General features: G+C 35.6%; 11 protein-coding genes and 8 long non-coding RNA genes across 33 annotated transcripts in view; 9 read left to right on the plus strand and 10 right to left on the minus strand.

Annotated features, from left to right (window-relative positions):
• Nucleotides 1–1,301: 1,301 nt before the first annotated feature.
• Nucleotides 1,302–6,070, minus strand: LOC124434343. Its single transcript, XR_006944748.1, has 2 exons — nt 5,812–6,070; nt 1,302–2,394 (listed from the first exon to the last, which is right to left on the minus strand). It is a non-coding gene; the product is annotated as an uncharacterized LOC124434343 (long non-coding RNA).
• Nucleotides 6,071–9,569: 3,499 nt separating this feature from the next.
• Nucleotides 9,570–11,609, plus strand: LOC124434870. The gene is made up of 3 exons (XM_046984797.1): nt 9,570–9,991; nt 10,579–10,941; nt 11,101–11,609. The coding sequence occupies exons 1-3, from the start codon at nt 9,673–9,675 to the stop codon at nt 11,406–11,408; spliced, it is 990 nt and encodes a 329-aa protein (XP_046840753.1). The 5' UTR covers nt 9,570–9,672; the 3' UTR covers nt 11,409–11,609.
• Nucleotides 11,610–14,155: 2,546 nt separating this feature from the next.
• Nucleotides 14,156–14,929, minus strand: LOC124434355. The gene is made up of 2 exons (XR_006944754.1): nt 14,862–14,929; nt 14,156–14,579 (listed from the first exon to the last, which is right to left on the minus strand). It is a non-coding gene; the product is annotated as an uncharacterized LOC124434355 (long non-coding RNA).
• A 14,667-nt stretch (nt 14,930–29,596) lies between these two features.
• LOC124434734 lies at nt 29,597–30,585 on the minus strand. The gene is made up of 2 exons (XR_006944872.1): nt 30,003–30,585; nt 29,597–29,814 (listed from the first exon to the last, which is right to left on the minus strand). It is a non-coding gene; the product is annotated as an uncharacterized LOC124434734 (long non-coding RNA).
• Nucleotides 30,586–30,591: 6 nt separating this feature from the next.
• Nucleotides 30,592–31,485, minus strand: LOC124434733. Its single transcript, XM_046984632.1, has 2 exons — nt 31,207–31,485; nt 30,592–31,110 (listed from the first exon to the last, which is right to left on the minus strand). The coding sequence occupies exons 1-2, from the start codon at nt 31,456–31,458 to the stop codon at nt 30,787–30,789; spliced, it is 576 nt and encodes a 191-aa protein (XP_046840588.1). The 5' UTR covers nt 31,459–31,485; the 3' UTR covers nt 30,592–30,786.
• A 338-nt stretch (nt 31,486–31,823) lies between these two features.
• LOC124434732 lies at nt 31,824–35,407 on the plus strand. The gene is made up of 3 exons (XM_046984631.1): nt 31,824–32,279; nt 32,631–32,990; nt 34,280–35,407. Exons 1-3 carry the CDS (start codon nt 31,952–31,954, stop codon nt 34,546–34,548), a joined length of 957 nt encoding a protein of 318 aa, XP_046840587.1. The 5' UTR covers nt 31,824–31,951; the 3' UTR covers nt 34,549–35,407.
• Nucleotides 35,408–39,579: 4,172 nt separating this feature from the next.
• Nucleotides 39,580–54,023, minus strand: LOC124434345. Of its 2 annotated transcripts, XM_046984229.1 has the most exons (14): nt 53,603–54,021; nt 53,198–53,284; nt 53,070–53,132; nt 52,174–52,252; nt 50,627–50,769; nt 50,056–50,160; nt 49,867–49,981; nt 47,056–47,158; nt 46,774–46,830; nt 46,039–46,133; nt 43,604–45,429; nt 41,451–41,551; nt 40,621–40,697; nt 39,580–39,962 (listed from the first exon to the last, which is right to left on the minus strand). In XM_046984229.1, the coding sequence occupies exons 1-11, from the start codon at nt 53,675–53,677 to the stop codon at nt 45,338–45,340; spliced, it is 1,014 nt and encodes a 337-aa protein (XP_046840185.1). In that variant the 5' UTR covers nt 53,678–54,021; the 3' UTR covers nt 39,580–39,962; nt 40,621–40,697; nt 41,451–41,551; nt 43,604–45,337. The 2 variants fall into 2 exon arrangements, with proteins under 2 accessions (XP_046840185.1, XP_046840186.1); XM_046984230.1 differs by lacking the exon at nt 53,070–53,132 and having other exon boundaries at nt 53,603–54,023.
• Nucleotides 48,501–49,248, plus strand: LOC124434346. Its single transcript, XR_006944750.1, has 3 exons — nt 48,501–48,634; nt 48,762–48,898; nt 49,026–49,248. It is a non-coding gene; the product is annotated as an uncharacterized LOC124434346 (long non-coding RNA).
• On the minus strand, nt 50,828–51,223 carry LOC124434347. Its single transcript, XR_006944751.1, has 2 exons — nt 51,160–51,223; nt 50,828–50,969 (listed from the first exon to the last, which is right to left on the minus strand). It is a non-coding gene; the product is annotated as an uncharacterized LOC124434347 (long non-coding RNA).
• A 426-nt stretch (nt 54,024–54,449) lies between the features above and the next one.
• On the plus strand, nt 54,450–57,225 carry LOC124434806. The gene is made up of 2 exons (XR_006944897.1): nt 54,450–56,421; nt 57,020–57,225. It is a non-coding gene; the product is annotated as an uncharacterized LOC124434806 (long non-coding RNA).
• On the minus strand, nt 57,153–58,875 carry LOC124434804. 2 transcript variants are annotated; one of them, XR_006944894.1, is made up of 3 exons: nt 58,641–58,875; nt 57,824–57,954; nt 57,153–57,736 (listed from the first exon to the last, which is right to left on the minus strand). It is a non-coding gene; the product is annotated as an uncharacterized LOC124434804 (long non-coding RNA). The 2 variants fall into 2 exon arrangements; XR_006944893.1 differs by lacking the exon at nt 58,641–58,875 and having other exon boundaries at nt 57,824–58,354.
• Nucleotides 58,377–61,675, plus strand: LOC124434803. Of its 2 annotated transcripts, XM_046984720.1 has the most exons (6): nt 58,377–58,576; nt 59,455–59,660; nt 59,974–60,005; nt 60,079–60,121; nt 60,228–60,354; nt 61,209–61,675. In XM_046984720.1, exons 1-6 carry the CDS (start codon nt 58,504–58,506, stop codon nt 61,391–61,393), a joined length of 666 nt encoding a protein of 221 aa, XP_046840676.1. In that variant the 5' UTR covers nt 58,377–58,503; the 3' UTR covers nt 61,394–61,675. The 2 variants fall into 2 exon arrangements, with proteins under 2 accessions (XP_046840676.1, XP_046840677.1); XM_046984721.1 differs by lacking the exons at nt 59,974–60,005; nt 60,079–60,121.
• A 358-nt stretch (nt 61,676–62,033) lies between these two features.
• LOC124434805 lies at nt 62,034–71,574 on the minus strand. Of its 2 annotated transcripts, none has more exons than XR_006944895.1 (2): nt 71,374–71,574; nt 62,034–66,248 (listed from the first exon to the last, which is right to left on the minus strand). It is a non-coding gene; the product is annotated as an uncharacterized LOC124434805 (long non-coding RNA). The 2 variants fall into 2 exon arrangements; XR_006944896.1 differs by lacking the exon at nt 71,374–71,574 and adding an exon at nt 67,050–67,209.
• On the plus strand, nt 69,021–79,478 carry LOC124434802. 9 transcript variants are annotated; one of them, XM_046984715.1, is made up of 6 exons: nt 71,668–71,836; nt 72,223–72,628; nt 74,288–74,349; nt 76,396–76,433; nt 76,553–76,624; nt 77,693–79,478. In XM_046984715.1, exons 3-6 carry the CDS (start codon nt 74,289–74,291, stop codon nt 78,302–78,304), a joined length of 783 nt encoding a protein of 260 aa, XP_046840671.1. In that variant the 5' UTR covers nt 71,668–71,836; nt 72,223–72,628; nt 74,288; the 3' UTR covers nt 78,305–79,478. The 9 variants fall into 9 exon arrangements, with proteins under 9 accessions (XP_046840675.1, XP_046840673.1, XP_046840669.1 ...); XM_046984718.1 differs by having other exon boundaries at nt 72,309–72,628; XM_046984719.1 differs by lacking the exons at nt 71,668–71,836; nt 72,223–72,628 and adding an exon at nt 69,021–69,154.
• An 808-nt stretch (nt 79,479–80,286) lies between these two features.
• LOC124434801 lies at nt 80,287–97,182 on the minus strand. Its single transcript, XM_046984709.1, has 19 exons — nt 97,162–97,182; nt 96,776–96,873; nt 95,934–96,171; nt 94,919–95,181; nt 94,498–94,583; nt 93,388–93,619; nt 92,964–93,279; nt 91,823–92,097; nt 91,335–91,547; nt 90,885–91,027; nt 90,212–90,372; nt 86,491–86,630; nt 84,996–85,186; nt 84,289–84,406; nt 84,038–84,210; nt 82,538–82,675; nt 81,768–81,983; nt 81,085–81,137; nt 80,287–80,990 (listed from the first exon to the last, which is right to left on the minus strand). Exons 2-19 carry the CDS (start codon nt 96,858–96,860, stop codon nt 80,315–80,317), a joined length of 3,717 nt encoding a protein of 1,238 aa, XP_046840665.1. The 5' UTR covers nt 96,861–96,873; nt 97,162–97,182; the 3' UTR covers nt 80,287–80,314.
• Nucleotides 97,183–98,358: 1,176 nt separating this feature from the next.
• LOC124434813 lies at nt 98,359–100,355 on the minus strand. Its single transcript, XM_046984738.1, has one exon. The coding sequence runs from the start codon at nt 100,233–100,235 to the stop codon at nt 99,018–99,020; it is 1,218 nt and encodes a 405-aa protein (XP_046840694.1). The 5' UTR covers nt 100,236–100,355; the 3' UTR covers nt 98,359–99,017.
• A 3,542-nt stretch (nt 100,356–103,897) lies between these two features.
• On the plus strand, nt 103,898–111,909 carry LOC124434809. Its single transcript, XM_046984731.1, has 8 exons — nt 103,898–104,402; nt 105,367–105,846; nt 106,115–106,350; nt 107,268–107,405; nt 108,785–109,248; nt 109,645–109,670; nt 109,945–110,046; nt 111,002–111,909. Exons 1-8 carry the CDS (start codon nt 104,096–104,098, stop codon nt 111,544–111,546), a joined length of 2,298 nt encoding a protein of 765 aa, XP_046840687.1. The 5' UTR covers nt 103,898–104,095; the 3' UTR covers nt 111,547–111,909.
• A 2,424-nt stretch (nt 111,910–114,333) lies between these two features.
• On the plus strand, nt 114,334–115,693 carry LOC124434294. Its single transcript, XM_046984182.1, has 2 exons — nt 114,334–114,702; nt 115,665–115,693. Exons 1-2 carry the CDS (start codon nt 114,408–114,410, stop codon nt 115,691–115,693), a joined length of 324 nt encoding a protein of 107 aa, XP_046840138.1. The 5' UTR covers nt 114,334–114,407.
• A 794-nt stretch (nt 115,694–116,487) lies between these two features.
• LOC124434811 overlaps nt 116,488–121,424 on the plus strand; it is a 16,115-nt gene continuing 11,178 nt past the window's right edge. The window contains exons 1-7 of one of the 3 annotated variants that reach the window (XM_046984737.1): nt 116,488–116,668; nt 116,932–117,069; nt 118,447–118,502; nt 118,638–118,793; nt 119,083–119,108; nt 119,399–119,500; nt 120,451–121,077. In XM_046984737.1, coding sequence (XP_046840693.1) covers nt 116,495–116,668; nt 116,932–117,069; nt 118,447–118,502; nt 118,638–118,793; nt 119,083–119,108; nt 119,399–119,500; nt 120,451–120,935 — 1,137 coding nt within the window. In that variant the 5' untranslated portion in view covers nt 116,488–116,494 and the 3' untranslated portion in view covers nt 120,936–121,077. Of the gene's footprint in view, nt 116,669–116,931; nt 117,070–118,446; nt 118,794–119,082; nt 119,109–119,398; nt 119,501–120,450; nt 121,078–121,424 lie in introns of those variants that run through there. The other 2 variants (XM_046984736.1, XM_046984735.1) reach the window with 2 other exon arrangements.

The raw sequence follows: 121,424 nt of genomic DNA on the forward strand, positions 1-121,424 counted from the left end.
GACCCATTGCAAACAAATGCTAAAACTTTTGTACATGATTGGTAAAATATGAATATAATGAAATTTAATAATAGTCAACCAAAGTTTTCTGTGACGTTTATCGTTTTCGGCGTTAGTATAGCTACACCATTGCTAAATGACGCGCATTTCAACAGTGATCGTTTGCTTCATGAAGTTCTTATATTGCTGTTTTACTAAGGTTGCTTGTTGTTGGCAAAAATCTGAATACAATTCAAACGTTAATATCAGATAGAAAAAGTTTTCTGAATTCATACTCTTTGTAAACGGGTGCAGCGTCGTTACATGTATATTTAGCTATACCTTAAATATGCCATTTGACGTAGAAAGATTTAATAACAGATATTGTGTACTTATCATTGTTATCAATAGTCTATTCTCTGATAATTATAAATGGACATAAAACTACGCTTCTAAAATTTACATCCACCAACCAAAACTTTGTCAGCTTACTATAACTGAATGACTGCAAAGGACTATAATTTGATATTCTGTTTTACATGGCTATCACTGCATGATATCAGTTCGAATGATTAATAAACTCAGCCCACTCACAACTAATAGCAAGTCTTCCTCTAAGGAATGAAGGAATTTTTCAGTTGATTATTTTGGTATTTGATTGCAGCCAATTTATGTAAAGATAATGAATGCTTTTCCAACTGCATGTGTCATTATCTCTGAGAACTAAATTATGATGTCAGTGACGATGTTGCATTTAAACATTGTTGATATAGTTTTTGTTTTGTATATTCGGCTAGTTGTACATAATCGGCTAGTGCACAAAAAACTAGTCAATATACATATAACCTGACAACCGCCAAATATCTTAGGTTGTTGTTTTGCTGTCGAGTTATAGGTAGTAGGTGAAGTATAATCCATGATTGCATTTAAACATTGTTGATATAGTTTTGGTTTTGTATATTCGGCTAGTATATTCGGTTTTGTATATTGGAAGATTGATTGGATTGCTTTCAGCTTCACCCAAAATACATCATGAGTTTGTGCAAGCGTAGCATAGATATAGTATAAGCTAAGTCGTGGAAACTTATTGATGTGTGTCAATGCAGGTATCCAGCGTTAAGCAAAATAAATTACTACAGTCTATCTATTGGTAAGATTTTAACTTTTGAATTTCACAACAAATGGATTTTTATTAAGATATTATAAATTCAAAATTAGTGGCCATAATTTATTTTGCCTAACCTTGGATACTCCATAGATACTGCATGACAACGTCACGAAGTTCCGGCAATAGTCTTTGTAATCATTGTTTTGAACATATCTTGCATATAGGAATGTGTAATTTAATTAACGTAATAAACGTACGTAATGCTTGACGAATAAAGATTTTACAAATACTTTGGCCTAGTAAATTCTACTCAATATAATAAGTTTAATTCTAATTTCGGAATTTGTAATATACGACGAAAATTCACTTCTGATAAAAGCGTTTTCGTGTGTGCAGTTTTGGTATCGAGCGATTGAATTGAATCCTTCAGGTAGCTTAAATTCTCCCAAAGCCGGACTTGAATTGTTTTGTCTGGTTTGAATAAGAAATCCTTGTATAGTTCCTTCAATGAATAGACGAACGGCGCTGTCGACAACTTCAACTCTTATTTCGTATGGGGAAGTGTCTATCTTCTGTCAATTAAGGTCACAATTCTTGTGGTGACCAAAGCTTATTAAAACGCAGGTCATAGAAGGAGCACCATTAGGTAGCCCTTGTCCATGTTTTCCCATCATCAATACGACGCACAAAATTACCAATGTTTAGGACACTTTGTTTTTTAACTTTAATAATAAGATACATAGAAGATTTCCAATTTCTTAACTTCAAAATCAAATTACAGTACGCTTATGAAGATGTTATTTACATTGCCTTTTTATGTATACATCACAAATTGCCTAACGCAATTTATATATTGCAACACTTCCGGGCGACGGGAGTACGTTGTTTTCATCAATAAAGTATTTGGATTATTAAAAGAGCCAAAACAGCACCTATTCCGTAGGCAATCTCGAATACATCAATGATATGAATGAATTATGTTTGCAAAATCAATTTCAAGCTTGTGTTTGCAATAATAGCTTAAGTTCCCTTTTCGAGTTTAGTTCTTTATGTAGATCTGTACAATTGTGTGTAAAATACACGAGCGTTTACACTGCCTTGTATGTTTGCTTAGGTAGAGAAATGGAATTATCTTATGGAATTTACATTTCTAAGATCGTAAAGAAATTTTACGGGGCGATAAAAGGTATATATGAATGAGATGTCTTTTATTATTTTTATCAAGGAAACATATATACAAATACATCATCAAACGACGCACAACTGTTCAACAACTTCTTCTGCCAGTTGAATTTTACTTCTACAATCTACAAGAGTGTTGTAAAAAGTTAGATTACATTTCAAGAATGTTCACTCAGTATTATTTCTAATTTTAACACTTGGTTTGATGTATCATGATATGATCTTTTAAGGTATAAATGAAGATGTATAAGTCAAGGAACACATCTTTGCGCAAAGCAAATACAACATAAAGTTTTGCTAAAAATTATCCAAACAGTCAGTAACGAATTACTAAGTAGGCTATGTAGACTGAAGCCTACAGGTCAGGGTTATTGAGATTTGAGAGCCCCGTTGTAATTAGACATAATTAGTTTTTACTAATTGCTATTCCAGACTCGCTAAATGTGCCTATTTCAGACCATTTATAAGCTGCTAAAAACCGTACAATTTATGGTTTAAATGCATGATATTCAGAACTTATAAAGTAGTGGGTTTCCCCAGTTTAAATTATAAATTTATTCCCTATTGTTCACGTTATAATTTACAAACCCAAGCCAAGAAAAGCAAAAGCAAAGGAACTGAGATGAGCGCCAGCGTTGGGAAGATACTGAACTTAGTCAGAGGAATAAACATTTTTATCTTAGCCTACAGGCCCCGTGATTATTAATCCGCCACTGCAAAAGGCACATGTCATTGATATGGTTGTGACGTCATATTGGGAAGACGCTTTAAGAAAACACTGGATGTTCAAAAACATCCACTTTTAAACAAAATACAACAGAAGAATTCGTAATGTGACGTTTAAAACGACATTAGTACCAGCTTTTTTATATATTTATACTGGCGGTCAAACACTAAAAATTGTCAATATTTCAACTTGGAGTGCAAAAGGCTCTTTAAATAGTGAATTTTTATTTTTTGTGATTGTAACTAAGTGCCATAAATATAGGTTCAAAAACTAAAACTGAGCAACGTATTTTTTGACAGTGGCTATAAATACTTATGACTATATTTTGCCGCCTATTCAGCATTTTACTTTCTATTCTGCGCTTTAACCTCTGCTTGAAAACCTTTCAAAAACTTTCTTTCACCTATCGTTTTAATCAACTGCACTTAAAATTTGTGCGCAATCCAATTTTGCAGGCAAAAGGAGTCAGCAAAAAATTTTCTATAATTCGAAAAAGATTTTGGCTGTAATTCGTGTGAAATATAGCTGGCTATGTATTCCACGCGAAAAATTAATGTTTGTAATTTGCAACTCACCAACACATTTTACAAACCACTTAAATGGCTCTCACCAATATAAAATATGACTTTAGAGCTCACTAAGCTCGAGAAATATTTTTTTAAAAGTTTTGTTCGAGCTATTTGTGCAAAGAACACATACAAGTTTATAGGTTCAGTGTCTTTGCCATTGGTTAATTTACAATGTCTTAGATGTGATAATAATAATCAAAAGTAAAATTTTCCATTTGAACAATAAGAAGGAAGAAAGCAAGTAAAGATTCAAAGATTACAAAAGGTTTTAAAAAACTTTAAGAGTCTTTAAAGTGGATGAGTGCAGAAAAAACACTTAAATTGTTTAAGTGAATTTGCATAGAGAATGCATACAATAAGTATTTAGTTATTCCTTTAAACTTCAAAATATTTGTGTACACGTTTGTTCAAAAAGCACTTTGGTTGAACATGTTATGTCTACACATTGAAGTTCATCTGTTTTAATCAAAACATGTCTATATATTTATAGATGCACAAATCATCATCCAAAAGAAACAATATAGCTACGCCAATATGAGCAATTGTAAAAAATATCTTATCTTCTATAGAGTACTGTCTCGAAATGTTGATTTTGTGTACAATTAAATATATTCTAAAATATTTCTATTCGAATCAAATATCAAAAATGAAAAAATCAAATCGTTACTGATATTTGCTTTGGCAGCAGAGCAATAACTGTACTTCAACGTTTAAAGTTTGGGTTACCAATCACCCTGCACCCTGCACGCTCATTTTGAAAACACCTGTTACCAAAATTAAGCCAAATACTCAAAACTAGCTATTGTCATTAGGGATTACAAAAAATCCTCGCCGCATTTTCATCGTTTATATGCTCAAAGAAAGTTGAGGCAATCCCCCAAAAGAATATAACTGTATTTATGCACTGGTATGTGAAACTTCATAAAACACATTTTCAAAAATTACAATCAAATGTTAATTTGTTGCAACCAAACTCCGTGGAATCATAACACAATGTGGTGCCCACAATAACATTGATAAAGTATTCTTTTGCATAAGACCACTAACATGGTGTCCGTGACGTAGCTAACTTTCAACTTTTCGGTTACACATTTACTTATAAATACAGACATCTTGAAATTCGTCATTTAACAAACAAGATTAATTGATTGATAGCACAAGAAAGACACCATTCAAATATTGTTATATCTTACTTGAAGAAGTCTGAAAAACGTTTCGTCTTACGTCAACGGATATTTTTCATATATTTGGTCTAAAAAAGCCTTTCAAAACCTCTTTGACACACATCTCCACTAATTTGCACTTAAGTTTGTAAGCCCAAATTTGTTGACAAAGAGTCCGCCAAAGCTTTCCTTCAATTGAAATAAGAATTTAGACAAATAGCTAATTTTTGTAAAGTTTAGGGATTGCTTATGACATGGGAGAAAGTTATCTTTGCACTGTGCTGCATGGTAATTTTTCGAAACTTCCTAAAATATCCTATAAATCATTTCAACGACTCTTATAGCTACCTATTTCAAATAGTTTGCCAACTACTCATTAAATATAAAACCAATTAAGGTCAGAATGGCTACAACTAAGAAGACTGATGGACTAATCATGACAAGCTGATGAACAGCGTAGGCAATAATAGAAAAAGTTGCATACAATTTGTTTCATTTATTATACAGAGATCGGGAAAAATGGAAAAAGTTAAATCATTTCTGACTGGCGACAAAAATCGGAGCTTTTTCTAAACATTTTTCAGTGAAAGCATTTATAAGCTATTACATAATTGCTCAAACTTTGTAAAATGTTGCTTTGCTGTTTTATAATATGTTAACATTAATATTTATATAATGTGACAAATATGTTTGATAACATCAAAATACAAGAGTCTTAAACAAAATTTGACCAGCAGATCTTTCAATCTATTACCAGAACCGTAGCTATATCTGAGCTCCAGGATGAATCATATTTGAAATATGAAAATCTATTCTTGAAATAGGCATTTGTCATGTTGTATCTGATCATTGATCAACAACAGCAAGTCGCAACGTTGATAATATTTTGTATAAATAACATTGTGAAACAATCACGAGCATTTTTTTAATCTCATCGGCTCCATAATATAATAATTTGACCAATTGTGCTCATTAGTTTGTAAGAACTTTATATCGCAAGTGTAAACTTACTTCTATCATGCCAATTACAATTGCATCAAGGTCAAGCCAGGTTAACTCAAGTAAATAATGACGGGTGATTACCTAGTACTTGTCATCGAAGCCACCTGACACCAGGAAAAACATGAATGAAGTAATTGAATTCTGCAAAGTTTTCCCTCGTCACCACTATGATTTCAATCAATTGGAAAATGACGGTTTATTCCATTTTCTAACTTTCTGCCTGAACTGTGAAAACCGGCTTCAAAATACAACCGAAAAACTGAAAAAAACGGTCAAGAGAAAGATGATAGAATGTGAGAAAGCACAACTTTGGCTTTTTCCCAAAACACGGAGAGTTCCCGAAATATATTTGCATTTGAAGAATTAGAAAAGCTAGGGCAAAAAGCTAGGGGAAGCCCATATAGCAAAGGGAATTTCCCAGGACTTCTCCAAGATAATTCATTTTTAACTTGCATGTGACAACATTCCTTAATCATGCTGTAAGTTGTACAAAAGTTAAAGAGAAAAAATAAATAGATTACTAATAACATTATCCATATAAGGTCAATTGACTTATTATTTTCGTGTTTCCGATTGTGTCGAATCACGTTATATAAAATCCACAAACAGAAGCGCTTTAATATCATAACACCCCAACACCCCCCCTCCTTAACAATACCAATATAACGAGATAAGAAACTTTGATTGAGTATATTCTATTTCATTTTTATGGCAGCCAGACAAATATTAAACCAAGACGAGCGACAAATGCTTGAAGTTGGCGATGTGAAACCCGAAGTTGAACGCTGCCAAAATGAAAGGCAAAGATCAAGCCAAACCAGTTGGTCGTCTAAATTTATAAAAGTTATAGATACGACTTTGAAATTGCTGGAGAACACAGGCCAAAGAGCGAACTTGGACGCAAAAAAACTGGAACAGATTTTGAGAGAACTGTATAAACTAAGTTTAAGTTTATTCATGCGCACAACATGATACCGCTGCTTGATGATGAGGAGATATGCACACGCCACAGCCGAAACGCGATTAGGAAATTCCATCACAACAGAGGGAGCTTCCAAATAAGGAACACGAGAATTTGAGCAGAAATATGAAACTCCCAAAGAAAAGCAACTTGGGGAAACCCCTCAAAACTAAGGAATTTCCCCTAAATAATGATTTTAAAACTGACTTGATTGGGTTTTGAGAAAATGCCAACAGTGTTGCCAGATCGTGAACAAAGTTCATAGATTTGTGAACTTTTTGTTCTCTTCATTAACTTTTCATGAACATTAAAAGTTTGTGAACTTTTTGTGAACTTTTGTAAATACTATGCATTTTTGCATTTTCATCATTTTCATAAAGAATGTATATATATAAATCTTCATAGCTCGACAGCTCTTTCAAAACAACGACGATTTTAAGATAATGCCGTGTTTTCCGAAGACTTCCAAGAGTTTCCGAACATTTCCGAGTTAATCCGTTAACTTCCGATCTTAAAAATTAGATGTAGTATGAACTTTTTGCCATTTTCGCAATCAGTGAGCTTTAACGATAATCAAAAAAGTATAAGTGTACTTACAATTTTCTCTTTATAGATATAAGGAACAGAATATCAAATCATCCGATTCGTACAAGTCCTACAGCAAACAAATCCCAAAGTTCCTGCACAATAGACCAAAGTACGTTGTTTCTCATATTATTCAACGGATGGAATCTGACATTCCAAGTAAAAACATCAAGATGGAAACGACAAAACATTTCACTGTCACAAGCTCATCATCCACATATCAAGTTTTTCTGGGATCAAACGACCAAATGCCTTCCTGCCAATGTCTTGATTACAGGAGTCGGAAGATGCCTTGTAAACACATCTGTGCTGTTGTTCAACAACCAAATGTTGGGTAGGAATCAATTGGAGTGAAGTTTTCCAATCATCCCCTATTTACTTTAGATCCCCATATAATTCAACCAAAAGCCAATATAAGCCCAACTCAGACTGATATCAAACACAAGTCACTGCCAGGAAACTTTGCGCAATGTCCTAATTATGAAAAAGCTCATTCTTCTGACTGCTTTCTTATCACAACAGATTATTGCTCCAACTCAATCCAAAATGTTAGAAATAAGTGTGTTCAAAAAGTCAAACAAATTCAGGATGAGCTTTACATTTTGGATGATGAGAAAGTTTTGGACAAAACCCTGGAGATGTTACAAGAGGTAATACAATAAACAAGAAAAAATCATCCTGAGGAAAATGGAATTTCATTGAAAAACAAGTCTTTATCTACAAAAAAGAAACAAATTTCAAAGTGTAGGACACAATCTGCTTTGCCAAAAAGAAAATGCAAGAGGTGTCCAGGTAAACGAGTGGGAAGAGCAGCTGATTTAGAAAGTGAAAAGATTGAAGTATTTGAAGAGAAGCTTGAAAAAGAAGAGAAGCATGAGAAATGCAAATTAAAAGTAATTGAAGAGCAACTAGCAAAAAAGATGAAAATGAACAACAATGAGAAAATTGAAAATTCTGAGGAGTGTTGGGTAGATATTCAAGGAATAAAGTTGTCATATGCTCAGAAAGACATGCTTCTAAATTTAAATGGATGGTTTTCAGATGACCATATTGATGCAGCACAGAAATTAATAGGTGATCTTGGTACCGGAGTGGGAGGTCTGAACACAGTCGTAGCAGTCACATACAGTAACAAACTCATAAATATTCCTGAAAATATCACCCAAGCAATTCAATGTCACAATATTGGTCACCACTGGGTGGTTTCTACATCCATAACTGGTGAAATAGTAGTCTTTGAATCTATGAGTACCAACCTGAATTCATCATTAAAAAGGCAACTCCAGAATGTTTACAAAAACCTTCAAGAACAGGATGGTTCTTTAAACGTCAAAGTGATTCTCCAACAACATCAAAAAGGATCATCAGATTATGGTCTTTTTGCAGTGGCAAATGTTGTTGCTTTGGCTAATGGTGTGAACCCTTGCTCTGTTACTTGGCTGCAGAAGAAGATGCAAGTGCATCTGGTCAAATACTTTAAAGAACAAAAAATCGAGATGTTTCCCCACATTGAGAATGCAATGCAAACCTGCCATTCAAAAAATTATATTCTGTGAGAATATAGTAATTGTAAGCATCCAACATAAAAATAATCATGTATCGCTTCACTTTTGCTTGCAAACATCTACACTGTAATTGCTCAAATTGGAGCCCCTTGAAAAATCATGTTCAAAATTAACATTTTCTATTTGTGAATCATGGACATGGTATTTATTTTTACAACTAACTGGGGACATATAACTAATACAGTCTAGAAAATGTAGAAATAATAAATTTACCTTATAAATTTTACACAGTTGTGTAGCGAGCCCTGAAGATGATTTGGTCGTCGTATGTAAATTTGATATTATTATCATTAAACATTTCTTTAGAAATCTGTTGTTTTTACAGTTAGTGAACAAAGAAATAATTGTATAGCAGAGCTAAATAAAACGGGCTGGATACGCCACTGTTACGTTCATTGTATATTGTTCATTGCTTCATCGAGTATCGTTATGATGATTTAAAATCGTTGAGCATATGACAATATATGTAAAATACAAAGAATACAAAACAATAGATGTGTAAAAAAGTAAAACTGTCCAAACCTGAAATCGAAAAAAGAATTCTTCGCGTCATTTAGCCGCATATCGGTTAAATACGTATATGAAACTTGTTATTCTCAATGGTTATTCTATATTTTAGTGATTTGTCACAGCTTATTAGGTATTTACAAATGGTAATTACATATACATGAATATTCGTCAATTGTTACTTACCGCTGACATCTTAAGAATAATATGTGGGCGCGTACATTAGTTGACCGTGATCAAAGTGCCGACCACATAACACATTCAAAACATCGTACACAAGACTTACATGACAAATTTTGTTTCAATATTATTCATTTGACTCTTATGGCAGCCAGACAGCTATTAAAAAACCAACTGCTTGAACTTGGGGATGAAAACGCAAGTATGGACGCGACTGTTAATTGTAAGGAAATTAAAGAAGTCGGGAAATTAGCTCGTTCTTTGGGCGACCAGTTGTTGTTCTCGACTCCCGAAGTCAAACGCCACCAAAATGAAAGAGAAAGGTCGAATCAAATAAATTGGTTGTCAAAATTTATAGAAGCTTTTGACGTGACTCTGGAATGGCTTGAACACAAAGGTCAAAATATGTACATGGGTGCAAAAAAACTAGAGCAAATATTGAGAGGACTGTATAATTTAACAGGTGAGTAGAATTTACACGTGTTCTTTTACGTTGAAAATTATTACTTGTTACGTTTCTTGTTTTGACAAAAATATGGGATTTTGGGATGGTGATTTTCTTTGGCATCTGCTTTTTCTTTTACATTTTAAAATGGTTGGCTGGACGTGGCTTCTGAAAGCATGGTTGCCAAGTTCGTATTATGAATTCTTAAGTTCGTAGTAGGGTTCATATTATGATTCTCTGATGATGGCTTTGGAACAAGTTCGTATGTTGCCAACTTAACTTCCAAATATGGAATGAACTTGAATTACTCTTTGGCTAAATTTTAATGATCCAAAATATATAAAGGAGAAACCGAGAAAGTTTTAAAACGCAACGATTTTATGTCGCAATTAACGTTAAAATTGCTTTCTTAGGGAAAACCTACATTGCATTTTGAAGTATTCCAACTGTGTAAGCAATTAACTTTTTGACTGCCTTAATGCAACCAGTGTGTGTCCATAATGTTTGGTGCAGTTTAACTAAGAAGATTTAAGAATTTTAAAAACCATGTTGTTGAACCATTTTGCATCTATTTCTCATCAGTACCTTTGCCATTAATTATTCAGATATCGGGAACAACGCTCAAATCTTCGTGATAATGGAAATAGCCAGCGCATTTCTGACAAGCGATCAAGATCCGTTTCCAGGAAAGCGTCAATACATAGTGCAGTGTTTGGAAGATGTCAAAGACCACCAGAAATCCATTGAGCGTTTAGTCGCAGATGCGAGCAGCTTGCTTCAAGAAATGCTTAAAGATAGTGAAAGCATCGATTTCCTAAAGGGCATGCAGTTTGACAACATCGTTAGGGAAGCTAAAACGAAGATCAATATGTGTAGCCGGCGATTGAACGGGGCAGAAAAAGCTATTTATGAGCTTGCTGGTAAAATGAAAACCATTAAATGGAGTTGGCGTGGTATGCGTGGTGCAGGTTGGATTTAGCCTTGTAATTGTATTCATATTCATTGCATTAAAGCCTATTTGGAGTTTGCTCCCATATTAGTTATTTTGTCATTTTACAAGCACACTTTAAGGCCGATAAATTTATATTCCAAAGAAGGGAGCTCAATCATTCAAATTTCAATTACAGGTTGGGTGTTCACTGCTTTATTTCTGTTCAAGCGATATCAGGAATCCAGTCATTCGTCATTGGACCTGTTGCTGTTTGGTGGGCTTACCCTGGTCGCGGGTGGCCTATGGATGTGCCTATTTCCAAGCAGAGAGAGCGTTTTCTATGAGTCTATTGCAAAACTCGAATCGCAACACTGTTTGTTGAAGGAGAAACTGGAAGATTTGCGCATAACCTTGACTAGCGCTAAAGATTTTAGAGATGGACCTTTGAAAAACAGGGGTCATCCCAGTTATGATGTTCCTGTAGCCTACAATTTACAATATTGAGCAATGTCAATTGAGCCACGAAGTGTTAATACTGGATGTAATATTGTGAGATTTCTCCCCTTTTATTGCTTTGTCATACTACTTTTATACAGATCTTTACTTAATTATAATATACGTAATATGACGTACGAAATACTAATAATTTACATAATAACTACACTACACCTCTCCCCAAACTAATTAAATATATTTTTTTTTGTATTTTGTGTCTATAAGTTCGTATATGAAAATATTAATTGTTTCTTTTATAGCTATCTCTAAATTAACTTTCAACTTGTCCGTATCGAATAGGGGCTTTTCTTGTACGCAAAGGATACCGCCGTTCTTTTTCCTTTATACTTTCCTCAATGGGTTCTCCTAGACTTTTCCCATTTTCTATCTTCTTGAAAAATGACGAATTACGAGTAAATAACATTCTATCTTTCTTCGCTGTTACCATTGAACCTTTTCTTTCCACGACTTCACATGACAACATTGGCAATTTGACCGATACAGTACATTGTGAAAAAAAAGGGATTAGTTGAATGTGACGATGGACAAATTTAACGTTCTTCTTTTGATGTTTAAAAATTGAAAACGGATGATTCTGCCGCATTGCTGCAGCTGCATTGGCATTTCCTTTTAATGTAAAACGACATATGATGATGATGCTATAAATGATGAAACACGATTGGTCACCACATGAAATTCCAACAAGAATGACAAAACATTATTCGTGACCACCTATGGAGGGTGATCTCCGCCAAAATTAATAGCTACATTTTCCAATTACTAATGCGCATTTTGTCCTTTGCAATGTGCATTTGTCTTGATCATATTCCATTCTGGAATTTCATAATCGGATTTTGTCCTGTTCAATTTCCGTTAAAACGCATTTTGTTGTTGAACATTCCATTATGATGACGTAGCATTATTCGTGACTCGCAAAACATCAAATTTTACTCGATCACATTATGATTTATTTATAATTTATTTTCTTTGTGCGGTAATAATGAAAACAAAATAAACCAATTGTTTTACCTACAAATCTACTATCCTAAAACATGGCCGACAGGTTATACTTTGTAAGACTCCTTCGCAACTCTATTTTGGGTTGTATTGCTGACCTCGAAGGAAGTCCAGATCGGGATTTTTGCGTTTTTCGTATTTATTCTCTTTACCATACTACGTTGCGATTTGCTGAAGCATTTGAGCTTGAAGAGGCTGTTCTGCAGTTAATCTCAAACGCAAAAGAACTTTTAAATGTCAATGTTCATCATGATATTAATCCATCTTCTTCATTGAACTGCCCTCAAGTTTTCAGAACTGCACACCAGGGCAACCAATGTATGAAGTAAACGAAGATATTCTGCGTTATTTTTTGGATAAGCGTTTTACAGTGAAAGATACGGCAAATCTTCTGGAAGTCAGCAAAAGAACCAATGAAAGGAGGATGAATGAGTTTGGTTTATCAGTTTCTAATTGTTATTCTGACGTTAACGATTCAGATCTCGAGTTGGTCATAAGAAACTTAACGAAAGAGTTTCCCAATCTTGGCTACAAACGTATGTCAGGATTGCTGTTAGCAAGAGGTTTGCGAATTCAGCAAGACAGGATTCGTGAAATGATGCGAAGAGTTGATCTACAGGGTACATTTTTTCTTGCTTTGTCTCTTAGAGCAGTGCACAGACGTAAATATCATGTTACTAGCCCCTTATCACTTTGGCATGTTGATGGCAATCACAAATTGATTAGGTGGGCTACTAAAAACTACCAAATTTTGGGCGTTAATAAATCTCAGTTTTGCATACAAATGTGCTAGTAGTTTCATATTTTTAAATGGAGATTTGTGACTCATGCAGGAATAGATGGCTATTCACGTTTGCTGGTATTTATTTGCTGTAGCACAAACAATCGAGCTGATACTGTTCTAAGTATATTTCTATCTGGTGTATCTCAATATGGACTGCCATCCAGAGAAAGAAATGATAAAGGAGGTGAAAATGTTGGTATTGCTCAATTTATGTTAAACCACCATTTGCGAGGACCCGGTCGTGGCAGTCATATTACCGGAAGAAGTGTGCACAACCAACGGATTGAGCGCTTTTGGCGAGATCTTTTGTTGGTTGTACAAGTCTTTTTTATCATTTATTCTATCATATAGAAAGTAATGGAATATTGGATCCATCAAATGAAGAACATGTGTTTTCATTGCATTATGTGTTTTTTCCAGGAAGTTTACAATAGATTTCCCATAAGAACAGAAAGAAATCTATCATGACTTGACTAACTCATGACTTTACTTTTAGACTATGCTTTACATTATAATCATCAGACTGGATGCAAAGCTAATTGATGTATGTTGAAGTCAAAATCTAATTTAATGTTCCAATTCATTAAGGAAAACCAAGAATTCCCACCCACCTTTAAACAAAATTACGCATGTCATGAAACTGATCAGCAACAAGTGATTGTTCCAGAAACCAACATTCCATAGAATGAAATAGATCTTGATGAGCTGCAAAGAACCATTAATCCTTTAAGGCCTCCTAATCATAATGGTGCTGACATATACATTGAGTTGCTACAGTTTGTAAATACCAGACTGCACCAGAAAGACGAGTGACATTGTGAACTCACAAAACAAGAAAAGCTACTTGACCTATTGTTCGTTGGTGTCAATTCAGATAATACAAAACAAGATATATATGGCAAGGAATGCTATAAATTTTTCATTATGTTGATTATTCAAACATTTTAGCAGAAAATGGTTTTTTGCACATAAATGCTAATGCACTGACAGAACAAAATTTAATGAAACATTAACATTTTCACTTTAAGTCTTTAACTATAAAAATGATATCCAAAACAAAGAATAAAAATATTTCAATTTTGTGCATCATCCATATTAGCTGTAACAAGCTATGTTATTGCTGAAAGAGATGTATAAACTGTTCCAAGATCAAATATTTGTAAATCCTCTAGAACGAAATTGCAAATCTCTATCTAGTTTAGCTTTCAGTTCATCGAAGTTTTCATAACATGGAAGAACTAACAAATGAAAACAAGTTCTACTTTCTGGCAGCAGATTACGATCTTTTGTTCTGTCAACTTTGAGATGCAGGATTGCACCATTTGCAGGCAGTAAATCACACCCAGTCCAAAAAGACAACAGATCTTTAAGATTTGCCCCTAGGAATGGACAAGTATTAAAGTATTAATATAACTAGTACCTCAAACAGTCAAACATTTAAGTTTTTTTTGGAGAAAGCAAAAGTCCAATTTAAAAGAAAGAAAATATTACTGACATTGATATTGTTCAAACAGATAAAGCTACTGCTGCTCCAACATATAATATATAATCAGTTGTGGTGCAAATATTAAAAAGCAAACCATATTCACACAAAAAACACATACATAGACTGACTACAACCAATTACAACCTTCCCTGCATCTTTCTACCAAAACACTTACCACTAGTTGTCCCATCAATTAGATCAATGTATTGTTTCAAAAACAACATCAGTTGATTACAATGAACGCCTTCTACTTCTTCAATTTCAATAATTCTTTTTAAGTCGTCTTTATTAATAAGAGAAGCAGCTGATTGCGGAAAAAGTTGTGGTTGAACAACATCTTTGTGTTTCTTCAGGAAATCAACCAGTCCAAAGTCATTCATTACATCAGCTAGATCTTGCAATTCTGATTTTCTACGGGTAATGACAACATGTAACATGATTTGCTGAGCAATAACATGACAATTTGCACCAGAGAATGATGTATCTAAAATTGAAGCTTCATCTCTGTACTGAGTTAAACATCTTTCAATGCAGTTCCAGGAGCTTCATCTTTGCCAAGGCTGTTCAACTATGTCATAAAACACATTAGCTCAAAAAAATACTGAAAGGCAATGCTCAGGTGCAATAAAACTTTTCAAACCTCATTCAATGCGATCCTCAGGTCAATGTCAGGTATATCCACAACTTCTATTAAAGGAATCTAATCTTTGTCACATACCAAATAATCAACAACTACTTTAGAAATTCCAAATAGTGGTGATCTAGCATGTAGGAAAGAATGTGCAATCATTCTTCCAATGCACTTATAGAAGCCTGTACTTCTCAAAAGTGAGTTGGCTACAGGAACTTTATGGTCATTTTCTCCTTCAAAAACAAGAGTTTTGGGCCTTTCTTCACCATTCAATGGAAAACCATCAAGAATCATTTTCATTACTAGGCTGAAAAATTCTCGCATAGGACCACTGCCAACTGAAGTTTTGTTTTCAAACTTTACGCTGAACCAAGCACACAACTTACTACTGTGATTTTTTTAAATTCCAAAATGTCATTGGCAAAGTCACTTGCCATGCGGTTGACATAAACTCGAAAAACTGGACTGTCATTGACAATTGAAGCATCTCGATACTCTTCAATGATTGTCTTCTTTTGTTCTTAAATAGAAAACCAGTCAAATGTTTATTGTAGCAATACAACCCAGCAAGTATTTGCTAGACTAAGCTTACCAATATCACAACTTCTACACCTAAATACAACATGCAAAAATCACAGTAAGCATGTTCAACTTTATTCATATTGAGACCAAATTGTGTTGCAGGAGCATAATGCCAGTTAAAACAACAAGCTAAAAGTCATGCATGAAGCAAAACATCATTTTCAACCAATCAAGAAAACTATGTCAAATCATTTACAACTTGTTTCTTTTGAAAATAATTAAGATAAATTCATTCATTATCTGGAGGTAGTTGTTAAAAAAATATTTGTCTTTGCACATCCGCCATTCAGCCTTAATGGAGTCTATGCTACGACCAAAATATATTGATAATCCCATACATGGAACTTGATATAATGATGTAAGTACTTACTGTGATCCAACAATAATGAAACTGACACTTCAATGTCTCCCTCACAAACTCTTACAGCTTCTTCTATGGCAGTATCATGAAGTCAGGAAACATTTCATGCAGTTCAGACATTAATGGAGTTCCAGAAAAACTTTCCTGATAAAAAATTATTCATTCAATTTTCAAAATAAGCAGGTAAACAAAAAACAGTGTGACATTTTCACAGTAAATGTGTAATAGGAATTAATGCAAGCTTATAGCATACATTGATCTTGATCTTCTTAAATTGTTTATGGTGATTGTCCATTCCACATTCAACCATATGATTCCTGATTGAATTCATTGGAATCTGCACTGAGCAATTTAAGCATTTCATTGTTGGTGCAACAGATTAGGGAAGCAAAAACGAATATTGATTTGTGTAGCCGGCGATTGAACGGGGCAGAAAAAGCTATTTATGAGCTTGCTGGTAAAATGAAAACCATTAAATGGAGTTTGCGTGTTATGCGTGGTGCAGGTTAGATTTAGCCTTGTAATTGTATTTATATTCATTGCATTAAAGCCTATTTGGAGTTCGCTCCCATATTAGTTATTTTGTCATTTTACGAGCACACTTTAAGGCAGATAAATTTATATTCCAAAACAGGGAACTCGATCATTCAAATTTCAAATACAGGTTGGGCGTTCATTGCTCATTTTCTGTTCAAGCGATATCAGGAATCCAGTCATTCGTCATTGGACCTGTTGCAGTTTGGTGGGTTAACCCTGGTCGCATTTGTCCTGTGTTTCAGGCCATTTCTGGACACAGAGAGCGTTTTCTACGAGTTTATTGCAAAACTCGAATCGCAACACTGCTTGTTGAAGGAGAAACTAGAAAATTTGCGCATAAGCTTGACGGGCGCTAACGATTTTAGAGATGGACCATTGAAAAGTGTAGAAGACACGTTAGACTTCCCAGAGACCCTCCATAGACCAAAATTCGAACATATTGAAGAGTGTTTTTATATGATTAAGGAGAAATACGAAAAGACTTTAGAGCTTATTGAAAAAGAGGAAATAGAACGTTGCAACAACACAGTATTGCTTGGTCGTGCTCAACTGGAAATTAATCTTTGTAATGACTATCTATCACAGGCAAAAATCATCATTGACGAAGTGGAGGGAATTGCTGGCAAAACAAAATTTGTCACACGAAGCGTGCGTTTACTTGGATGGGGATAGCTTGCTATGTTATATTTCGGATGACATCCTCTAAAGGCAAACTAGTGGATCTTGAAATTTTTGTATCTTCTTCAGTATTTTCTATTATGAAGCAGCTCGCATTCCCAGACGAATGGGGCATCTTTCTTGATAAGTCGACGTAATGGCTCCGTAACTGTGGCATAATGTGAAATAAATCGACAGCAAAAATTGGTCATGCCTAACAAACTTCGTACTTCTCCTACATCTTTAGGATTGGTGCATTCCGTAATTGCTCTCACTTTATTGAGATCCGGCACAATACCCTTCTCTGAGAACACATACCCTTGGAATATTAAACTTCTTTTCTTAAACAGACATTTCTCCTTCTTAAGAGTTAGTCCTCGATCTTTAATTCTTTGTAATACCGCGTTCAAATTTGGATCGTGATCTTTCTCGTCTACGCCAAACACCATGATGTCATCACTGATATTAATCACTCCTCTCAGTCCATTCAACGTTTCTCTGATGGCATTTTGGAATATCTCTGCAGCACAGTTTATTCCAAAATTCAAACGTCGAAATCTCCGAAGACCAATGTGTGTTGAGAAGGTTGTCAAATATCTTGATTATGCATCGAGCTCTAACTGGTTATAGCCTTGATTTAAGTCCAATTTGCTAACCATACAGCACCATTTAGATTCCTTATAATTTCACCAATCGTCGGAGTCAAGTGTCGTTCTCTCTTTATTGCTTTGTTTACTTGTCGCATATCTATACAAACTCGGACCTCTCCTTTTTGTTTTTGGTACGACCACGACTGATGAAACCCAAGGTGTTGGTCCATCCGTTTTCTCTATGACTCCACGTTCTTCGTCTCGTTTTAACTGTTTCTCCAAGTCTTTTCTCACATGAAACGGCACCCGACGATGAGGTTGTGCGACAGGTTGTACGTCCTTATCTACGTGTAGATGAACTTGAAACCCTTTCAATTTTCCCAGTCCTTGAAAGACTTCTTGATATTTGTTAATTAGCTCTTCCACTTTGGTATCTTCTCTAACTTTTTCTTGTGCCTTTTCTTTAACGGGTTCCTGTTTAGACTTTGTAGTGCCTTCTATGGATGCAACTATTTGTAACAGGCCCAATTTTTGAGAACTTTTCCAGCTTATCAAGCAACCCGTATTCCCATTAAGAACAAAAAATGTCTCCAACCCATATAGTTTATCGGTTTCGACCACACACTGACATTTTCCTTTAATTGATAGTTGTTTTTTCGACCCTTAAGGAAAGATTTTCTCATTTGCTTCCTGCAATATTGGCTTTTTCTTCAATTTGTTAAAATTCACTTCATCCAAGAAATTTACGCTGGAACCGGTATCTGCCATGACTGACACAGGAGTACCATTTATCTTAACTATAAATTTCGGCAGCTTTTGTTGCGCCGTCAACGTTGAAAATACATATTCATCTTCCATACTTGATTCGGACGTTATTTCTTGCACCGCATTCACTTGACGAGGTCTTACTTGATTACGTTTTATCTGTCCGTTTCGCTTTGTTGATTCAGCGCGAGAACTTTGATAATTGTCTTGCATCCGCTCTTTGCCTCTTCGATTCTCATAGCAACAAACTTGAAAATGGTTCCACTTTAAACACTGTCGACATTTCTTTCCATATGCCGGGTAATTTGTTTTCCCTGGACGATGCTCACGAGCACAAAATTTGCATTTGATCTTCGATGAATATTCGGAAGCATTTGAGGTTTTTTCCGTGGGCGTCTTGAACTGCTTTCTTTTATGCCAAATTCTATTCGTGCTTTCGATGCCTTCTGCTTGTGTTTTTGACATCTCCATTGTTTTTCCCATTTGTATTAATTTCTCCATCGTTATTTCGGGGTCTGCTAACGCTTTTCTCCGCAATTTTGAAGACGAACCATTTTGTATGATCTAAGTTTTTATCTCTCTGCTTTCTTCATGAAATTCGCAGGATTTCATGAAGATTGTTTCAATCTCATATAGTACGCGGATATGTTTTCTCCTGGGAGTTGTTTCGCTTGACGAAACTTATAAACTTCGAATTCTATATTCTTCTGTGGAGTGAAGTAATTTCGTAACGCTTTCTCCGCTTTTCTAAATACATCTTCTTCTCTATCTGGCTCGTCAATTTCTAAAGTTTCGAATATCTCATTAACTTCTTCACCGACATAGTGCAGGAGCATCGCCTTCTTTCTTGCGGCGTTTGTGATGTTCATTGCCAACAACAAATTCTCCAATCTTGATACGTATTTTCCCCAAGCTTTTCTAAGGTCTGGTTCTTCTAGGTTGAACGTCGGGAAGCTAGGCAAAGCTGTCATGTTCGAAATGTAGTATCTTTCTCAGGATCAAATCATATTTCTTCGTCCCTTCATAATCTTTGTCGCCAGATTTAATATTGTGAGATTTTCCCTTTTTAATTGCTTTGTCATATTACTTTTATACAGATCTTTACTTAATTATAATATACGTATATGACGTACGAAGTACTAATAATTTACATAATAACTATACTACATACAAGAGATCACATTATGAAAAAAAATATAACTTAGTCAAATATCAATACAGGTTGCACGTTCACTACGGGTGTCCTATTGAAGAAATATCAGGAATCCAGTCGTTCATCATGAGACATGTTGCAGTATGGTGGGCTTGCCTATCACGCGGAACATATGTTTTCTACGAGTCTGTTGCAAACCTCGAATTCGAACACCGAAAGCTCGAGGAGAAACTAGTAGAATTGCACATATGCTTGACAAGCGCAAAAGATCACAGAGATGGACCATTGCTGGCTGTATAGCGTGGAATGGACGCGCTGTTTATTTTCGTTGCCGTTGGGCATTTCATATAGTCAATATTGGTGTAACTTTGGCCTGCATTTTATATAGAATACATGTAATTGTGAGAATTGCTTAAGTTCCTGATGACACTCCAATTAAACCCTAACGTTGTTTTCAGTATGAATAAACGTCGAGCTTGATTATTTGACCTACAAACAGGCTCTGATTACTAACTATGGGGCCTGTAGGCTAAGACAAAGTTGCTCAGTTTTTTGATGACATTTGCGTTTCTTACGCTACTTTGCCTTTGAATTCCCGGCTTGTTTTGTAACTCATAGTATGAACAATAAGAAATAAGTTTAAAATTCAAACTTGGAAAACCGAGTACTTCACGAGTTCTGAGCATCGTGCATTTGAACAGTAGATCGTACGGTTTAAAACAACATAAATGGTCTAAATTAAGAACATTTAAATAGTCCAGAATGGCAAAAACTAAGAACTAACTATGTCAAGACACAACGGGCCTCTCGAAAGCCCGGGCTTTTAAGCTTCAGCCTTCCTAGCCAACTGAGTAATCCGCTACTGCATACAAACTCTAAATACTAGAGAGAGCAGTATTGTCACTACTATAAAAGTAAGAGAATTGCAAGATCACTCTAAAAACAATGAGTATGAAATTGATATAAGATTATTCAAAGTCATACTCTCTATACATTTTTCCTGTTATAATATCTGAACACTGCATGGCCAACATGCAAAGTTGTAATTCTATACGCTTTAAAATAAGCAAAAATTTGGCGTTATTTATGTAATTCAATTTGTATAATTTGTAATTCAGTGGATCTTTCTTGTTTGTCAGAAATGCACATGCCATTTAGTGCATTGTTTCCAATCTCTGGATAATAAATGGAACTAAATGCAAGCAACTTTTGCTAAGAAAGCTTACGCTCCATCTATTGATTAAAAAGTATATCTTTTCTTTTGCAGCGGGCTATAGAGCGTTAAACAGAATGCATTTTTTCGAAGCTGCATCTCTCACTTAATGCACCTCTGCATGTGGCTCAGCTAGCTCTAGCAAAACTGGAAATTCGCAAAGTCAGTCGAGGGACATGTTTAGCACAAATATTGTCGTCTTACGTAATTACTTTAAGAATTTAAGCAATTTCATTGGTCGAGAGCCATGATCTATAAAAGTGCAACCGCACGGAATTGACGTCACAGAAAATTTATTGTTTTTGAAATAGAAACACGAGTATTCACTTCGGCGGCTCGTGGCACTTATCACAAATGACGTCATACCCGCTGTAAAACTAAACAGTCAACGGTTAAATGTTATCTATTTGTTAATTACATTACATTAACCCTATAAGGCCCGTGTTTTTTTTGTTGGCTTTCACCGGGCGTCGTAATTGGTTGTTGGGCCACATTTGGGACAGGGTGCAATAGAAATGTGTAATTTGCAAACGTTGTAAATTTTATAATTTGCACAAAGCAAAGAAAGTGTGTTGTAAGTTCTACTTGTGCGAGAGACGGTAGGGTAACAGTTCAAAAATGGATAGAAAACAGATTTTACTACCGAGAAAATAAATCAAAGTGTTGTAATTGATTGCAGAAACTTGATATAAGTATTGTAAGTAAACATACGTCAGAAAAACACAGATTTGTGCAGACTTTAATTACTGACTTGTTAGATACAAAGTGAATCATTAGCATTAAGATAATAAATGTGAAATGTTTTTTAAGAGATGTAACGTTTATTCGTTTGTAAACATTTCGAAGGTTTGAAAATTTTTTTATAACTTTCATTCAACGTTTTAAAAGTTATAAAAAAAGTTTGCTTTGTAAAGGGAAAACCTTTACGAAACTCCATCTTTCCATTGACCTTGCGTAATTTACGCATTGAACTCTATTTAGTTCAGTTGTATTTAGTTCAATGAATTTACCACCAAAAAATGGCGGATCAAGCATTTTTGAGCAGAAAAACGAAGAAGGTGCGCAATGCATGCACGTGAACACTGTTTAAATGATACAAAAACGTTAAAAAAATTCAAGATATATTAATAAAATTTTATAAACACATCTTTAGTCAAGTTTCTAAGTCATTTCTTTCGTAATATCGAAAATAAGATCGAAAAATAACAAAAATTTTGTGTCAAAATGGTCCTAAACACAATTATCTCTTCCTTCGACAGTTTTCCCTGGAGCACAAATGTGCTCTTTGCTCATTGTTAAATTAAAAGCCCCAGTAATTGACTTTCTTTGTTGTCCGTACTCTTTTGCTTAAATTGCAAGTAATGTAATCGTGCTTACTGCCTTACATCGTGCTTAAGTGAGCTTGCAACAAAAGCAAAAGAGAGTAGAGACAGAACATCTCAAAAGATCTCACAAATTTAACGATAAATTGGTTGCCATTTTCAACAAACGCCATTTTTTGAGATAATTACTATATCGTGTCTTTCAAACGTTTCACGAAGACTGCAATGCATCGTTCGCTCATCAGTGTCTATAATGGGACACTACATTCAACTAAAAATACGTTGCATTTGTACTTATATATAAAACCTTGAGCTGTTTAGTGTTAAAGTGCCCGCTATATCATAATTTTGCATTTCTGCCATTTAGATATGATAAATTGAAAAATTGACCATTTTCATTGTTTGACAGCCAGAATAAAAAAGCTGGTAACTAATGTTATTTTTGTCGTCACATCGTGAATTCATCTGCTGTATTTTGTTTAAAATTGGATGTTTTTGAACATCCACGACACAAGATGCCATACACGTGTGTAATGCAACGATATAGCTATGCTGTTGAGAAAATTATGTGTAAAATACGGTGTTTTCTTAAAACGTATTCGCGATATGACGTCATATCTAGGCTCTCGCCCTAGTTTTTTTAATGTCACGGTCAGGCAAATAATCACCGACTTTGAGCTCTAAAAAATGCACGAAGATCAAATTTTCGAATTATAAAATCTATTGACAATATGTTTAAAATTTTCTAAACTACTCACAAAAACATTGAGAGATGATTTCTTGCAAATTATGTAATTGTTTCCCATGGGAAACGAGGAAAGTTTGATAACGTATTATTTATTTAGTTCTTCATGAAAAATTACGTGGTTTCCCGAAAGAAGTAGAACATCGAAACTAAATCTTCTCGATGTTCATCGCCATTCGCTTCCTATAGTCTACGAAATACAGTAAATCAAATGTCACAAACCTGTTGCATACTCTCAATATTTGCTTCTTTTCTCTCAGTTCAAATTCACGCGTTGACCAGCATGCTTCAGCCAATTCATCATCGCCTCCACAACTTATATAATCTGTGACAATCAATCGGTTCGACTCGAAATTTGTATTCTAATTTGCAGCGTTTGCCTTTGGACTTTGTTTCGGGCGTTGAATACGCCCGTTGGCAAAAAAACGATATAATTCCCCCGTTTTAATGATTCGCGGCCATTTTGTGTTTTCATCTCCAACTTCACGTTGAAGTCTGGAGAACGTAACAGTAAAATGAACGACATTCAAACAATGTTATTAGACCGAGGCCGGTGTATCAAAAGTGGTCATAGTTTGAAATCAATCGACTTTTATAATTTGCATGATTCAGCAATAATTGATCCCCAAGGAACCGCAAACACTTTTGAATACAATAACCCATAGCTACGTAATTTAGCTACGTATATTGCAGCTGCTGCAAACGGCAAATTCGCAGTCCAGACAACAATTCTCAGTTTATTTGTGTTTACGCCTCCTTAGGAATCAATTACTACACAAACAACAAGCTATTTTCTGACTTATGAGCTCCTTCATAGGCAAAACGCAGTAAAGAACTAATCCGCTTTGGTAAATATATACTCGGATATTTAAAATAGGAAACATATATTTTGTACTTTTAAAGTTTTACATTTCTTGTTTCACATAAGAGGGAAGAGATTTATGAAAGGAGGACATGTTCCTTGCAAATGTGGCACGGTTTGAAAACTTTTTGACGGATAAATTTTCTGTAATACCGAAATACTTGGCTAAATACATTTTTTGAGCCAGACAGTGTTTTTTATTCGTTTTTTTTTACAAATAGTTTCATTGGTCAACTTTTACTATGTCTTTTAAGTGAATCTTAAGTTATTCAAAACATAATTAATAAGCAAAGTTTGGCTTTCTTTCTCGCCATTGTTGAATCTGACTATCTGACAGGCGACTGAACAATACACTGAAACTAAATATGTATTTGCAACTCATTAAGAACTTACCGCAGTCTTTTGAATACCTTCATCTTCTTTTTCTTTCACATTTTATTTAAAATGATAATTTGAACAGAGGATAAATCATAAAGAGAAAGTCAAGTTTGTTTTCATTCGTTTTGATATATTTCGACAAAAATCATTTCTTCAATAATAAGTTACATTCGCTCGTTTTTCCATCCGTCAAAATCACACGACGGACTTCATCGTCAAATACAACGTATAATGCTAATATGTGATGAATTGCTATTAAATTATTAAATTAATTAAATCCAATGGAAATATTGTGAAAATTCACGACCTGACCAACGTTCTCACAACCCTGGGCACATTCCTTCACATTCACAGGGACAAGCTGTCTTGTTAACCATGACACTCAGGCCACACATGCAATCTTCGTGAATACATCGACATTTGGCGCGGTTCACATTGGTGATCTCTTCCCAGTGCTTGTTCTCACTGATCATACGAACGACGTCGGCGACTTGTTTCATGAGAACCAATTTTTAATCATATTGTGAGGGACAAAAGAGATCATGGACCATGTACTTGGGTGTTTAATCCGACCATGTGTTTGGGCACCAATTCAATTACATACAGCCAACAAGTAATGACTGTTTTAGCCAAAAAGTGCGTCATAATAGGGAATGGGGTTTACTGGAAAGGGGGGCGGTTAACATTCCACTTATCCTTGGCTTAAAGTGGTGCGGGGGGTGCGTCAATTTATTGGTGAATTATTAATATACCAAGCAACTAATCAAAAGCAATTGTGACTTTTGCTAATGGAGCACACTTACAAACTATCTCAAAATTATGGTATGTGAGTAACAAAATTTAACAAAAAGGGCATGGCAGGGTGACAGATTAGCAACTGAAGTCAAATCCAGAATAGAGGCAATTAACTCCTTTTTTATCAAATAATAGATATACTCCCTATGAGTTACGTCCCAAGAAAGGAACTTAACTCATTCACAATAGATTCATAAATTATTGACTGTTTCTTCTTACAAAAAACAACCAATGATAAAATCATAACAGCCAAATGAATACTGCAATTCAAAGACGAACTTCAAAGCCATTCCCTCGATGAACGAAATTCGGTCAAATCAAAACAAACTATTTCTGACGTCATTACAATTTTACCTCATTCATAGAAGGAAAACCATGTCTTGCAAGCTTGGAAAATATCCCTCGTCCATCGCACGATATCTCAAATGCACCTAGAATCAAATCGAGCATATCAATGAAATTCCAGAAAGCATGTGCTCATTTACGAAAATAGTTGTTATTATTGGTAAGGTTTCCTTCTCACTTTATGCGAAATGGCCCTAAACTCTATTGCTAAAGGTAAATCGGCTATCGAGAACAGGGAGCGAAGCAGTGATTTGTTGGAACGTGACCACGCATGCTCTATGGCATACAGAGTCCCGAGAATTGATGGAGTGAAGGCGATAATTCTCTTATAATTAAATGGTATAGAATGTCCCATGGGACAAGAAGCTTTAAAGTGAAGTCTCAGTAAAGTCTTTCGTTGAGTGAAGCATACATACATGTGTTATTGTGCATGGGTGTAATATTACATATTTATCAATAAGGTAGATACATTTTCAACTTCAAATGTTCAGTGTTCACCTATTTACTCGAAAGACTCCCCCCAGCTGACACGCTGTTTTAATTATTAAGATTTTAACCAAACTTCCTCTTTTGTGGGCCATCGACAGTTTCGTATAAAGTTGGACCTCGCACCTTTTGATCAGTCGTAGCAAATGATAAATGTTATAGTTCTAGTGATATTTCTTAGTAAGGAGACGAAATCCACGAAGAGGGGAAAACATGCAGCGTAAACATTACAAAGTATAGTTCCTAAAATAAAAACATTGTTTTTGCCGCGAACATTTCTTTTTCGGTGGATGTGGATTGTTGAATGTTGTTGACTTCTCTAATTTTATTGGCCGACTTGGCAAGGTTCTTGAGGACAAGTGTCTCCTGTGTAGGTGTCAGAATAGCCTGAACAGTGGTGGGGAGACGTTGTATAAATAATTGTTTCATGATGGATGGGGGTAAGGTCTGAGTACCAAGTAGTTGTTCCATCTTGCGAGGGAGTTGGGAAGGTTTCCGATCTCCTAGTTCTTCGCATGTGAGCAGTTGGTGAAGTCTCTGTTGCTCAGATATGAGGTACGGTGGATTAACTCGCGTCGCAGGGTGTCATATGGATCAAGAACAGGGGGATGAAGGATGATATTGCGAACCTCCTGAGCAATTTCGGGTTGAAGGGAACCAACAACGTATGCGTATTTGGTTTTTTGCGAGGTGATATTGCGCGTCGTAAATTGAGCGTAAATATAAGAAAACCACAGTTCTGGGTCGTTAGGCCAGTATGGTGGAAGTTTGATGCTGATCATAGAAGCGGTTGGTGTGACAGATGAAGAATCTGTCGTGGAAGAAGTGTTGAGTTCATCAGTTGTAGCCATTTCGTCAGTCAAGAATATCTTTCGGGGTCACCAATTTAGTGTTATATAAGTCTTTCGTATGAGCTCCGAACGTGATTTCAATGTACTAGAACGCTATTAAATTTTTGTGATTATTTTATTCACTAGCGAAGAAGTTATTTACAAAAGTCGTGAGTATTCTCTCTATTCCTAATATATAAATCTAGATGAATAATATACGCACGTTATGTACCTCACTACAGGAGCCCGCGGCTAGTGTCAAAATTAATGAAATTAATGAGAAACGATAGAAATAGAGCGTTGTACCTCACTACAGACATACATATGTCGAAAAAGTTGATGTCAATCGCTATGCTCGTATTTCGGAATGAAATGAAAAACGAAAAAGAAGTGAATCCGTTGAAACAGTACTGTCAACAGTGACCCAATCGACCTTGACAACCATCTTGTAGACGAAGAATACGGAGTCACATCAGCCACATCTGCTTCATTGTCAGAATCAGAATCGAACAACAAATATTCACAAACTGAACTGAGTTTGGATAAAATAACTGCAATGAAGAGCGAGATCAATCGCTTGACCCAAGAAAATCTCGAGTTAAAAAAAAAGATAAGTTACATGACGCTTGACGAGAAATCCTTCTTAAATGATGAAGAAAAAGTCCTTTTTTACACTGGTCTGCCAAATTGGAAGATCTTGTCAGCAACACTGGAAGTGGTACGCCCTTATCTTATGCATTCTCCCAAATGCTCTTTGTCACCATTTAGGCAGTTGCTTTTAACAGATATGAAACTGCGACTTAATTTAACTGGTGTAGATTTAGCTTATCGATTTGGAAACATCAACAAGGGAACTGTATCAAGAATTTTCTTACAAGTAATTGATGTTCTTTATAACCGATTAAGCCTTCGTATTTTATGGCCTGACAGGGAAGCCTTAAGAAAGACCTTGCCCATGGATTTTAGAAAACACTGCCCTAAATTTGTTGCCATCATTGACTGCTTTGAGATTTTTTGGATAGTGCATTAAATCCTCTTGCGAGGGCACAAACTTACTCATCCTACAAGCACCACAACATGATTAAGTACTTAAATGCTGTCACTCCCCCAGTGTACAGTAAGCTTTGTTTCCAGTGGCTAGTGAAGAAGAGTCAGTGACAAACATTTGACTGAGAACAGTGGTCTCCTTGATAAGCTCTTACCTGCAGATGTAATCTTAGCTGATAGAGGCTTTGATATCCACGAGTCAGTTGGTTTGTACAGTGCAACTATCAAGATGCCAGCTTTTACTAAGGGTAAAAACAGCCAGTGTGCGAATTAGTTGAAAAAAACGATGTGCAATTTTTTATGACAAAAATGTTTCTTTGGAGGCATAATCAAATCGATATTAGGCTAATCATTATACAGCGCTAATTGCTAAATTAATTATATATTTACGATAGTGTTTTTCTTTACAACCGCTGATCCAGTTACAAATGTATGAGAGAAATTTTTTGCGCATGTAATTCTATCCTCTTTTTTGTGCAAACTTTACAGCGCAATAAATTCACCTCTTGGCCATCATCCTAGTACTCAAGCGAGTCAGCATTTAATGTTCCATCCATTTTTTACTGTATTAACTTTGCCGGTAGCTACAACCTTTCGACGAAGATGGCAAGAAAGACAAAAGTGAAAAGAGAAACACCGAGTATACTTTTGCTTTCTGATTATTAACAGTAACAATTTTGATGTTTACTTACGCAAAAAAACAACATTTTTATGTCATATTCCAAGCAATATGTAAAAATAAAAAGTATGGCTGATCAAGGTTGCCAGATTGGCTTAATATTTTGAGCCAAATTTGGCTTCTTTTTCTCACGTTATTTAAAATCGAAATTCCCTTTAGTTTATTTTTTAAATTTGGCTTATTTAAGTTCTTTTTTGTCTTCTTTTAAGAATCAAAATGAAACTGTTTCCTGATTTTATCGAAAATACTCAAAATAGCTATGATGTCAAAAACAGTACGTAACGCAGTACAAAACAACGCAAATGCAAAAATTGACATAAATAATGTATTACACACCTATTGTCATAAGCATATAAGGACCATGTATGTGGACTGTTGACAGACTTACCAGTCTCAAAGTGACAACATCTTTAAAATTTGATGACATTGTGTAAACATGGATTCTAATGTCGTGCAGCGCACTCGTTTATAAAGTAAAGATCAGTAAAGATTAAGCTTGAAAACGTTTTTCAATTTATGTGGTAATAATCAATAAAGAATTTTTTTTGCATATCGTTTGAAAAAGCGATGTGCAATTTTTTCCATTTTAGCAAAAACGATGTGCAAATTGCACATTGCACACTGTTAATTCGCACACTGAAAACAGCTCAGTGGCATTGAAGTTGAACAAACCAGACGAATTGCTAATGTGAGGATTCACGTGGAAAGAGTGATTGGAAACATTAGAAAGAAATATGCACTTCTGAGTTCAACTCAGCCGTATGATTTTATCATTTCTAAAAAGAATGAGCCCACTACGATCGACAAAATAGTTACTGTTAGCTGTGCACTAATTAACATTTGTGATTCTGTCGTACATTATGACTAATAATATTTTTTGAAAGATTTTGCATGCATACACTTAAAATTGTACAAATAATATTTATAAGACATTTGATTTCATTATATTTCATTTATTCAATTTTTTGGGGTCTTAAGTACCATTTTCCAGTTAACTCTGGAAGGAGTCCCCTCAACACAAATTTCTGTGCTGCCTCTGTTACTTTCTATAAATTCGTTATTCTGCAAGATTCGTTCAACAAACAAGTCTCTCTGTCCACACAACAAAATCCCAGTAGCTCAAACCTGTGCATGACAACTGAGCCATAACCTAAAAAAGTGAATTTTTATGCATTAAGCTTGTTAAACGAATTTATGAAAACAAGTCTTCTTCTGTCCACACAACAAGATCACATTAGCTCAAACCAGTGCATGACAACTGAACAATAACTTAAGAAAGTGAATTGCTATACATTAAGGTTTTTAATTGAAATTAGAATAATTTACAAATGTACTTACTTGATAGTAATATGCATGAGTTCTTTTAAGTTGTTTTGTGCTATCACTTTTTACTTCAATGCAAAACAACCTTTCATCTGTTGAAGTTTCAATTGTCTCACATCTTTATGGCAAAATGGACACTATCAAAACAAAATCAACAGGTGATGTATTTATTATGTTGACCTTTTCCCCATGAAACATAGACACAATGAATAACAAATCCCAGTGCCACAACATTGGCAAGAGACAAGTCCATCTGGAGAAGCACCAAGAAATCCATAGGTCAAATGAATCCAGGATCCACTGTTTGTTACTGAAGCATTTTCATGGTTTGTGTTTAGCCATTTCCAATATTCGTATCTTTCCACCTCTTCATGCTGGCAACCCCATCTTGTTGCTGCAGTTTAAAATTTCTTCAGCTCTGGATAGCAAATGCTTGTGATCAGACTCTTCAAAGGTGAATCTCTGTTGGTGCAACAAGCTGCTTTGAACTTTGAAGCAGTCACTCTTCCAGCAAGAATTCGAAACCAAAGACGAGAATTTGCTTGATCTCTAGTTTTTTCTTCTACAGTTTTTTGCAGCTCAACTGTAACATTAAAGCAGTCCAGTTTCGACTCTGATAATTCCAGCAAAGTTTGTAGTGATTTGTCTAATAGTGTGGGATCATAAAGATCACTTATGACTGGTGGCAAGTCAGAGTGCAAGGCTTTAGGCACATAACAATCAGAATATGGATGTATTAAAGAAAGTATTGCTGGTTTTGATGAGGCAGAACTAATAGTTTTAAAATATTCATCCAATTCTAACGATGGGGCAGAAATTGGATTTCTTTGCACTTTTCCTTCGCATTTCTTATTAAATTTACTAAAATTGATATGCTGTACTTTAGCGTATGGCACAACCTTGACAGCACTTGAAGGACCCAGTATGCCTTCTTATCAGTCACAGTTAAAGAATCTCGTTTTCGTGCACCAGCTTCAACAGCCCACAGAAGTGAAGCGACGTGAGAGCAGCTTTCACCTATTCCTGCCATACAATCGCAGTGCGCTGTTAATACTTTGCCGTTCTTTTCGCAAACAACACAAGGAGTAAGTGGCTTCTCCGACATTCTTTGAGAGTGATTAACCTGGTGTAGTGAAAAAAGAAACAAGGCGTTCAGTATCATTAAAGCACGAGTGCAGCCAATGTGCAATGTTTTTAGTGACAACTGAGAAGCATTTACCTTAGCAATAAGCAAGCAATGATCGCCATATTTTTTCACCAACATTTCACGTACCCGTCCATTCACAAAATTTTGATAACTATCAAGACTCTTATAGTTTTTCAACTGCTCGTTCGTGTACGGACTGACCGAAAATAATAAATACATGCAAATATCAATGTAGCTGACAGCTGGCCACAGATCGATATCGTCGAGCCATTGATTTTTTGGTATTTCGTACGGATCGTCTCCATTGCAACGTCTCAATTTCATTTTGTAACGCGCTTTACTATCCTTACACTGAATATTTCCTACATATCGAGGCAAAAAAACCTTTTTTGACCTAGAAAGTGCTGACTTTATGTTACTAGCCATAATAACATATAAAGCGTGCACATGCGCTTGTCCTGCAGTTGCTCCCCCCAAACAACAGTTGCTAAGGCGTGCGTGACGTCACTGCAAAGGTCTATAGCAAAGGGAATTTCCCAGGACTGCTCCAAGATAATTCATTTTAAACTTGCATGTGACAACATGGCCTTGTCATGCTGTCAGTTATGCAAAAGCTAAAGAGAAAAAATAAATAGATCACTAATAACATTGTCCATATAAGGTCAATTGACTTACTATTTTCGTGTTTCCGATTGTGTCGAATCACGCGATATAAAATCCACGGACAGAAACGCTTTAATATCATAACACATCGACCCCAGCAATACCAAGATAACGAGATAAGAAACTTTGATTGAGTATCTTTCATTTCATTTTCATGGCAGTCAGACAAATATTAAACCAAGACGAGCGACAACTGCTTGAAGTTGGCGATGAAAACGCAAATATGGAAGCGACTATCAACCGTGACCTTATAACTGAAGCCGCCGGGAAAGTAGCTAAGTCTATAGGTGACCGGTTGAATTTGAAACCCGAAGTTCAACGCTACCAAAATGAAAGACAAAGATCAAGCCAAACCAGTTGGTCGTCAAAGTTTATAAAAGTAATAGATACGACTCTGAAAATGCTGGAGGACACTGGCCAAAGTGCGAACTTGGACGCAAAAAAACTGGAACAGATTTTGAGAGCACTGTATAAACTAACAGGTGCGTAATGCTTCTATTTCTTATTTCTCACCATTAGGAATGTCAAAAGAAACCTGATTGTTAACAATGTATAGCTACGATACTAAAAGAATGCGAATCAGACAGTAAATATAAACTATCGGTGAACTTAGTATAGGGAGCCCTTCTGAGCCAAGTCATTATTATAAAATGAACATGCAATACATAAAGAAATAACATATCTTGCGAGTTCCATGGATCAATTATGATGAAAAGTATACAAAAATGGGTAAAAGTGAGTTGGTAACTTGAAATGGAGTGTTATACCTATACTATATTTATTATGTTGAAAAAGTTGCATACAATTATTTGTTCATGTATATTTATATCCAGAGATGGGGGATAACGCGCAACTCTGTCTGATGATGAAAATAGCCAGTGCATTTCTGAATAACGACAGCGATCCGTATCCAAGCGAACGTCAATACATAATGGATTGTTTTGAGGCTACCAAAGAACACCAGGCTTCAATTGTGAGGTTAGTCGAGGAAGCAAGCAGGTTGATTGAAGTCATAGTGGAGAGTGAAGGCGTCGATTACTTAACGGGCAGGAAGTTTGACAACGTCTTCAGGGAAGCCAAAACGAAGATCGATTTGTGTAGAGGACGGTTAAAAAGAGCGGAAAAAGCTATTTATGAGCTCGCTGAGAAAATGAACATCAGAAAATGGGCGTCACGGGTCATGCGTGGTGCAGGTTAGATCTATAATTTCGTGCATTAGAGAGCTCCGGCTTCTTTGCTCTCATATCAATAATTTTTGAGCTTTCCGTGATTTGCGATAGTACTTTACAGTAAAGAAAAAGTCAATCAGGCGTTTACTTGGGATTGTGGGACCAAATATATGGCTTATATCAATTCATTGTGTTGTTCAATATACAGGGTGTGTAAAAAACTGAAGAAGGATAAAGCGTGAACGTTAGGCATCCAAATCGCAGAATATTTTACGTTTTTCCTTTTTAAAGTGTTTATAACACCAAATTTTACAATAGTGTTTTATGATTGCATTATAAAGGCAATTTTAAATGACTTAACAACTGCTTTAATAGAATTGTGTTATTTTATTTCTTTTTGGAACTATGCAGCGTCTCTTCAATATTTGCAAATGACATCGTTATGACATCACATTGCATATATACGATTAGGAAAAAGTATAGTTTTCGTCTGCAGTTAACATTTAAATATTCAATATTTGCATCTTTACAAATATTCAACAACACGTGTATTCATTTAACTGTTGTGTTTGTTTATTGCACGTTCTAACGATGGGGAAAAATGATGTTTAAAATGTCATCATACTTTGTGATGTCATAACTATGTCATTTACATAAAAAATAGATATCTCTTAAAAAAAGTACATTGAGTCAATTTTACTAAAAAGGGGTTATAAATTCATTTTATATGTACTATCCAATGCAATCAAAGAAATTTGTTATAAATTTTCGTGTCATAATCACTTTAAATGACATTTTTTTAAACATTCATCAATTATTCATGTTGGCATTTAGACAATTGATGGGAATTTAAAAAGATAGCATTTAAAAACCAAAAATTCAAAATAGCCACCAATTCGAAAAGATAAGCGTTTGCGCATACATAAGTCAAAATTTCTAAAAGTTTGTTAACTTGAACGACATCTGCAATATTTTATCAATATGTATTGCAATTGCTTTTTATCTTTTTCATTTATGTGCGCAAGCTATTTCAAAAGTGTTTCACGGTATCATAAATTTTATTCTAAAAATATTTCTTTCTTTCCACAACTTTACTGGCAGATGAGACACTGGAAGTCTAACCACTATTTTGACCAAAAGTTTTTGCAACTCTCGCGCGCTGATGACTTTAGAGTCATTTTCCAAACAGTTCATTTCGTTTTATACTCCCTGTAGTAATCTCGAGGATTCACAATTGTAAATGTTGTTGAAAGCTAGCTACTACAAGAGATCACATTATGAAAAAAATATAACTTATTCAAATATCAATACAGGTTGCGTGTTCACTACGGGTGTCCTATTCAAGAAATATCAGGAATCCAGTCGTTCATCATGGAACATGTTGCAGTACGGTGGGCTTGCTTTTATCGTAGGCGGCCTATGTATGTGTTTATTATCACGCGGAACATATGTTTTCTACGAGTCTGTTGCAAACATCGAATTCGAACATCGAAAGCTCGAGGAGAAACTAGAAGAATTGCACACATCCTTGACAAGCACAAAAGATCACAGAGATGGACCATTGCTGGCTGTACAGCGTTGAATGGACGCGCTGTTTATTTTCGTTGCCGTTGGGCAATTCATATAGTCAATATTGGTGTAACTTTGGCCTGCATTTTATATAGAATACATGTAATTGTGAGAATTTCTTAAGTTACTGATGACACTCAAATTAAACCCTAACGTTGTTTTCAGTATGAATAAACGTCGAGCTTGATTATTTGACCTACAAACAGGCTCGGATTACTAACTATGGTGCCTGTAGGCTAAGACAAAGTTGTTCAGTTTTTTATGATGTTTGCGTTCCTTACGCTACTTTGCCTTTGAATTCCCGGCTTGTTTTGTAACTCATAGTACGAACAATAAGAAGTAAGTTTAAAATTCAAACTTGGAAAACCGAGTACTTCACGAGTTCTGAGCATCGTGCATTTGAACAGTAGATCGTACGGTTTAAAACAACACAAATGGTCTAAACTTAGAACATTTAACTAGTCCAGAATGGCAAAAACTAAGAACTAACTATGTCTAGACACAACGGGCCTCTCGAAAGCGCGGGCGTTTAGGCTTCAGACAACCTAGCCCACTGAGTTATCCGCCACTGCATACAAACTCCAAATACTAGAGAGAGCAGTATTGTCTCTACTATAAAAGTAAGAGAAATGCAAGACCACTCTAAAAGCAACGAGTATGAAATTGATATGAGATTATTCAAAGTCACACTCTCTATACATTTTTCCTGTTATAATATCTGAACACTGCATGGGCAACATGCAAAGTTGTAATTCTATACGCTTTAAAATAAACAAAAATTTGGCGTTATATATGTAATTCAATTTGTATAATTTGTTAAATGTTCAAGTAACTGCATAATTTACCACATCTAATAAATTTTTGTAAACATATTTCAGCAATTGTACGTTGTATGGCAATTTTTTTACTCCTCAAACAAAGAAAAGTTTCCTTAAATCTCTATATAATAAGGACTTTTCCTTGTTGCTACAATGTGTGGAACAGAACAGGAAATGACATGAAATTATTTAGATACAAAAATCTTTCAATGCCTTCTTAGTTTACTTCTTGGAAATCGAACATGTTGTTGATAGTGGAACATCAAAGCAGTTTGTATATATAAGATGTACTTCGTTCACAAGAAAATGAACACACAGCTATGACAATGGTGTCTAGTTAAAGCAAGCAATCATGCACTTGCCAAATGATAGCATGCTGAAGAATGCCTTTGTCTGATGGAAAAAAGAAATATTGAAAAAGCGTCCAAGCTCTTATTGAAATCCAGACCTCTTGGTGGAATCCAACCTTATGGTGGAATCAAAAAACAATTTGAATGAGATTAAGTTTTCTTGTGATTTTCAACACGCTTGCCACGTGATTCCGTGTCTTGTTCACTTTTTCAAAAACTAGAGAGCTCATAAATAGGCTTTCCCGCTACTATAAGTCACACTACACAAATTGATCTCCATTTCCAACTCCATTACGATGGTGTCAAACTGCCTGCTCTTAATTAATTAATAACTTTGCCTTGCAACATTTCTGAAGCAACCAGCTCGCCTTTATGACAAAAGACACAATACAAGCTTTTTGCTCTTCGACTATTGGTGTTGGCCTGGCAACGGACCTTTCTTGTTTGTCAGAAATGCACATGCCATTTAGTGCATTGTTTCCCATCTTTGGATAATAAATGGAACTAAATGTGCAAGCAACTTTTGCTAAGATAGCTTACGCTCCATCTAACGACTAACAAGTATGCCTTTTCTTTTGCAGCGGGCTATAGAGGGTTAAACAGAATGCATTTTTTCCAAGCTGCATCTGTAGTGGATGGCATCTCTCACTCTAAACTTTCTTAATGCACCTCTGCATGTGGTTCAGCTAACTCTAGCAGAACTGGAAATTCGCGAAGTCAGTCGAGGGACATGTTTAGCACAAATATTGTCGTCTTACGTAATTACTTGAAGAATTTAAGCAATTTCATTGGTCGAGAGCTATGATCTAAAAGAATGCAAAAGCACAAAACTGACATCACAGAAAATTTATTGTTTTTGAAATAGAAACACGTGTATTCACCTCGGCGGCTCGTGGCCACTTATCACAAATGACGTCATATCCGCTGTATAACTGAACAGTCAACGGTTAAATGTTATCTATTTGTTAATTACATTACATTAACCCTATAAGGCCCGTGTTGTTTTTGTTGGCTTTCACCGGGCGTCGTAATTGGTTGTTGTACCACATTTGGGACAGGGTGCAATAGAAAAGTGTAATTTGCAAACGTTGTAAATTTTATAATTTACACAAAGCAAAGAAAGTGTGTTGTAAGTTCTACTAATGCGAGAGACGGTAGAGTAACAGTCCAAAAATGGATAGAAAACAGATTTTTACTGCCGAAAAAATAAATTAAAGTGTTGCAAATGATTGCAGAAACTTGATATAAGTATTGTAAGTAAACATACGTCAGAAACACACAGATTTGTGCAGACTAATTTAATTTCTGACTTGTTAGATACAAGGTGAATCAATAGCATGAAGATAATAAAATGTGAAATGTTTTATAAGAGATGTAACGTTTATTCGTTTGTAAATATTTCGAAGGTTTGAAATCTTTTTTTATAACTTTCATTCAATATTTTGACTCAATGCTTTTGACCAAGGGAAAGCCTTTACGAAACTCCATCTTTTGCGTAATTTACCCAAAGAACTAAACATAACTTTATTTAGTTCAGTTGTATAAAGTTCAGTTGTATTTAGTTCAGTCAAAATGGCCCTAAATACTATTACCTCTTCCTTCAACAGTTTTCACTGGAGCTTATATGTGCTATTTCCTCATTGTTTAATTAAAAGCCACAGTAATTGACTTTCTTTGTTGTCCGTACTCTTTCGCTCAAATTGCAAGTAATGTAATCGTGCTTACTGCCTTACATCGTGCTTCAGTGAGCTTGGAACAAAAACAAAAGAGAGTAGAGACAGCACACCTCAAAAGATCTCACAAATTTAACGATAAATTGGTTGCCATTTTGAATGAACGCCATTTTTTGAGATAATTACTATATTGTATCTTTCAAACGTTTCACGAAGACTGCAATGCATCGCTCGCTCATCAGAGTCTCTAATGGACACTACATTGAACTAAAAATACGTTGTATTTGTACTTATATATAAAACCTTGAGCTGTTTAGTGTTAAAGTGCCCGCTATATCATATTTTTGCATTTCTGCCATTTAGATATGATAAATTGAAAAATTGACCATTTTCATTGTTTGACCGCCAGTATAAAAAAGCTGGTAACTAATGTTATTTTTGTCGTCACAACGTGAATTCATCTGCTGTATTTTGTTTAAAATTGGATGTTTTTGAACATCCACGACACAAGATGCCATACACGTGTGTAATGCAACGATATAGCTATGCTGTTGAGAAAATTATGTGTAAAATACGGTGTTTTCTTAAAACGTATTCGCGATATGACGTCAGATCTGGGCTCTCGCTTTAGTTTTTTTAATGTCACGGTCAGGCAAATAATCATAGACTTTGAGCTCTAAAAAATGCACGAAGATCAAATTTTCGAATTATAAAATCTATTGACAATATGTTTAAAATTTTCTAAACTATCTACATAGCCTAAATTCAGAAACATGAAACAGGCGCTTTTAGTGTTGCTCCAAGGCTACTCACAAAATTATTGAGAGATGATTTCTTGCAAATTATGTAATGGTTTCCCATGGGAAACGTGAAAAGTTTGATAACGTATTATTTATTTAGTTCTTCATGAAAAATTACGTGGTTTCACGAAAGAAGTAGAACATCGAAACTAAATCTTCTCGATGTTCATCGCCATTCGCTTCCTATAGTCTACGAAATACAGTAAATCAAATGTCACAAACCTGTTGCATACTCTCAATATTTTCTTCTTTTCTCTCAGTTCAAATTCACGCGTTGACCAGCATGCTTCTGCCATTTCATTATCGCCTCCACAACTTATATAATCTGTGACAATCAATCGGTTCGACTTGAAATTTGTATTCTATTTTGGCGGCGTTTGCCTTTGGACTTTGTTTCGGGATTGAATACGCCAGTCGGCAAAAAAACGATATAATTCCCCCGTTTTAATGATTCGCAGCCATTTGGTGTTTTCATCTCCAACTTCACGCAGAAGTCTGGAGAACGTAACTGTACAATGAACTACATTCAAACAATGTTATTAGGCCGAGGCCGGTGTAGCAGAAGTGGTTATATTTTGAAATCAGTCGACATTTTATAATTTGCATGATTCAGCAATAATCGATCCCCAAGGAACCGTAAACACTATTGAATACAATAACACATAGCTACGTAATTTAGCTACGTAATTTAGCTACGTAATTTAGCTACGTATATTGCAGCTACTGCAGACGGCAAATTCGCAGTGCAGACAACAAATCTCAGTTTAATTGCGTTTACGCCTCCTTGGGAATCAATTACTAAACAAACAAGCTATTTTATGACTTATGAGCTCCGTCATAGGCAAAACGCAGTTAAGAACTAATCCGCTTTGGTAAATATTTACTCAGATATTTAAAATAGGAAACATATATTTTGTACTTTTAAAGTTTTGCATTTCTTGTTTCAAATAAGAGGGAAGAGATTTATGAAAGGGGGGACATGTTCCTTGCAAATGTGGCACGGGTAGAAAACTTTTTGGCGGATAAATTTTCAGTGATACCGAAATACTTGACGAAATACATTTTTTGAGCCATTTTTGAGCCATTACGAAATACATTTTTTGAGCCATCTTTTTCTTCGTTTTTTTTTACAAATAGTTTCATTGGTCAACTTTTACTATGTCTTTTAAGTGAGTCTTGAGTTATTCAAAACATAATTAATAAGCAAAGTTTGGCTTTCTTTCTCGCCATTGTTGAATCTGACTATCTGACAGGCGACGGAACAACACACTAAAACTAAATATGTATTTGCAACTCATTAAGAACTTACCGCAGTCTTTTGAATACCTTCAACTTCTTTTTCTTTTTCATTTCATTCAAAATGATAATTTGTAGAGAGGATAAATCATAAAGAGAAAGTCAAGTTTGTTTTCATTCGTTTTGATATATTATCACAAAAATCATTTCTTCAGTAATAAGTTATATTCGCTCGTTTTTCCATCCGTCAAAATCACACGACGGACTTCATCGTCAAATACAATGTATAATGCTAATATGTGATGAATTGCTATTTAAATTATTAAATTAATTAAATCTAATGGAAATATGGTTAAAATGCACGACCTGAGCAACGTTCTCACAACCCTGGACACATTCCTTCACATTCACAGGGACAAGCTGTCTTGTTAACCATTACACTCAGGCCACACATGCAATCTTCGTGAATACATCGACATTTGGCGCGGTTCACATTGGTGATCTCTTCCCAGTGCTTGTTCTCACTGATCATACGAACGACGTCGGCGACCTGTTTCACGAGAAGCAATTTTTAATCATATTGTGGGGGACAAAAGAGATCATGGACCATGTACTTGGGTGTTTAAACCAACCATGTGTTTGGGCACCAATTCAATTACATACGGCTAACAAGTAATGACTGTTTTAGTCAAAAAGTGTGCCATAATAGGGAATGGGGTTTACTGGAAAAGGGGGGGCGGTTAACATTCCACTTATCCTTGGCTTAAAGTGGTGCGGGGGTGCGTCAATTTATTTGTGAAATATTAATATACCAAGCAACTAATCAAAAGCAATTGTGACTTTTGCTAATGTAGCACACTTACAAACTATCTCCAAATTATGATATGTGAGTAACAAAATTTAACAAAAAAGGGCATGGCAGGGTGACAGAGTAGCAACTGAAGTCAAATCCAGAGTAGAGGCAATTAACTCCTTTTTTTATCAAATCATAGATATACTCCCTATGAGTTACGTCCCAAGAAAGGAACTTAACTCATTCACAATAGATTCATCAATTATTGACTGTTTCTTCTTACAAAGAACAACCAATGGTAATATAACAGCCAAATGAATACTGCCATTCAAAGACGAACTTCAAAGCCATTCCGTCGATGAACGAAACACGGTCAAATCAAAACAAACGACTTCTGACGTCAATACAATTTTACCTCATTCATAGAAGGAAAACCATGTCTTGCAAGCTTGGAAAATATCACTCGTCCATCGCACGATATCTCAAATGCACCTAGAATCAAAACGAGCATATCAATGAAATTCCAGAAAGCATGTGCTTGTTTACAAAAATGGTGGTTATTATTGGTAAGGTTTCCTTCCCACTTCATGTGAAATGGCCCTAAACTCTATTACTAAAGATAAATCGGCTATCGAGAACAGGGAGCGAAGCAGTAATTTGGTGGAGCGTGACCACGCGTGCTCTATGGTATACAGAGTCCAGAGATTTGATGGAGTGAAGGCGATAATTCTCTTATAATTAAATGGATATAGAATGGCTCATGGGAAGAGAGGCTTTAAGATGAAGTCTCAGTAAAGTTTTTCGCTGAGTGAAGCATACATACATGTGTTATTCTGCATGGGTGTAATATTAAATATTTATCAATAAGGTAGATACATTTTGAACTTCAAATGTTCAGTGTTCACCTATTTACTTGAAACACTACCCCCGGCTGGCACGCGCATGTTGTTGTGATTATTAAGATTTTAACCAAACTTCCACTTCTGTGGGCCATCGACAAAGAACATCTCTTAGCGCTTCCAAATCACAAGTTTGACAGTTTCGTATAAAGTTTGACCTCGCACCTTTTGATCAGTCGGAGCAAATGATAAATGTTATAGTTCTAGTGATATTTCGTAGTAAGGAGACGAAATCCACGAAGAGGGGAAAACATGCAGCGTAAACATTAAAAAGTATAGTTCCTACAATAAAAACATTGTTTTTTCCGCGAACATTTCTTTTTCGTCTTTAATATTTCCAAAATACCTTTTTCATTAGACTCTGAGCCAATGACCTCAGCTTTGGGGCTTGCTTTGCGAATCCAGGATACCATCTCTGAGTACATTTCCTTGAATGCCTTGTCGTTTCTATGAATGGCACAAACTCTCATAAAATGCACATTTAATTTAACCTTATACTTTCTACTTAAAATAATTACAACATTAAAAAAACAAGCTCATTGCGCGATATAACAGCAAAACTCATCTCCAATGTAATGTTATATGTTAAGGCAACTGAAATTGACATCAATGTTATCAATTTTTACAGCCAAAAACGTTAAATAGATGAAATTTCTCCTAACAGCTCGTTAAACAATACTACACCTCCCCCCCTCCGAATATTCTTTAAGCACACCGAGCAGCACTGCCACAGTTTTTCTCTTATCAAAAATATGCGCTCTTTATTGATGCTTTCAATCATCACATCTTCAATTATTTCGATATCAATATTGATGCACTTAAAATTGAGAAAGCCGGTGACTAATTGGCGTTGACCTTTACCTTTCATCAAATAAGAAATAATTTACTGAATTATTCATTAGTCCCGTAGCAGTACGGTTAAACACTTTTAGGAATTTGATCAAATAGTTATGAAGTGTAATCTAACAGTTCTAAAGAAAAATAAAACGGTTCTATAGCATGATCAAATAGTTCTGAGAAAATATCAAATTGTGCTGAAAGATGATCTAGTAGTTTTATATGGTAATGAAATACGTTGTTCAAAAGTATCATGAAATTGTTCTACGATCAAATTGTTCTAACGATCAAATTGTTCTAAACAAAGATCAAATTGTTCTGAAGGATCATCAAATAGTTCTAATAAATGATGAAATAATTCTGAAAAAAGATTAAATACTTGATAGCCACACAATGCATTAATAACTATTTGTTAAACCTCTTTCTCATTTATATTTTCAAATAACCATCGCTGTCCTGTAGCCCATACAATAAGATCAACAAAAGCTGATTGTATATGAACTTCTGTTTTTATGCAGCAATGATTCAGCAGCTTCAACTCTAGTCATAAAATCAACAATACGTTTGACAACAGTGACGATTGATGCGCGGTTAAATGCTCTCGCTGTTTTTCATCAACACGCTTTTAGAACAATGACATGAATGTGATGCAGTTGATATTAACAGATGCGCGAACGAGCAGCATCTCAGCACGAATAAAAGTCAATATACAGACGTGTTTCAAAGAAAGGTGTGTCAAGGTGAAAAAAAAACCATAGAAAATCAAACAAAAATATCAAGCAAACAAACACACAAACAAATGTACGCACTATTTGAGAAAAACATCGGTGACGCACGATATGCAAATTAGGTAACAAAAATCGGTGAACAGAGGCGTAAAGCCAATGGAGGTTTGGGGGAGTTCAACCAAAATTTTAAAATCATGCGGTTATACGGGCAAAGCTTGCACATCGCATGGAATTGTTTAAAATTTCAATAGATTGTGCGACACAGCCCATATTTTGACTCCGGGTAATTAAATTGTTTTTGCAATGACCAATTTTTGCGAGGAAGGGCTGTTTTTAAGGACTCTTAACATCAGTTCTACCATTGGTAAAAAAACTCGTGCTTTCAGAAATTTCAGTGCCAGCTGTGTCAGACACCGTCTAAGTACCAAGAATCACTAACAGATTTTGCTTTTTTAGTGTGAGTCTTATTCTAAAGAATCTTTTCTAACATCAAACTCTTTTTCCATACACCTTGTGTAGATCTTCCAAACGTACGGAGCACGATCTGTAATAACATCTTTCCCTCATATAGAATACGACCACATTTAACTACACGTAATCGAAGCATTGTAAAACAAACACTTGGTTGTGTTTACAAGCTGTAATATTGCTCCGAACAGCGTACTTGTCATGCTGGTGAATGACAATTGAGAAGTTTAAAATAAATTGTTGAAAACGAAAATGAAGATAGCCATAAAATTAAACGACACGATACATTTTAGCAAACAACGTGCTTAGACAAAAACCGAAATTTACTTCATTGTATCAAACATTTCTTTTCAGCAATCCTCAACTGTCATTCAACAAAACAAATACGCTATTCAAAGCAATATTTAACTGAAATATATTGTGACCAAAAAAATCACCAACAAAAATTGACTGAAAATGTTCTCACCCCATTTCCACAGAAACGTTCACGCTTTTTAAAGAAAGACGCCTTTGTGTACCTTCCATGTCTTCCCAATTTTTATTCTTGAACGAAATCTAAGTGAAACGAAAACCTTCGCGAAGAGCTGACCGTCTTAGAAGGTGAATATTGTCTCGCGTAGCGTTAGTCCTACTCTGTTGTCTTGAAGAAAACTTGCGGATATTTATAATAAACGCTTTGAAATTGCGTGAATAACTTGGCAAAGCAAATAGAAATTGATGAAAGACAGAGAAAATACATCACGCGCGCTAAACATGCAAAAAATACGGAAAATTCACAAAAAAACGGCAAAAGTGCAAAGCGCACTTCAACGTTTATGGGATGAATATGGAGAGAAACGGTCAGAAAACTTTTTTCTCTTTCGCACACGAACAGATCCCACATTATTTTGAGCGTTGAAAAGTAAAAGGCGTTTGCTCTCGTGGAGCCACAACTATAAAGAGTGGAAGAAAAAGATTCTCCCGCCCTCTTCATTGGAGTTCGTGATTTCGTATAGGAAAAGCTCCGCGATCCTTAACAGTTATAATACTCTCTGCTCAGTTCACAGCATGATAAGACAGTTTATTATCTTTAGTCTGGTGTTAAATGAAGAAGTCAATCTTGTCGTATATATTTCACCAATTGGTACACAAAGATCAAGACATTTATAACTACAAATTTATGGTTATGTGCCTTGGGGAATTATATTTGCTCCCAAACATCGAGAAATCACGCAATTTCATTGGTCCAGAGTCAACTACGAGACTACAGATGCACGGAATGAGCGTCACATGATGTGCTGTAAGTCGATAAACGAAAACAAATAGCAAAAATTTTTGAACGATTGAATGCAATCCCTAAATTACACCGATGAAAACCTTGAAAAAGATCTAGCTACAACAGTAGACGCGTTGGCGAAAACAACAAAAAAGCCTCTTTGCTAACGTTGGAATAAAAAATAAATAACGTTCTCTTTTCCCGCTAAAAATTTAGTTAGTTTTAGGTTCTCATTTCATAAACAAACAGATTCCATTTAGCCACTATTTGTTCTGAGTGACTGCTCATTTATAGATGCACAGCATGACGTCAAATGTGGTAAACAGAACAGAGGCCACACGCCAAGGTGAGGCATTATGTATATCGATAACTGATCTCGCAAAGGCCAAATGTAATCTATTCGTTAAACAATGAAAAAACATAATTGCGACAACGACGTTGGGAGCAAATTATAACGTCACTTATAGGTTGCGAACGCAGACGGGTAAGCATGCGCAATCACATATCCTCAGCAAAAATATTGCGGTTTGTTTCGTTCCATCGTTAATCTGCTTTTCGTTCTCTTCCATCCACGCGTACTTATGTTGCAAACGACAGGTAAACATCCAAGAACCTTCGACAAAAAATAAGCTTTTTCAAAACCTTAATAAGCAAATCCAAAATCCTACGATCTTTAAACTGCTTTCCACAGAAGTATAAATAGGCAAATACTGTAGCTTGGCGCCTGGCTATTTCACGCGTACAATATGCACATGGGAAGCTGCAGAACAATTTACAAGTAGGCCTCCATAAAAAAAGGCATTGAAAACGAAACACGCAAGGCATATTCGCAACGGAAACCATGCATAATAATACAAACGTCATGTCTATAGGAGAGTTTATCCAGAAAAACGAGGATACAAATTTCAGTGGTAAGCACAGGTTCGCCTATCTCATGTCTTTGGTCTATCTGACTTCCTTGTATTCAGTGTAACCATGACTGGGACCACCCAGCCGATAAACTCCAACGGAACGATCTTTTGAGGCTGTTACAATAACTATAGGGGTAAATCGCGATGTAAGGAAGATAATATTATAGAATTTTAAATGCTGTTGGAATGGCCGAAAGTTTTGTTCAAAAAACTCACTGTGTAAACAATTTTTTTGTCTGTTCACACATTAATTATAATACACCCTTATAAATTAACGTGAATGTAAATATTTCATTCATTAACTTTTCATTTAAAGGTGTCATGAGCTTTAACGAAACATGTTGAAATGCTTAGGACACGAAATTTATATCAGTAATTTCATGCGTAAAATTACGTATTAAACAATTTTCAAAAACATCTCGGATGGCAGTCGGGTTGGTTCGGTCGGACGTGAACTCATGCTTCTTGATATGATTTACAAGACATTATTTCAATTGTATTTGAATCTGAGTGAAGTTTCACTTGCCTGACTATTTTTGTCTTGTTTTGGCTTTTGAATAAGTCAATTAAACCTATTTGTACGAAATCATCAAACCGAACGATTTCTGATTTCACATTGGTAAGCTTTCTCTCGATAACATTTATCAAGCCAAACTAACCACATCTAACTTTCTGCTTGATTACATCCATCAGTCGGACATCGAATTTCATCGTGTACACATATGAAAAGGATACATTCGTCAAAAGGAGATATATCCATATCTTCGATGTCATCTTTATGCCGAAAGAGTTCATCTTCAAAGACGTGTCTGTCAGTATAACGACGATATCTGAGAAGAGTTACAAAAAATATCATAAATAATTATCACACAATATCATTAATGATGACACAATATCATCAATGATGACACAATATCAATAATGATGACACAATATCAATAATAATGACTCCTGCATATTGATTGGACCAAATACATACGCTGCGCCAAAAGTCGAAGAGATTAACAGTTTGTTCAATAAGGAAACTAACACTCAGATCAGGAGGTAAAATCAAACGAACTATTACCTGGTCTGTGCACCCCTCCCCTCGTGAAAATCCCTGCATGAGCTAAAATGTTGGTATACGTTATATAGCTATTCCTTGACCACACGCGGTAAAAAGAGGACAAAGATACTTATCAAACAAGTACCCTAACTCGAACCCTAACCTTAATCCTACTGACTTCCCCAGAAACCCGTCAATAACCTAAAATATCTATATACCTTGTAACTGTTCCTTTAACACAAACAGTAAAATAAGAATGTTCATTCAAGTAAGGTGGAAACTCATGTACTCTCCCCAGAAAACCCACGAATAAGATACCTTGTAACCATTCCTTTAACACAAGCAGTAAAAGAGAAAATCTTCATACGAGTAGGGTGGAACCTCATGTACCCACACTGTCCCCACAAAACCCATGAATAAGATACCTTCTAACTATTCCTCTATCGCAAGCAGTAAAAAGAGAATGCCCATTCGATGAGTACCTAAAATAAAGGATAAAGATGCAATTGATAAACTCAAATTCTTGAATGGGTTGGATTAAGATTGAAGCTAAGCTATTTAGCTTGAGTAAATCCAAAGGATGTTTTTTTGGAAGTACTAAAACGTAACATGACAAAGAAGTACTTAAAATCTCCAGACTGCGCATGCTCAACGAAACGTCAAGGTGCCACACAGGCAAAGGGGAAAGCGGTTTTTTAAGTGATTACTTTATTTTCCACAAAGGCGAATTTCCATGTTCGGTCATCGTTTCTTGAATTCCAACATCGGGAACGTAGCTTGAGAGTTGTTTGCCGCCGAACATCACGACACCTGAGAAAAACGAATCGTTTTTGCTAAGTATTTACATAAAAACACACATGCTGATTGGTCAACAGCTATATGTTCAATCTTATTGAAACACGGAAGTAGTGCACGTTAATGAAATGTTAGGAGAATATGCAAATAAATCAGCAATATAATGTCTTTTAAAATTGTTTGTGGTATTTTATAAACAAAGAGAGAGTCGTTCGTGCGTTAACACAAACTAATGCGAACGTCCAGTTGAAAAGCTTGAGAGAAGTTTACAGAACTCTCAAACAGATGAAACCTTCGACTGTGAGCTGCTCCCAAGTTCTCCATATTTCTCCAGTAACCCGTTCATCCCGTTCTTCAGAAACATGCACAAGCACAGAAAACATATTTTAGCCCGAAACATAGGGCGAGTTGAAAAAATAAGAACGTTTAAAGGACACATGCAAGCTAGAAGACAACTTTATTTTATTGTAATGCCTATAGCGTGAAAATAAGACGTACCAAGTTTCAAAGTCGTCCGCGAAATATTTAAAAAGATATTTAGGGTTATAATCGGTAAAAACACGATATTCGATGACCATTGCTAAAACGCCGTGAGATTGTTGAAGTCTGGGAACTGGGAAAGAGTGACGTATTAGTTGACATAAACAAGCATCGTTCTTATATCGTTCCACGACTTGCACGGCTTTCGGTAGTTTGCTATTACTGTTTTTTATTCATCAAAAATTAATGGATTCTTCTGAAGAAGATGCCGATTATGATATTGTCATCAATAACAATGAGGTACAACCTTACATGTTTGTGCCTTTGACCAACGCGCAAGGTGGTCATAGTAATGACAATTCTCCGTCATCGGAAAGCGAAGATAAATACATTCACAGAATTGGAAATGTTGAATGGTTAGTTGCATTTTATTGATGCTTCATTGTTTTTCCCAAAGTAAAAACAATGTTTTTATCTTTTAGGTGCGAGTGTGGCTTTTGTGTGGTCATGAGTACAGGACGGGAAAGTATATGTTGCCAAGAGGTAAACAATACTGATCCTCTGATACATGGCGATCATATTTGTATCACACAAGAGGAAGAGTTTGCCACAGTGTGTACAAACGAAGCTGTCGTAAAAACAGCTATGGTCGTGTACACACATGACATTGGACCTATGCCTGAGAGTGAAGAAAACGAGTGAGAGTCTGATCCATTGTAGCTATTGCTCATCGTCGACGTGCTTTCTGTATCAGGCCATACAGCGCTATCCTCAAAATGTTCAATTTCACATGACGTCGTCTGTGTGCTATGATTTTTTGTTGAAATTAACTCAACCTTTAGATAAAATTATCGTATTGCTGGATTTTTCACAAAAATCAAAACGGCCGAAATGGAAAGTCTATACCTCTACTTATCATATTTGGCACTTTGGTTTGAGTGGTTCTTGACCTTACGTGTTTTTGCGGACGGATTGTTATGGCTGCTTGGCATTTCACATTGCGCTTCTAAGGTACGTTAAGGAATTTTCTATGAGTTAAAATAACAAAGAAAAGATCAAACGACATTAGTCTGAATTAGTTACCACTGTATATGTTTGTGTTTCGCTGTCTACATATATTTTGACATCTTTATCTTAGACAAACTTCCTTTGAGGTAAAACGCACAAACATTTCAAGCCGATGTCGACACATCGTGGTCGTTGCCTACAAGAAAGTCGTCATGTTCTGCAAGAACGTCGTCAATAATCTAAAATTATAAAATTGTCCTCAATTTGGTAATGCTATATAGCTTAGTTTTTGATAAATGTAAACAAATATTGCTAACTATAACTATAATAATCACCTCTTGCCTTCGTCTCTTCTCAAATGCAGTTCTAACATTTGTTGGCTGCTTCCTTTTAGATGCTACACTTGTGGGTTCCACAGTGTATTCAAAAATCGTGGGTACAGCATCCTTCTTAACGCGAAGCCGTCCTGCTGTCCATCCTCCTGATTGGATCGCTTCAAAATTTTGCACGAAGCACGAACTCTCGAAATGTTGCGAGCACAATTTTGAGCTCTTTGTTGGCTTCAAATTTTTGCGTCGGATTTTTTCAATCCAAATATCTCGCATGCGCTTGTTTTCAGGAAACGAATAAAGAAACCTTTTGCTGCGTTTGATGGTTCTTAGAAGAACCGTTTTTATAATTAAATGCGGCACAATAAACCAAATTTTCAATGCTAAATTGTCGTGTTGTTAATGCAGGCAAAGAAGTAACCAATATATTTTGAACGAAGCGCGCAATTAACCGCGTTTAGCTCATGTCAACTATTACGTCACAACGACCTTTTTCCAATCGGTAGCCGTCGTTAGCTCGTCGGGCATTTTTAATACGTTATCAGTAAAGCATCAACTTTAAACCTCCATATCTTCAAAAATATTTATCCTTTGAGTCTCAAACTTTGGTGAACTATTAGTTGGAGCTATACCTTTATGTAAAGTACAAAAATAACAATCCGAATTTTATGTTGCATGTGTCCTTTAAAGAGGTTTGTGCGCTGACTGTTGAATGTAAAACTTTGTTTGAACAACGTTTGCGCAGCACTGAACGCCGTTCATTTAGCAGAAAATAGGGAAGGGGCAAAGGGGTGACGACTTTCTTTCACCTACTACTGTAGTTCATTACTTTTAATACAGTTAGGGACGGAGGGATATATGTAGCTACTTTAACCTAGACACCAGCACAGCGTGATACAAACTCACTTCCATAACCATCGTCAACCATTGATCCATACTTTTCAGGAGTTGGAACAACACTATGTAGCGACGAATCCAGTGCATCTATAGTGTGCAGCTCTCGACCGTCCAGTGACGTCACCTTGACAAGCAAATCTGGGTTGATTAGAAAAGTCAGCACATTTAGGTATTGATGAACTTTAATGAAGAATTCACCTTCGCAATTCCATTTTCGGCAACGGATAATATCGACGTTTGTCCTTTACACCAAGGCCAGCTCTCGTGTAAAAATGTTACATCACGAATATTTTCGTCATAAAGCTAAAAAAAGCGCAGACGTTTTAACAATGTTAATGACATTCTCTTGTGAACAATGTCACATTCTTTTAATCATTCTCGTAGTCAAAAATATGTACATGCTTTTGAAACGATGTTGACGTCATTGTTTTGTGAAAATTTACATCAACGATAGCATCAACATAAAGCTATATACATGTTTTTAACACAACATTAACGCGACTTTCGTGTAAAAATATTACATCACCTAAAAGAACATCACAAAGATACAAATATAAAGATATTTTTAACACAAGTTTGACGTCACTCGTGTATAAATATCACACCACCAATATTATCAACATAAAGCCACAAACATGAACATGTTTATACCAAACTCTTGACGTCATTCTGATGTAAAAATATTACATAATTTACATCACTAATATTACAATCATAAATTGCACAACCGCAAGAAAAGAGCCCAAGTAAAATTACGTAAAATAGTCACCTGATTTACAAAATCAAGAGGCAAAGGCATTCTTAGATCAAACAACGCTAGACCTTTTCCATCAATACATGTACACACAGCCAAGTTGGGACCGCCATGTTGATTGACTGCAAGCGCTGTCCTATCCCTGCCACTAAATGTACCTAAGGAAACAGCGTTCTTTATGCAACTATTCCATGTAATACATATAGCTTTCCTTTCCATTCATGATCTTTCCTGATCTTTCTTGCTTTGTTAGCATATTTCTATATCTCCTCTATACAAGCAACATTTAACTATGGTAGACATGTCTCTTCATAAACAACATTTAACTATGGTATACATCTCTCTCTTTATAAACAACCTTTAACTATGGTGTACATATCTCTCTTCATAAGCAACATTTAACTATGGTATACACCTCTCACTTTATAAACAACAATTAACTATGGTATACCTCTCTCTCTTCATAAAGAACATTTAACTATGGTATACATCTCTCTCTTCATAAACAACATTTAACTATGGTAGACATGTCTCTCTTTATAAACAACATTTAACTATGGTATACATCTCTCTCTTTTCATAAACAAAATTTAACTATGGTATACATCTTCCTCTTCATAAAAAACATTTAACTATGGTATACATCTCTCTTCATAAACAACATTTAACTATGGTGTACATCTCTCTCTTCATAAACAACATTTAACTATGGTGTACATCTCTTTCTTCATCAACAACATTTAACTATGGTAGACATCTCTCTCTTTATAAACAACATTTAACTATGGTATACATCTCCCTCTTCATAAACAACATTTAACTATGGTATACATCTCCTCTTCATAAACAACATTTAACTATGGTGTACATCTCTCTTCATCAACAACATTTAACTATGGTAGACATCTCTCTCTTCATCAACAACATTTAACTATGGTATACATCTCTCTCTTCATCAACAACATTTAACTATGGTAGACATCTCTATCTTCATAAATAAAATTTAACTATTGCATACATCTTCCTCTTCATAAAAAACATTTAACTATGGTATACATCTCCCTCTTCATAAACAACATTTAACTATGGTGTACATCTCTTTCTTCATAAACAACATTTAACTATGGTATACACCTCTCTCTTCATAAACAACATTTAACTATGGTGTACATCTCTCTCTTCATCAACAACATTTAACTATGGTATACATCTCTCTCTTCATAAACAACATTTAACTATGGTATACATCTCTCTCTTCATCAACAACATTTAACTATGGTATACATCTCCTTCTTCATCAACAACATTTAACTATGGTATACATCTCTCTCTTCATAAACAACATTTAACTATGGTGTACATCTCTCTCTTTATCAACAACATTTAACTATGGTAGACACCTCCCTCTTCATAAGCAAAATTTAACTATGGTGTACATCTCTTCATAAACAAAATCTTGTCGTCCAACTTTTTCTTCACACATGAAATTTACATCCAATCTCCAAGGATACCCTATGCTATTATTGTTACGTACCCAAAGCTACCATTATTGCTATGCTTACAATTATCATAAGAGAATACTTGTTCCCCTGTTTCAGCATCCAGCAAAGCAAGCCTTCTCACAGTTGTAGTTGCAAGAATCTAAAACCATAAGCAACCTTCAGTGCAAGCAAACCATGCTCATATAAACCCAAATTACATCTCAATAAAAGGGTCCTCGGCACAAGGTGTGTTTATATTATTTCACCAATAAAACTGTTAAAAGGAAATGACATCACATATTGTAGAACTCTCAAATAGATTATCAATCATGTGACCATTGTAATTATGATTATTCTGCCTTGTTGAAGAGCATGTGTTATGCTAAAATATATTCTTCATCATTATGGGTTAAACTGATTTATTATTTTGTTTTTGTTTGATGAAACCTCTAAATCTAACAAAAACATGAAAAAAACATGACAGATCAAGGGCAAAATACATCAGAGCATCTAATTTCAAATTCAAAATTCTAGGGAATTTAGAATTTTCAAAAAATATTTAGGGACCTGGTTGCAACAACAACAAAAAAATAAATTGGAAATATATTTATGGTAATGTATTGCCGATTCATCCTCGATCAGTTATCCTTTACAAAAGTAACAAAGATTCACTTTAATTCTCTGGTTTTAACATATTATTGACCAGGTTTAGGGAATGAGATTCAGTGGAGCATTGTAAAATTACAAAAATCAAAATATTCAACACTTATTCAATTTCAAAAAACTTCCAAAACAATATAACACTTTAAAACAGAACACTTAAATTTTTTTCTTAAAAAAAAACTTTGTCTTAAATAGTATTCGAAGAGTAGAGGTCTTATCAAATCTCTGCTGAGCAATCTGTTTATATATGGGTTTATCCCCTTAGGTCAGGGATGACTAAATTCTCATCAAATCATGGCAAGGGAAGTGATTACCTTTTGTCCATCTGAAGTAAACCTTACTGCATTGATGTTTCTTGCAAGACTTAAGGTGGTTATCTGATGATCAAATGAACACAATCTCAATGTAAAGGCAAGATTTTCACTGTATCACTTTGACATACCTGGTAACTATGGAGGAGAACGCAATCATTGGCATTGTATAGATTCACCTTGCCATCGTACGCACCTGAACAAAATATGTGACGATCCTAAATAAAGAGAGAACACAAGGATCATTCAAATGAAAGAACGAATGAAAAATAAAGTGCTTTAACATTAGGCTGATTGACCCGGCCGGAAAATCGTCCACTGCTTCAGAGCACCCTATAAAGATTTTTTCTTTCAAAATCACTGAAACGCAGAAATGAATGACCTTAAATAATAAAAATACTATAAACCTCTTTCAATGCACTGAATTTTCCAGTTAATTTCGACTAAAAGAACGTAACTAAGGTAATGGCATTCGAAGGGTGAACAAACAAGGACATTACTCAATTTAATCACAGAAAAAGCAAATAGCAACGTACCACGGGCGAAAAGGCGACACCCCGAACGCTTCCCGAATGGCAATACAAAAATTCGAGGCTGTTTTCAACATCCATGGTCAGGCAAAGCGATACAAAAACGAGAAAGTTGATACAGCATTCGTCTAATTGTCAACTTCTCTCTCCGTTCATTTACAGTAATTATTTCAAACACCGTCACCAAACCGATGTTCTCGCAATTGCATAGAATAAATGTTGACACAAAAATGTTCTGTTGAACGTCAATAAGATTTTTTTATCAAACTCGGCATAAACTACATAGTCTTCTCTATTTCACATAACTGCGATTGACAATTTTTGAACTCCGCGAAGCGCGTGTATTTCTTGCGTGCGTTACGCGAAACAAATTAAAATCAAACCGAGCAAAGAAATGTATTCCAGGAGTCTGGTACTCGTAAGTCCGAAGCACTTTAAATGGTATTTCACCATAAAGCTGTTTTTACCGTAAAATAGCTCCATCTCAATTTGAATTGATCATGAAACTGACAACAGAATAAGCTACCTTTACATGCGGCGCGTCACAGTAGCCCCATTATTTCATGCGAACAAAACAAAATTTAGGACGGAAATGTATTGCAAGCAATGACTCAACACTTGGCTGGTGGGCCAAATTATTGCTCCTCGTGAGAATCACGTGAAAGACAAACAATTCTTTAACAAAACTAAGCACTTCTTTTCTTTCAGTTAACAGTTTTCGCGAAGGGAAGGTGAAGTAGGCTAGTCTTTTCATTATCTGTAGCTAGCGGTTTTACTACAACAATTCAAATATTTCTGTGTTCATTCACAGGAAAAACAATGAAAGAGGAAAACAACAAATTTTTTTATTAAATATTTGCATTAAAACAGAAAGCCGGCTTCCCATCGATCGTTCTTTTAAGGGACTAGAAACGATTAATTTGATTCGCAAGGCTAATATCAATTGCCCTAATTTGTATTTATAATATTATGATTGGTTCTTTGCACATTAATATATTAGCAAGTCTAGTGTAATTGTGTGGGCTGAATAGCAATTAGCTTTCTCACCTTTGCTGACAAAACATTTGAACGTACAGGACATATAAAGTATTGAAACAAAGACAAAGAACAATACAAGGAACCAAAGACTGATGCTCTCAACTTCTCCCAATTGAAGCAGAGATTATTGTTTTTTATATCAGTTTTTTATATACTCTCTTTTTAGAACGATGAGCATACGAAAAAGAAAAGAAAGCGTAAAACAAACGACGTTTTAAACTTTCAGTTTATTTATGATTTCACACGACACGACCATACATATCCACAAGTTAAGAACGGAAATATTTGCTTAGCAATAATGCAATATTTGGCTGGACCCGTCAAAGCGTTACTCCTCGTGAGAGCCACGTGGAAGACAAAGAAGCGGCTACAAAGACTTTAGTCAGTGATTCTTAACAAGGCTTACTTGCTTTTGTTTTAGCATTTAGTTGCCTTGGTAAATTTCCCACCTGTAAAATCCTCTGATAAGCTCAGTTGGGCCATATATTGATAAATACAATGAGAGCCATTCGGCAGGAAAAACTTAATTTCACCTGCTTACCATATATGGTCACTATTTATAAGGTGTATCCATAGGAAACGTTATAAAGCTTCAGCTGTGTCAATTTCGAGCAACGCCTTCGTCATTACGAAAGAGAACACGCTGCTGTCAAGTTGTTTTTCGCTTAGTCGTCAAGAAAGAACAACATCTAGTCACATCAAGATGGTTAAACAAGTGCTCGTCCTTACTTGTATCATGTTTTGTATCCTAAGACAGGCGGTTAATGCCAACTCAACTTCAGAAATATCGATGTCCTCTACTGTGACTCCATCCAAAGCTGTATCAAACTCTTCGATGAAATATTCGGCGGTAACTCCATCACATATAGCACCGTCAACAGGGACTCCGACTGGCTCTTCACCGACAATATATAATTCTACATCTGTAATGATACAAGAAGCGTCGTCGATGTCATCATTTCAGGCAAATATGAGTGTTAGTGCTAGCCCTACGATGATGATCACGTCAAGTTCAAGTGATGCTAGCTCCTTCTTGCCCTTCTTTTGCAACTTCATTGTTGCGTTTCTTGCTGTAATTCTCTTGACTATTGTCTAAACGTCCATATGATCTCGACGAAAAGAAAATCAATCGAAGCACTTATTTGAGGATTGTTATACCAAGAGACCGACTTTCATATACCTAAGACGAAAATATCTAATAACAGTAGTTGATGTAATTCTGCAGGATTAGAAAAATTAGGGGAAAAAGAACTATTCAAATCTATGTCCGCGGTTATGTATTTATTATGTATTAATTTAAGATGTATATATGCATTTTCGTCGTCAGCTATATAGCTGGCGTGCATCTGCGTTTTATAGCTACTCTAGTATTTTTTCTGTATACGGCTCGCCTGTGAATGAATTGTATGATAAGTTCTTGATTATAATAATTTGTATGAGACAAGTAAGACGTTCATTTAATATCTATAATATTATGTTAGAAAAATATACCGTATTGATTATTTAGTTCTGATGCATGTTTCTCGATAGAATATTCGTGCAACAGTGTTCGCAGTGGTCGATTATTCCTGATAGCAAACTCGAATGTTATTATATGTTTGAAATACATCGAATTTCGTGGAATTTGTGTACAAAATTATTATTGTGCATCGAAAATATTTTAACACCCTCGGAGACTTCAAGTCAATTGTTTTCCGTATTTTTTGTCATGTTAGATGGGTACCTATACAGCTGGTTTAATCTTTCGCAATATCAAGAATGTTTTCAAAAAAGTCCTTGGTTTCTAGGTAACTATTTTATGCTCAAGCACACAAATATTTTACCTGTGGGCTAGCTTGCTATTACCTTTGTCGGTAAATTTATCTTTTTTACAACGAGAGCGAAGCGTTTGTTTGCACTGAACCAATTGCGGCAAAAATGAATAGAATAGGATTAGTTTTTAATATTTCTTGAGCGTGGGGTTTGATTTTAAAATTATTACATTTTGTTTATGACTTCGACTTCAATTATGTTCAACGTCGCTAAAATTAATTTCACGACCCAGATCGCGACAACGCTTTTGTTATTGGCTTTCTCGTCTACATCAAGATCGCAGCATGTGATCTGTACTTATATGAGCGATCTAGTCGCACTACAATGTGCTATGGAAGAAGTGCTTGGTTTTCATTCAATGTAACTATCACCATGTTGTCTGAAGTGTCGATTAATTTACTGAGGGAAATATATATGTTTCACAAGCCAAACATGACCTTTTTCAATTAAAAATAATCTTTAAAGCGGGACCGAACTTACACTTACAAACAACAGTTATCAGTCTTATTTCATAACAAGCGATATATCATTTTTTGTGAGTCTATTACGTAAACTCAATAACATCTCTTTAAGGATCATTTATTGATTCAAAACTTTGCCGACGATTATATTGGACAGAGTGCTTGTCATTGACAGGCTTGTTATGGAAAGGAACGGAAGTATTTTTTGATATTCCCAAAAGGACACCCACAGTGAAAGACTATTCTGAAAATGTAAGTCATGATATAATTTTACAGACATGTTTTTAACAATTGTGTACAACTTCAACTGATAGTATATAAAAAATTTTAGAAAGCTTGTTTTTTACCAAAAATATCCTTTCAAAATGATCGAATTAAGGTCGCTTTATCTGCCTTGTTTTTTTTCAGTGTAGGATGTAAAGAACTGAAGGTACAGTGAGAAGAAAGAGTTGAGTAAAAGCAGGCACGAGTTTTTCAGATGATGAGTCACGATTGCCAGCTGTTGCGTTCCCCATTGATGAGGATGCCGGGTTTTGCGGCACTGCAGAACTAGGAACAATCGACATTGCTGTCTGAGCAGGCATCATGTTTGCTGTCGAAGCCATCATTGATGATTGTGGCATCATTGATGATTGAGCCATCATTGATGAATTTGCCATCATTGATGCTTGTGCCATACTTGTCGACGAAGTAGTTTGTGCCATAATAAGAGAATTGTGATTGACCAAACAAATGCACAGAGCAAAAAAACGAGTCATACGAAGCGGGCCAAATCTTGGATACATGATGAACACTTCACAGCACTGCAACTATACTAGACGTTCTTTTACTAAAATAAAATACTTATATTCAGTACAAAAGGATGCAGCTTTTGATGAGAAATGTAATAACAAAATTGCGAAAAGACAAAACTCACCAGGAATTCGTTTTAAAGATTTTTTTCTTCGATATTTTTTCAAAAGACCGTTTTTTCCCTGATCAAAAGTCTCAAAGACAAAGTGCTTGTGGGAAGACCGATAAATCCCTTGCTCTAATTGGTTGGAAATCCTGACGTAATGAAACAGCATACGTCAATTCAAATTTCACCAAATATGGATGGCAACCACTGTTGGAAACTAATTTACGCCAATTCTTTTAGAACTTAAATTTCCTTTATATTTTACTGCTGTTGATTACTAAAACTTGCTAACAGATGATGGTCGCTCCGCTAAGCATGCTTCAATTTTATTTTCTTCATACAAAATTGGAAGCTCCCGTTTTAAATGCTCCTCTCCCAGCTATTGATACTTCCTCTTACTCCATTTTAAAAATTCTCATTTTTGTTTTTGCTGACGTACTAAATGTTGAGAACAGGTGACTGTCTTGCAGTTTATCATGCTTCATATTTATTTTGAGGTGTACGCCTATCTTAAAAGTTGGTCTAACGCAATCCCTTTGCCAAAGTTAAATGCTCCCCTCCCCGCAATTGAAGCTACTTCCCCTTTATCTTCTACGAGTCTCGAACGTGATTTCATGCCTTGCTAAAAGGCAATTAAATTATAGCATATGTCGAAAATAGCAACCAAAAAAAATATTTCGCAAGCGTTGTCGTAAAATATGGGGAGAAAATTTTGGATGTTTCTTTGGTACTATCTTATTCTTTCGAATGTCAAATTTCACGTTTGTAAAGGTGAGGTGAACGTATACTTTTGTTTATAATGACGTTAAAGTTAATCATAATGATTTTGACATACCTTTGAATAGTTAGAAGCGATTTCTACGTAGTCCGAACTTTCATTGTTTACATGATACTCGACATTGTACTTGTTATTTCAAATGACAACCCACGAGTAAGTTATATATAGAAAGCAATCCCAAACTCGAGTTGTTTATAATTATTTGCTTCCAATGCAAACTTCAACAACAAAGGTGCGATCTCAAAACACGGCTTGCGAAATAAATAAATCTTTAAGTGTAGTGTTCATTTGACGTGAGAGGTCTAGGATAGATGAATTCAAAAGTTAGATATATTTAGTTTCCTTGTCTCTTTTGTCATGAGCGCCCATGTCATTTAACTTTATGAACGTAATATGAAGTTTAAATTATCACCAAATTTAGCAAACACAACAAGTTTTTTGAAAAAAGACAACAAATGATGTTGCCATCTTCAGTATGAGTGATGATATTAGTCATAAAGCATGTCTATTTTCTCAAACAATAGTTGTGTTTCTTTTATATACATTGACAATTGTCTTTCTACACAGTTATATCCAAATTATATGTGTTTCAATTTGCAACAAACAAATGAGCTAATTCCGAACATTCATGCGAATATTGGCTTTAGTTTACTAACGTTAATTATGGTTGTGCTATTTAATAGACATGCTTGTGTAATTAGATAGATTACATTTGTGTATGAAAATATATTGTTTTTTAAAAGGATGAAACAAAACAATATTTGATAAAAATTCATTGCACATTCATCGAAATGGAAAATTAAATTGCAGTGAGACACTGAATTATTCTTTCATACCCAAAATCATTTATGCTGTATTTATGCATTGTCAGGGAATGATTTTGATGATGGCAATTGCAAAGAATACAAGATGATCAATGAAGCAAGTTATGACCGAAGTCCTGACTCTTTGGACGGTGGAAGACCTCTGGGATTTATGTCTACAGTCATTAAATATAACAACATCGATCCTACGGCCAAAAACCCATGCTTCAGTATATCTCTGAATGACAGTGCTCATCAAACAGTTGAAGTTCTGGTTAGTAATATGCACATCACATCATAATACCTATACATTCATGACAGTTCATATGTATCCATGGTTGGGCAAATAATATTGCTACAGCCCATCAATTGGTAAGATTTCTTTTTGGAAATTCATATGGATTATTGTTAGGGTAAACACCAGCTATGACCTTCTTATTAAGATATGCAGAATTTTGAATTAGTGCTTTAATCCTTGTTGCCTAACCCCGGATTCACTACTGATCAACCCATGTTAATTTGCTATTTTGTGGAAGGTACTCCATGACACAAATTCTGATCTTTTTTTGTGTGTTTCCACTTTGCAGGCTATATCTTTTGATGGCAATTCAGTTGTATGGTAACACATTGCTGTTTTGTCAATTAACATAAAAACGTACCATTTGCAATTAAATGTGAACATGTATTTTTAGTCTTAAGTCACAACCAGAATATAACGAACCCACTTGTCAATCAGTGAGTGTATATTTATATGTATAATGTTGTATGTTTTACAAATAGATATTATGAAATTGATAATTCTTCCTTGTTAAACTTTTTTTTATTCATTAACATCACGTAGGGCATCCGAACATGCACAGATAGTGCTGTTAGAGAAGATAAAATCAAATTTGTGTTCTATTGTGAAGGCTGTGAAGCAGTATATTCAATCTGGTTTCGCATAACTGTTAGTCCCTCATTTGAAGATCGTAAGTACAGTTTTTCACTATACTTTACTATAGTAGCCCTTCTTCCTTCCCATAATGCAACTATAAGTTGACAGAAAGTTGGTCATCAATAAGCAATTAAGCACTTTGTGTTAGTTCATCAAAGTATTCTACAGTAAATTTTCATTCATAAATAGAATTTTTTCAATACAAGGCCAGGTTTTGATAGTATATAGAGGGACTGATTTGATGTTCAGTAGCGTAACCAGCCTGCAAGTTTAGCTCCTGCTATGTAAATGTAAGATCACTAACATCATTTATTTATCTCAAAATCAATAGTTTTTAAAGATCGCAAATACCATGGTGAACGGCAAAAGTAATAAAATAATAGTTCTTAAGAGAACTGCTTTAAACACAGAACACCATCCCAATATTTCTAAAAGAACTGTTTTGAAACTAAAAGACACGATGCATTTTAGTTTCAAAACAGTTCTTTCAGAACTATTGGGTTAGTGTTCTGTGCTTAAAACAGTTCTTTTGAGAACTTTTACGTTATTACTTTCACCATGGTATTTGCGATCTTTTTAACGATTTTCAGTAATTGAACACAGAAAAATTAGCATTAACTAAATTTGCGGGCCAGCTACGCCAAAATTTGTGAACGATCTCGCATAGTCCAAATGAGTGAACAAACAGCTATTAGCAATTGTTTCAGTTGCATTCAGAACGGTTGTTCAAGGTTTCATACCGCAATTGTCGGTTTTTGATCTCAGAATCTTTAATGAACTAATTACAATTAAATAATCAGATTGCATTAGCTAATTTCACTTTTCAATTTTCAGTCCAAACATGTCGTTTTGTTGTTGAAAGAACTATAAAAAACCTTTTATTTTCAGCTTTAGACTTCGAGGAATGGTGCGCCCGCGATGTTTGGTATCCGAATAGTTTGATTACGGTGCCAAATGTTGTCATCACGGCTCCCATGACAACGCCATCTAAAGCAACGAATTTAAATTCAGTCATGTCATTTCCCATTATGTTGACAGTCAATTTAGTAATTATTTATTTTCAAGTGAAATAATACTGTTTGTAAACGCGGGCTAATTCTCTTGCTAAATGCGAGCATTTTTGCTAGAATTTTCATTCATGTAAAAAATGTCGCTATTACATCAATATAAGTCATTTTTTACCGATAAAATTTGCTAATGAACGAATGTGTACATTAACGCTAGTTATGTATATTGATTATAATATGTTCATTGATTGTATTGATTATGCATATTGATTATGCATTTTGATCAATTTGATACTTGTATATATTGAATATATATGTGAATATTTAATGCACTTCACTCGTTGCAAATAATTTACTGACATCTCTCTATATAGTCCGAGCGATATCTATAGAAGTTGAATGGTTAATTAAAATAAGTATGTTGCCCGGCTACCAGGATTGGAAAGCTCATCCTTTAATTAAGTTTTCGGCTTGCTGGGACGATTCACTTCACCTAATTAATACAAGCTGTAGAAACAATCGAGCTAAATTTGTGTCAATTGTTATTTGGTGTATTTGTTATCTACTACTAAACAGAGAATACATTTGTACACTACTCATTTAATCATATCTTAAATGTTGTTATCTACTACTAAACAGAGAATACATTTGTACACTACTCATTTAATCATATCTTAAATGTTGTTATCCACTACTAAACAGAGAATACATTTGTACACTACTCATTTAATCATATCTTAAATGTTGTTATCTACTACTAAACAGAGAATACATTTGTACACTACTCATTCAATCATATCTTAAATGTTGTTATCTACTACTAAACAGAGAATACATTTGTACACTACTCATTTAATCATATCTTAAATATTGTTATCTACTACTAAACAGAGAATACATTTGTACACTACTCATTCAATCATATCTTAAATGCATTGTTGAGACAGATGAAACAATTTAACGGTTTTGCAAATCGAAACTGCTTTTCAATCCTAGCTCAATATTTCTCATCTGACGAATTAAAAGTTACTTGAGGAATCTTCCACAACAAAGACCAACGACGTCTTTGACATCAGTGTTAGCAACAAGTTCATTTAATAACAAAAGGCTTACCAACCACCTTCTCTAAATATGACAATTACAATTGGTGATGGTAACGACGCTAGCTCATTCGTTCCCTTTCTTCGCAACTTCGTAGTAGCGTTTGTTGCTATAATTCTCTTTATAGTTGTCTAGAAGGCATTGTAATTTCGACGAAAAGCAATATTCAATCGAAGCACATTCACACAAAGAGAACAATTTATTCATATATAAACTGGTGTCGTGATTTTTTTGGATACGGCAAACCTAATGACAAAGAACTATTAAATATATGTCTGTTTTTATTTTTCGTACATTTACTAAACTAACAAAACATTTGTATTCAAAACTATTAACTATCAACAAATAACAAGTAATTTAGAGTAATTAATATTTAATAGGCAATGAATAATTGATAACAATGAATAATTGATAACAATTAATAATTGATAACAATTAATAATTAATAGTATTTAATAAATATGTGAGATGTGTTGCCAAAACCAGCTGGAATCAGTTGTTCATTTTGACTGTACAGTTGGGTAGCTGCCAATTAAATGGTTTTCGGAATATATGAAATTGAAAAGATGCAATAGTTTTCGACTAAGTCCAATGTATATCATCTGTCTCTCAATTTTTTGTCGCTGAACTCCTTTACGTACCTCAAAGTCATGTCAAACATCAGTGAAACACGCTCATCTATCCAAGCTCACATCACGGACTGATAAGAAAAATACACACTATGGCCACTCCATTAAAATTTATGCACGTCTATTTTGTTACACATGTAATTAACACAATGGACGGCAATCAATTGCATTTGCGACCAATGGAAACTCTGGGATGTACAAACGCAACCTGCAATCTAATCAAGTGCCTCGTGGACACTTTTTTGTTCTTATCACGGGCAACGTCGTACCGTGTATCTATAACTGAACACACAACAAGTTAATGTAATCTATTTGTCTTATTATAAAATGGAAAATAACAAAATCGAAAAAATTCCCAAGTTACGCAGGGAAACTGTTTATGTTTTTGCCAAGCAGGATTTTTTCATTTGGGTCAAAAGCGTCAAATACCTCGACTAGGTCCAGGTCTTCATATGCCCAGAGATAAATTCAAAAAAAAATTTAAGGTTTTGTAACTTAAATTAAAAACATGCAATTTTCTGTGACGTCATTCGTTGCGTCTGTCCTCTTGTAGATAATGGTTCTCGACCAATGAAATTGCTTGAATTTTCAGCGTTATACAGTTAAATATGCAGCACCTAGGTGCTCGGCGAAATGGACGAAATGTTTACTCCTACAGCGTGCTTGATTTTAAAATCAGTCGTAATTTAGCTACGTACTAATCTATTTGTCTGATCACTACCTCACCTTCGTTTGCCATCATATGGTGTTCTGGGATTTGAACCCAGAGGCCATGTTATTTTGCTAGTTTGCAATAGAACGACTCGTTGATGAAAGTTACATTTTAAAGCACACGAATGTTCAAAGAAATCTTTGGCCCCAAATTTTGGACACTCTTTTTAGACGAAACGAAAGCGAAGGGAACACCAGCGAATCCGGGAAAAAACCCTTCGACCGCAAAGAAAATTTTACGAAATTAGTTGATATTTTTGGAAGTAATGATAATTTTGGAATTTTTTAATTTATGAAAGATTTGTCTGTTATTGAATTCCAGTGCTCAGGCTCTGTCATGGATCAGACGCGCTAACTTTGAAGGTGCAAAGTTCAGCTTAATTTAATTTTAAGATTTTTCATAGATTTTTCAGGTACCGTAGTAATGAAAAACAACACAAAATTGTACCGTTTTTCATCTTTCTGGAGCTTTCAGAACTCGGGTTCATTTCCAAATTTTCAGTTGATTTGATCGTACGATTCTATTTTTGGTTCTTCTCATCAGTTCTAACTTTTGAACGGAGGTTCTCACGTGTGAAAATTTATTTTCTTGCAATTGGTCGCGATGATTGTACACTTTAAAAACTATGAATCCATGCATTGTACTTGACTTAGGAAGTAATTGACATCTGTAGAAAAGACAGCTTTATGAAACAGTGATTTGTTTTTATACACACTGAAACTTGCATTAATGAATGTATTGTTAAGAGAAATATTCCAGCATGGTACTACAATTTTGAGGTAATTAGCTGTGCTATAAATGAATTTGCGTGACATGTTTATTCTATGAACTAGTGGTAACGAAATTCTCCATTCCCCACCTTAAAGATAACTGATTCTTCTCGTTTGAAAGAAACACGTAAACAGCATGAAGAAGACGATACATGAACGACCATGCATGTCAACTAAATCATAAAGCAACTGGTGTGATCAGGAAAGCCTAAACGTTTTTTATGAATACTGATATTTTTGATAATGACGTTTCGAAACTATGATTTATCACTCAACATTGATGTCAAAAAAACGTCACTGCACACACGCGCGCAAAATTTTTTCTGCGTTGCAAAAAGGTCATCAGACTTCAAAATCGACTCACATCTACATTAAACTCACGCATGCGTCATTTTTTAGTGAGACTACTAGACGTGACGTATTGCCGGAAGTCAACTACGCAACTATGAACCTGAATAATTTCCAAGTCATCTTCTTCCAAGACGCTGATTTCTTCGTATATCCCGTCAACCGTCTAACATCACCACGTGCAGTTTCATAAACATCCTCACTTTTGAAATAAAGTTCATAATAGAGACGACAAAACCGTTTACTATACTTCCATTACCTCCCAATCTCTTCATATGTCACATTACCAACGCCTTCGAGTAATATCGTCATTTCATACGTCGTCATAATGTCGTCAACGATAAAAATGGCACTTCTTTGGAAAAGTACCATTACTTTGTGTCACGTATTTTCAATCGCCTTTGAGTTGAAATGTTAAGTATCATTAGCTCTTTCGAGGGCTTTCTCGTTATTTGCATAACCGCCATCGTCGAAGCTGTAATTACACACTACGTTCATTATGATAGTCCCAAAGATTTAAAAATCCCTGTAAAACAGAAAATAGTAAGAACACATAGGTAGTCAACTGTTATTAACATGACTCTGTCGATCAAGGTGGCTCGCAATCATCTAAAAAATCGTTTACTGCCATCACTCAATCTTCTATAAAAAATGACAGAACACTTAAGATGATAAATGACAAGAAATATAAAATTATAGAAATACTGTTAAACCTTCACATCCTGATGATCTTTCCAAACCAACGAAATCTTCCTTCATCTCAATATCCACGCTTTCAAGTGGTAATAGTACGAGGTGGAGCGTGGACTGGGGGAGAAGATATCCATGCCACAATCCACTAGTTTGACGGGGAACGATCGATACAATACGCAAACTAATTTAAATTGTTTGATTTTGTACACGTTCCACAACACTTTGCAAAACGCATCAACCAAATAAAGAAACGCTGAAAGTTTTAAATATCAATGCACAGCCTTTAAGAACCTTAAAATCGCAAGCGCAATTCCTTCATTAAAATTCTTAGCATCTAAATTGCACACGTTGATCGCAAAATTGAGAGCATGCGCTAGCGATGTAAATACTGCGCACGCGCAAACTTATTAGCTTTTGTGCGCTTTAAATACGAGCTAAACGGATGTAACGAGCTGCCTCTAATCGTGACATGCAATGTTACAGCAGCTGATCTCACATTTAATAGTGGGGCCCTTCACTGTTATAGGTGTATGACAAACAGCATAAATAGCGAGTTAACTCTTTAGCAATGCAAGTGGTGAAGAACTAGTGCAGTTGGCATGGATGGGACAGAAATGGTTATTGGATGTTTTTCACGGGTAATGGTTGTCGTTTAGATGCATCCCTTCCTGTAGAGAAAAATATGTAATTTCACACCGTTGAACAACATTGCTCGTCATTCTCACCAGACATAAACATAAACGTGTAAGCTTTTGTTTGCACTTTTTGTGTACTTTTCAAGAACTATATGAAACACGAATACAAGCATGTATTTCACATCACACAAGAAAAATTCCTTTTCAAGAGTGAAGTAAGCACTATCAAAGTTCTCCATTGCCTCGATTTGCGTTGTTTTTACAGCTTTCCTCCTGTGCACATGAACATTATTGTTAGATAACTTGCATTTCCACGGAGTTCATATCACTTAATATTATCAACTATCCGGTCAATAATTTAGGAGGTCTGATAAATAGAATTCTTTACCAATGCTATTGTAGACATCAACGACCGCATCGGTCGATGTTGTTTCCTAATACCCCCCTGTATGGTAAAGTCTGGGGAAATGATTCTCCGGTCTGAAAAGTATGGCATGCTGCAAAGCATCTACTTTGGTTAAACAGAAATTATCAACACGAGTAGACACCCACAGCTGACTGCCAAAAGCCCCCGAACACTTTCGTAGTGTAAGCTTGACACAACTCATGAGACCGCCAACGTGGCGACCAGCGAACAGTTTATAAAGTCATTATTTTTCGATTTTCGTTCTACCTTAAGATATTTTGCTAACAAACTAATCCACACCTCTCAACAGTCAACAAAAACTGTTCATTTGAAGCAATTGAAGGTTGCTGTCACTGAGGAAAAACTATAAACCAATCAAGAGACAAGCTCAAAAAATAAATGTTTGAAAGTTTTAAGTTAAATCATACCTTATACAAAATTTCGGTAAAATCACATCGCACAGCTTCGACAACAACTTATAAAGAATGCACTTGAACTCATGATATTCTTCCAACAGCACGGCGAGCTTTTGATTCGAAGTAAAGTGGATAAGTGTAATTAAATACGTTCAAACTATCCATAAATTCAAATTTCCCCGGAAATTGATTATGCAAAACATTGTGTATATAAAAAGAGAGATCGTTAGAAATTAGACGATTGTTAAAATTTTAATGACTGACCACTAAAGGTGTGACAAAAAAAACGAAGACCTTAATTTACAAAGAAGCCAATTGTTATAATTTCAATGACTAACTAATTTCAATGCTTATCCCACGAGTGCATCGTTGTGCAATTTTTGCTGTTAGAAGTTATATTAAATTCCGCGGAGTAGAAAAGCTTTTTGCTTGTAACAAAGGTGTGTAACGCATGCAACAGTTGCAAGAAAGAATCGTTGCTATAAAGAGAAAAAATGCTCCTATATGTAGTATTCTTCTGTGTTTGATGCATTCATAATAAAGCACAAAAGCACTTAAAAATACATCTGAATTGAAAAAAGCACAGGGTGTATAAAGAAAAAGAGACTTTAAGAAATTGCCCTATCGTTATTAATTCCATGCCTGTCACTATGCGAAGCCCTAGGGTGCGTAAAGTATTGTCAGCTACGTGCATTTATTTCTAAAGCTCTTCTGCTCGTGGGAATTCGACATATCTTCTAACGTCAAAACAAACACAGCAATGCACCCGTGCAATCAGCATGGTCATGAGGGATTAGATATCACAATAGATCAGTTTGTAAAGGTCCTATTTTTGATACATCCTGTAAAACAAACTACATTAATAAGTCCACCTCTAACCCCAATTCTTGACTAGCAATTCAGCCATGTTGGTGGTCAAATACAAAAAAATATTTTCTCTGTGTTATTGTTGGCACCAGCCGACGTGGGAGAGCGACATTGTTTGGTAAATCTCAAGATAATGGTTGCAAGTGAAGAGTATAACTACTGCTCCTCATTTCAATATAAGCCCATATCTAACAACAATATGACGGCTACTCCACCCTCCAATAACCAGCCCACCTCTACCAACAATATGAATAATACTCCACTCTTCAATAACCAATCCACATCTACCAACAATATGACTAATACTCTACCCTTCAATAACCAGCCCACCTCTACCAACAATATGACTAATACTCCAACCCTCAATAACCAACCCACCTCTACCATGCAACAATATAACTGATACTCCATCTTCAATAGCCAACCCACCTCTAGCAACATGACCAATACTTCACCCTTTAATAACCAGTCCACCTCTAACAACAACATGACTAATACTCCACCCTTCAATAACCAGCCCACCTCTATGAACAATATGACTAATACTCCATCCTTCATTAAACACCCTAGTTTTAATAACTGCTACTTTACCTTGAATAAATAGCCCACATCTTTCAAAAATATGGCTAATACTCCATCATTCAACAACTAGTCCTCCCTCACTCCCAATATGCTCTTCCACCTTTGAATAACCAGCCCACCTTCACCACAGTGTATTGGCTACTCCTCATTTTCCTCCTTGCCGAAGCCACTTCGCCTGAGACATTTGCAGCAACAAAAAACAAAAAGGTTATTTCTCATTTATATCGCCTACGTCAATTATCACTAACGCGTGATGAGAAATTTTTTTTAAAACGGGTGGTGATGTAAATATACATTTACAAATAGAGCCCACGCATCTACAGAACGGTAAATTAGAGAGATTCCGCTCTCTGATTGGTCTACTGCCTACAGATGCCAGTTTTTCATAAAACAAAAATAGACAGAGTAGCGGTAAATAATTCAAGTCAAAAACATGCATGCGTACATTTGAGACAAATTTTGTGTTTTCAAGCGCATCAGATTATACAAGATATAAAAGAATTCTGTAAATCTGATAAATTCCAAATGTTCTATACATCTCCAATCGTATCGTTAGACGAAGGTAATCCGTGTGTACATTGATAAATTCTAAATGTTCTATACATCTCCAATCGTATCGTTAGACGAAGGTAGGCCGTGTGTACATTTTGGAATGGACTTAAAGGCAGGTATGAGAATCATCCACCCGTCAAATGACGTACATTTTTATCGTACATTTTGCATTTTTTCATATTCTATAACTTAATTCATTAAATCATCTAAATTCAATGGTAAGACGTGACTTTGTTCAAGCTAGCGATGTTGATCTGAAATCGAAATCAACAAAAATGGTCTTATTATTTGTATACATTTATAACCAGGGCTACGGGATGTCGCCCTTTTAAGATTTTGGTCATTTTAAGGCAACGGCTTCGTGTTGAATGAGTAAACACGTACCTAGCTCTCTCGAGGAGAATAATTTGACAATTACTTCTAAGGAGTGTTAGTACAATCGAACGAGTTACAAATAAAAATTCATAATAATTTTATAGAAGAATTTTCATGTCGGTGAGAATGAAAATAAAGTGGCTGAAATTAACGAAGGCGAGCTTTTTTTGATCTTAGAAAAAATGAATGAAAAGGCTTCACTTCCATTGTTAAACTTAACATCAATGATGACACTGCTATAATTGTAATGTAACTGACGATTTAAACATATAGTTCATACACTCACGTTAACATATCAAAACCCGATAAAATTTTCATATTAGCTAAAGGTTTTGTATGTTTGATTTTTTTACTTCGACATAAACAAGCCTGCAATTAGAAAATATTCGGATGGAAGTTTCTCCACAACATATAAATAAATTATTACTAGCTTGTTAAAGATGTAAGTTTGCCCTGAAAACACAAGATGCAAACATAAAAAAAAACCAACGACGACTTATTGCTACTCGCAAACGAGTAACCAGACGTCCTGAAGGCTAAGTTATTCCACGAAAACGACTTTTCGTAATTACATCTACTTTCGAGCAGTAATTCAAATTTGTTGAAATTTGGACCTGTGGTCGTCATTCGCCTATCGGTTCACCACAACATTCATAATGTGATTTCTATTTTTTTAAAAAATCGATTGCACAAGTTTCCTTTTTACTTAGTGTAAAACTGTAAATTGTCCTTGAACTGTAACTTCAATCTAAAACCAGTTGTAAATCGACGATTACTTATATTAGAATAACATTCTTCGCACAAAACTATGGAGCAGGCTCAGGATGCCTTTTGGGATTTGGGAATAATAATGTTACAGGCAATGGAAAGCAAACATCAATAAAAGTTCAATTTGTATGCCAAACAGTTGACTTCATCAAAAACATGTTCTGCTATATGGCAACCATCACACCCGGTGAAATAGCGTGCTTTGATCGGATGAGAAAGATCTTTCCAGTCCATTACGAAAAAAGAGAACGAATTTCTCCGAGTAAAAGTGCAAATTTCAAAGAGATGTAATGAGCTTTTTATCAGAGCTTCGGAAGCTATGGGTTTCTCCGTACCCTGACACCCACAATTTGTGGAGTGCGGGTGTTCTTTAAAAGAAAGACGTCCACAATGCGGCTTCCTGCTTTAATCTTTGCGATATAAATGTCAGGCACTTTATAGGAATGCAAAATTTTTAAAGTAAACATCCGTTTTACTCTGACATGTGCAGTTAAAAGAAGAACAGCAAATAAATAATATCAAGCAGTTGCACTATCAATTTATTGAGCACGATCACATATTGAGCAATTTGGTCGTGCTATGTAAATTTTTCTGTGTTTGCTCACTACAAAAATGACATAAGATAATGCTCTTCAATTTACAAATCAGGACCACCGATCAAAACATGTAGGCTACACCCCTACTAGAACACCCACACAGGGGGCGAACTAGAACGTTAAGTGGGGGTGTGAATTTTCATAATTCAGCTCTGCTTGAAAGATTTAGTTTGTTAGCGATTATTATTTAAAAAAAATCAGCAGGGCAGAAATGAATATATGAATATTCACCCCAACCTTACCGTTTTAGTTTCGCCCATACACCGCAAAACCATGTGACTTTACGATGAAATTCCATTGTTGCAAGAAATACCTAAGCTTTGTGATTATGATGACATGCATGTTCTATTGCTCATGGAAGGTCATTCACTTGAAATAATCGAACCCCCGATTCTCCACTACACCATGAGTGTACAAGTACATCGAGTAAGTGTGATGACAAGAATACCTTATTTCGCAATAAAAACTACCATAAATTGCAACATACAGAGCCACATATTAAACAATATCGGCAATGCTCTCCAAAATATTTTAAATATGTCACGAATACTTCGGTGCCGACTCCCAATGGCAATATAAGTTCAGAAATTACTTACCTATATAAGCCATGTTGCGTAAACAATGGACAATATGCATGGCTTATTTTCATCGAGCATAATTTACTCTTTCATTAACACCATCCAGCAATTTACGAACAGGAAAATCAAAAAGGAATACTCTTTCGTTTTTACAATAATGAGAATGCTCTTCATATCTCTCTTCGTTCGCTGATAATTCACCCAAACTAAGTGGGTTAATTATCCATTCCATTATCATGCAAAATACTCACTAGAAATGACGTTTTCATGGCCGACATGCAAAATAGTAAAGCAATCCAGAAGGAGGAAATTACGATAGAGCTCTTTGTGTAAGACAGGGGAGGTGTCGTATATAATAAGAAATGGTCACGAATCGTGATACACTAAATAGTACTCGATTCTCTCAAACTTAACCAGGCATTGCTCGTACATAATAACGTTGCAAACGAAATCGGAGAAGCTCAAATAGACTAAATTGAGGGTAAGCTCGATTATTATTATGACTTTAGAACTGTAAACAATATAACGGCATATCAGGTGATAGCATTGTTTATAACGGTCTCACTCTCTCGTTTCTATCATGATTTTATTTACGAAAGAGGTCACGAGTTACTGGATGTATTTTAGACACAGTACTCGAGATTACAATCAATGTATTCTTTCTCAAAATGTCGTCACTTTGAAGCGTGACAACATGTGTTCGATGAGAGAATATTAGGCCTTCATTAGCGTATTGTTCACTTCTCTATACAGGCCCCTATCTCAAATTGTTCTTTCTTATTATTTATACATTTATCGACAGTAAACGCGCCTGGAAATGCTTTCTTTTTTTCATCCTTCCAATTCGAAAAATTTTACCTTTTGAAGGGATGAAATTACACTCGAAGGCAAATACAGCCAGTTGTGATAACAGTGAAGCAGGTTATTTAAAACTGATCTTATATTTCATGCAGATTTTGGCCCCCATCTTACCAACTACATGGTTTTGAACTCAAGAATTAACGTCGATAACTTTTATCTTTAAATACCGCAGCCTTTAAAGACTACGTTTCGTTCGTTGACTTCGATAAGCCATTATATACGGGCGTCGTAAAATATATATGCTAATTTATAAAACAAATGCCCGGAAGAGTTTAGTATATGTTGCGCACATCATCTATGTACGGAAGACGGTCAATAACATGACATCGGCAAAAACACGACAGCAATTAAATGACGCCCAGCCATAAAAAGTGTTATTGAAATTTCATCTTCAAAACCTTGCGTGTGTATAGTGAGTAGGAACTTTCACTTGGTGATGACGTCAACATGAATTTTTACAATGATCGTTTCTTTAGAAAATCAATTACATTCATTGTCTTTCGATTGAAAACAAAAATAATTGCATGGCCGGAATGAAAAATCCGTCAGTCTTCATCATTTTATCAAATTCATTTGTTTTTAACCGCTTCATAGCTAGTGAGGGGGAAGGGTTGAGAGCCAGTTACAAAGCCAGCCGTAATATTTAGTCCCATGTAATTTTCTATATGAACATAATAGCCCAACATAAGACTTTTAATCACAAGAATAAAATAAAGAAAGATAAAAGGTTTTTATTTTATTATTATGTTGGATTTTTTAAAAGTCTTATGTTGGGCTATTATGTTCATATTGAAAATTCGCTTTCCGCCTGGCAAATCTCTGGCCGTAATTTTTTTTGTGTTTATTCACTGTGAAATAGTGGATTTCTAAAGAAATGAAAAATGATAATGTCTGAAATGTACACGGAAGGCTAAGACTTGCGAGTTGACGTGGCTACTTGGAAGTGTAATAATTATAGTACGGTCAACATCATTGTGTGAGCAGAGAGTATGGTAGAAATCATTAATTATCGTAATCATTAATCATCAGAATCATGACGTCAAAATGTAGAACACAGTCATGTTGACGTCATAATAGTTCTCAGTTCAATCATCACCATTGCTGTATTTTGTGTACGGGGCGTGTTGTATTTTAAAAACGCTTTTAACATTTCCATTACTTAATATCTACTGATATCTTAAATTGGCATTAGATTACACAGCGACTGGTCGACACACGTATCACGTAATTCTATAACGTTTTTTGCGTTGCCATGACAATAATGGTAGGCAACGTAGGATGAATAATGAAGGTCAGGAATAAAACAACTCAGATCTTTTACATAAGAAAAATTTCAAATATTAAAGAATGTAGCGGGTGGGCCACATTAGGTTAGAAAAATTCAAAACATGTTCAACAAAGGCTTTTTGAACTCTTAACTTCCATAATTAACGCAGCTCTTAGTTTGAAAGTTAAAAAGACCTTGTAGACAAATATTACATACTTATAAGTGTATACAGCCATGAAGACAAATAAACCTTTCACCTGCTTTGCTGCTGTTTATTCCAAAAAAATTTTTAAAATGTCTATCAAATTCAACAACGAACTTTCTTACCAACAACCGAAGCACGAACGCAATAGGACACCATCCAGTGTTTATGGTGTAGGATTATCCTTATCAAGTTTCAAGTTTAATTCGTCGAATTTAACAAACGCTTTAATTTTTCCCCCAGCATAAAATATTTACAACGCACTCGACATCCAAGTTTTAACTGCAAATATTTAACCTTGCCGTAGAAAATAAATGCATCAACGTAGATGGGTTCAAACATGTCCCTTCTGCACAAACGATACGAGTGTCATATGAAACGATCATACGATATTTCGTGTGATCATTTCTTTACAACGTAAAAAACGTCTCTTTACATTAAACCGACCATTGTTGAATCAACACAAAAATTTCTTTTCCAAAGGCTTGAGGAGCACGAAGTGCCTCTTAGCTATCACTGAGCTTCCATAGTATATTCTTTTTATGACTAATGGCTGGGTCTTTTAAATTTCCCAAGGATTATCAGCGAAGGTTCCTTTATAGAATGAGTTTGGATCGTTGGAGCAGCATGCAAGAATTGCAACATCAGGAAGGCGACTTTCAAGGTAAGTGTTCTTCCATAACATATAGTAGTATCGTGAAGAATGTATGGTTTTCATACGTATGTATTTGATTGCATTAGTTATTCAAAGGCGAAACGAAATGTCGACCTTTGCATATAAGCATCAACAAGCTCTTGCCTTGTTTACTTCTCGCGTAAAACCCGTCAACAGGAGTCAAAACCCACGTAATAAAATACAGTATTGAATCGGACAGGTACCAGTGGTAGGTACGGAATGTTGCAAAGGCCTGGTTCGAGGCTACGGGTCGAAACTTTGTGCCGCTTTCGTCGGAATGAGTTTGTTTTAAATACTGTAAGACAAAAAAGGCTAAAAGCGTTGTTATGATAGTCAACGGTGCGTCACAGAACCCCGCTGGTTGCTATTAAGCGAAGTGTTCGATGTTGCGTTTCCTCCAACTCAAGAAAACATTCCATCCGAATTTTCCATTCTACGCAGATAAAAATATATATATTAAAAGGCACTGCGTCGTCTGTTTTGAATATCATTTGTACAAATTGTGAATCGAATATACCGGGGGACAAAGAGGTGATTATGTATTACGACCAAAGTGCCTCGTATTATCCTCGTATGGACAAACGCTACAAAGCGAAAAGTTTGAAAGACTTAAGGTCGATTGACTATGAATACGATGACGATATTTTGGAAAGAACGCCAAGGAAGAGTTCGAATCGTAGGGACGTGGAAGATCTCAAACTTTCTTTGAATAAGGCCATGCTCGATAGAGATAGATCTACGGACGAACTTCTCAGACGGCCGGCTAAGAGAACAAATCAGGAGGAGCGCAGACACACTACCGGTTTAACAGAATTGGACATTCAACACAACTACACAAGTAAATAGCAAATACATTCACGGGCTTTGACGCTTGAGACTGAAGCATTTACGATTTAATTATTTGAGCATCACATTCAAATTGCTTTCGTTTAAATAAATCAGTTGGATTTTAGAGTGTATTGTTTGTCATTTCCTGAAGGGAAAAGAGACGAGTCACTTTAAAGTTCAAACTTGCGATCAGTTGTCGAGACGTTCGTCGACGTTTTAACGTTGCTTCGGGGATTTGGCCAAAAACCGAGGCTACTGTTTGTTTTCGTAATTATGCATCGTTTACAATTGTCTTTTATGTACCTATTTTGCTTTAAAGACTTGACGAATAATTCTAGGTCAGTTTTCTTTTGTATATCAGCTGAATATTTATTGAGAAACTGATGTTTAAAATAAGAGGCTTTTCAAGAGGTGCCTCTCATGAATTTTGTACGATTTCTGCCATCTGTTCAAATTTTTTTAACGCACGTTTAAGCATTCGAGTAATCGGTTTGAACGATGTGTTTCATCTTTAGATCTATTTAAAGTAAAAAATTCTAAAATCGAGTCTCACAAGTAATTGCAACATGGCGTCTTTTTATTCCCTTATGATGCTCATTAGAACACATGAACGTAGCTTATTCCACTGTGCGTGTTGTTTAGGGCTAAACTTTTACATTTGAAAATATAAAGCTATAAGCAAAGCAGACAAGGGATATAAGTAATATCTTCAACCTGAGACGGTAGTTGTTTTTCCGCTTCAAGAATGGCAGATGTTACGGACAGATGTATTCAGTCACAACAAGAATATAATTCGGCTTATTTTAGATTAATACAACTACATTTCGTTTGAAAAGTGTTTCGTGTTGTTTAAACAGTACATGCAAAACCACGGTTACTAAAGAAATTTAATTTTAAAAATGCCACGAGAATGTTCACAAATTACAAAGTCACTGTTCAAACTCACGAGAAATACACTGATTCCAGCATTGTCCAGAAGAAATATTCTAATTGCAATAAAGAACATTCTTCTTGTAAATTGTTTTGATTATCGCGCGAATATTTTCTCAGAGAACGTGAAACGCGAGGACTGTTTCGCGACAAATTTCGAAACACAAACAAAGTGCTTTGTTAGTTTTAATAAATGAGGGAGTGATTTAAAATAGTTTTTACATCACGAGCAATTCTATCATTCTTATTTATAGTTATTTCTGACAATTTTTATAGATTCGCCAGCTCCGCATACAGTGAAAGACCAGGAATGGGTAAGTAGCAAGAAAACTCTCTGAAAAAACATTGTCTTGCGATGGAAAGAAACATTTTTTCTATTCTAAAGTCCACATTATTTTCTGGTGTTCAAGGAACTTTCTGTTTGTTTTTGCAGCTCATTCAAGATTTAAAGAAAGAGAATTTCGATTTAAAGTTGCGGCTTTTCATGGAACAAAAGGAACGCGAGGTAAGTGAGCCTGGGACTAGGCACAAATTGCATACCACAATAGCCAACTAGAGCCAACGTCAAACTTCAAACTTTCCATGCTTCTGATATAAAAATATTTGGACGTATATAAATGGGCCTGAAATGAGTGGGTTTTACACGAAACGAGTTACTCAGGCTAGCCATATTAAAACTGAATGTTCCTTAAGAGCAGTGCTGTAGAAGTGGTGGTGGTGGGGGAGGGGGGGGCGCTTGGGGGAGGAGCGCCCTCTTCTTCCTTTGAAATGGGTAATTTTTCATAATTTCATGGCTTCAGCTTCGTCAAGAGAGCCCCCCTCTGATAAATTTAGTTCTACAGCACTGCTTTAGAGTTCACACTGGTCTCAACACACAGGTGAGTTGCAACTGTAGGGTAGCAAGGCTTTGGTAAAACAATTAAAATTGTAGACTTTAGAAAGTTGCAACTATATCTCATTGACTTTTCGGTTGACGAAAAATACAAATAATTAAAACACCAAAATTTGGGTGTATCTCACCCCAGAGCCCAACGGCCAGTGCAATACAGGTTAATGATTTTAATGTGCCTTTATCTCCCTTAGGGAAATAATCTATCTAGGTAGAGTTGGCCATTCGCAATATATTTTATAAAACTAAAATTTGATCTTCCTCGACTTTTTGGGCCTCAATGTTTGCTTTTTTCGTGCTTTACCGTGAGGTGCTGTGACTGGGTCTAGTTCACCGGACGTGACGTATGTACATTGAAGAACGCACTGCTTTTTGACGATATAGTTTACGCCCAAAAAGTCAAGGAAGACTAAATTTTCGTCTTATAAAATACATTGCGAATGTTCTTAAAATCGTCAACTCTATCGAAGTAGATAATTTCCCTGAGAGTTACATAGGCATTTAAGTGTTTGATTTCCTTGATTTCATGCGTGCGCATTTCAACTTGTCTAGACAAAGTAACCTGCTTTGTGTAATCATCTATTTACCGTCATTTGAAGGAAACTCAAGCTTCGCTTTCAGTTGTTTCAAAAATTGCCTTTGGAGAGAAACTTTTGACACTATGAGTTCACTTGATATTTCCAGAAACTTCTCAATGGAAACAGCCGAGAGACAGACGACTTGGAAGCGGACCTCACCGAAGCCTTAGACGAACTCGAACACGCCATGGACAAAGAAAACCAACTCACTCATGAACTAAACGCGGCGAGAAGGCGCGAGAAAAGTCTGACCACGAAACTAAAAAGACTTGAGCGCGTTTGCCAGCACCAAGAGGAAGACATAATACGCATGAGCGTCGAATTGGAAAATTTGAAAATGGAATTGCAATCAAAGGATAGTGGAATTCTTAGTCCCAATGCCACAAGAACGCGACCACAGCAAAGTCGTTCGGGAAGATTGAGTCCGACATCTGACTACACAGATCGCTACTCGGATCGGATGTCCGCTGGTTACCAAGACCGCATGTGGGAACGCTACTCCGACCGGAATTCAGACCGAGGTTCAGACAGCGGATCCTACGTCACGACACCTCAAGACCGCAAAACGTTCTTTGGTGATCGCTTTCCCGACGACATGTCGACAAGTGACGAGTCAGAAACGAAGAATCGTACCCGACCCACGGTTATTTCCGACGAAGAACGAATGAGGAGGAGAAAAATTATTGTCACGAAGAGTGAGAACGCACCAGGAATCTGACGACAACGGGATAGATAAAGTTCGCACTGATGGACGAGAGATCTCAATGGATCGCGTGGGTGATGCAAACGTCGCTCCAAAGCATGAAAATGACGAAATGGGCGAGCCACACGAACGCGCCGTGGATGTAGACCCTGCTATGCTGAAGAGCACACCTGATACACTAAGCCCTCAGAAAAAAGGTGTTTTTTCTAAGCCACGCTGGTTTCAGAAGAAACCCAAAGGTAATAAACAAACTAGCAAGAGTATGGACGAGCTCAACGCTATTGGCCGCGTAGATATGAAACACATACACAAAAAGAACAAAAAATATAACTTCTGGGGATGCGTACGCGCGAGAGAATCTATCAACGAGAACATTAGATCCGAATATGCGCCAGTAAAGAGACCGCAGGTCAAAAGTACCGCAAGCGTAGAAAACAATAACGCTGTTGTCGCGAACGGGAAGAATAATTCATCTTCAGTTGATTTTATATAAAGCATGTCTGAATGATTTTGATTCGGCTTTACCTTTGAATTGTGTGATGTTTCCATAGCCTTTACTAAAGAAAACTAATAATTTCAAAGGCATACAAATGACGGCGTATCTGCCTTGGTGTTTCTTTTTTCAATAGTAAAATAATCGCCCTTATGAAGTCTTTGTATTAGTAAATTTGGACTTGCTAGAGGTCAGACTTCAGCTGGTCGTAAAATTGTTTTGATCAAATTGAATTTTAACAGTTAACTTCTTTCGAAATGCGTGCAGTCTTGCTGTAAATCAGCGTTTCTACGCATGCTTTCTACTGCAAAATGCAAACTTGAGTTGAAGTTATGGACGTAAGAAATGGATTCGAATAAAATTCTTCTGTACAAATCCACCGTAAGCCGATTACATTTTAGGACTTTTTAAAATTATGGAATACGTTGATCTGCTCATTCAAATGAAGCCTTTCCCATATATGTGCTGTGATAATCAAAGGCAGAAGTGATGACGATTTAATGATTCAACAATATTTAATGTATATATTTGCAATTGCTCCAACGAATTACGTATACTAATATTTACCATCCTTCAAACGAATCTGACAAAATTATGATAATTATTTATTTGTGTAACTACGAACACATTGGGGGGGAGGGAAAATAATTTGTACAGATTCTGAAAATATATGATTAAAACCTCTATTTACAAAAATCGTCATTTGTATTAAAATAAGTAAAATAGTCGCTCTAATCTAGCTTCGAGCCGATGGATTTCTTAGTCGTTGAAGAAAATAGATAACTCTCGCGTTCTATAGGTAGCAGTGGTTTTATTGGACGTTGATAAATTTTTGACTTTGGTTTAAACACCAATCTAGGATAAACGGATAATGAATGAGTTGATTAACTTCCAATCTAGATAGAGTGATGCAGATTAAATTTTTATAACTGATGAGCAATATGTGATTAAATTGACTTTGCTTTAATCACCAATCTAGGATAAATGGACATATGAATAAGTTGGTTAACTTCGAATGTAGATTAATAAAGTAACTGAGTTAAGAATTAACTTATTAATTTTAATAAATGATGAGCAATATGTGATTACATTAGGCAATGGTCGGTGTCTAGAAAGAGGATAAGAAGTTGCCAAAATCACCATGAAATAGAAATGTTTTCTGGAAATCCCCTTTCGATCGCCCACTTCATACAATAAAGAACTCCCCCCCCCACAATGGCTACAAAGATAAAACGTGGGGGAATCAGAATTACATAAAAAATCTTGCGAGAAAAATTTTGTCGCAGAGCAGGTCATACACTGAAACAAGATGCAAAAACACGTTTCCAAAATATTGTTACCCAAACTTTGTTTCAAAAAACAGAGCATTTCTCTACTTTTCGAAACAAAACCCCAATCGTTAAAAAATGGTTTGTACCAGAAACCAGTGGCGGATCTAAGGTAGGTCATATATATTTTTGAAGCTCATTTTAAATTTGAAACAGTTTTTTAAAAACGCTGTTGATTAGGAATTTCTAATATTTATTTCTGAATTACTCATCATAGAATTCGTTCTCAAGTGTTTTAATATGAAAATATATATTATCCTTAATGTATTCTGACCCATCCTGCAACTGCCTGAAATCAAGTTTCGGTACCGTGTTTTGGAAACTTAGCGTAATCAGTATGACTGTTTTATCAAAATAACAATTGTACCTGAAATCTTCATCTTTTGTTTTAATAATTTTTTTATCATTATCAGTTAACGTAGGAACTCTGTTCCCTTCCATCAACCAACTTCTTTCCGTCCGTGGCCCCGGTAAAAATCCGCCTGTATGTTCCACTTTAACTTCCTCGGCCACTCTCAGCTTCCCTGTTTCACCATTCAATGTGCTCAGAGGTGGTATTTTCTCCAATTTCAAATTCTTCTCCTTCAGGGAGAATTTTTGTGGCCGGTCTTTCAAAATGTCTTCGAGTTTTGAGATCGAATTTGCTGCTTTCTTGCCTCGCTCCCTCAATTCCGTCGACAAAAGACATCGATGGGTTCGGAAGCGTACGTCATCCACGGCCAACCTCGATTGCCATATTTCGAAATCCTTGTCAAACGCATCACGCTTTTCCCGTTCGCGGGTCTCTCCAAACAGGTGGATCGAGCTCATGTACTTTAGCTCGGGAACACGGGTAATCGTGTCCATGTCTTTGTCACGGTGTTTCCATGGGAACTGAGTGCTTGGTGACAAAAATATTGACAGTTAAACAAATGCGAATTTTCAAGACATTTGTTCATTTATAGTTTTCATTAAAAATGTCGAAGAATTCTTACCGGTCAACAGTCGGTTTCAAAATATTTCCATGAAGTACATTCTCTCTCCAAGGCTATGGAAAAAATCGCTTTTGAGAAATTGCTCGGTATACTTGGAGCTTTTAAATCTCGACAAAGAAAACGCAATAGTAAACATATTTCACCGATGGAATTCACAAAGGCACAAAATTTCCGGAGATCTTTGTCATTTTCTCCTTCATCTACTTAACTCAGTTATTCGTCAGAGTTCCTGTCTGTTTACATCAAAATGGCGTTTATTTGCAAGTATAGTGCGCCTGCGCCGAGTTTATTAAAATTAAAGCGTTTGTAAACAGATTCACACGGATGTATAACATATAGGTTGATGTCGTGTTTAAAGCTTTCGAGCATGTGAAAAAAACAGCAATACTAAATTGATTATACGGGGAGGGCCGTCACTAGAAATTTGATTTGGGGGAGGGGGAGGTATTTATTTATATATTCAACTTTGCTTGACTGCTTTCTTTTGAAAATTAGTTTCTTTTCAAAAGAAATCAGTGAGAGACAATTGAATAGATGAATAAATACCCCCTCCTCTCCCAATGAACCTTCTAGTGACGGTGCTGTATAAAAGGGATTTTACCAAGGGAAAACCCACACATCAAATCTCTGAAAACACTAAAACACAGAGAAATCTATCCACAAATGTCCCTCAATATGTTTACCTTGCTTAGCTCCGCGATGCGTGATTTATCAGGTTGAAGGGGATGGCGGTTCGACTCCAAGGCAGTTCTTGGACAGAATGTCAGGAAACCAACAGATGTAAGCCATTTCTTTTTCTCTACATCCCTTCTTATTTGAATGTCCGCAGAGACTTTTTCGGACAACTCTACGCTTGCGGAGTTATAGTCTGGACAATATGTGTAAGCACCTTTTGGATCCTAAATGAAAGGAACTGATAAAATAAGTTCATTCTTTCAATGCCAGAATCATATGATGCACGATTTCGTAAAGTCTCCATCATAAACATCAAAATATCATGGATGTGTTGGGAAGAGAATATGTGCAACAGAGTGCTTGTGAAGATGGCATCACTTGTCAAGATGAGGAAACTTGACGCTTTCGTAATCAAGACTAAGTATAATTTAAAATATCCTTAGCATGTAAACCAGTGCAATGGAGTAAATACTAACTGTGGTAAAGATGAGGAAACTTGAAGCTAACTGAAGGTCAAGACTAAGTTTCGTGATCCAATTAAGGATTTCATAACAACAATCGTCCATTAGCACATAATTTTAGCCAACAGTGAATATCGTTTGTATGTTCTTTTTTTTATAACTTAAAAGTTTGTCATGAGGTAGTCAAAAGTTTTAATTTCATTGGTTTTAATTTTATGAATTTAAAATTTTAATTTTATTTAAAAGTTTTAATTATATTTCATGAAACAAAACAAACAAAACTTCTATAACTGTATGGTCAAATGCAAACCATGTACCTCATTAAGAAGGTCTCTGAGTTTCTGTTTGGAAAGTTCTGTGGAGTTCAAAGATTGAATGCTGTAATTGTGAGCAGCGCTGTCACACGTAGTGACTGTTTCTGGCTTTTTATTTTGGCTGTTTGAATGAATTTTGAGCTGTAATGATAGAAAAACAAAATAAGGAAAGAGTGAACTGAAATACAATTCAAATCATCGTCATCCACGATGCTTTTCAGAACCAAGTCAAACTTTGTTTTTTACATTCTGTTACCTTTTTATGATTGGGAGATTTTTGAAAGTGTGCTTCATCAAACGCTAATCGTTGAACTATGGAAATTTTCACCCCTCCCATACACTATTCAGCCAAGGTTGGGTGTACAAGCCCCAATGCACCCCTCCAAAACACCACAGCCATGGCTAGGAGGAGTGAAACTCCCCCCATCTTATACACCATCAAGCCAAGGTAAAGAGGAGTGCAAACCCCCCGGCACCCTTTTCATACATCATCCAGCCAAGGCTGGGAGGAGTGCAAACCCCCCCACACCTATCTCATACACCATCCAGCCAAGGCCAGGAGGAGTGAAAACACCCACCACCTCCATCCAGCCAAGGCTAGGAGGAGTGAAAACTTCCCCCACCCCTCTCATACACCATCCAGCCAAGGCTAGGAGGAGTGAAAACCTCCACCACACCCCTCTCATACACTATCCAGCCAAGGCTAGGAGGAGTGAAAACCCCCACCACTCATACACCATCCAGCCAAGGCTAGGAGGAGTGAAAACTTCCACCACAACCCTCCCTCCTAAATCCATCGCTGTTTAAAAAAACAAAATTCTAACAAGATCATCTTGAGCCTAGTTCTGTAAAACTAGTCTGCCTTTGATAGATCATCTATTAAAGTGCCTATAACAAGAAAATTTTAATATGACAGTGTACTTTCTAAAACAGTCAATGCATATCACTTTTAATTCTCGAGATATTAAGGTTTATGCTATGTCCGATTTATCTAACTTATGACGTCAAGTGCATAATGAGTACTAGTAGTATTAGGTATATTTAACGATACTTTACTTCACAAGGACATACTTTCATTTGTTGTGACGTGTTGGATGGTATAAAATGCTGCCTATTAGTATCAGCCTAAAGTTTTCAGAAAACTGACAGAGTATTTGAAACATTTTTAGAACTCATTCTGCAATATGACGTCACAAGTTGGATGAAATGCAAATAACATAAACTTCAATATCTCGCGAAGAAAAAGAGATATGCATTAACTGTTTTAGAAAGTATACTGTCATTTCAAAAGTTCTGGTCATTGCAAACATAAAAATTTTCAGGTCATAGGCACTTTAAGCTGAAGATTGACTTCTTTTCAAATGGCATGTTAGGGTAATACCAACCAATTTTACCCCAACGGGATATTTTTGGGAAAATTATTATAAATTTCTTTGGAAAATTTATTCCACTCATTGTTTTTCCAGTGAAGGAGCACAATAATGAACAGCAAAATATACTTACAACATTTTCCATGATAAAATTGCGATCACTGTTTCGACGATTCTTCAAGAACTCTAAATATTCTGGATTGCTCAGTTTCAATGGCGTCCACTGTCTCTTTCGAGATTGTTCGTTTACTTCATGAAAATTGTCCCCTTCGATTTCAAACTCATCAATGCAATGCTGTCCCGCTTCTGTTGACATATAGGAGATGGCAAGTTATTAGAGCTAAATAATTCAGTCAATGTGTACATCATTATCCCATCTCTTACCTCCAAAATCTTCCAATGTCAATGGTACGCCAAACTCACGGCTGGCCGATAAAAGCATATCCGTGGTTGGGAAAAGATCGTTTTTAACAACATCACGAAGCTTTGAAGCCTTGAGAATCTGGAAATTTTCAAAACATAATTTTCAAAAGACTAATTAAACAGAAAGGAGAAAGACAAATATATAAAGTTATATTGGTATAGAGGAAGACTAACTTTGCTAAAGAGAAGGACAGAAATGCTTGTAGGGACTTATAGACAGACGTATCGGTAAGGAGAATTGAAATATAGACTTTAAGGAAAAGAGGTGAGATATTGACTTAGATTGGTGAAGACAAGTATTGAGTTATAGACTTAGATTCGCAAAGAAGAAGATATAGATAGGTCAGGCGGAAGACTTTAATAGGTAAGAAAGGAGACATAGATTGTTAAGGAGAAAGACCGAGATATAGATTTAAATTGGTAAGGAGAAGTACTGAGATACACACTTAGATTGGTGAGCAAATGAACTGAGTTCAGTAAAATAATTTTAAACAATCTGGAGAAACTTTCATTTTTTATGTATTAAACGCCTGGATTACCAATTTTCAAACTTATATATATATTTATACCAATCAATAGAATGAATGACAATAAATGAACACAGAACAAAAAACAGTTAGATTTGTCATGCAATTTAGTAAATCAGTCAAACTAAGAGAAAGCCTAACCTGATCAAGTCTACTCAAACATTCAAAGCAAGGTCTTGGTACAATATCACGAACGTATAACAACGGTTTTTGCATGATGTTCGTCAAAGAGTCGTGAAGACGAACTCGGCAAAGATCGACGTCCAATGAAACGTACAACCTCCCCGAGAAGCACATATCTGACTTGAATAAAGCCTTCACCGTTTCATCGTCTGTAGTTAAGAAGATCAAGATTCAATCATACACTTTATTTTATGAGCTTCATAAAATACCGAGTATTCGGAATATACACTCACAAAAGATTACTTGCAAATAGAAAACATTTTACGCGAAATGAAACTAAAAGAAGAAAATGTCGTTCTGTGCAGTATTCCGCGATGATTTTTCACTCGAAACATTGAAAAAATGTTTGCATAGCTTTTTTTTCTAGCAAACATAAGCGCCCAAGACAAATCGTTTGAATTTGGATTCAGTCGAATTTGGATTCACTTAAGCCTTTACTAGGCAGTGTGGTCGGTCGGTAACAATTACCAAAGGAAATGTGCACAAACTTTTTAAACAATTGGCCAAGTAAAAGGTTGACGCAATTTGCGCTGGATTTAAAAAGAGTAACAAAAGTGCCTTGATTCGCCATGTTTAAATCCGAAGACTTGTATAGGATCAGTGCTGCCACTCTGTGTATGCACATTGCACCTACCAAAACTTTATTTCCCCCCTACCTCCCCCTACGATGATTTTTCTTGTTTTCCCCTACTTTTCCCTTACACAGCAACATATCCCCCTATTATATACCTACGACGAGTCAGACCATTGAATTTTTTAGTCTGTTTTTAAAAAATGCATACAAAAAACGATTCATTGAAAACGAAGAATATCTAGACGACAAAGTTAGTAATTTGGCGTAGGAAGTAATGACATGCAGGTGGCGCAAATGACGCACTGAGTTTATCTAAGTTGCTGATCTTCTATTGCCATATATGGTCACAAAATGTGCCAAAAGAAAGATTCTGTTACAATCACTTGCTAAATGATGAGAACACAGGAAGAAAAGAGTGTTTTGGGCAAAAATGAGGGTCATTTTTAAACAATTTTCTTTTCCCCCAACAATCCCCCTACAATTTACAGTTTTCCCCGTAGGTTTCCCCTACCACCTACAAACCACTAAATCCCGCTACTGTAGGGGATTTTCCCTACGAGTGGCAGCACTGTATAGGTTTCATTCTTTTGGGATTCCCCAACAACGCTGCACACACCCACGTCGACTGGTGCCCACAATAACACTGATAAAGTATTCTTTACCATCACAACACAAATATGACCGAATTGTAAGTCGAGAATTTCAAATAAACCTTCAGGATCGTGCAGTGTGTGTAAAAAGGCACGTATTCCGAAAATTTGTAGATATATGAAACCTGGCACAATTCTAATCGTCTAAATTTATCGCAGAATTTTCTAGAGCGTTCGATAATCATGCAACACTCACTAAAGACCTTAAAGGTGAAGAATATTTGCTTACCATTATTGTGAAAAGGTAAAATCGCCACTAAGCGTTTGATTCCTTTCGTTCGTAAGCCCTCCAAGACAAACATGTGACGAACGCCATCAATAATTTGAAATCCGGTTACAATATTCAATGTTTTCGATTCCTTTTGCTCACTATGGAAAACATATTGAAACAAATCCAGGTAAAATATTCAATGTTTTCGATTCCTTTTGCTCACTATGGAAAAACATATTGAAACAAATCCAGGTAAAATATTCAATGTTTTCGATTCCTTTTGCTCACTATGGAAAAACATATTGAAACAAATCCAGGTAAAATATTCAATGTTTTAGATTCTTTTTGCTCACTATGGAAAAACATATTGAAACAAATGCAGTTAAAATATTCAATGTTTCAGATTCTTTTTGCTCACTATGGAAAAACATATTGAAACAAATCCAGGTAAAATATTCAATGTTTTCGATTCCTTTTGCTCACTATGGAAAAACATATTGAAACAAATCCAGGTAAAATATTCAATGTTTTCGATTCCTTTTGCTCACTATGGAAAAACATATTGAAACAAATCCAGGTAAAATATTTAATGTTTTAGATTCTTTTTGCTCACTATGGAAAAACATATTGAAACAAATGCAGTTAAAATATTCAATGTTTCAGATTCTTTTTGCTCACTATGGAAAAACATATTGAAACAAATCCAGGTAAAATATTCAATGTTTCAGATTCTTTTTGCTCACTATGGAAAAACATATTGAAACAAATGCAGTTAAAATATTCAATGTTTCAGATTCTTTTTGCTCACTATAGAAAACCATATTGAAACAAATGCAGTTAAAATATTCAATGTTTTAGATTCTTTTTGCTCACTATGGAAAACCATATTGAAACAAATGCAGTTAAAATATTCAATGTTTTAGATTCTTTTGCTCACTATGGAAAACCATATTGAAACAAATGCAGTTAAAATATTCAATGTTTTAGATTCTTTTGCTCACTATGGAAAACATATTGAAACAAATGCAGTTAAAATATTCAATGTTTCAGATTCTTTTTCACTATGGAAAACATATTGAAACAAATGCAGTTAAAATATTCAATGTTTCAGATTCTTTTGCTCACTATAGAAAACCATATTGAAACAAATGCAGTTAAAATATTCAATGTTTTAGATTCTTTTGCTCACTATGGAAAACCATATTGAAACAAATGCAGTTAAAATATTCAATGTTTTAGATTCTTTTTGCTCACTATGGAAAACCATATTGAAACAAATGCAGTTAAAATATTCAATGTTTTAGATTCTTTTTGCTCACTATGGAAAAACATATTGAAACAAATGCAGTTAAAATATTCAATGTTTCAGATTCTTTTTGCTCACTATGGAAAAACATATTGAAACAAATCCAGTTATAATATTCAATGTTTTAGATTCTTTTTGCTCACTATGGAAAACCATATTGAAACAAATGCAGTTAAAATATTCAATGTTTTAGATTCTTTTGCTCACTATAGAAAACCATATTGAAACAAATGCAGTTAAAATATTCAATGTTTTAGATTCTTTTGCTCACTATGGAAAACCATATTGAAACAAATGCAGTTAAAATATTCAATGTTTTAGATTCTTTTGCTCACTATGGAAAAACATATTGAAACAAATGCAGTTAAAATATTCAATGTTTCAGATTCTTTTTGCTCACTATGGAAAAACATATTGAAACAAATCCAGTTAAAATATTCAATGTTTTAGATTCTTTTTGCTCACTATGGAAAACCATATTGAAACAAATCCAGGTAAAATATTCAATGTTTTCGATTCCTTTGCTCACTATGGAAAAACATATTGAAACAAATCCAGGTAAAATATTCAATGTTTTCGATTCCTTTTGCTCACTATGGAAAACATATTGAAACAAATCCAGGTAAAATATTCAATGTTTTAGATTCTTTTGCTCACTATGGAAAAACATATTGAAACAAATGCAGTTAAAATATTCAATGTTTCAGATTCTTTTTGCTCACTATGGAAAAACATATTGAAACAAATCCAGGTAAAATATTCAATGTTTCAGATTCTTTTGCTCACTATGGAAAACATATTGAAACAAATGCAGTTAAAATATTCAATGTTTCAGATTCTTTTTGCTCACTATAGAAAACCATATTGAAACAAATGCAGTTAAAATATTCAATGTTTTAGATTCTTTTGCTCACTATGGAAAACCATATTGAAACAAATGCAGTTAAAATATTCAATGTTTTAGATTCTTTTGCTCACTATGGAAAACCATATTGAAACAAATGCAGTTAAAATATTCAATGTTTTAGATTCTTTTGCTCACTATGGAAAAACATATTGAAACAAATGCAGTTAAAATATTCAATGTTTCAGATTCTTTTTGCTCACTATGGAAAAACATATTGAAACAAATGCAGTTAAAATATTCAATGTTTCAGATTCTTTTTGCTCACTATAGAAAACCATATTGAAACAAATGCAGTTAAAATATTCAATGTTTTAGATTCTTTTTGCTCACTATGGAAAACCATATTGAAACAAATGCAGTTAAAATATTCAATGTTTTAGATTCTTTTGCTCACTATGGAAAACCATATTGAAACAAATGCAGTTAAAATATTCAATGTTTTAGATTCTTTTTGCTCACTATGGAAAAACATATTGAAACAAATGCAGTTAAAATATTCAATGTTTCAGATTCTTTTTGCTCACTATGGAAAAACATATTGAAACAAATCCAGTTATAATATTCAATGTTTTAGATTCTTTTTGCTCACTATGGAAAACCATATTGAAACAAATGCAGTTAAAATATTCAATGTTTCAGATTCTTTTTGCTCACTATAGAAAACCATATTGAAACAAATGCAGTTAAAATATTCAATGTTTTAGATTCTTTTTGCTCACTATGGAAAACCATATTGAAACAAATGCAGTTAAAATATTCAATGTTTTAGATTCTTTTTGCTCACTATGGAAAACCATATTGAAACAAATGCAGTTAAAATATTCAATGTTTTAGATTCTTTTTGCTCACTATGGAAAAACATATTGAAACAAATGCAGTTAAAATATTCAATGTTTCAGATTCTTTTTGCTCACTATGGAAAAACATATTGAAACAAATCCAGTTATAATATTCAATGTTTTCCATTCTTTTTGCTCACTATGGAAAATATTCCCTATACTGTGGTAAAGGTTCTGGCGTAGTGTAGTAGAGTGTAGCGCACTGCAGTGTAATGTAGTTTAATGTAGTGTAGTGTAGTACAGTGTAGTGTAGTGTAGTGCAGTGTAGTGCAATGTGTAAAGAAGTGTAGTACAGTGTAGTACAGTGTAGTGTAGTGCAATGTGTAAAGAAGTGTAGTACAGTGTAGTACAGTGCAGTTCAGTGCAGTGCAATGTGAAATGAAGTGTAGTACAGTCTAGTACAGTGTAGTGTAGTGCAATGTGTAATGAAGTGTAGTACAGTGTAGTACAGTGTAGTACAGTGCAGTGTAGTGCAATGTGTAATGAAGTGTAGTACAGTGTAGTACAGTGCAGTGTAGTGCAATGTGTAACGAAGTGTAGTACAGTGTAGTACAGTGCAATGTGTAATGAAGTGTAGTACAGTGTAGTACAGTGTAGTGCAGTGTAGTGTAGTGTAGTTGATCCTGTTACATGCTGTCTTAATGTAAAAATATACATCCTATTTTAGCAAATTTGCAATCAACTTACTCTGACAGTTTATATGTTGATAAAGCAGCCTCGATGATATGTTCAGGTAAATTATGAAGCTCCAAAGCAGCCGAGTTAATCTCTGTGATCTCGTTTTGTAGCTCTTTCAAGAATTCTACGTTGCTGTAGTCGAATATGCAAATCAAGCGAGCGAAAGGACACTGCAAACAAAAAATAAATAGATGTTATTTACGGGTTTGGAGGTCCGTACGGAAAAAATATTTTCACGAGTTGTGGCCCGAGGCCGAGGGACGCTTTTGAGACCGAGTGAAAATATTTTTCCGGGCGGTACGACCTAAACGGTAAATAACATAGTTATTATTTTATTTTTATTGTGAAGAAATTCGCGTTGTAAAATGCCCGATGGCCTGATGCAACTTGATGTTGAGACAGTAAAATCGTTTGGATAGTAAAATGCACTCTTGCTGTGATAACTTTCGTAAAAAGCCGCCCGCTCAAGCAGCCAATGAAATTGCTGGAAATCAAAAAATATCGCTTAGGACCGCTAAATAAAAAATGTTGCATTCTATTTTGCAGCAATTTCTATGTCTGGATATTGCATTTCACATGCTCTATAAAGAGAATATTGCACTTTTTCTGTGGATTATAAGAGACATATTTAATTTTTTGAGCTATTGCCACGGACTACATCAACATTGTACTAAATTCTTGCCTCTTCACGATTTTCCACTTTATCAGGATGTGCCATTCTCTCGCGCACTTCGTTGACGGTGGTCAGCGGTGTTGCAACTTCAACTTTTATCTTTAGCTCTGAGCCCGCCTCGATGTAATTCGCCGAAGGCAGCGGTTCATCTTCTGTTGAGGAAGATTGTGTTTGATATAAAGAGCGAGTATTTGTGATCGAATGTTACGGTAATCGGGTAAAAATATAGAGTATTTAAAGAATTGCGTTGAGCAAGAGTCGTTCCTTTTCAATAACGATGTCAACAAATGCATTAAAACTAGAAAACTACAAGGGTTCTGCTAAAACAATTACAATACTTCGCCTTCATAACGACATACAAATCTTGAGCTCGTAATTTAATTGTTTAGAAGCAAAGAAATTTTACTTTGCCCATAGATAACTGTCTCCAAAGCGCTAAACAAAGTCAACCTTACTTACCTGGTCCGTCAACGCTTCCAGCATGCCCGACAACAGAGCCTCCCGGTCGATCGTGTCCCACTGTGGGATCTGGAATGTGACAGTTGTGGATTGGGATTGACACATGTAAGCAACGTTGACCCAACAGAAGGGGGGAAAGGTCCAGTTTTGCTACTCCATAGGGATCCCAAGCTCTATCTTTACCTTTGAAAGGATTATGTAAAGTTCGGCGCCCTGCAAATAGGAAATTAGAAAATGTAAATATTGATAGATAGAACAGATAGTTGAAAAGATACATCAATGTTTTCATGAGTTGTCTGTGCGCAGGCCAGCTCCTATATTGTACAAAAATTTCGCTTTGCGTATCTAGTGTTTAAATATTTAACCAGCAACTGAACAGACAGTTGAAAAGTTACATTAATGTTTTCATGGGTTGCCTGTACGCAGGCCACCCCCTACATAGAACTAAAAAATCGTACGCTCTACGTACCCAGTTTAAAACATCTAACCTGCCACAATACAAACGTTGCTGATCATCTCGTCTTCAGGATTATCACCGAATAAATCCGCGTTGTATTTTTTCCCTTTCTCGTCCCTATCCCTATCGTGTACCTCGACACGAAGATGCGGACCCTCTAAGAACTCTTGAAGTTCCCCTTGATCCATGACACCCAGTAACACCACGTTCATGTCATCCCAGTAGACATTGCGGCCGTGCGGAGAACCCAAAGTTCGATGTAAGGGTTGCTTTAGAAATTCGTACTGCGCGAAGACTGGTGCGCACCTTTAAATCAAATGAAGGCACTCGATGATTTAAGTTGTAACAAGTTTGGCTAGAATTACCTCCCACTTAGACGAATACCATACCTAACCCCACGAAAATCAACTGGTGTCATTTCAGTATTTTCAAATTACCCTTCGACATTTTGATTGGCTGCCTCAGCAGTAGCTGAGTGGATTTTATAACCCGTGATATAATAACTGACCAATCACGGGCCATTGAAAAATTCTTAGAGCATGTTCATTGGCTGCCACGGTAGAAACTGATGGGACGTTAAAACCACTGTTAAAACAACTGACAAGTTGAGGACCATTAAAATATAATCGTAATATCTTTAAACAAACTGCAAAATTTAGATTCGACAGTTCAACTCATCACAGGAAAAGCAAATGTCGCTGGTATTACAGGGTTACTCTAAAAATTTGGTTAATTTCGGGTTTTGTTGTTGACATTTTTCTTCCATTTGTTTGATTTGCTGAGCCGGGGGTAGCCTTATTCATCCATTGCGTTCTGTGATACTTAACAAGACTTACACATGGATAGCTTTGGAAGACTTAATGATGTTTGAAAACGGTTGGCAGCTTCACATATTCTCAAAACAGATCGAAATACGTATACACGCACCATCAATCTTAGGTTACTATACATAAATGTTTCCTACACTTAAAAAACACTCGAAATATTTTCTACAGTTGAGCATGCGCAGTTAAAACGTGACAATTTTGCCTCGGCATAATAGCAAGCATAAAAGCAAGCACCTCTATCACCTTTTGAATATGGCGGCCTATTGCCTTTCCCAGCTTCAAATTTTCAAATGCTCAATGCACGTAATATTGATATCAATGGCAACGCTAATCAAAAAATCTTACTTTTCATTCAATTGTTTATATGAGAGTGGTTTATTGGGAAGATTACTGACAGAGCAAAGCTTTATCACCATAGGATTTAGTTCCTTCTTCTGCTCCTCGGATAGTAACGGTTTGTCGAGCGATACGGACACCATGAGATCTTCAAGACTGTTTACTTTCTCATTTAGTCTTTCCGTGACCGTTTTGCAGCCTGCAAAAAGTAAGGCAAGGCGAATCTTGATCGTCGCAATACCGTTAGCCCGCGAATAGGCAGCAAGAAAAGCCCCTTTTTGATCTTCCTTCTTCAATTTTCGCCTCGATCCTCTTTGGCTGATTTCTGAAGGGCAATGAAAAACCTGGTTCTAGCTACTTTACTACAATCGCTAGCATTATTATACATGCGTTATAAAAATGCCATTACACAAAATAATTCATAAAAAATTACCCAATGCATCTATTTTCATCCTTCGTTTTTCCTTCTCGCCGCTCGATCTTTTTTTATCCTCAGAAAAATCTGAACTCAAAATCCTTTCGTTATTTGAAAAGGGCTCAGAAAGGCCGGCAAGTTTGGCAATGGACAGCCATTGACTACACTTGTTCTCGTCCATGCGCACTTGAACTTTGGCAAGCTCACTTGTCTTCGTTGCAACGGATGGTGCCGGTGTTTGGAGAGTAATCTATATGGATATGATAGAAAAAGGTCGTACATGTCCTGAGAACAGCGCAATGCACGTGCAATAAGAAATCACGTGACATAAGATATCACGTGTCAAATGTGATTACGTGTAATGCGCCGATTAAAAACTAAAACTGGATTTAGTTTCTACATATGAAATGTAGTTAATGTCAAAAAATATAGAAAAAATGTTTACACTTTAAGGAGAGATAGTTGCTTTGTGTTCAAACAGTAGCCAATCTAGAGTAAGTTATATCGAATATATTGTATCTGAAATGCAGTATACTTTATATAAAATTCTTCTCGTAAGCTTGAATTATTCTTTAGAAATTTTTAACCAACAGAATCATAAAACGAGGCGTCGTGATGTATTTTGATCCTAGCACCGCAACTTAAGTAAAACATCTCAAAATACATCCAATTTCATTCTTAAGCCTTGCGCACAAACAAGCCACGTTAGTTGGTTAACGAAGGTCTCCAGAATATACGACTGTTCAGAGGTAGAGAGTAAATTTTTTAAATACAATCTGCAAAAAGTTGACACAAAGCGCGCGCCAAACTGACATTGAAATAAAACAAATTGCATGACCAGTTATTCGAAAAAGAGGAAATAGAAGGAAGTTATCTCCATTGAGCATGCGCGCGGAAATCGTTAACGAGCATGTAACGATACTCTCGGGTTCAAAACATTTACTTTATAGCAACATAGCTACGCCATTTAATCGTCTTTCAACTATTGAACGAAACAAAGGCAATTACCCCCCCCCCCTGGATTCATTCAAAATGGGTAGCAGAAGTTTTCGACGAACATCTATCCAGGTAGGGGGATTGCTTTTGCTCTCGCTTGACTTTCTGTTTGTCAGTATTCTGCTGTTGTACCGTGGACGGTGCTGTGGTCGATCTTTGTTCTTCCGCATTTTCAAAGTCCTTTAAAGTTCGTGCCGATGCCGTTTGTGCAAGACGATCTTGACAAAGATAAAAAACAATTACTTACTAATAATGATAAACTAATAATGAACAAAAACTACTAATAAACAATTACTTACTAATAATGATAAACTAATAATGAACAAAAACTACTAATAAACAATTACTTACTAATAATGAACAAAATTGTGAGACATTTCAACATGAATAAAGATAAATATTAAAGGAACAGAATGGATCAGAAGAACTTTTACCAATATTAGAAATAACAATTTGGGCAGCACTTTGCGACCGCAAAGCATATGCAATCCATGTGATGACTGTGTGCATTCATATCAAAACCTCCATATATAATGTAGCCACTAGTCCCCACCTTTGTTTTGACGGCTTTCTTTCAACTGCAGTTGCACGTGACTGATAGACTGCCTGAGAACGAGCGCCTTGACGTTGCTGCTTGCGTTATTTTGACTTGGAGTATTCACCTCTTCATTTTCCGGACCTTCGGGCAACCTGAAAGCTTTAGGGCGGTCAAATCTGGCGCGGGTGGAAACCTTCTCCTTCGAGTCCCATATAATAAGATCGAGAGAATGCTCAAAAGCACTGAGCAGAAATTCCTTCGTCACCCATACTGAAACGCTTCAAATGAAGACGTAAAATGATTGGTGACACGTTGTAAAAAATAAACCACCGCGATAATTTAGATGGTGCTGCGTATCGTATTGCAGGGTTCAAAATAACGGTTTAAATTGCTTGTTGACGCACTCACTTTTTACCTTCGTTTTAATTGACTACATTTTTATGTCTTTCCCCAAACCTCTTTAGTGACAGTCATACGATGCATGATAACATATGGGGAGAACTTAGAACGTAAAACACGAGAATGTGCGGTCTCAAAAAAAAGCTTTTCACGTTATTTTCTGCAAGTTACGTGTATTAGGGAAGAGTAAAAAAACGACTTTCACCGCGCTGAAATGAAGTTGATCGGTCATCTTTACTGAACACATTTTGAGCCCGTGATTGAGGTAACAACCAGCTATGGCTGAGCAGGATGACTTAACTAGGGCTGAAATTTAAACTTTTCTTGCGGGAGGAGGGGGGGGGAGCATGCTCTGATAGACCTCAGCACTCAAATAAGTGGACAGTGCTATGTCACATGTTTGTAAATGTAGATCGTCCAGGTTGGTATAGTCCTGAGAAGGACTGTTTTTGTTGTTGTTGACTGACGTTTCGACAACCTTAGCAGTAGTCATCTTCAGAGTCAAGCAACAACAAAAACAGTCCTTCTCAGGACTATACCAACCTGGACGATCTACATTTACAAACATGTAACGATACTCCCGGGCTCAAACCATTTACTTCAGTGCTATGTCAGTAGTCACACTTCTTACTTTTGCGTCCACGCGATCCATATCTTTTCACCTTCCTTCCATGTTCTCACCACTTTTGAATCATTATCGGTGTAAATCTTAGCGGCGACCCCATACATCACAACGTCCGTCTTCATCGGTTCCAGAGCATCGGGCATCAGCTTGTACTCCAAATGGAAGTATTGTTGAGGTTTGGGTGCCTCGTACACGGCCATACGTCTGCCTTTCTTTGATTCGAAAACGGGAGCATCACTTTCGACTGAAATATTGCAAAAAATATACACTTATAAAGTAGTGTGTTCTTTGAAAAATACACTTTCAAAATATTTATTGATCATTACTCCGATTTCGAAATGGCTTCAAATGGCCTCTTGGATGGATTTACGTGGAGGAGAGGGGGTGCACACAAATATACCAAGCGTATAAGCAAAAGCAAGTATGATTTGTGTTTAATGGAGCACTCTTCCAAAAAATATCTTCCAATCATGGTATAAGAGTACCAGAATTTAATCATATCTGTGGGGCAATGCTTGTTCAAAAATTCGCCCTCAGCTTTTAATATCTTTAAACTGGTTAAGGGGCCGATTGCATGGAGCAATTTCAGCCTGGTGTTTAGACAGGGCTGAAATTTACGAAGATCATCCGAGGCATGATCGCCAGTTGTCGTTAATTTGTTATCGTCATCATAAGCAATAGGTACGCAGTTACGCACGCGTGAATATTTTAAACTGTGGTTTCAGCCCGGGCTGAAATGATTACATGATAGATTTTTCGGTCCAGGCGGAAATTTCAGCCCGGGTAGCTCAAACCCTGCTGAAATATCTCCATGTAATCCGCCCCTAAGTCGAGTTTTAAGCTCCTACCTGCTTGAACAGCACAAGCAATTGTCACAGTGAAAGTAATCTTATGTTCACCAGGCTCCAGGGAGATATCTGACATCACCATCATCAAAACGTGTGCTCTGAAATATTGTATGAAATGCGTCAGTGTTTCATTTATGCTTACGAAAAATAACAACTCAAAATGACGTTTGCCGTGCACTGTGTAGCATTTCTCTGCGATAAGAAACACAGCCAAAACAGCAACTTAGCCAAGCAATCTATTTAATGTGCAGCAACTTTCGAGATACAAACACAAAAACGTCCGGTACTACGGTCCAAGAGACCATATTTATATGTTGACAATATTGTACCAAAAATCATCAATGTTCGATCAAATTCACATAAAATCAATACAAAACATATAAAACCTTAATTCTTTTATATTTTTCCCAACAGCGATGAAAAATATTTAAAAAAATAAGAAAAGACATCTAAGTTGAACTTAAACTTGTTTTTGTTACCGCCATGTTGCTTTTTGCTTATTGCTTAGCAACGACGAAAGCCATTTTATAACCGGTTACGTTTATCCGTTGGGGGAAAGTGACCTCACGGAGATCAATAACGAGTACGATACTATAGCCAAGACATCAGTGACAGTTCTAAGGCATGAAGAGTGACAATGTTGAGCGTAACATTCTTAAAATTCTTCTGATAGTTCACATTTTCTTTTTCGCGCACAAAATTTTCATATCAACCCAAAATTCGTCTTTGCCAAAGGCATCATTCTCTTTTGTTCGAAGTCAGTACCATGATCTCTCTTGCTACGTAGGATTGCTTTCTTCTTTCTGATACATTATTGAAGCCGCCAAACAACGCTTCTGAGTATTTGATGGCTGATACCGGTATGTTTTATTTGCAAAACTCTCGATTTCGTTGTTTCATTTCATTGTCATTTCATTTTGACGGGTGTCTGCATCCAACATCAGTCTTCCAAGTTTCTCTTCTGATCAATTCTTCCATTTTTCCACTGTCTTTCTCATTTTCTCTCTCTAAAAATTGGTGTGTTCAAAGTCACGTGTCTAGCGGTCTTAAAAACATCCGGTGCTCTTGACAAATTAAGCCAGACAAACTTACGTATACGGGGAGAATGAAGAGGATTTTTAGAAGTGAACCAAACGTTAAATTCTCGTTCCTCAAAATAGTTAATATTATTTACAGGGTATTTTGCTTAAGGCGACCGAACTATAGTGGACGACAGTTGCAACCGACATTAAGAAATTGGGAAAGACGTTCTTTTATCCTTGGAACTAATGATGCAACAAAATTTACAAAACAGACGTTCTTTGTTTAAAAGAAAACACAAATATAAACACCTACAAAGCAATATCGAAAAAATTATACCTTTAAAAGCGTCAAGGCAAGAGACGTCTAAACAATCGTTTTGCCTGACATAAACATGAAATCTGAGGTCTACTGCTCGAGGCTTAGAAGGATAATTTGTTTCAAGCCCATTGGTCATGACAAAACGTAGTAGTTCACTTGATTGCGTTCAAAAATGAAATTGTACGAGTTAAAAACTGTGGTTTAGTTGGAGTGGTAGACAAGTTCAAATAAGTAGCTTCGTCTACATGGCTAGAAATGATTGTTTAATATTTCAACATTCCACAATAGCCTTCTTAGGCAAGCATCAAACATGTTTTACAACAAAATTTTTCTGCTTATTTACAACGATAAAAACGCAATGGAAACGACGTATTATAATTTACAATTATACTACAGTTATAATTAATTATAGTGTACAATAATAATTATAATTATACTACTCGCTCATGCAACATAACGTGAATAATTTTAACATAACAAGCAAGCCGCAATAAAGGGCTTTCTAAAGCGATTTCTTGCTAACCAACTATATACAGACAGTTATTGCTTAGTTGCACTAAATCCCATACACAGGTAACTATAAAGATAGTAATCCCTCAACTCCACACAGGTAAGTTGTGCTCTAGTACGTAATGAAGTATATTAGACATGGATTAATGTGACAGGTTTAAACTAAACTGACAGATGTCAGATATATAGGAAGATGGTGGTTCGGTAAAAAATTAATTAACAAACAACGCATGGAGTTGAGGGTTAAGTGCAATAGTACACAGTCATACTGTTCCATATTTTAAAATGAGCGTCCGTTCGCTTACTAATATAACCAACATATTTATGAAAAGATTTTTAACAGCTACATTTAGTTTTTCTCCGTAGAATAATTTGAAATGCTTCGTACATATTACTGGATGTTTACCGTCCTCATCCGTAACAAATTCATAAATTTATTTTTCCATTCATCGCGTTGAAACAAGGCGAGTTCTAGCTCAATTTGTAAACTACCGAGCTCCTTTTCCAAATCACCGTTGCTTCGCTGTAAACTGCTGGCTTCGTCGATCTTCTTTTGTCGACAAGACTTGGCATATTCCCGATTCTTCAAAGTCCGCCTACGATGCTTAATCTGCTGGACAATCCGCGGCTGCAGATGTCGCACTCGTCTGTTCAGTTCCTTAGTATCCAGAGCTATCAAATCCTCATCATTGATATACTCTTCCGTGTTCACTGGTGAAACGCAAGGTACTTCGGCTTCAGGACTTGAAATTGGACTAGTGTCGTCAAGTTGATATGAAGAACTTGACGTACTTGACCTTACTCGATTCCTTCCAAGTTGCTTAACTTTTTGAACACTTCCAGCATTGGAAAGACGCGTGCCTTTAAGTCCATTGTGCAGCTTGATGTTTGTTGTCATGTTTCTGGTTGTTTCGCCGGAAGCACCACGGGAGCTACGTCGACTGCGTGTCGTGACCATCGAGACCTTATCCCCAGGATTCACGCATCCTTTCCCGCCAAAACGTAACGACATTTTGGGGTCGAATTCTTCTGAAAAATGGTTAAAGGTTTCCTTATAAAGTTTTTGGGCATTTGACAGTAAAACATGCTCTGTTTTATTTACAAAATTGTCCTTTTCATTGTCGCTTGAGGACAGATGTTCGTCATCTATTTTTGATGGCGCATATTCCGAACACTTGCTTGAAACAGGAATGTTCTTGCCCGTTAGATCTTCTCCGTTGGCATAAATTTCATGAAGATCAGCGTCTTCACTGATCAGTCCCTGATCGTACAACTTTTTGATGTAATTGTAATTTAAATGATCCTTGTCCAGGCTGTCATTTGTGCTACAGAAATGATTGTCTCGTAATGGCTCTATTGCATCATCAAAAACATTTTCATCGCTTCCTGCAACTTTCATGTCTCCTTCCCAGGTAAAGAAGTCACAATCGTCATCAAACCAGTCTGATAATTCACAATTATTACCCAACATGGCGCTTACACTTTCGTTATGTTTACCAGTGATTGTATTAAAGTCGTTTAAATCGCTCTCAACAATCTCGCTTTTCTGATCAAATTCCACTTTATAATCCGAGTCTTTAACTATCTTGAAACAACTCGCTTCGGCCATAAGCTTATTGACACACCAAAAGCTAAAATGAACCAGAGGTTTCCAGGCAAACGCTATGTATCAACTAAATTCAAGGCGACTGCGTTGACTTAGCTAGTTAACTAGGCATAGGTAATAAAATTCCCCTAGTTTCGTCATTTTTATACTCACATCATGCGACAAAAACAATGGTAAAACCGACCAATCATAGACAAGATATGTAAACCATGCATGGGCACGTTTGCCATACGTCTTCATAACGCATTCCATTGAAAACACATCTTTAGCGTGAAGAATATGTAACAATAAAACAGTCAAGAGGTTTATTTTAAACCATGTTATGAAACACGCTTCTTCAAATAGCGTGAAACGTAATTAGCGTGAATTTTATTTAAATGCCAACTTTGAGTTCATTTTCAAAATAACTTACAAAAGATTGTAGGGAAAAGTTCCACGAAATAGTTAATACTCCTTATTTTATCATAATGAAATAACGATCATTAAAAAGCGCTAGCATTGAAGTATTTAGGAGAAAAACATAATAAACGTTGCGTAGTTAATAATTTATAATGCGATCGGGGAATACCCTATTTGCACTTATCAAAACACTTCAAAGCATGCACGCGTCACCTTTTGGTAAGAAAGTCAAATAAGTCACAGCAAGGCGAAAGCATATCACTGCCGTACATTGTGTATACTTAGGACATTTCTTCACTAACATCTGAAAGATAAGTCAATAAAAATCAATTGAAATATAAAGAGGTATAGCAAAGGGGGTGTGTTGTAACTCGTGCACATGTTTTTAGTCGGGGAAGATTAATTTTGCAGTGGGGAATCCCTGAGAACAGCTGGGAGTCCCCTCTTGTTCTAAAGGAACTATTTTGCATTCCGTAGTTTCTTAAGCAAACAATCACAAGGAATCCGCTAATATTTGACACACCTAATTTATAGTTTTCAGTTAAAATAGATTCAATCACTTGCATTTTTTCAGTCGTGAATCAAGACAATTATAAGAATATGTATGAAAATAGCACAAAACTATTGATGACTTATATAACAATAACAATCAACCTGACACTTTACCACGAAAGGCTTCAAATGGCTCCCCTATACGGCAAAAACCACGCGTGAGTAACGTTACAAAACCCATTTATAATCGATATTCAAAAGATAAAAGAAACGGAAGAAGAGTTACGCACATCGAAATTTCCAAACCTTCAATGTAAAATTATGTTTCGAACCAAAAATAAGCTCATATATTTGATGTGGTGAGTCATAGAACGAGAGAGGCGTGAAAACCAATAAGAAAAGGAGATGGAAGTATTGCTACTTTATCACATAGTTAACACGCTTAATGAATGACGGGACAGTGCCTTCGTGATTAAAATAAGTGCTGAAAATCAGTAGCGAAATGAGATCGACATATTTATATAGTCAAAAAATTCATTTTCAAAGGGGAATAGCTTGACAGCAGGACAAAAAACGTCATGCTGTCTTCAACAGTCACAAACATTCAACATCCTTAAAAGGAATGCATTGCGTTATGTGAGTCATGAACCTACGGCCGGATGATGCAGTCATACTATTACAAAATGAAACACTGACTCTAAAGTGCTAATCCAGGGTCACTTTAATAAAGGATAAGTAAAAAGTTTACTTTTAGTTACCAGACCACCACTTATAAGAATACATAATGACACTTTAGATAGATAGACAGACAGACAGACAGAGAGACAGATAGATAGATAGATAGACAGACAGACAGAAAGATAGATAGATAGATAGATAGATAGATAGATAGATAGATAGATAGATAGATAGATAGATAGATAGATAGATAGATAGATAGATAGATAGATAGATAGATAGATAGATAGATAGATAGATAGATAGATAGATAGATAGATAGATAGATAGATAGATAGATAGATAGATAGATAGATAGATAGATAGATGATAGATAGATAGATAGATAGATAGATAGACAGACAGATAGATAGATAGACAGATAGATAGATAGATAGTAGATAGATAGATAGATAGATAGATCGACAGATAGATAGACGAGAGATAGATAGATAGATAGATAGACAGATAGAAGACGAGATAGACGATAGACAGATAGATAGACAGATAGAAGTAGATAGATGACGATAGACAGATAGATGAATAGATAGATAGATAGATAGATAGATAGATAGATAGATAGATGAATAGATAGATAGATAGATAGATAGATAGATAGATAGATAGATAGATAGATAGATAGATGATAGATAGATAGATAGATAGATAGATATAGATATGATAGATAGATAGATAGATAGATAGATAGATAGATAGATAGATAGATAGATAGATAGATAGATAGATAGATAGATAGATAGATAGAGCATTCATTGAATCAGCAATTACCGTCTTGTGAAATGAATTACTATTGAATGAACAAGATAAAAAGAATTATTTATCTAAATGTACACACTACGGAATTATACAACATTTGTCTTTAACATTGAAAAGTTTATAAAAAATTTATAACTGGAATTAAAAATAAAATTTTATTAAGACAGTAAGAGGAAGGAAGGTTTACAGATATTGTTTTATATGATATGCTTCTTAAATTGAGAAATGAAAACCATGATTAAGGTGCTTCACTAAAAACATTCCTCACAATAAGCGCTTCGTCGACTTATTATTAACATGATATTTCTGAATAGCGAATGTGGCATTATTAATTGATATAATATTTTAATAAAATTAATGAATTTAAGACTAAAGTATCTATAATTGCTTTACGTGCTCAGTTTGGGATAAGAGAATTACTAGATCTGATTCTATTCATTATGGGAAGATTGTATTTTTTACTTAGGGTGGTAAATTTCCCCCAACTGTGATTGTCATCAGCTTCAATAGACGAGAATAGTTTGGAACTAATCATTTCTCTTGCTTTTTACAAAGACTCTGATTTTGCACAATTTAACGTGTGAAGAGAATGCTTACCAAATAATGTCTTATAGCACAGGAGTCTTAGTTTAACTCCGCTCACGGAGGTCGGGGAACTGTGTCTGACTAGTTATGCGCATGCTTCTAGCACAAATATAACATTAGGATTGAAATGGCAATTGACAGAGGTTAACACGAACATGCGCATAACGTTTTCATCTATTATTTGAATTGATAAATAGACGACAAAGGACACGTAGACAAACTGATATCGATGTCGATAGTTTTGAATTCGACGAGAGCACGCAGATGGGATTGAAATGTACAAATGAAAATCACGAAAAAAATCAAAATGTGAAAGGAAAAATTGTGTAAAAATTGAAAACTTCTCATGCTCTAGATTTACGTTTCAGTGTTTGATATATGCATAAAAAACTAAGGATGTTTCATGTTAACAGCATGTGACCTCGTCAAGTGATCTATTTTAGCTGATCGTAAATACCGGTCATGTTGTGTCAAAAGCTGCTCTCTCAATGGCTCACATCCAAAAATATTTGATTAAATATCTAAACACTAGCCACCAGCCGAAGTAAAAGCACTAGTTTTTTGTGAAATACACAAGTCACATCACATGGCCAACGACGAACAGGAGTCAAAAGTAAAAGAAGCACAATATGCACCGGAAGCAAGCCCTTTATTGAACCATTGATATTTGATATAAACAAAGTTCTTTGTTTTTATGTAAAAACAACTTCGACAGGATAAAGTGCGGCAAACACAAAGCAGACATCTGATGTCACGATATAGAAAATCCCGCCCTATAATGAAAGCGAAGGAAGTGTTCTTACGTATCAGTCTTCATTCAGTCTAAGACGATGTATCAAGTATATGTAGAGGTTCATAGATATCAACTTGATACTTCAAAGTGATATCTAACAATGAAGACGGTGATAGTAATACGAATGATTTTCGTGACGTCCTTCCTCGCCCTTCAATGCTGTCACAATAACAGCGAAGCCACGTCATTCGAAATTGAGCGAGGTGAACTTGATACGTTTAAGAATATAAAATGTACAGAACAGGGCAACTGCAAAGAAAGACAATGTGAAATACATGGCGCCAACTGCGTAAAAAGTAAAAATTGCACACGATGTCAATGTGAACACGGTAGAGGAACGTTTCTTTCAACTAACGGCGACAACACTTACAACTGTACCAAAGATCAAGATATAATCCCAGAATCTGGTAAGATGAACAGGGTAATAAATAATAAACTTAATCTACATGCAAACATGGTGGCTAATTATTTAAGTGTTTTAAATGCAGCGATTTATAAACAAAGACGTCAATATTTCAACTTTTGTTTAATAATAAATTGAGGACAATTGAATGTGATTTTGACAAATTTTGAAAACTATTCATTAACAATCATTTCAAGTTTAAGTTCAATCATGATCCAGTGGAATAATATAAAATGCAAGTAGGACAGGTGTATATACGTTCAATAAAGCCAAAGTCAGTCTACTTTTGATGATGAAACCAGTATCATTCGTCATTTTGGTCACATGACTTCCTGATATTTTGAAAATCGTAATTGAAATTGACAATTAATTAACAACATTATTTTAATTTCTGGAAAGTTCGCCTTCTTCAAGGCATCAACTCCCATTGTAGCATATCAAGCAACGGATAAAATTTTACCCACAAAGAAACCTCGACGTTTTATTTTTGAAGATTTTCATCGTTAAGTTATATGATTCGTATTTCGTGCCGTTCTCTAATTGACACAAACTATTTGTTTGGCGGGTAGCACGCCTCCTTTTTTCTATGAACTAAAAATGCGACTGATTTATTTTGATAAAGACAGATATTCTTGAAAAATTTAAAGTTTTGCACTTACTTACTCCTTCCTCGATTTAAAATTATATAAATATTAGCTATGACAGCGATTGAGTACATTCGTTTGATGCTCCTTGTTTGATAAGGTAATCTGTAATTTTTATTTGTCCGACCTATTAATCTCTTTTATATAGCATGTTTTCGTGCTATCTTGCCCCAGCCCCCAGTTTCAAATCCGCTCCACAGTCACTAATGAGGTTAAATAAGAACGTTAAATTAGAGTTGAAACATAAATTGTCATTTAACAATTTGAACAAATATTGACAAATTTATGTATAATTAAACACAATCAATGTTTTTCTTTGAACAGCTCTAAGAAACAAACGATTCCCACTCATGAAGCGAGTTGGGGAAAACGAACAAGAAATGTGCGTTGAATCTGAAGGAGAAAGCAAGCCACTAGCAGGGAAACCATGTTCTTCAGCAATGTCACAACAATGGGTATCGTTAAATAGAACTAAAGAAACTGTGTCTCTCATGAATGTTAAAACTTTACAATGCATGCATTTCATTCCTGATTGTGAAAAAGAACATGGAACAATTACTTCAGGACAATGCAAAAACAATAGTGGCTACGAACAAGAAGTTATGAACGAAAACGAAAACGAAGACGAAACGAACGTACTCAGAGTTTTTGCTAGATATTGCAGGAAAAAAATTAATGTGTTCATGAAAAAACAGCCCCATAGTCAAAAACGTTATTCGATAATCTATTCTCAAGATGAAGATGAAAATGAACCTATAACTTGGCATTACAAAAATAACTCTAAGACAATAATCAAATACAAAGGTATGAGCAAAAGTTTGTACAATAAACATAAACAACGTAACGCATACGATAAACATGACTATGATTCTATATGAATGCTTGTAAACTCAATAGAAACACGGGATCGACAATTAGGCGGTCGTTTTTGAAGCCAATTCTTTGTCAAAAAATTACAAAGCTGCAAATAATTAGTGTAAAGAAGTTAACATTATTTCACTCATGGATGGTTGTGCAACACCATCGACCGCTAGATACGTTAATGAAAATCGTCAAACTTACTTTTTTATAGGATGCTACCGTTTTTTTAACTCAACATTCATGTATTCTCTTGTGGGAAAGTCGTCCAATGGCATGCAAGAGCAAGCATTCTATGCTCCGCTGTTTCAAGGAAACGCCACATGCCGAGTAAACTGGTCCGAATCGAAGCAGCTTAATGAAACAAAATGGAGGAAATTAACGACACCCAACGACGATAAATTGATTTACGTGGAAAATAATACAAGTGAAAATTTAAAAATTTTAAAGGTGAGACTGGCTGTACATTGATTGAACCGATTCGGGTGGACAGAAGAGAATTTTAATTAAATGAGATATGACCTCTACTGCACCGGCACCGCAAAGGTCATGGGTTCGAATCCCGTTGAGTCACCTGATTTTTTCAGGTCCTGAGACGATTGCTTAAATTGTCCAGCTAAGTGCGAAGATCATATCTCATTTAATTTCAAACACCGCACTGCATAAAAAACATTCATATGACATTCATTTCACAAGAAAACATGAGCCAACAATATTGACCTGCTCACCACTGTGTGACTTCATAGCTCAGTGGTCAGAGCACTGCACCGGCACCGCAGAGGTCATGTGTTCGAATCCCGTTGAGTCACCTGATTTTTTCAGGTCCTGAGACGATTGCTTAAATTGTCCAGCTAAGTGCGAAGATCATATCTCATTTAATTTCAAACACCGCACTGCATAAAAAACATTCATATGACATTCATTTCACGAGAAAACATGAGCCAACAATATTGACCTGCTCACCACTGTGTGACTTCATAGCTCAGTGGTCAGAGCACTGCACCGGCACCGCAGAGGTCATGGGTTCGAATCCCGTTGAGTCACCTGATTTTTTCAGGTCCTGAGACGATTGCTTAAATTGTCCAGCTAAGTGCGAAGATCATATCTCATTTAATTTCAAACACCGCACTGCATAAAAAACATTCAGAAGAGAATTTTGCTAACCATAACTTATAGACGAAAATATAAGGATTTTTGAGCAATATCACACAATAAGAGGGTGGGGGAAGAGGAAGTCTGGAAAAGGGGAAGGATATTTGTTCAAATAACTTTTGATCCTTTGATGGCTAAGATTTTTGATTTGCTGGCCACACATTAGCAGCATACCTCAACGAATATTTGTTTTTCTTTTATTTTTGATAATCCAGGTGCAAAATAGCGCATTACCAAAGTACCAGGGTTATTTGATGAAACTAGTAGTTACCTGTGAAAGCGAAACAACCAAAGAAAATCTTGAAAGTGAATCTCATTGTTTGCTCTTAAAGTTTCCAACAATACTAAAAGAGGTGAGTCTACCATTAATCCAATCTTTCTTTAGTATAATCACCAGGACACAATGTGTGCAAATCCATAATTTTATTATGTCAAATTTATAAACATGGATAGTATGCAAAATTTTTTGGTTGATGCGTAACTATAAATTTAGTTCATGCCTCTGTATTTTGCTGTGGATAAAAGACTTCGCAAAGACTTTTGATAAAAGGAAGTAAAGAGATAATGCATGATGTAGGTGTCTGTGGCATACCCACTGGCGTAGCCAGCCCGCAAATTTGCTTTGTAAATTTTTTTGTAAAACCTTATTCCATCCGACAATTTGAAAAAATGAACGAGAAAACACAATCTAAAAACACATCATCTTGTAAACTCAAGATTAGAGTTAAATAGCAAGAGACAAGATTTAAAGCAATAATTCGACAAAAGCGCTATTCATGACCATGTTGCAAACTGCCATGACGCGCAATAACCGACATTTACAACTTACACGTTTGTGGATGTAGTCATGTAGATCGTCCAGGTTAGTAGAGTCCTGAGAAGGACTGTTGTTGTTGTTGTTGACGGAGATTTCGACAACCATAGCGGTAGTCATCTTCAGAGTCAAAGACGACTACCGCAAATGTTTTCGAAACATTATCAATAACAACAACAGTCTTTCTCAAGACTCTTCACATCTGGACGATCTACATCCACAAACACGTAACGATACTCCGGGTTCAAACCATTTCCATTATTTTCAACTTATATGACACAATTAATGACATTAATTTACCACATCTCTTTTCTACTCATGATCACATTCTCAACACCACTAACACTTTGCACTGTCTTCATTACAACAATCCTAATCTTTTGCTTTTCCTTGAGGCGATTTATGTACGTTTCAAAAAGCGTCAGCTGAACTCTGGTTTGTGAAGGCTTCTAAAGAACTTGTATTTTTTTCCTAATTTCTTTGATGTAATTGTGAATAGTAACGCCTTCTAAAGAAAATATTTTTTTCTAATCCCTGGTCTAATTGTAAACAGTAACACCTTCTAACCTTTTTTTTCTTTCGAATGCTTACGTTTGTTCCTTTGTAGCTAAAAACAATATAAGATCACGCTTGCTTGTAAATAAACACCTAGCTTGATAATATAGAGTGGAAATATTCCTTTACATCTTGCCTTTTTCAGTTATAACTCGTAGCCAGTCAGCAACTGTAAACACAATACATTTTTATAGAAATTACATAGCGGGAGTATAACTTGCTGGCCAACTAAGCTATTGAGCACAACTTCACTGTGGTTGACCGGGTTGTCTTTAAGTTACCTTTAATGTGTGGTCATTTTATATTTTGCCATCTTCGTGATGTATTTGGTAGTGGGATTGATTTCTTAAAAACATTTCTTAGACAACATCAACAACCTCGAACAACAACGTCGTCACAGACCACGTCCAGATGACCACATCACCCGTCCAGATGACCACATCACCCGTCCAGATGACCACATCACCCGTCCAGATGACCACATCACCCGTCCAGATGACCACATCACCCGTCCAGATGACCACATCACCCGTCCAGATGACCACATCACCCGTCCAGATGACCACATCACCCGTCCAGATGACCACATCACCCGTCCAGATGACCACATCACCCGTCCAGATGACCACATCGCCCGTCCAGATGACCACATCACCCGTCCAGATGACCACATCACCAACATCAAGTAGCAACCACACACGTCAACCCCACGAAGAACGTGAAGGAGGCTCATCTCAGGCAATTGTTATAGCAGTTTCTGTATCAATCGCAACCATTGTCCTTATGTTCGTCTTGTTTTATTTTGTGTGGTATCGAAAACATAAAAGGTATTAAAATAAATTTTATGCTCACACTTCTTCAAGGATCAGTCTTTCAATTGTGAGAAAATACGTACGCTGTGCGTACAGGTGAGTAGTATCGAAAACATAAAAGATATTAAAATAAATTTTATGCTCTTGCTTCTTCAAGGATCATTCTTTCAATTATGTGAAAATAGGTACGCTGTATGTACATTTGGGTATTATGACATGGGTATACAAATAAAATTCTGTATGTTTAACGTACATAAAAACATACAAAAAAATATACTATTCGTTTGATTCTGATACCATGCGATGGTTACGATGACAAACCGTTTCTCTGAAATTTTTCTCCCAACTTTGAAAAAATTTGCTCTGTGCTCACGGTGTTGTCAAAACTAACTGTTTCATTTTTTCTTACAGAAATAAGAAATCGCCTCATGAAGAAGGTAAACTACTTTTTTGTATGCATAGAAAAGTGGTAAGAGGCACATTTATAAAACAGTTTAATGGTAAAATGTTAGTGGTAAAACGCATTTTTCTGCAAGTTTTCGTTCAAGCCATGATCATAAAATATATATGTTCGTTATTTTGCTTGCATGTCCTGTGTGTAGTGTCATAAACAATCAATAAATATAGAATTGCATTGAAGAAAATTAAAGATTTTGGATGTTCGTTTTCAACTTTCTTACTAAGAAGTTCGCCTTTGACGTTTTATTTTAGGCCATCTCATTAACCCAACGTACCAATCACAAACAGAACCAGAGTATGTAGATCCATTACAAGTGATCAATGATACAGGAATAAACACCGAGAACGATCAAGGTATTTTTCTTGCCTTTAACATTTTGCTTCTGAAAAAATCTCTTCCTTCAAAAGCTATGTTTATGTACGGGTGTTGTGAATGGGTTAGCTGCGCCGTGTGTAAACCGGTTTTGCTTGGGTTCACAAGAGTTTTTTTTCCATAGGGAGGTTGTAATTTCTATAGGGACGTTGTAATTAGAAGTTGTAAACAAGGAAACAATGGTTAGGTACACATTTCTTGGGATAGAGTTGTCATGGTATTTATAGGAATTCATAGTTGGGTATGCTGAGGTTGGAATTGGGTATACATTGCTTGTTATGGCCAAATTTTGAACTCCATCGAAAACATTGAACAACATAAAGTGTAAATGAACCGATTAATCTACATCATTTTTTGTTGAACAGTTGAGACAAGGAACATTGTTGGATGCTGTAAGATAGTACAATGAAGACTTTGTCGTGGTGACAAGTGTAAAAATTGTTTCAAAAATAGCAATTGCTATGGTGGATGGTCAAAAGCCCCAAAATGGTCCAAAAGAGTTCTAAAAATAACTGTTTTACAATACATCAACGAAATATAGTTCTACAAAGAAGAACTGTTTTAAAAACAGTTGATGCATTACGGCGGACTACTCTTAAGGGGTGTCAACTTCGGCTAAATGAGATGAGAGATGACGCTTGAAACAGTTCACTTTTTCTTGCCATTATAACTATCCAATGATTTTAAGTTCTCATTTATCAGACGTTGAAACCTGATGAGTGGTCAGCGGAAATCCATCGTGTCTTTTAGTTTTTAAAACAGTTGTTTTTAAAACAATTTGGTTGGTGTTTTAGTTGTGAAACATTTCTTTTCAGAACTATCAAATTATTTTGGCCATCCTAAAAAATATTTACGATATTTTAAGATGTAACACTAGCACCTGAGGTCTTGAAACAGCGCACTTTGATGTTTCTAATTGTTATTTAAATTCTTTAGATTCGTCAGCAAAATATGAATACATTGATCATCTTAAATTGGCAAATTTGAAGTCAAAAAAGCCAGAACCGAAGTACGAGTGCGTTGATAACACTGAAATGCCTCAAGCACCAGATGTTTCAAAGATACGAGAACTGAAATATGACTATGCTACAGATGAAATACCGCGGCTCAACTTAAAACCTACAGCACCAGATGTTCCAACAGAACAAGAATTGAAATATGATTATGCTACGGATGAAATACCGCGGCTCAACTTAACAAAACCTGGAGCACCATTTTCTTCAAAAGAACAAGAGCCTAATTATGACTATGCCAATAGTACTCCGACGGTCAAGCTAAACAGTCAGACACCCTCATCTACCCTTAACAGTCCTTCAAAAGAGCCTGCCTACCATACATTGGAGGAACCCAATCCTTCACCATACTATTCGACGATAGAAAATGATGATGATAAAGCTCGGAACACTCTACTATCGTATGAGCAAACTTTTCTTTATTTGTCTTATTTCTTCATCTGTCTAAAATTTAACTCACAGATGTAAAAAGCTGTAGCTACTTGACTTAATCGAACTATTTTCTAGCTTATCATGTAATGTAGAGCAAATACAACATAATGCAATGAATAGAACCCTCACTCGGTGGCTGGAAAAATACCTAATACTGCTAGTGCATCAATGCCTTCACAAATCAGCCATTGTTACGATTAGCTTATAACAACTCAGTTGTTGACATATGCTGTCAACATGTTCAATGCAGACCTCACAGATTAAATGGAAGTAAACTTGCACTAAGGTAGCAACAGTATGAGCTGACAGCACTAAAACAGCATGTCATGAAGTTCATTCTCTGCTGAATTTTTGTCATCTTTCAACTAAAATGTTTATTACAACTTATTCAACTTTTTCTTTCATGTCTTAACTTAAGTATTATAAGTATAATTGTTTGTGTGTGTGAATGTGTAGGTATTTGGGTGTCTGCTTTTTAGGGCAATTAAAAAATAAGATCAACACCCTTCAGATTTGGTAAACAAAATTTATCTATCTTGACGAAGAAGGCTCGCCATGAAGAAGGCTCGTATATTTATGCCAATGTTAAAAATGATTTCAACATACAGAGTCAAGCTAATGAGCAAGAATCTGGTGCTCCAAATAATAAACACAACTTTAACACAACAAAATTTGAAAATCCTTAAGCATATTTAGAAGTAAATGAAAAAAACTATACCCCGTTCATGAAAAACCACAAAAACAGAGAGTCAAACATTCATTCTTATCAGCAGTTGCAAAAAGAATCGATGCAAGACCATGGTAATACTTTCATGATTCCTATATTTCATGGCAATGAGCAACCAAACCAAAATGTCAAATAAAATAAGCTTTCAAAATAAGTGATTCTTTACAATCAAGTGTCGTAAAGATTTTTTAAAGAGTTGGAAGACTAAATTACTGTCTATATGATTTTACACAAGTCGGATCTTGATTTTCCAATATGATTTTACGCAGAAAGCGTTTACCCATATTTCACGAAAATGTTATTTGTGAATAAAGAGTTCAGTGTCATAACGCGACAAAGCGACTATCAAATATGTTAGAGTATAGTTTTTTCTAATACAAAATTCTTTCCTTTGTTTGGTGGTAAAAAAAACTATTGAAACATGGACAGTTTTCTTTTACGAAGAAAATTTGACTATTATAGTATTGAAAAATTTTAAAATCAAACACGACTTACCTTTGGATGTTTCTTTAGAACTTTATCACTTTTAATACAGAGGAGTGAACGTGCACGTACGATGCGCCAGCACACTGCTGTAAGGTCAGTCTTAAAAGAAAGAAATAACATTAATGATGATCTTCAATACATCGATCTGTACAATTTAACACATGGATAACCCGTCGATGAGATAATGGGCATGTTAACTCTTTTATACAAAAATAAGTCAGTAGAAATATAATCAAATTTAAACTTTAGTAATGGACTTGTTTAAGCGTTAAATTGAAATAGAGATGCAATAAAGAAAAGACAAGGGCATTCTTTGATGATGTGGAAAAGTACACCTGAGGTCACAAAAATGGCCAAGGTTACACATAAATAGAAATTATGTATCAAGGAATACTATAACTTACTATTAAAGTACTGAAGTACTTAACTGAAGGTAGACACAAAGGCGAACAAAAAGAGTATACAAAGATAGACATAAACTTACTCTCAACGGTACATGCACATTAAGATAGAAAAAAAGGTATACACAAGGATAAACAATAACGTAGACACAAAGGTATACACAAAAGTAGACTTGAAGGTGGACAAAAAATTATTAAGTAATTATTCATAACCTAGGTTTGCTCTCTAGGTTTTTTCAAATTTTGAATCTACCAACGGTCGATCGCCACAAATAATTCCCTGGAAATGGTCCGTATGATTAAATACGAAAATGTTCATTGATTTATGTTCACTGACCTGTTGTCCAATACTTCATGTATGTCCAATACATCATGTTTGTCCAAACATCATTAAAAATACGAAACTTCGGGTTTTTTGAAGTCACTAGTGAAAATTGTTTTGCTATGTAATTGAAACTTGTTTACAGTATTGTTTACCGACGGCTTTATATTAAAAATATTGCGTACACACACTGACAGTGGCTCAGAGACAGGGAAACCTACATAAGAAAGCGATATTTGCTTATGTCGTCACCATTCAACCGTTTTGAAATACAATGTGTGCTGATCAGTGCTGATGGACAGCTATTGGATATTTGTAATAAATATTTCTGCTTTTCAAAAGGTAAAACAAATCAATCGCCAGAGACGAGACATTTTGAATGACTAAATTTAGGCTGCGTTTATACTATACCGGATTCGCTGATCACGACATCTTCATTTGCTAGATTTAGTCTATTTGATTGTGTTTCTGAAGTTGAATAATTTCACTGCTTTTTAATATAAAGAATATTCAACTTGCTACGATAGAAATCCGGTATAGTGTAAACGGGGCCTTAGATTCTCTTGCCCCAGTTCGTGAAAAGGCCTTTCCTTTGTGACCCGCCCACGGGAGCACGTACAGATTGCTAATAGTATGGTTATAATAAAGCCTGTTTTCCACTAGCCACGTATCGTAACATATCGTAGCAAAACCTAACATGGCGCATGCGTGCTTATTAATTTAATAGTCAATAGGCACAAGCACGCATGCGCCATGTTACGTTTTGCTACAATACGTTACGATACGTGGCCAGTGGAAAACAGGCTTAAGTATTTCATGCTTTCAGTCAAACCTTTTAAGCTGAACAATTTACAACTGTAGACGATTAAAAGTCTTCAGTATACAATTGCAGATACGAAAGTACGATTTTCCAGTCCATTCGCATGTTTGGCAAGAATCAAGACCAAGGCTTAAAAGGATAATGATAATGCGACTTATTTTAGCGGCGTGCTTCCTCGTCCTTCTTTGCTGTCACAATGGCAGCGAAGCCATGTCATTCGAAATTGAGCGAGGAGAATTGGATACATTTAGGAATATAGAGTGTACAGAACAGGGCAATTGTACAGAAAGACAGTGTGAAATATATGGCGCCAACAGTGTAAAAAGTAAAAATTGCACTCGATGTCAATGTAAAGATGGTAGAGGAACGTTTCTTTCAACTAACGGTGACAACACTTACAACTGTACCAAAGATGAAGATATAGTCCCAGAATCTGGTAAGATGAACAGGGTAATAAATAATAAAAATAATCTACATGCAAATATGGTGGCTAATTATTTAAGTGTTTTAAATACAGTGATATATAAACAAAGACGTCACTATTTCAATTTTTGTTTAATGATAAATTGAGGACAATTGAATGTGATTTTGACAAATTTTGAAAACTATTCATTAAAAATCATTTCAAGTTTAAGTTCAATCATGATGCAGTGGAATAATGTCAAATGCAAGTAGGATAGGTGTATGTACGTTCAATAAAGCCAAAGTCAGTCTACTTTTGATTATGAAACCAAGATCATTCGTCATTTTGGTCATATGACTTCCTAATATTTTGAAAATCGTAATTGAAATTGATAATTAATTAACAACATTATTTTAATTTCTGGAAAGTTCGCCTTCTTCAAGGCATCAACTCCCATTGTAGCATATCAAGCAACGGATGAAATTTTACCCACAAAGAAACCTCGACGTTTTATTTTTGAAGATTTTCATCGTTAAGTTATATGATTCGTATTTCGTGCCGTTCTCTAATTGACACAAACTATTTGTTTGGCGGGTAGCACGCCTCCTTTTTTCTATGAACTAAAAATGAGACTGATTTATTTTGATAATGACAAATATTCTTGAAAAATTTAAAGTTTTGACCTTACTTACTCCTTCCTCGATTTAAAATTATATAAATATTAGCTAAGACGGCGATTGAGTACATTCGTTTGATGCTCCTTGTTTGATAAGGTAATCTGTAATTTTATTTGTCCGACCTATTAATCTCTTTTATATAACATGTTTTCGTGCTATCTTGCCCCAGCCCCCAGTTTCAAATCCGCTCCACAGTCACTAATGAGGTTAAATAAGAACGTTAAATTAGAGTTGAAACATAATATGTCATTTAACAATTTGAACAAATATTGACAAATTTATGTATAATTAAGCACAATCAATGTTTTCTTTGAACAGCTCTAAGAAACAAACGATTCCACTCATGAAGCGAGTTGGGGAAAACAAACAAGAAATATGCGTTGAATCTGAAGGAGAAAGCAAGCCACTAACAGGGAAACCATGTTCTTCAGCATCGTCACAACTTTGGGTGTCATTACGTAGAACTGAAGAAACTGTCTCCCTCATGAATGTTAAAACTTTACAATGCATGCATTTCATTCCTGATTGTGAAAAAGAACAAAGAACAGTTACTTTAGGTCAATGCAGCAAAAATAGTGGCTACGAACAAAAAGTTATGAACGAAAACGAAGACGAAGACGAAGACGAAGACGAAGACGAAGACGAAGACGAAACGAACGTACTCAGAGTTTTGCTAGAAATTGCAGCAAAAAATTAATGTGTTCATGAAAAACAGCCCGTGGTCAGAAACGATATTCGATAATCTATTCTCAAGATGGAAATGCAAATGAAGCTATAACTTGGCATTACAAAAATAACCATAAGAAAATAATCAAATACAAAGGTATGAGCAAAAGTTTGTACAATAAACATAAACAACGTAATGAATACGATAAATAAGACTATGATTCTATATGAATGCTTGTAAACTCAATAGAAACACGGGATCGACAATTAGGCGGTCGTTTTTGAAGCCAATTCTTTGTCAAAAAATTACAAAGTTGCAAATAATTAGTGTAAAGAAGTTAACATTATTTCATGGTGGTTGGTTGTGCAACACCATCGACCGCTAGATACGTTAATGAAAATCGTCAAACTTATTTTTCATAGGGTGCTACCGTTTTTAACTCAACATTCATGTATTCTCTTGTGGAAAGTCGTCCAATGGCATGCAAGAGCAAGCATTCTATGCTCCGCTGTTTCAAGGAAACGCCACATGCCGAGTAAACTGGTCCGAATCGAAGCAGCTTAATGAAACAAAATGGAGGAAATTAACGACACCCAACGACGATAAATTGATTTACGTGGAAAATAATACAAGTGAAAATTTAAAAATTTTAAAGGTGAGACTGGCTGTACATTGATTGAACCGATTCGGGTGGACAGAAGAGAATTTTGCTAACCATAACTTATAGACGAAAATATAAGGACTTTTGAGCAATATCACACAATAAGAGGGTGGGGGAAGAGGAAGTCTGGAAAAGGGGAAGGATATTTGTTCAAATAACTTTTGATCCTTTGATGGCTAAGATTTTTGATTTGCTGGCCACACATTAGGAGCATACCTCAACGAATATTTGTTTTTCTTTTATTTTTGATAATCCAGGTGCAAAATAGCGCATTAAATAAGTACCAGGGTTATTTGATGAAACTAGTAGTTACCTGTGAAAGCGAAACAACCAAAGAAAATCTTGAAAGTGAATCTCATTGTTTGCTCTTAAAGTTTCCAACAATACTAAAAGAGGTGAGTCTACCATTAATCCAATCTTTCTTTTGTATAATCACCAGGACACGATGTGTGCAAATCCATAATTTTGTTATGTCAAATTTATAAACATGGAAGGTATGCAAAACTTTTTTGGTTGATGCGTAACTATAAATTTAGTTCATGCATCTGTATTTTGCTGTGGATAAAAGACTTCGCAAAGACTTTTGCTAAAATGAAGTAAAGAGATAATGCATGATATAGGTGTCTGTGGCATACCCACTGGCGTAGCCAGCCCGCAAATTTTGCTTTGTAAATTTTTCTGTAAAACCTTATTCCAGCCGACAATTTGAAAAAATGAACGAGAAAACACAATCTAAAAACACATCATCTTGTAAACTCAAGATTAGAGTTATAATAGCAAGAGACAAGATTTAAAGAAATAATTCGACAAAAGCGCTATTCATGTTGCAAACTGCCATGACGCGCAATAACCGACATTTTAAACTTACACGTTTGTGGATGTAGTCATGTAGATCGTCCAGGTTAGTAGAGTCCTGTGAAGGACTGTTGTTGTTGTTGTTGACGGAGATTTCGACAACCATAGCGGTAGTCATTTTCAGAATCAAAGACGACTACCGCTAATGTTTTCGAAACGTCAACAACAAAAACAACAGTCTTTCTCAAGACTCTTCACATCTGGACGATCTACATCCACAAACACGTAACGATACTCTCGGGTTCAAACAATTTACATTATTTTCAACTTATATGACACAATTAATGACATAAATTTACCACATCACTTTTCTACTCATGATCACATTCCCAACAACACTAGCACTTTGCACTGTCTTCATTACAACAATCCTAATCTTTTGCTTTTCCTTGAGGCGATTTATGTACGTTTTAAAAAGCCTCAGCTGAACTCTGGTCTGTGAAGGCTTCTAAAGAACTTGTATTTTTTTCCTAATTTCTTTGATGTAATTGTGAATAGTAACGCCTTCTAAAGAAAATATTTTTTTCTAATCCCTGGTCTAATTGTAAACAGTAACACCTTCTAACCTTTTTTTTCTTTCGAATGCTTACGTTTATTCCTTTGTAGCTAAAAACAATATAAGATCACGCTTGCTTGTAAAAAAACACCTAGCTTGATAATATAGAGTGGAAATATTCCTTTACATCTTGCCTTTTTCAGTTATAACTCGTAGCCAGTCAGCAACTGTAAACACAATACATTTTTATAGAAATTACATAGCGGGAGTATAACTTGCTGGCCGGCTAAGCTATTGAGCACAACTTCACTGTGGTTGACCGGGTTGTCTTTAAGTTACCTTTAATGTGTGGTCATTTTATATTTTGCCATCTTCGTGATGTATTTGGTAGTGGGATTGATTTCTTAAAAACATTTCTTAGACAACATCAACAACCTCGAACAACAACGTCGTCACAGACCCCGTCCAGATGACCACATCACCAACCTCGAAAAACAACGTCGACACAGACCCCGTCCAGATGACCACATCACCCGTCCAGATGACCACATCACCCGTCCAGATGACTACATCACCCGTCCAGATGACTACATCACCCGTCCAGATGACCACATCACCAACATCAAGTAGCAACCACACACGTCAACCCCACGAAGAACGTGAAGGAGGCTCATCTCAGGCAATTGTTATAGCAGTTTCTGTATCAATCGCAACCATTGTCCTTATGTTCGTCTTGTTTTATTTTGTGTGGTATCGAAAACATAAAAGGTATTAAAATAAATTTTATGCTCACACTTCTTCAAGGATCAGTCTTTCAATTGTGAGAAAATACGTACGCTGTGTGTACATTTGGGTATTATGGCATGGGTATACAAATAAAATTCTGTATGTTTAACGTACATAAAAACATACAAAAAAATATACTATTCGTTTGATTCTAATACCATGCGATGGTTACGATGACAAACCGTTTCTCTGAAATTTTTCTCCCAAATTTGAAAAAATTTGCTCTGTGCTCACGGTGTTGTCTAACTAACTGTTACACTTTTTCTTACAGAAATAAGAAATCGCCTCATGAAGAAGGTAAACTACTTTTTTGTATGCATAGAAAAGTGGTAAAAGGCACATTTATAAAACAGTTTAATGGTAAAATGTTAATGGTAAAACGCATTTTTCTGCAAGTTTTCGTTCAAGCCATGATCATAAAATATATATGTTCGTTATTTTGGTTGCATGTCCTGTGTGTAGTGTCATAAACAATCAATAAATATAGAATTGCATTGAAGAAAATTAAAGATTTTGGATGTTCGACAAGGTAAAACTTCGTTTTCAACTTTCTTACTAAGAAGTTCGCCTTTGACGTTTTATTTTAGGCCATCCCCTTGACCCAACGTACCAATCACAAACAGAACCAGAGTATGTAGATCCATTACAAGTGATCAATGATACAGGAATAAACACCGAGAACGATCAAGGTATTTTTCTTGCCTTTATCATTTTGCTTCTGAAAAAAAATCTCTTCCTTCAAAAGCTATGTTTATGTACGGGTGTTGTGAATGGGTTAGCTGCGCCGTGTGTAAACCGGTTTTGCTTGGGTTCACAAGAGTTTTTCCATAGGGAGGTTGTAATTTCTATAGGGACGTTGTAATTAGAAGTTGTAAACAAGGAAACAATGGTTAGGTACACATTTCTTGGGATAGAGTTGTCATGGTATTTATAGGAATTCATAGTTGGGTATGCTGAGGTTGGAATTGGGTATACATTGCTTGTTATGGCCAAATTTTGAATTCCATCGAAAACATTGAACAACATAAAGTGTAAATGAACCGATTAATCTACATCATTTTTTGTTGAACAGCTCAGACAAGGAACATTGTTGGATGCTGTAAGATAGTACAATGAAGACTTTGTCGTGGTGACAAGTGTAAAAATTGTTTCAAAAATAGCAATTGCCATGGTGGATGGTCAAAATCCCAAGATGGTCCAAAAGAGTTCTAAAAAGAACTGTTTTACAATACATCAACGAAATATAGTTCTACAAAGAAGAACTGTTTTAAAAACAGTTGATGCATTTCGGCGGACTACTCTTAAGGGTGTCAACTTCGGCTAAATGAGATGAGAGATGACGCTTGAAACAGTTCACTTTTTCTTGCCATTATAAATATCCAATGATTTTAAGTTCTCATTTATCAGACGTTGAAACCTGATGAGTGGTCAGCGGAAATCCATCGTGTCTTTTAGTTTTAAAACAGTTGTTTTAAAACAATTTGGTTGGTGTTTTAGTTGTGAAACATTTCTTTTCAGAACTATCAAATTATTTTGGCCATCCTAAAAAATATTTACGATATTTTAAGATGTAACACTAGCACCTGAGGTCTTGAAACAGCGCACTTTGATGTTTCTAATTGTTATTTAAATTCTTTAGATTCGTCAGCAAAATATGAATACATTGATCATCTTAAATTGGCAAATTTGAAGTCAAAAAAGCCAGAACCGAAGTACGAGTGCGTTGATAACACTGAAATGCCTCAAGCACCAGATGTTTCAAAGATACGAGAACTGAAATATGACTATGCTACAGATGAAATACCGCGGCTCAACTTAAAACCTACAGCACCAGATGTTCCAACAGAACAAGAATTGAAATATGATTATGCTACGGATGAAATACCGCGGCTCAACTTAACAAAACCTGGAGCACCATTTTCTTCAAAAGAACAAGAGCCTAATTATGACTATGCCAATAGTACTCCGACGGTCAAGCTAAACAGTCAGACACCCTCATCTACCCTTAACAGTCCTTCAAAAGAGCCTGCCTACCATACATTGGAGGAACCCAATCCTTCACCATACTATTCGACGATAGAAAATGATGATGATAAAAGCTCGGAACACTCTACTATCGTATGAGCAAACTTTTCTTTATTTGTCTTATTTCTTCATCTGTCTAAAATTTAACTCACAGATGTAAAAAGCTGTAGCTACTTGACTTAATCGAACTATTTTCTAGCTTATCATGTAATGTAGAGCAAATACAACATAATGCAATGAATAGAACCCTCACTCGGGTGCTGGAAAAATACCTAATACTGCTAGTGCATCAATGCCTTCACAAATCAGCCATTGTTACGATTAGCTTATAACAACTCAGTTGTTGACATATGCTGTCAACATGTTCAATGAAGACCTCACAGATTAAATGGAAGTAAACTTTCACTAAGGCAGCAACAGTATGAACTGCCAGCACTAAAACAGCATGTCATGAAGCTCATTCTCTGCTGAATTTGTGTCGTCTTTCAACTAAAATGTTTATTACAACTTATTCAACTTTTTCTTTCATGTCTTAACTTAAGTATTATAAGTATAATTGCTTGTGTGTGTGTATGTGTAGGTATTTGG

This window comes from Xenia sp. Carnegie-2017, unplaced genomic scaffold, assembly GCF_021976095.1.
Source record: "Xenia sp. Carnegie-2017 unplaced genomic scaffold, XeniaSp_v1 HiC_scaffold_14, whole genome shotgun sequence".
Taxonomy (NCBI): domain Eukaryota; kingdom Metazoa; phylum Cnidaria; class Anthozoa; order Malacalcyonacea; family Xeniidae; genus Xenia; species Xenia sp. Carnegie-2017.

Bases quoted from the DNA above. Each gene is read 5' to 3' on its own strand.
- LOC124434733 (XM_046984632.1), bottom strand. From the start codon at position 31,458: ATGAAATTGAGACGTTGCAATGGAGACGATCCGTACGAAATACCAAAA. The intron at 31,111-31,206 runs GTAAATGCTTCT...TCACTACACCAG, and splicing joins ATTGCTTGCTTATTGCTAAG to GTTAATCACTCTCAAAGAAT.
- LOC124434294 (XM_046984182.1), top strand. From the start codon at position 114,408: ATGATAATGCGACTTATTTTAGCGGCGTGCTTCCTCGTCCTTCTTTGC. The intron at 114,703-115,664 runs GTAAGATGAACA...TTCTTTGAACAG, and splicing joins AGATATAGTCCCAGAATCTG to CTCTAAGAAACAAACGATTC.
- LOC124434732 (XM_046984631.1), top strand. From the start codon at position 31,952: ATGGCAGTCAGACAAATATTAAACCAAGACGAGCGACAACTGCTTGAA. The intron at 32,280-32,630 runs GTGCGTAATGCT...ATTTATATCCAG, and splicing joins AGCACTGTATAAACTAACAG to AGATGGGGGATAACGCGCAA. The intron at 32,991-34,279 runs GTTAGATCTATA...ATATCAATACAG, and splicing joins ACGGGTCATGCGTGGTGCAG to GTTGCGTGTTCACTACGGGT.
- LOC124434809 (XM_046984731.1), top strand. From the start codon at position 104,096: ATGAAGACGGTGATAGTAATACGAATGATTTTCGTGACGTCCTTCCTC. The intron at 106,351-107,267 runs GTGAGACTGGCT...TTGATAATCCAG, and splicing joins AAAATTTAAAAATTTTAAAG to GTGCAAAATAGCGCATTACC. The intron at 110,047-111,001 runs GTATTTTTCTTG...TAAATTCTTTAG, and splicing joins AAACACCGAGAACGATCAAG to ATTCGTCAGCAAAATATGAA.
- LOC124434803 (XM_046984720.1), top strand. From the start codon at position 58,504: ATGGGGAGAAAATTTTGGATGTTTCTTTGGTACTATCTTATTCTTTCG. The intron at 59,661-59,973 runs GTTAGTAATATG...TCCACTTTGCAG, and splicing joins ATCAAACAGTTGAAGTTCTG to GCTATATCTTTTGATGGCAA. The intron at 60,355-61,208 runs GTAAGTACAGTT...TTTTATTTTCAG, and splicing joins TAGTCCCTCATTTGAAGATC to CTTTAGACTTCGAGGAATGG.
- LOC124434345 (XM_046984229.1), bottom strand. From the start codon at position 53,677: ATGGATGTTGAAAACAGCCTCGAATTTTTGTATTGCCATTCGGGAAGC. The intron at 52,253-53,069 runs GTAATCACTTCC...TTATGGTTTTAG, and splicing joins TTACTTCAGATGGACAAAAG to ATTCTTGCAACTACAACTGT. The intron at 49,982-50,055 runs GTGAATTCTTCA...TTGCTTGTCAAG, and splicing joins CCGAAAATGGAATTGCGAAG to GTGACGTCACTGGACGGTCG.
- LOC124434870 (XM_046984797.1), top strand. From the start codon at position 9,673: ATGGCAGCCAGACAGCTATTAAAAAACCAACTGCTTGAACTTGGGGAT. The intron at 9,992-10,578 runs GTGAGTAGAATT...TTAATTATTCAG, and splicing joins AGGACTGTATAATTTAACAG to ATATCGGGAACAACGCTCAA. The intron at 10,942-11,100 runs GTTGGATTTAGC...TTTCAATTACAG, and splicing joins GCGTGGTATGCGTGGTGCAG to GTTGGGTGTTCACTGCTTTA.
- LOC124434813 (XM_046984738.1), bottom strand. From the start codon at position 100,235: ATGGCCGAAGCGAGTTGTTTCAAGATAGTTAAAGACTCGGATTATAAA.
- LOC124434801 (XM_046984709.1), bottom strand. From the start codon at position 96,860: ATGATGGTGATGTCAGATATCTCCCTGGAGCCTGGTGAACATAAGATT. The intron at 94,584-94,918 runs GTGGGGACTAGT...ATCTTTGTCAAG, and splicing joins AGAAAGCCGTCAAAACAAAG to ATCGTCTTGCACAAACGGCA. The intron at 85,187-86,490 runs GTAAGCAAATAT...TCTTAACTACAG, and splicing joins TTTACCTTTTCACAATAATG to ACGATGAAACGGTGAAGGCT.
- LOC124434802 (XM_046984710.1), top strand. From the start codon at position 74,899: ATGTATTACGACCAAAGTGCCTCGTATTATCCTCGTATGGACAAACGC. The intron at 75,200-76,395 runs GTAAATAGCAAA...CAATTTTTATAG, and splicing joins CATTCAACACAACTACACAA to ATTCGCCAGCTCCGCATACA. The intron at 76,434-76,552 runs GTAAGTAGCAAG...TTGTTTTTGCAG, and splicing joins CAGTGAAAGACCAGGAATGG to CTCATTCAAGATTTAAAGAA.